At 41.0% G+C, this 144179-nt stretch overlaps 1 protein-coding gene across 1 annotated transcript; it reads right to left on the reverse strand.

Moving 5' to 3' along the window:
* Nucleotides 1-37067: 37067 nt before the first annotated feature.
* Nucleotides 37068-109213, reverse strand: FER1L6 (fer-1 like family member 6). Its single transcript, XM_032691204.1, has 41 exons — nucleotides 109143-109213; nucleotides 99470-99552; nucleotides 98062-98188; nucleotides 97390-97444; nucleotides 97163-97294; nucleotides 96452-96514; nucleotides 92731-92809; nucleotides 91139-91295; nucleotides 89897-90083; nucleotides 88110-88302; nucleotides 86746-87095; nucleotides 82208-82316; nucleotides 80374-80554; nucleotides 77374-77494; nucleotides 76114-76214; nucleotides 75371-75461; nucleotides 74536-74655; nucleotides 73299-73451; nucleotides 71782-71968; nucleotides 71109-71233; nucleotides 69434-69568; nucleotides 68745-68894; nucleotides 65592-65702; nucleotides 63985-64146; nucleotides 62688-62871; nucleotides 62314-62498; nucleotides 61615-61737; nucleotides 61444-61483; nucleotides 59598-59710; nucleotides 58332-58463; nucleotides 57203-57328; nucleotides 56031-56158; nucleotides 54040-54210; nucleotides 52719-52879; nucleotides 49789-49931; nucleotides 49197-49285; nucleotides 47117-47215; nucleotides 44380-44621; nucleotides 43883-44046; nucleotides 41318-41418; nucleotides 37068-37327 (listed from the first exon to the last, which is right to left on the reverse strand). The coding sequence occupies exons 1-41, from the start codon at nucleotides 109175-109177 to the stop codon at nucleotides 37141-37143; spliced, it is 5595 nt and encodes a 1864-aa protein (XP_032547095.1). The 5' UTR covers nucleotides 109178-109213; the 3' UTR covers nucleotides 37068-37140.
* Nucleotides 109214-144179: the final 34966 nt, after the last annotated feature.

Raw genomic sequence — 144179 nt, forward strand, 5'->3', positions numbered from 1 at the left:
AATTGTTCTCACTGCCATTTTACAAGTGAGGGGCTATGGCATAGGCAGATGAAGGACTCAGCCACACAATCAAGTCACTACAGCAGACCTGTAGTCCTTTTTCATACTTTGGAGACTGTGGCAAATGTGATTCACTTTGATTTTGTTTGATTCTGGCATATATGCTAACCTGATTTGAACTGTTCCACTACAATAACTATCCCACAAAGATGTATCACTACACAGAATGAAACTAAGGCAAAACTGTTCAGCAGCCAATTAATGTTGAAAAAAAATTCTTCGGTTAAATTCAGCAACTGGGCAGAAACTGAGATGGAATGACACTTCCAGTGTGCCTTGTAGGTGACGGATGAAACCACACGAAATATTTTTGTATGCCCTTTTCTGCACCTTTTGGTAATACAGCTGTACTAACAAGCCCAGCCTTGCAGAAGTTTCGCTGTTCCTGGGGATCTTTTAGCCCTCAGTGAAAGCTGCATGCCTCAGATCCATGAAAATGTGGGTCCTGATTTTTGGCAGCAAGAATCTATTGTTTCAGTTTAATTCAATTAAAAAGGGCACATCTAATTATATCCAGACCTTTCTGTGTCTGTTTCCCCATCTGTGTAAAACACGTACACACCTTCTAATGCCTTTTTTGGTTGCAAAGTCCTGTTTCTAAGTCAAGCAGAGTGCTTCCACTGCTGGATGGATGGAGGAATGAATGCAACCCAATCTGTCTGGCTTCTGTGCTGCCTCTCAGCTGCTCATCCATCCTCCCTTCTCACCATGCTCAGAAGCCCAAATGAGAAAAATGGTTAGAAAAACCAGGATATATTTTAAAGGCTCATTGAGTGATTGATGGAACTGCTTTGCCTAAACAATACGTTCAGATGAGTGGGTTGTTTTCTGAGTCATGGTGTCTGCTGAGATGTATAAAGAACTTCAAACTATTAATTACTGAAGAATCAGTCAACTTGATAATTGAAGTTCTCACAAGATAGACAGCTGAGAGAAAATAATCAAAGGAGCAGCATGTCCTCAACATGTACATATGTTTGAAAGGAAGATGTGAATGGCTTTTATATTGAGTAATCAGAAATTTCCATCTCTTCGTTTCATGTCTGATAAGAGGGTTGGCTCCAGCTCTTGACAATTTGATTTTTTGTTATCTGTATGAGTACATTCTCCTCTATAAACAAAAAAAATTGGCCCAACAGGAGGCAACATGCGGTGCGACCTTGTCTTTCCAGCATTTTGGCTTTATGTAGGAGAAAGGGCCTTTTTCTACCCTGTCAGCATGGTACTGTAATTCACTGTCTGAATAAATAAATCCTCTGCTGGATGTTCAACACTTCTAAAAAGGAGCTGAGGGAAATATTTTTCTCTGGATTCTGAGATGTTATTGAGCATCCACTCCCACAGTTACTACATTGTTACTTGGCAGGGAGACTGTAAAGGAAGACTTCATTGTTGTTGACTAGGTCAAAGTTTTTTGAACATTCATAGTAATACTCTATGAAATGGAATTAATTTTCCCATGCCAGAAAGTGACTGTAAAAACCAGCAACCCCAACCAGTGTTCAAAATCTGATGTATGTGATTCATCCATGTAAAACCATGCTTAGGGCCTCTGCCAAGGAAACCTCCTCCTCCAACCCTGCACCTCTGATCTGAATCACAGGAATACTTTTGAGCTCTAGAAACTTTTCTATGTATCTGATTCTGAAACACTACAAGGGTTAACTATGGAGGTTCATAGGACAATTTTATCTGTCTCAGGAAAGGTTTTTGGGAACCTTAATGCCCATAAGTTTCTCTGTCTTTCTAGTGCAGGATAGCTGGGAACCTAGTGTACCCTCACAGACCATTAATTTAATAAGTTTCTGCAGAACAGAACACAATGCATTTTGTTTGCATAAAGTAATAACATCAATAAAATCATCATTCCGTATGCCATTTCATAGCAGCTATAAAACATAGTCCTAAAGTTTAAAGATCTGAAAATTTAGTACCTGAGAGAGATTCATATTCCTTGGAAAATGTAAATCATTAGCTCCTAGGATGGTAAAACTCTAATCCTTGTTCTTGGTAGGTTGTGTGCTGCTATAAACCACTCATTTGCTGATAGTCTATGATTGGAAATTGCCATCATTTATGTAATATGAGTAAAATGCAGGAAGAAGGGAACCTAATATTAGCATACATAAATTTTATATGTATTTATATGTATTATGTTTTGTGTCCAGTCCTATATTTTATCCCTGATGAATGGTATCTAATGCCCAACACAAAACTCTCACCTTGTTGATTTGAATCCTGAACAGACAAATAATAACAAAGTGGCTGAAGACATTAGAAGAAGTCAAAGGGGGACAGTGTATCTAAATTAGCCACAAAATTTTCTGTTTGTTTTCAGTAATTATTTAGAAATATATCTGAAATTATTGACTCTTTCTACATCCCATCTTCTGGTGGCCATTTTCACATACCCCTAGTTCCTGACTACGTGGTCATATTTGACACAGTCCAAGTTCCTTGTTCCTTGTGCTTGCAGTAAAACTTAAAAAACAAATTTAATTACTCAAATACCAGATAGAATACAAATTAAAAGGATTTTTTTTTAGATGTGATAGCTTTAAAGACACAGTTTGTGCATCTGGTTCCTGATTTTTTTTTTTTAACTTTTGAAGTTAGCACTCAGAAGGATGCTCCCAAAGAGTTAAAATGGAAACAGTTAATTAGAGAGCTCTGTATCCAGACACCAGTGTATCCAGTGCTTATCAGTTCTGACCAATTTCTCATTCAGTGGAGAATTCATCTTGCTGTCTAGAAAAGACCAGAACTGCATAGTGCAGGTGCACAGCTCTGCTGGTAGTGCCAAATCCTCTCCCCACAAGACGTGTTGTATTCCCAGCCTCGGGGCTGGGATCTGGGGCTCTCCTGCAGACAGTCTGTGGGATAAGACTGTTACTGAAGCTGCTCTGCAGTCCAGTCTGTGATCCCTTGTCCTGTTGCGTCCCCCCTGAGGAGGACTCATAAACAGCCAGATAGCAGAGATGCAGCAGAGCCTGGGGAGACACTTGATCTATTTTTTTTTTAACTAAGTTTTTGGCAAAGGAAGGGCTTTTTGTCAGGTTATGGCCTGGTTTGTTTCCACAGTGAGATCTAACCCCTTTCAAAGTGATGAAACCAGCTGTTTGTCCAAAGGCTGTATGGGATATTTTGTATAAATAGTAGCTTAGTGAAATAAGGCAGGAACATCAGCAATAAGAGGGACTGCAAAGCCCCACACGACTGGTGACAACAAGGAGGTGATTTGCTTGTGACACTGCAACAGCACACGTGAGCTCAGTGCAACCCTTCTTGGAGCCTGTGGAAGGAAAAAGGTTTGTGGAAGAGATTTCCTCAGCAACCTGGGGTGATACAACCTGTAGTCCAGGGGACCGGATGGAAACTCGTCAAAATTACACCCCTTCCCCTTCCACCACATACAGCATAAAGAAAAAAACTTTGGCACCAAGAATCCTGATCTACCAAATTGCTTGCTAGTGCAGGCATTGCTAATAAGGGCCGCAAAATGGCTACAAATGTCTTTATTTTTAAAACCACATTAATTCTGAGCTGTATGTGAGACTGAATGGCCATAATGATGTTGTATAACATCTTAGTACCTTCTTTTCCCATCTGTAAACCCAAAATAGTAACACTAAATCTAACAACAGATATGAGACTAAATGAACTTTTGTCTCTCATCGAAGGATACAGTTTAGGGCCACTGCCTTTGATAATGCTATGCTCATACTAATCTCCAGATTTATCCCACTGACTGTTTTATCTGATCTCTTTGCATTGTAGGTGTTAGATATAAAATAAACGGAAAAATATTTTCAGTCTGAAGAATTAAGCCATTATCAATTTTGCCAACCATGTAATAACCAAGAAAGTAAAATCACCCCAAAAATTAGTTAAAAAATCCCAACAACATAACCCAATGGAAGTATTTTAACTTGCCATCTGTTTTTTATTATTTAAATGCATAAATATTAAATCCAGCAAAGACTGTTAAATAATTTGTTGTGACAGTCTGAACGGAAGGAGCTTAGACTTCCTCCTTGGGACTCTCAGATGAAACCTAATAGTATGTGTCTGAGTAAAACAAGCCTTTCCAGAAACACATCTTGTTCTATTAAGATTTCCAGAGAGAGGCGGAAGAGTCTCAGCTCAATACTAGGGTTTAAAATGGAAACAGCTTAATGAAAAAGTAGAGTTTTTCGTTGCCAAATACGACCCACCTCAGCATCAGGGACTTTCAGAAAAATATATTTTGAGGGCACAAGAGTTGGCACCTACAGGAATTTTAAATGACTGATGCTCAATTCTATGTTGGTTGGGAACCATTAAGCAGATGTTTGCACCTCTAGTTTCGTGAAGGCTTTCCACTTTTGCTCCTGATCCTCCACCTAAATGCACTCTCTGATTGGGAGTGTACAACCCAGGCAGTATGCTTGGAGTAACACTGACAACTTATCCCTCACCACTTTCTAGCCCTGTTTAAAGGCACTTCTTTTTCCTATCTTTTTTTATGAAAATAACTCTGTCCTCAATATGGCATGTGTTTGACAGATAAGTAAAAAACATTTTGAGCATACAAATTAGAGATATGTTCTAACAGAAATGAAAAGTGTACTTACAAATCTTCTAAATTGCCCTGTGACATGTTGGTACAGATCAAGATAATGAGCCATGACCCTTCTGCCTCATTCCCATCTCTGGTAAAGCTGTGATGTAAGGGCAGTTGGACCATCTAGCATGAAAACACGTGCTTTGCCACAGAAAGACTCCCCTCAAATCAGGGGTCTCCTGGTTTGAAGGCAAGGTCATGCCTCCTGTTTCTAATTCTCACCTCTGGTCTATTTTTTTTAACGTTAACAGAACATTACTTTAATGTTTCCTGCAGCTGGCTGAAGACAGCTGTGTGAGTAGGACATCTTCTTGGGTTATTGCATGGTTGGTCTTGCTCTAGTGCTTGAGGGTGGAGAGGGTAAGAAGTACCTGCACATTTTCTCCCTCTGGAGTGGCTGACTGCATGACTTTGGTTCCAAATTTTGTGCATGGACCAGTATGGCATGACAGGTTCCATGCAAACAGAATGAGAAGACAGCACTGGATGGAAAGTGTATTATAAATACTGTCTTACTTTGCTCTTGGTGGTCAGTGCTGCAGACTGCAAATGTATCTGTGTAAGCAACTCACTTCAGACACTGCTGAAACCACATTTATTTGTTATTTTCATATTTAGTCATCTGACTCAGACCACACACAGATTGCAGAGTCTGTTATGACACATGGTTGTTGCTGCTGATTGATCTTTGGTTTACCAACACCACAAAATTTCTCCCCAACCTCCTTCTGCTGATCTATAGTGTGGTAGAACAAGCTGAAGACATATTCTCATTGGGAAATTAATTCTCATCTCATTGCTCAAGTAAATTTTCAAGATCACAGTGCTATGCTTCCTCAACATCTTGCCAGAACAGGAATGGCACTTTTTTTCCAAATATCTGTATTTGTCTCTGGCCAAGCCACCCATTGGGCCTTCACATAGCGCTGAATCAATCAAAACTTATGTTAAAAGTGGATTTTGGAATGGATCCTTTACGTTAAGTTGTATAATTGATAATATGATGATGAGGCAGAAAAAAAGGAAAAAATAATGTAAGGTTATTTAGAAATCTGTGTTCCTTGCAGACTTTGCCTTCTGGATGCAGAGTAAATAATTTGTCTGTAGATACAGAAAATAATTGCCACATGTTCAAATAATTGTTGCAGCTGAAGTTTGGACTTCTTAGAATGCCTGTCTGGCTCAGATAAACAGTGGAGACGGAATAAGTCACCTCTGGTCTGCTGAACTGTCCAGGTTGCTACACTATGGGGTAATGTCCTAAAGGAGAAGTAGGGGATCAAAATTCAGTGGAAGACAATACAGACCAACTTTAAGCACCAGATAAAAAAGCATGTCACATTACTTTCTGACTGATAAGAGGCTGTTATAATAGCCAAGTTGACTAAGGCTTGTCAAAATCACTTTGCACAGAATATTCTTGCATCTCAATCTCTTTGTTAGTCAACGAAGACAGACTTGTAGGGAGTGAGTCATTCTGGTCATTTAAATACCATCATAAAAAGAGACAAACTGAATATTAAATCCTCTTTGTCCACTCTGCAGACTTTTGTAAGTGTCTAGATAATGCAGTTCAGGTGGAGATATGGGGAACACAGTATTTAGTCAGATGAATCCTGGCTGTACTATCTAGCTAAAGCTCCTTAACATGCTATATATCTGAATCTTGAGCTTCTTAGGATTATTGTGGACCAGCTGATCTGCAAAAATAACAAATATTGCATGTTTTTCAAGTACCTGTCCAAAGAGTGGGGAGTTGAACACAGGTGTGCACCAGAAATCCCACCCCCTCAAAATGCTAGAGGTTAGTCTGTAAAACTATTACCACGAATTCATGCTGACAATCATCAGTACTGTTTATTAGGTTGAAAGTACTTAGAGGGTAAAAATAATTTAGTTGTAATCATGCTCTGAAACTGAATTAAATTACTTGAGTACTTCAAGAGGTTTTCGTTAAGTTAGACTCTTCTTCCAGATTATGCACATCAATTTTCCTTTGGGAAACATGTGCACAATAGAACCCGGACTCAACTGCACAGCAAATGCAATCACATGCACAGGCCATATATTTTCTTGTGCAAGTGAAATCTGGTCTTGCAACCACCGCATTTGAGTAAAAGGACCTATTAACTCTGGTGGTGCAGGACCATGCTCATGGGTACCTGAGAACGTGGCTTGTAATTTTTGATTTTTCTCTGACACTGTCACTAAGCTCCTAAGACTTGCAGGATATATCTATACCATTTTTTTTCCACTCTTGGAGTTCCAGTCAATTTGTGTCAAGTGTCTCCTTGTTGTTCAGGCCAATTACCCTTTGAGTCTGCCCTCCTATATTGCTAACCCCAGGTATTTGGTATCACTCACTGCCAAACACAACCAATGTTGTGCTGCCCTTTTCTCTCCGGCTCCTGAATCAACAGTGTCACTCTTTAATTCAGCCCAAGACCATGTTCTTCCCTTTACCCCCCATCCTCAAAATGCAACCCTTGCCATTGTGGAATGCAAAGGGATTTGATGTTTTACTGAACTTGAGGGGAATTTTTAGCAGGTACCTCTACACACATAGGTATAGATGTATACACCTCTTTGTCTGTTCGTATGCCTGCAAATTGACTATGGTATCCATGTTCTTTCCTTGAATCTATAGTTAAGTCACTGTTATAATTGTAGTAAATCCTATCTAAACAGGTCATAAATATTAAACTAGTCAATGGGTAAGTGCTGCTATAGCCTTTTGCACTTGTAACTTCTTGTATTCATATCCTTTGCTCCCTTCCCCTTTTGCATTCCTGGTCTCTGTGTAGATCATTCTACATTGATTCTAATCTGACTTTTCTCTGTGTGCTTTATCTGTGCTGTAAATAACAGAGTGAACCTTGCCAATGGACTTTGTTAAATCGTACATTTGTAAATTCATATTAAAATGTGATTTTTCCAGTACTTTTGATGGTGATTCTTTATGTGGCTTAACCACTCATTCACCACACATGAGGATCAAATATTGCCTTTGCTCTCTTTCTTGCTATATCTTGTTACTTGCTCCTCTTTCTATAAGGGGTAGAGCTATTTCACCTGTACTATTTTAAACAACTACTTCACGTGACCCCAACATTCATTAAAGGAATAATGTGGCAAGAAAACAGACTACGCACTGGAGTTTATGTTTTTAACTTATTTTAGGAGAATTCACACAGTCTGGGCACACAGTGGTAAATTATTATTGCCTTCCCCTCACAATGTCTATAGAGAACAGACAGCTCTTTAAAAGATTTGAGGAAACCCTTGTCATCAAATAATTGGATAGAGTGGATTAGCCCATCCTCCTTGCCCCCATGCTGCTCCTTCTGGCACTGGGACTGTGAGAGCTGGCAAACACTAGTCCCTTCCTTGCCCAGGCAGTGTGTTTTGGAGAGGATTCTGGTGTTTGCAGGCTTCGGGAGGTTCCATCTGACATGGGAAAAAAGAACCTAAGCAATCAACATCAGTGCAGGACAGCGTACCACAGAAATTGTCTGACTCCATTTGTGCCCCTCCTGCTGCTCCCATTGGATTTGGCCCTTCCATTCTACCGCATGCTGTGCAAGGAGAAAGCAACATATGTCCGAGTGTCCTTGAATAATTTCTCAACACATTGCACAATCCTTGTGTTACTATGAGCTGGGAGGTACATGACCTCCACACATCCTGGGAAAACATTTGATACTGCTCACATGCCCTTACTGGCATAGTTGGTGCTGCCAATCTGTGATCAAAGAGCACTCCAAGCTTCCTGGGAGCAGGGGGGTGAGATGGAGTGCCAAGGGGGATGTCCTTCTGAACACACCTTGGTGCAGACCCAAGGGAACTACACAGCTGACATTGACAGCCTCCAGAAAAGCCTCTGAGGAGCCCTTGGGAAGTTCAATCACAGGGGCTGGGCAATTCCTCTTATCAATCAACCTCTCCAGACTAAGAAAACCCAAATCAAACAATTATATAGTAAATGTATGTCATCTGCAGTGCTTCCCCATCTGGAGCTGTGTTGGCTCTGAGGCTGGGTTTGGCCTGCCATGAAGACAAGGATGCCCAATGGCTTTGTAAAGCCAAAACCCTTGTACGCAAATTGGTGGCATTGCACCTTTTTCCAAGATGCATTATCTTTAATCTGCAAAACATAAACCATGTTTATGATGATGAGATGGGTTGAACAGCTGTTCAGGAAGTCCACTCTCAAGAATTATTAAAGCAGGAGCGTCGTTCTATGATCTCAGTGTGGGGTCGGGACAGAAAGTACTATTATCAATCAAATTCCTATCAGTAGGAATATTATTGCTTTTTCACAGGGTGATGGGCTTCTATATCTAATGCTATGGCATTGTGCAGGACAGATTTTATAATAAAGGATTCTTTTTTCCATTATGAAGGCCTAAAAGACTAAACTATCAGGAGGGTAGAGGAAATTCTCCTTTAAAGAGGGACTGAGAAGTAATGAGGGACTGAAAAGTATTTGAATGCTGTAGTGAACAGGAATTTACTTCTCCTGTTCTATGTTTAGATCATAGACAAGCATGTAGTCAGGTAGAAGAATATGGATACAGAAAACACAGAGTTTGGGGAAATGAAGGATTAGGGCTTGGTTTGACCTGAACTCATGTGAAAAACTTCCTTTCAACATTTATTATTTGCCTTAAACAGCGGGATTTCTCTGTGCTAAGCACTGGGAAAAAAAAATCACAAAACTAAACAAAATTCCTGCCTGTATGAATTTACCATCTGGAGACAAATAAGGATGAGCATGGGCCACATGCAGGCTCTTTGATGCATGTGTTCAGAGCTGAGGTTTTGGCCCTGACCTATCTACACTCAGGTTTTCACCTGGATTTCCAAAGTTATTGGTTCTCACCACATTTATAGAATCATAGGAACATTTTGTGGCAGAGGTTTTTGATTCTGAAAAGTGGGCCAAAAAAGCACAGTTGTGGGGGATGCATTAGAAAGGAATTACTATAAAACCAGATTTTGAGTGTCTTGAGCAAAAAAAGGAGTGTTTCATGAGAGATATGTACACTGTAATTATACACATTATGTTATTATGCTTCATGTTTTGTGTGCTGTGTGATGCAGAACATGACTCAGGATGTCTGCAACAGAGCATGGTTCTGTGTCCTCTCCTGGCTGAATGCTCCCTTCTGTCATTCAGAGGAAATATGCATAGAAACTAAAGAAAATTGCTAAAAAAATTCAGGTGAGAAACAAATCAGTTGTTGACTTGCTCTAAAAACACTTGCACAATTAACACATATGACCATGAGATCCTGGATCATGCATGTGCCACATAGAGCCTGGTGTCATGTAAATGAATGAGCTTTAACACTCAAATGACCTTTTCCCAGTGTATTAGGGGAGTATGGCTTGAGGTATAAATCACTGCAAAAGCTACCGAAATTTGCAAGCTAGAACACTGAACAGCTGTGTATTTTTCCACTATTAACTCAAGGACAATTACAAGCTACAGTAATCAAATATGAAGATCATATTTAAAATAAGGACAGAGGTAGGAAGTGGGGAAAAAAAAAAAGGAAGAAGTAGCAAAATTCGGTGTGCTCTATAGCCTGGAGAAATGCAGAAAGGATTGGGATGTATTTCTGCATTTTCTTTCCTTATGTCAATCATTTCCACACAGCATGTGCTGTGGAGAAACTGGAGAAACAGTCATAAAATAGCAACAAGACCTCAATGTACGAGGAAATGTAATCCAGAGCCCAAATCAGGGCAGAACTTGGAGGGGTGACAGTGGCTGTGGCAATTCCTTACTGAGAGGAATTCAGCCAGTATAAAAATAGAAGTTGCCAGGCAAAACAGAAAGTCCTGGAGACAAGCAGGTGGCTGCAGCAGATATTTGTTTGAAATGCTAAGGTGAAGGAAAATTACCATCTTCATCAAGGCTTTCTGTTTCTTGAGATTGAGAAGAAGCCAGGAAAGCTCATGGAAATCTCTTGCCTTCACAGTGAGCACCTCTTTCAATGGAAAAATGAAGATAATGTGCAATATGAACTATTGCCTCTTTTCCAATTGATGTATTGATGTTCTCTTTGCTCCATAATTTGGGATGTCAGTTAGAGGCTAGATGCTATTCCAAATGTAAAATGTAATTTACTGCCTATGTCAAAGTTTTTTTTAGTTTCTCCAGAGCTCTGAGACACTCATTTGCATCCCTACTAACACTTGAAGGCAGTTGCCTCTGACAAGGAAGGAAGGGATTTATTCCTGTAGTAATCAGATTATATCAGAAACGGGAATAGGCAGGAGCAGACATACAACAGCCAGAGCAATCTCTCAGTTATTCCCAGGGACTCTCAGCAAACAGCCTTGACTCACTCTGTACAGGAATTTACTGGCAGTGTAACCAAATAAAGCTCAATGCACTGCAAGAAGAACAAAGCATTTTCATTGATTAGATGCTACATGCAAGCCAATAAACATGCCATCAGAGTACATGCTTTTGCAGAAAATCCATTTTAAACAGACTGAGCATAGTCTTTTCTGTCAAAAATACCTCTGCTGTGGTTAGATGGGGAAAGACACATCATACCTAAGTTGGGACGAATGTAGTGCATGCATTTCCATCTGAGCTCCTCATCCTAAGCTCCTGACACTTCCAATGGAAAGAAAAAGTAGGAAATTTAAAGCACTATTTGTATAGTGTGTTTTAGATACTGATTTTAGAGTGAGATAATGGACAGTTGGAACCACTATTAAGCAAAGCCAGACAAATGTCTCTGACATATTCTTCTCTACATCCCACAAAAGGATCACCTTAAGAGACCTTGGCCTGTGCAGATTGCCAGTACCCACCAGTAACCATAATCCTCTGTCTTGTGTGGATATGCTGGTTTATTTAACCTACAAAATTTGACAGTCATCTAGGACAACCTCACTGAACTGCCAGAGCTAGAAATAGGAATTATGGATAACAACAGATCCATGCCTTTTGGGCACTGGCTGAAACAGGTCTCTTTTCTGGACTATGTTGTAGTATCTATGTGTCTTCAGGGATGGCTGAATGCCATCCATTTCAACTCCTAAACAGCAGTAAGGACTGTAGGAGCTGTCCTTTGCAGTACACTGCCAGGACAGGCAGCCTAGTCTTTTCCCACTCTGCTGAAACAGGTGTTGACAGCAGTATATCAGCTTACAAAGTTCTGAGGCATAGATAAGGTCCCCCCAAATCCTTTGGTCTTCAGTCACACACTCTGATATACTCTCATATTTAGGTGACTATTTTCCTCTTGGTTTTCTCTGTTGATCTGTCCTGCTCTCTTTGTCTTTCTCCTGCAGCTTCCTGGCATTTCTTTGCGTTATTTTTTCAGAGAATTTTTTCATTTTGCAAATTTATAACTGCTCAATTTACAACTGTTTAATGAAATCAAAATCTGAGGAATACATTCCCAGTTAATTTCTCTCCTTGAAGTTCCTCAGAAATGGCAATTTCCACCATTCAGAAAATCTAGCATTTCTGACCTTCCATTCCAAACTGAAAAACCCCCAACCAACGGGGTTTTTGTGAAATGTGAAATTTGGTACCAGTACAGGTACTTTCAGATGTAGCTGTGTGCTGAGGAATTAAGACGAAAGTTCAAAATCCATTAAAAAAAAGCATTTTGCAAATGAAATTGTTAATTATTATATTTTCAGCCAGAATTTAGTGAAGTTTATCTCCTTATTCACTTCTGACTTTGTTCACTAAATCCTCTTGACTAGATACTGGCTTAGGAGAGATTATTTTGCTGGCACGCTGTTCTGCAACATTTTCTAATTTTACTCAAATAGCTTTTTCCCAGATAGCCCATGGGTAGGTGGTATAAACAGTAGCATATATATTGTGGTTACCTTTCCAATTTCAAAGCAAGTTCAAGTTTATTTTACTACTGTCTATCTGGCAAATTACTTCTGATCATAATCTATGATACTACCTTCTGTGTTTGTGCAATTAAAAGAAGATGATCAATCTTAAAAAGTCATATTGTAATGCCAGTGATGACCTTGTGTGCACATTCAGGTGAGGAGCATTTTCCCTGTATTTCTCCTTATGCTAATGAAGTGTCTTTGTTCTTGCTATTGTTATTGTGTTTTCTGTGGCAAAGGTAAGAAATGTTAGATGCACTTCTGCTGTAAACCAGTGCACTAATAAAGAGGCAGATTTGAAGAGCTTTTCTCCAACTGATAGAAAATATGAATATGAATCATCAAAAAGTGCACAATGGGATACAAAGAGATTTTGCTCTGTGTATATGATAGAGAAAGCAATATAAGTACATATATTTCCATATGCAGGATGCAAAAAGTAGGAAGTTTTATAACGTGGGTACTAGAATGTGAGCTTCTTCAGTACCTTCTGGGTCCTATCTAACATGAGCGAAGCATTGACAAGCAAGCCAGTCCTAAGGGGACTGTTCAGTTATCACCTCACTTCACCTCTGTCCTGGCCTTCTAATGTTTCCTCCATGAGCAACAGCTGCTTGTCAGGGTAAGCTCTGCTCAGAACAAGGCTTGACTGGCATTCTCCTCCCTCACCATCCTGCGCTGGCAAAACAGTTTTGACCTCTCCTCCTCTTCCCTTCCTTTCTTTCCCAGTCCTCTTCCTCTACCTTCAGTGCTCAGGGGAGAAAAATGTCATTGTGACATCTGTAAGTGAAATCAATAACTCAAATCTTCTGTGCTTCTCAAAACACTTCAGCCAAATCTGTAAGTTGGCATCTCATTTTTCTGAAATAGAGGTCTCTGAGGCAGAAGGTGAAAACAAGGACTGTAGGGCAGTATCCGTAACAGTTTTAGACATCTAAAAGTCTTCATGTGTAGTTCAAACTGATTGCACATGCCTTCTCTATAGCTATAGGCACCCAACAGAACAACTTTAATTGAAGAGTTGACAGGAACAGAACAGAACAGAACAGAATAGAATAGAATAATTTTGGTTGGAAGGGCCCTGCAAGGATCATCTAGTCAAATTACCTGACCAGTTCCTGGGCTGACCAAGCTAAAGCCTGTTGTTATGGGCATTATCCAAATGCCTCTTTATCACTGACTACCTCTCTAGGAAGCTTGTTCCAGTGCTTGGTCACCCTCTTGGTACAGAAACGCTTCCTAATATCCAGTCTAAACCTCTCCTGGTGCAGCTCTGAACTATTCCCACACATCCTGTCACTGGATCCCAGCGAGAAGAGCTTAGCCTTCTCCTGCTCAGGAAGCTCTAGCAATGATGTCAACCCTTTGCCTCCTTCTCTCCAAACTAGATAAGCCCCGAGTCCACTGCCGCTCCACACACAACATGCCTTTCAGCCCTTTCACCATCTTTGTTGCCCTCTTCTGGACACACTCAAGGACCTTCACATCCTTCTTAAATGACGTGGCCAAGAATTGCACACAGTGCTCCAGGTGAAGATGCACTAATACCTTCAACAGCAGGATAATCACATCTTTGGATATCTGCATTTGAACCTTAGGTTTCCTTTCCAGTCAACAGACAGAAGTAGACTGATTCATCATGCCTGTGATAGAGGAGATGAACTGCACTTATTCCTCTCCATTGATCATAAAGGTAATGCAGTGATGACTTGCTTGGCAACAGATGTTTATGTTTAAGAATATGATGTGCCATGTTTCCTCTTTGTGATAAATGTCAGCATCCTCTGAGATTACTTTTGATACACTATCAAGACTACCTGCTGCCCTGTGATGAAAGTCATGTTCAGACTCAGCTCCAAGGTACAAAAGACACTGATGTTGCTTGGTCTTAGGTGTAACTTATAGCTCCTATCTAATGTCTTCAGCAAACTTTGTGACTAAAAAGTTCCACAAGGTAGTTGACTATGAAGGACATTTTACAGCCATAACTTGCATAAAACGATGAGAAAACAAGACAAAAAGACTATTTTTGTGGTCGTCATTAGTCAGCATTGGAGAGTTTTAAAAGCAATTAGCCTTGACTAAGGAGAATAAACAACAGGAAAACAGAACAAGTGAACAAGAAATCACCTTGTAGGCTGTTGCAGCTTCTGAGATCTATGTCCTTCCTACCCATCACATTCTGGTGTACGTCTCTCAAGAGACCCATTTTTTTCCAGGTGTGGGCCATCCCAGGTAAATTCCCTTTTCTGAATTACCACATATTACCAGATTTATTCATTGTTAGTTGCTTCACCAGAATGTTTTGGAAAACAGCATCTGTAGGACTGGCATTATGCCAAGCTAAGATCTCTATGTAGGATGAAAACATCATATTCCTTTTATCTTCATTTTCGGTTTTACAATCTTTTATGATAAACATAAAACAAAGCACTCCTCACTCATTACATCTTCCAGTAAAGAAAACCCAAGCCATATCTCCTGGGTAGGCAGTGTAGAAAGTGTCTTGTAATATTGTGAGACATCACATCCCAGCACAGCCAGCCTTTGGCTGGGAGAAATTACGGTCATCCCATCATAGCCTGTACAGCCCTTTGTGGGATACGTATCTTCTTGAAGCAATTAATCTCAAATCCCATTGATATCCTGATAGTCTTAGTACCACAGGACCATTTACCTGTGCCTTAAAGGGCCATTTTGATTTAACTAGAGGAAACAGGGAGATAAAATACTATAATTTCATCCTGATTTTATTAAAAACCCCCACATCTCAGACATAATTTTAATGGAGTGAGAGGATGGGTATGTTTAAAGAATCATATCCATTTGGCTGAATTAATAATTGAAATTAAAAGTTCTGATATAATCAAGTAGGAAAGATGAAATCATATTGAGAAGCAAATACTGTATTCTGAAATTAAGACACTCATGTGTGTATATGCCAAGAGAGAAAGATAAAGGGCAGACGGCTTCTTGATCATCATTTCAGTTTTCATATGGGTTAAGTCTCACACAGATGACAGCTTTGCAGGCCAGGCCAAAAAACCTAAACCAGTAAACTGAAGTATAAAGGAGGAATATGTTTGGGTTTTATATCAACCTTGTGATGCTCTGTGCTGGACAGACTCAACTCTACCTGAGCCGTGCTGGGCTTGAGATCATGTCATTGTGTAAGCACAATTTCTGGTTATTCCAATGTCATCTTCTTCTTCTGCTGAACTCATTGAAATGATATCTGAATATGAAAACAAACAAAGAAAGAAAAAAGTAAAAAACTCAACCAAAAAAAATGTTGAGAGAAAGTACAAAAGTACAAAGCCCAGAGGAAAAGGATTTTTACGTCTTCTGTTCAGCCAAGTCTGAAAGTCATGTGCCAAATGTCCCAGTAGACCGACATTTTCTTACAAATCACATACACCTCACTTAGCAGGAGTAGCTCAGAACTGACTGACCCTGCTCTCCCGCCTCACAGTGCTCATGAACTGACTCAACTGTTTCACAGAATCATTTTTGCTCTACATAGAAACACAAGCAGAAAAAGCAGCTTTAGGATTCAAGCTTTGCTTGTTGTCTAAAGGTCAGCTAGCTGGTTGATTGAATGGATTCCTTTGTTATCCAGTGAGACAGCTGCTCTAGACCTGCAGATCACATATGGAAGGAAAGACGGACCATGAGCCTGAAAGTAACTGATATACCTGTATTGGCTATTTTCAGAAACAGGTTTCTGAAAAGATGGACATGCCTTAAAGTCCCTGGTACTCAGCTGAATCCCACTAAGGACTCCTTGGGGGAGACATATGTTGACTTCGGTAGCAGCTGAATTGTACCTTATTTCTCCACAGAATTATGATAGGGTATCCAAACTAACTACTGTTGCATTCTATATATGCAGGCCTATAACCACTTAAGAATGAACATGATGAGAATATGAAGGAAAATAAAATATGATGTCCTGTGCTGTTACATTCACCTCCTGTGTCCCTGTACAGAGGGAAGACTGCCTAGAAGAGTAGTGCATAGGAGCATGTTGATCAGTCCAGCAAAGGAGTAGGTGCTCACAGAGATGGAAGAGTCTCTGTGCTTGGAGATTTCCAAAACTCAGTTACACAAGGCCCTGCGAATCCTGATCTAACTTTGAAGATATCCATGCTTTGAGCAGGAAGCTGGGCTAGATGATCTCCAGAGGACCATTCCAAGCAAAAAGTACCGCAAATACAAATGAAACTGTATAAAGTTGCTGAGATGTTTGAAAATGCAGTAAGAATAGGAGAAACCTACTTGTTCTGAAAAGAAACAAAGAGAATATTAAAAAAAAAAATCCAAACCAAAACTACCAACGTACAATCTTTCAAATTGTATAGTTGTAATAATAATTGGAATTAGCCATCTTTTCTTCTCATTCTACACCCTTGTGGTAAAGAACAAGTTTTCCTTATTGCAGCCCTACAATTTCCTTTTTTCCTTCTTATTTTTGTCTCACCCTTCTACTTCTTGTAGTATCTGTTCACTACCACAAGAAAATACACTGTGAGAAGCTACATCTCTTGTCATATTCTCCAGTCACCGAGTTTCACGAATTTGAGTCCTTAGTGCTCCACTTCCACAGAGTAACACTTTCCTGTATACCTTGACCCAGATTTCGAAGGTATTTTGTGTCCACCCACCCCTTTAGGTAAGGCAGGCTGCCATGTAGGTGTTGCCAGCTCTTCCATAGCTCAGCCTGCAAACCTGATCTCTCGGACATTACATTTACCTGCTGCTGAGGTTTTACAAATTTGCTGACAGAGGCCCACAAAGTTTCAGGGAAGAGACTCACACTGTGTGTTTGCCTTGAATAGAGAGCTTTAGAAAGTCCTGTTGGCACCTTTTGCTTGCTGTTGAACCACCAGACAAGTTCTCTCTCTCGAAAGTATCAGGGACGCTTTGTTACATATATGTGGCAGGATGGAGGAATATGAGCATAAAGGAGAGGTAGGAGAGGAACACTGGGAGTGTTGCCCAGAGAGGAGACAAGACACCTAAGTAGATGACTGGGAAGGAGAAGGAGAATAAAGTCCTGGCCAGGACTTGTCTATGGCTCATGACCCAGACATGTTCATAAATTCCCATCCCTGTAAGGAAAGACAGAGGTTCAAGGCTGAAACTTCCTAGAAGATGGGTAGAAGGGCAAAGCAGAGAACGACCACATTTAAATATCTTTGAAGATTTGGTGATGTGTACGTCCTGCAGCTGGATGGCCTCTGGCCTGGTGGTGGAGTGACCCGGCTCTCCATGGGCTGAAGCTTGTCAGTAAGGGCAGCACTGTGCAAATCCTTAGGGAGTTATCAGGACTAAGGAGCACTGTCTGATCTCCAGGTGTCTGATGCACCAGAGCTCCACGGTGGAGGTGCCAGCAGATGGCACAGAGTGGTCCCACAATGGCCAAGGCTGGGGAGAAGTCTGTGGCCTGAAAATGGCTCCTTCTTTGCAGTACTTCCCATGAGCCGCTCTCCTGTTCCAGAGAACAGGAAAGCAGGTTTAATTTCACATTAAAAATTTTTTGTGGAGATAGATATATATATATATTTAATTTCATGGCTGTGAGAATAACGACATTATTGCAACCAGGATAGTGGGGAAAAGAAAAACAAATTCAGGTAGGATCATGAATGAGGTTTTTTTCATCAAATTCCAAGACATCTGTGTGCAGGACATGAAAAGAGATGGAAATTCTACTAAGCACACATTTCCTATTTTAGTCCAATGTGTAAAAGAGTACAGATCTGTCTAGAAAGGATGGGAAAAAATTAGGAGTTATATTCAATTTCCAAGGGAAAAAAATATTATTTCATTTTGTTTTCCATGGAGGAAAGTTAGATGCAAGGAAGAACAAGTCACAAACCTGCAAGTGGAACCAACTTTTGCTGGGGTAGATGAAGACAGCTGATCCAAATCACCAGAAGACCAGTGACAGAGCTGGAACTGGACAGTGGACCTCCCACATCCACCCAGTTTTGTCTCCCATGTGCCTCTTCTTTATCAGTTCTCCTCCTTGGATCAAAAACATTTTGTCCAGTTATTAGTTCCTAGAGAACTGTTCACCTGCCATATCACTTTTCAGAATTATGGGTGAGATATAAATGAGAAAGTATGTGTATTATACCTGTGTACCAGAAAGGGAAGCTGCTTGTGCAGCCTTACTTCCACAATCCACATTTTCCAGACATGCACCTTTGCCTTTTTCATAGGATGATCCATCTTTTTCTCTCTTGCTCCCTTCTTGAGCATTTCATTGCCTTTTACCTAAACTTTTGCTGATTTCCTTCCTCCTATCCTCAAAAGCAAGGGAAAAAAAGAAAAAAAAGGTAGACATTTTTAATAGCTGAATTTTCTGGCCAGAGAACACAATGCTTCGAACTCAGAGTAAGAAGCAAATTTCACAAACTTCAGCATCTCAATGAATGCAAGATACTGCTGACTGAAGGAAAATAAGATGTAAGAAACTCTGTGCTATGAAAGAGGTTTATTGGCATTCTGTCCCTGCCGAGCTTTCAGCCCTGGCAAATAATGAGCTCTTGTGTCCACGCTGATACATGAGGGATTAATGTGGTCTTTCTTACTACTTTATAATGCTGTGTGCAGGGGGTGTTACAAGACAAAGACCGAAGCACACAGTTTAGTTGAGCTATGGATTCAGTGCTCATCTCAGAGACATGGCCCCTGCAACGCACATTTGCAGGGAAGGACCACAGCCTTGTCCTCTGCCCACAAGCTCATGTGTCAAGGGCACAAAGATATCAGCATTGCAAACTGCATCAAATGGGCTGTAAGAGGAACCAGGAGGAAGATGAAGGAGCAAAAAATTAGCTCTAGAGTTGAACAGTTCCCCAAGTAGTGCCTGAGAAACACAAGGGTACCATTCTTATTTACCGCTGTGGCATTTGGGTAACACAATTCATGCATCACACTGGGAGTTTGGGTCTTCAGCTCAGGACTAGGGCTTCAGAGATGGGGCAAGTGGCTTGAGTCCTGATTCTGGGATATTGTGTGCAGCCAGTTCCCTTCATGGACCTCATTCACTCAACCTTAAGATTCTTCTGTGGTCGGTCACTCCCAGGGCTTGTTTGATGCAGTATCCATTTTTTCCTTAAAAATCCTTTGTGCCTAAGTCTTTAAATTTGAATTAATATGTACCTAAATCCTTTTAATATCCACCTTAAATTTCCCTCTAGAAAACATAGCATCCATTTTATAACCAGTATGTTAATTTCTTCCACTAGCAGAATCCAGTTTCTCTTACACATTTCTTCTCTTCCAGCCTTGGAATATTTTCATGCTGCATTGATGCAGACAAAAAAACCTGCAGTACTCTGTAGAAAATGTGGGAAAATATTAATCTTATTGAATAAAAGAATACATTAAAATAGAAGAAAACTCTTCAAAAAAGGTTCACTGACTCTGGTTAGTCGAGGTGCAACCTCACACAGCGAAATGCTGGTATCGTTCTACTGACTTTAATTGAAATAAAAGTAACTGAGTGAAATTCTAAATGGATTCAACAATCTTCCAGAAACTAATTTCTCATCTAGAATTATTCCTAAGTAAGTCCTTAATTTATTTTCATTCACCATTCTTTGGATAGCTGCATCACTGCCTTTTATTACATCAGAAGAGGGATCATGAAATATAACAATAATCAGTCTTCTGCTTAATCTGTCACAAGTAATCCACCACCAATAGAAATGGGAGGTTGAGTTTGCATTGGAGACAATCTTTGGAGGATACTGTTATGTGGTACATTTTATGTCTGATCTACAAAGTTCATTTAATAATTAAGATCTGACCTGAGGTCAGGATAAGACATGGAATTTAGATGACATGCAAATAAATCCCATGTCTGCCCTTTTCTTGGTCTTTGAAGTGTCCAAGTTCTCTCTGAATCCTTATAGGAGCTATTTTCTTGCTATGTCTTCTGTTCAGATTCTGCATATAATAGTCTGTAAGGTCACTCTGCACATAATGACACATTGGAGTAAAAAAGGTTTAGGAATGTCCTTGTACGATTATGATGTCCTGAGACAGTTTCCAAAATTCAATGTATTGTGCACATCTGTCGTAGTGCTCCCAAAGCACCTATAACTGGAAAGCTTTAAGAACAGCTTTATAAATCCACTGGGATTAGCAATAGAGAAAAATAAACTATTTTCTTCGACCATTTTCTTCCTTCTGTGTGGCTGACTGCATTGCATGCCTATGAAACATGGACACCAGAGCAAGTGGTTGGATCTGCCTGACTCCCTCACCTTTCCCCAAGCAATACAGCTCAGCAGGTCATATCAGGCTAATTATTAAGGTGACTTTTGCAGTTAGACTACAAGGCCCCTGAGGTTACCCTACTACCCTGTTCAGTATGAATGACATCTCACCTGGAGCACTTGGATCCATTCAGAGCCAGTGACTCAGAAACAACAAAAAGGCCATGAAATATATATCCGGTTCTTATGAAGGAAAAAGGAGTAATACCCATTTCCATCTCAGGATGGGCAGAATAAGAAGCAATCGAAGACACACAGAAGAAGTTACATATTGAAGATCAGAAAACACTTTCTGTGAGATTAATATATGAGGAATTAGCCACTAGCCTGAAGGTAGGATCCTTCTAATCTTACAATTTGCCTTACAAGCATGTCTCCCAGCACTTGTAAGTTTTCTCAGTTGTAACTGAGATAGAATTTCCCAGCCTGAGGTTTAGCAAAATTTTCAGCCCAAATAGTAACAAAATTTTAAGTTCTACCATTTCTTCAAATAAGTGGTGTCTTATCAGGAGTTGAAGAAGTTCCTTCTATTGCTAATTTTGGCAATAGAAGAATATGGAAGACTCACAAAGTGCCTTTAATGTCTCACATGTGGCTTTCTTTCCCTTGTAAACTAAATGAAAAAGTGATGCAAGTGTGGCTACATCTCCAATAATTGGTATAAGGCCTATCTCAGGCCCTTACCTCTACTAACTTCAAGCCCTTTCCTTGAATTTGGAAACTGAGATGAAGCACAAACCTTTGCCATATATTTTATGTCAATCCACCAGGTTCCCTAGATCAGCTGCTCCTATTTGCCATAGTGTTGTAAAAAGCTCCTGAACCTTCACCTGCATCCTGCTGAGTTTTGGGGAAAGAGGGCCATTCAGGTCCTGTTAGCCTTTCTGAAAAATATCTGCTCCCTGCTGCCTCTCATGGAACCAGCATCCATCCTCTGGGCTGTTTTCAAGATGAAATGGGCTTTTTTTCAATCAAACACCTACTTGAAGTACAGTTTAATTCATCAGCTAGTTAGCTTTAATAATATCAATTAGCAGATTGGAAGATCATACTTGACCTCTGAAGTTTCTGCAGTAATTTTCCTGCTGATTACTTGAAGAAGAACAGTACCACAAATGCTGAGCAGGAAAGCAGGAAACACCTGTATCAGAACAGTTATGAAAATGTGGCAATGATATAACCATTAAAAGAAAAATAAACAGATATCTGATATTCTCCAAAAGAGATGGTTGGATAAATGCTGTGATGACAGCAGGACAATAATATTTTCATTTGGTCAAATACGGAGGTGAGATAGTTCCTCCTTTCTTCATGGTTATCTCTTCATTGGCTGAGATGAGGCAGTGTAATCCATGTGAGGAGACAGAGATACCTGCTGGGGCAGTTGTGCTGGGCCCGGGTGGTGATTGTAGTAGGAACAAAACACAGAAAATAAATTCCAAAGGAGTAAAGACCCAAGTATTTTAGGGACAACCTCCCACAAAACTTTCCATTCCCTCGGACAAGTGAGGCACATGCCAAGAGCAGACAAAAAGGGAAGGGTGACTGGAGCTGGAAGCTGTCCCTCAGCTGCTGTAGAGGGACTTCTGTCTGGGAGCTGACACAGAGGAAAACTTCCTAATGAGCTGCCTCTGAAGCTCTGCAGGAGGCACACTGTAACTCGTCCTGGGTGGCAGGTCCCAATGGTACTGACCATTCACATCTCCACCTCGCCTGCTGTAGAGCCTTCTCACTTTCACAAGACTTGTAGCAAGGCAAGGCAGGGATGGCAACATGACAGGTTTATTTCAGACAAGCCAAAGGATGGGTAGCTGCACTTCAAGTAGGGGGAAAGATTACAGAAGGGAAAGGCAGAAAAAATTAACCCAATCTCAGATAAATGAACCTAACCTCAGATCCTACCTGTGCAGAAACATTGCTGCCTGGTAGTCACTGAGATGTCCCAAGGCTTTTCTCATCTGGAGAGCAGAAAGAAGTTCAGGCATTGACATTTACCTCTCTGCATGCTGCTATAAACCCTAAATGGTTTGGTGAGGTCTTAATCCTCACCAAACACCTTCCCCATCCCTCTTAGGGTAGCTGTGACTCCATTACCTGCTGAATTTGAATTCTGCTAGGTGGTTCTCCCCTATAATAGGAAGGCAGCCTCAGTGGCTCTGATTATTGTTGTATAGGACCATCTGCTCTAACATCTTCCACTGTCATGTCTTTTGGAGACAGGCTTGGAGGTAAACATGGAAACATAACAGGATCTCCCTTGTCCTCCCAGGCAGCCTCTCAGTTCTAAAGTCTTTTTTGGTTAAAACCCTCTTCTGAATTTGTATGAGTCACACATTTTAAGATGCATTTATTGTACAGGCACCATATGAAATCCATGACCCTACTGAGCTTTATCTCTCCGCAGGGACCAAGAGCCACATCACTAATGCAGAAGTTGGAGTTATCCATACTGCTTGTTCCCACACCTGCCCACATATCTCTCAGAGAGGCCTTGCTGGGAAGTCAATATCTATTTATTTATTGTGCCGTGGGGTATAGAGGGAGCAGCTGAAAGGTTTTTCATTACTTTGGTAAATTTTCCTTGATTTAAATAACTATGAAGACACACTTTCAGAGTGCCTCAAACTCTTTGGAGGGTTTTGTCACCTCCCTGACTGTGACAGTGTGCACCCCCTCCCCCTTTTCCTGCTTAAGCAATAGTGACCAGTGGTGGTTGTGATGGCTGCATCCAGCTTACAGACAACAACATGATAGTTAAGGGCCATGAGTCTCACTCAACAGCTGAGGCCAATAAGTCCTCAACAGCTGAGGGCTAGTTGAGCATACATCAACCCAAAATACAGCTGCTATACAAACATGACTATAATCAATCACCTTACTCCATGAATAGCAGGTACCCAGAGTCCATTGAATTCTCCTTCAGGGCAGCAGGCTGCACACCAGGATCTCCCCTTGAGCAGGGACGGTTCTCAAGGTTCCTGTATGATTCTGAGATGCCTTGCATGATAAAACTTGAAGTCTCAGCTAAGGGATATAAAGGATTGATTGTGCCCATATAACCCTTTAGACGTTAGCAATTGACTAAGTCTGGGACTTAGCCTGGATCCAGCTGCACCTAAACTCCCCTCAGAAAGGAGCTTAGAATGCAAAGGGGTCCTTCCTGAACCTAATGACTCAACAGAAAAGTCTCCTTGACAGTTTTGTCTGACCCTGTCCTCTATACAGTACAACCAAGTGCACCTTGCTATTGAAACTTGTTAAACCACTGTCACACTTGCTATCAAACTTTGTTAAATGGCTGATTTATATCAATAAACATATTGCTGCTTCTCTGTTGCAAGTGAAATGCGTCACTCCACTCAGGACACTAACACAACGTCAGATTTTATTTATACTTACAGAAGTTGTAAGTATAAGTAATAAAGAACCAGTAGCATCCCGATCTGCAAAGAGGTAGAGGGAGGTGAGCCTTGCCCTCTGCCCAGCATGAGTGAGACATTTCTTGGTGTTGTACCAGGTCACAGGCTCCCAGTACCAGAGACATGAACATACTGGAGCAAGTCCATGAAGATGATTAAGGGACTGAAACATCTCTCTGGAGCTGGGACTGTCCACCTTGCAGAAAATAAGGCTTGGGAATCTTATCCATATGTATTAATATGGAGAGGGAATAGGGAAGACAGAGCCGAGATGTTTCAGTGGAACCCAGTGACAGGACAAGATGCACAGGGAACAACTGAGAACATTTCTTCATTTACAAGGTCTCCCAGTTCCATGAACAGCACAGGGAGATGTTAGTCATAGTTTAAAGACTGCTTTAGAGGGATCACAAGCAGCTGCTTAATGAGGGCATGTAAAGCCCACTGTGAACACAGTGAGATATGTGAGCAGGAAGGACACTGAAGTCCCTCCACCCTCAGCCATTCCTCTTGTGCCTGGGAGGAACTCATCTATGTCCCACCAGCAAATTTTTGCTTTTCTTCAAAATTTAGTTCACAGAAAGGGAATTTCCATGCAGCAAGTATGCTCCCTAAAATTATTGACCACCCAGAAATCCTGTCTCCATCCCCTGTGCTCACTGAAGGCAGGCAGATCACTGGGAACAGTCTTTCCTTGGAAATTCTCCTTACAAATTCTCAGCCCTTAAAAGATCTTGCAGTGTTACCACACAGGCTTGATTTATTTCTTTAATCTGATTCCACCACTGTTAAAGCAGCCACTTCCATTCTCAGTAGCCACACAGGGGCATTGAGCACAACCCACCATCTTAACTACGTCCTCTTCAGGTCTTCAGAGTGGATGTAAGTCTTTTCTGAAGACAATATGTCGGGTTATGGGAAGGTATGCTTTGAATATACATGATATTCAAGCCGTAGCAAAGTATACAGCATTCTCACACACACACACACACACACATTCCTGCTAAGGTATACTACTGTTTAAAGTCTTTAAAAAGATCTTCCTAAAATCCAAACTCTTCTTAAATGTTTTCTCAAAACTAATTACAAAATCTTACCAAAATTATAAATCTTCTGCCAAATATGAACCTGGGAATTAAAATTCTAATCTTATTGCAAATCAGAAATCAGTGGCTCTGTAATAATATTGCTTTTATGGTGCATGATTCTCCTCTCCCCGATAAACTCTCTGTGCTCCATATTTTCTACACTATCTTGCCTTCTCTTTCCTCAGGTGTTATTTACTTCAGCATCTTCCTCTCCGTCCTATTAGCATCTTTGCACTTGAGAAGCATCAATCAAATTTCCTTTGGCAATTGGCTGACACACAGCTCATCAAACTGTGACGTTTCTGCTGTTAGGTGCCTGTGAAGCTTCCTGCTTCTATTGCAGATCTGAAGAAGCTCTTGTGTGCCCCAAAATTTGCTTAATTCTTTTTGAACTGGGTGATCTAAAGAGATGGTGTCCTAACTTACATACCTTGTCCTCATTTGATAATTTTTATTGATCTTTAATTTTTAAAGAAATGTTTACATAGGGACTTGGTTTAGTATGCCAGAATGACTCACCTCAGTGCTGCCCTTTGCAGTGTAAGGAGTGGTGCATTTGCATCACCAAGGTCCTCATTAGGCCAGGTGGATTTAGAGTCTCTGCAGTGTGGTAACTGCACTGGCAAAACAGCTTTTCTGCTGAAGGACTTACTCTAAAAATATAACTGCATATAACTGTGAACTACTTCTACAAACAGAAAATGAGGAAAACGGAACATATGATAATACTCTGTGTAGGTCACTCAAATTTTGCCCTTTAATAAACCCTGTCATTTTATGCTTTACCAGTTGGGTTATGGCAAGGCAATATACAAAATTCCAGTGAGTTATGATGTGATGAGACACTTCTGGCACGAGTCTGCTTCATTTCAGTTAACAATAAGAGGTGATCAGGGAAAGCACAGCACAAGATTATGGACAAAACTAGATATCTCAATAAAAATATAGTGAAAACGGCAGAAATGTTTGAAAATTACAAACTATGTGTTAGAATCTTCGCAACCTCATTCATATGATCATATTCTCCATTTTTATTCTTTTTCAAACTGAAATGTTATTCATTCTTTTGCCACAGCTGAAAAATTATTTGATTAGACTCTTTTCCAGCTTTTGCAGTAAAAGACTGAAATCAGAAAAATAGGAAGGCAGTAGGTTTGTCTATTGTTGCCCAGCTTGCCTCTGCTGAGCTTTCTGTTTTTTAACCCAGCCCCAGCTCATAATAATGATGGTTTGATTGGTAGGTTTGTTGAAACAGCTTGTTCTGGGTCCACACTACAATACAACCTGAACTCAGGAGATCTCTCTCCACTGTCACTCCAAATTGCACTACTGTGTGCTGTATGGTCCTTTTTCTAGCATTGAAATGTTCTTGGCTAAGAGGGTTCAATTCTGTAGCCACTGACTGCTAAAAATGCTTCATGGCATCACCTGCCTCATCTCAGTATGTCCAATGAAGTGTTATTTGCAGCAATAACTCATATCCAGGCTTGGATAACCATCTGCAGATCTCCTGGTGAGGATGGGCTGGTGAGATCTTCACATCAGGTGCTACAATATGGGATGGTAGGGTGAGCACAAGCAGCTGACTATTCTGCTTCTGCTCTGCTTCCCAGTGTCTGCACCACCTTACCACTGCACACAGGGCATCTCATGTGGGTCCCACGCAGATGTCTCCAAGGTGATGTTTCTACATGCCACCCACAGCTTCAGAACTGCAGCCGGTGAGCCTGGATGGGGGAAATTGATCTCCAGGGCTGCAGTCGCAGTGCAGGAGTTCAGAGAAGCTTTTTTTCAGAGAGGCTTGCTGTGGGCTTTTTTTCCCCTTAGCTCTCATCCTTAGTCAGGCGCAAAAAAAGTCTGAAAATGTGAAATACTGAAGCTACTTACAGCTTTTTTATAATGGAGCATTTGATCACAGTGGCTCTTTCTTTACTGTGTGTTCTGTTTCTTCCGGCATACAAATCTATGAGAAGCACATGCATTTGGTGAGAACCAGCAGAGGTTTTCTCCAAAGCCTTCTGCAGCAAAGCTACTTACTCTCAATCTGTTGGCTGTTTGAAATCTAGCAATCTCAAGCTCCACACACATCAGAAACACAACTCCCACGATGTTCAGCAAAACCAGTGCAGCTTCCCTGTGTAATGCTTTGGGAGAGAGTAACTTCAGATTATTGTTTAAACTGTGTCGGGGATGATTGACCACACAAATCATATTTTCAGTTAATTATCTGAGCATGAATATTCTGGCATAACAGTGTTTCAGGAGCTCTTCTCTGATGGTGGGTCTCATCATCAGAGCTTTGCGAGGTGTGAGCAGGACACACTTCATCTGCACACAGCTCATCACACACCTTGCAGCTGCACATAGGTCCCACTCAGTTTGCTTCCCTTTCAGTGAAGCATGTGGTAGCAAGTAAAACCAACCCGCAAGGATTCCTGAGTAAAAAACCTTAAAACCCTGGGATGACAGATATTTTGATGGATTAAATAAAAGGAGATCACAGTCATGCATATTCATAAGTCAAGAGCCTGGTGAAAGTTCTGAGTTAATGTAATTATAAGCAGTGCAATCAAAGAGTTCTCACATATGAAGTGTTTGCCAGCTGCCCCAGGTTAAAATAATGTTTTTCACTTACAAATTTGCCTTATTCTCTCAAAAGCACTGAAAAAACCCCATACTACCTGTTTTTTTCTGAGACAGGGATCATCACTTATTTAACTCAGTTACAAGAGAAACTGCCAGAGGTTTTGAATCAACCATAGTCTTTGAAAAACTTGCAAAATATACTGAAATGTCATCCGGCCCAGAGAGATGAGATGAGAGGAGATCATGTAGGGTTGAGCTATTGCTGTCAAACACTGACCCTGATCGGTGCTGAGAAGCCTCGGCATCAGAGCTTCTTCTCAACCGTACATCCCACAGGGCACCTTGGTCCGGCTGAAAAGTCTGCTCCTGTCATGTTCAAGCTGCTCTGAAACCCAGGGGTAGCAGGACCATCTGTGGAATTTGGAGTAGGTTCCTCCTCTGTGATTCTGCTGTGGGATGGGATACGCAGGAGCTGAATTCCAAATCTGGGTTTGATGTGTGCTGCCAAACCTTCTTGTAAAATGCTGAAGCTCATTTTCACTTATTTCCAAGCAGGCTGCAAGTTTCGCAGTCCCAAGGACTGCAGAGATGTGAACCACCTGCTTTTATGGTTTAATTTACAGCCGATAACTGAAGAAAGTCAATAATATAGGCTCAGTAAATAACATGCTGTGAGAATTGGCGCCACATGAAACAATGAAGAGACCAGTTAAACTGGGTGTGTGTCTGCTTTTTATTGCTGGTGGAAAAAGAGTTTACTGCATCACTATTTAAAATGAGGTTGCTTTCTCCCAAAGAGGGAATTACTTGTCTGCTCTTGCAGTACCAGGAACAGGTGGTACAGGGGAGAAGAAACAGGAGTTTTAGAAGATGGCTTGGCAATGGCGAATGTTTAATTTTAGCAGTGAGTGAAAGCTGATTTGGAAACCTTGTCTTGTGATCACGGACAGCAGGGAGAGCCTTGTACCCTTGAAGAATGCAGCGGAGAAGTCTGAAGGCAGGGAGTCACCCAAAGGTAATTAACAGGTAGGATTCATATCACACTCTGCTTGTCCTTCAGCCCTGTTTGATGGGATCAATTAACAAAGCAAGGTATAATCAAAAGGGCTTGTTAAATACTGCAGCCATTCCAAGACCAGACTCAAATAGTGAATAGATATTTCTCTTCCCACGTGTCAGTCCCCCAGCCTCTCTGGGAGTCCTCAGGAGCATCCTGTGGGACTTTCTCATGAGAAACTTACTTGCAGGGGGAGCAAAATGAATGGGAGTAAAAAAAAAAGTCAAACCTTTCACTTTTTGAGAAGCTACTGAAATGTAAGTGATGGCAGCAGCCAGTGTTTAGGTTTGTGTGTAGCAGGATCATTTTCTTGCCATGAATAAATTAGCATATCAGAATACTAACCAAGTAGAACAACCTTTCAGGCAGACATCAGACCTTTCCTATCCTGTGCCTAAAAGAGGTTACATGTCTGGCATAAGCAGTGGAGTGTCTGGGGTCTGACACACACCCAGATACCACAGGGAATTCAGTCAGCATCCCAGTGACTACAGATGTAAGTGATCTACAGGTGCAGCTTTCCTCTTTGGCCCCAATGGGAAGAACACCTTGGATAACCTAATGCCTGCTGGGAAATAATTTACCCAATGTAGTAAGAAAAGGCTTTGGAAAGGGGAAGTTCAGCTGCACAAGATCACACATTCTGGAGTACGTTTGTGGAACAGGCCCCCAAGGACTGATGCAAAAACTCAGCTGCTTCTGGGTGGACAGAAGGCCTTGATGGCTCCAACCTGATACAGAAAAACCAAGTTCTCATCAGTCTATGCTTCTCTATCCCTAAATCCTGCTGACTTCTAAAATCACTAAATGGGTAAAAAAACCAATCTATAAAATTTCAGCCCCCAAACCAAAGGTGATGTGAGAGAAAGTAAGATTCTTGAAAATAGAGATGCTTTGGCTCTTGACCCAAGGGGCTGTGGGTGCTCTACAGTCAGTGGAATTATAATGAGCTGTAATGGGATTTGGACTACAAGCATGGTTGTTCCCCAGCTTTCCCTTTTTATCTGCCTGGACAATCTATGTTTTTACAAACGAAAAATGCCCTGACCAAAGAATGTCGAGCCAGTAAAAAGTGTTCAGCCTTTCCATCTTTCCTTTCTTCATCACAGGCGTTACAGAAAAAAATATGCTGACAAAGCATCCCAGCTTCACTTTTCAGTCTGAAAAACCTTTTGTATCTCAAACTCCAACAACTTGATGAGCTAATAAATTCCTACTTTTCATTCACATGTGTTGGCCCCGCATTGCAAAGGTCTATGGTGGGAAGTGACCATCACCAGTGAGAGATGTTGACCCAGGATCCCACAGAGAGCACTGGAGAAGGCAAATATTCAACTCTGTTAAGTGTCTATCGTGCCCCTGGGAGGGAAAATTAGAGTACCTGGCTTTGAAAACCGTTCTCCGTATTTGTCACATTTTACACACTTAAGTGCTCCTCACAAATAGCTACTCCAACTCCTTTTGCCAAGAACAGGGAGACTTGGTCATGGTACATCAAAATCTAGCTTCCAGAGCCATCAGCAAACCCCATAGATGCTCATGGGATATCTGTGTAAGCTGTACCCCATCAGCATTCAGTCAAAGCAGAACTTGGGACATGCAAACCATTTCCAAATTAAGATATTGAAGGAGAAGAAATGTGCTAACTGAGCAGAATAAGATGACTCTCACTACTCCTCTTAATAATGAGTTACTCCTATTATCACAGTTCATTTAATATATTGACTTTTCTGCCCTGTATTTGGTGCAGTTGTGTTCCAAGGCACTAAAATAGCCTTGGAAGCTGCTGTAGTGCAGCACTTTCACACAAACTGTGTGTGTCCATCCGTCTGCACTGTGGGTACCAATTCCAGAGAGCCAACAGTTGAAGGCAAATCTGCTCTCCTGGGTCGAACTATTCACACATCAAGAGCCAAGAGCATAATGACGGTGTCAGGAGGCATTTGAAAAGTGTTTTGTTAAGTGCTTTGGTGAGGTTTTATTGCTATGGCTAATTAAAAGTTCATCACAAGCACTAAACACAGTCAATGTTTATTTGGTGTACAGTCATATTGACAGGCCAGTGCTTTGTCAGTATATCAGAGCTCTGTGCTTGTTTCTGGAGAGGATTAACTATTGCTTATCTGTCAGGAAAAAGAAACATCACTAACAAATAAGCAAAAGAAAAAATAAATCCTTGTCTCTCATGATACATCAACAGCCTTTGGAATTGCATTTGGTTCTTTTTCTAATGTTTTCCTCAAATCTGGCATGTAAGCTGCAGTGCAGAATGACATGTACCAACATGCTTTGGGCATGACAAACCTATCAGGATTTCCTTGTGCCTGAAATCTGTCTCTTGGCCCCGGGAGCAGCTGTAACCACTGCTCCTGGGTGCAAGGTTGCTTTGATCCAGGATGAAGGATTGAGAGGCAGCTGGACCAGCTGTATCCACTTAGGCTGTAAGTAGCAAAAGTGGGTGAAAGATCACTCTGAGGTATCCCAGGGTGGCTGACTGCCCTGGTTCAGGGACTGAGGGCACAGGGACACCCTTCTGGATGAGAACTTCAGAGAACAACAAAGAACCAGAGGAAAAGGAATCCACTGGAGGAAGTGTCAGCAGCACAACTATAATGTTCAACCATCGTACCTAAAAACGTAGACATCTGAAGAGATCTTGGTCTATATTTTATATATATATTACAGTATTTCCCAGTCCCCAATGATTCTTAATTTTGCCCACTATTGGATACCAAATTTCTGTACGTGCCTGTCTGAAAAGACATTTAGGGAAGAAGTCTTACAGCACCTGCAGATATCACCTGCAGGTCTGCCACGTTTTCAGTGCCTGACTGGCAAGGGAAAATGCAGGCTGCACCTGGACACATAAATTGAAGATGGTTTCCCCCCCCATCTGTTAGCCTCCTCTTCACTCCAATTTCTGAGCCAGCAGTTGCCTGCAGCCACACTTGTGGCTTTCCAGTTGCTCACTGGCAGGAACAATGGTGCTTGGAAAACAGTATCAGCCACCATCACAGCAAAAGGGGGAGGCATTGCTAGTAATGCTGTTCTCCTGCTCCAGTGGGTCAAGCACAGCCCTTTTGAAGAGCTGCAGTATGAAATAAATTCTGAGCTGTGATGAGCAGGTAACTCTGAAAAAACAGGGTGTTGGAATTAGGCAGTTAATGAGCTGTCAGTGTTATCACAGAGAGTTCAGCCAGGGCCACTCTTCAGTCAGAGGGAGAGAGAGAACAGCCAGAGATCTTTCCAGCTCATTCTTAATGAAGGCAGCCTCTGTTACTGATGCAGAGTCCTGGAGCCACGGAAGAGGCATCCAGGAAGCAGACACACAGTTTCTGCTCATTAATGTAGCTCTGAGTAGTCTCCATACCTGCTTACAGAAGTGATTAAAAGAGAGGCAGTCTGGAAGACTGTTATAAATTTTCCTTTCTCCATCAGAAATATATGAACATTTATTTGTTTACTTTTGAGACAGAGATTAATTAGGAAGTGGAAAGGAGAGGTGGTTGTCATATACCAAATGTCTGGGAGGCTGGAACCAGATCCTAGGTTGAGCTTTTCCCCAGTCACAAATAGCTAATATAAAATGTATAAATTAGTCTGGAAGGAGACAGTGCTCAGCACTTAGGAGCTGACAGCAAACAGGCTATTCAGCCAAGATCATAAATATCCCTTTGGAGCTCAGAGTCAGCACACAGAGCAATGAGGAGCTCTGCCTGACAATCAAAAGCCATTTCTGTGACTAACATGTGGAGGAAAAAAATTCTTTTATCACCTCATCAGGGAATTTGTTTCTTCCAAATGTGAGTGATTTAAACTTAGTCATTAGTCACTATGAGACCAATCTGCTGGATCCAGTGCAGTTTGCAGGCTGGGAATAAGGCACAGAATATTCTGCAGAAAGCATGCAGGGAAGACCACCTGCACACTCCCCCCCACCCCAGTGGCTTCATGACCCCAACGAAACCACCTTCCCAACAAACACCTCCAGAGCAGCAGTAACTGCAATGTTACCAGATACTTCTATGATTTGTGGAACAATTCAGTGCACTGAGATGGCAATTTATTATATTCCATGTAGGATGGATACACCTGTCTTGTATCTATGCGGCCAGCAAGAGTGGTGGTAGTTAAACATGAAAGCTCTAGGGAACCTTTAGGTGAGGAATAAGCTTCAAAGATCTAGGTAATACCTTCCTTTTTCTGATATGTCCCTAGTATATCCTGAGTGGTAGTGACCTGTGGGAAATAGGGTCTGGAAAAAACCAGACCTTTGCAGAGAACAGAGCAACTCATTACAGCGATGAGTTTGTAACTCCGAAAGCTGCCATCACCCCAGGTGACAGCTAGCAGCCAATCAGATGCTGCATTCACACTTTTTGCTTTGTAAGGAATGTTTTCTGGTTTTATTTGGCTATAAAGGGGTTGCAACCCTTTGAATAAATGTCTCAGTTCTTCACCCCCTGAGTCCATGACTCTTAATGCACTGCTGTGACCACTTTTATTTGCCTTGAAATCAGACTGGAGGTGGAGAGCATGTGGTCTAAGGCCACCCCACCTGAGAACGCCTGATTTCGTCTGATCTTGGAAGATAAGCAGAGTTGGGCCCAGTTAGTACTTGGATGGGAGACTGCCTGGCAATACTGGGTGCTGTAGGCTCTTTTAATTTTAGTTGACAAGGTGGTTTTAAGTCAAAGGTTGGACTTGATGATCTCAGAGGTCTTTTCCAACCTAGTTGATTCTGTGATTCTGTGACATCTTGCACTTACTGCAAGGTTCCAAGACTGGCTTGAGATGGTCTAACACATACAGTATAAAAAGGGGGACTTCAAGGGACTGGATGTACTGGTAGGGAGGTGCCCCACTGTTGCAGCTTTAGATAAACTAACTTCTGGGTCTATGATCACATGAACATCAACCAGAGTGCCCTCAAACCATTTGAGCAGGAAAGAAATCTCTTTGCAAGTAAAATCTCTTCAATTTCTCGAGAATTTTAACCTTTCAAGAAGATTGGGAGGGGGACACCAACAAAAGCACCCCCCACCAAAAAACACAAACCAAAATAAACCCCACAACAACAAAAAACCAAATCAAACAAACAAACAAAAAAATCTAAGCAAAAATACCCAGTGGGAGTTGGGTGTTGCATGCTATTTCATGAGATATTTGTGGTCAGAAACCTGTTGATAAAACTCCAAGTTGCACCAGCTGGACTCAAAATTGAGCCAGCATAATTGTAGACTAATGTTGATTAATTGCTCAGGGTAAGGATCTCTTCTTTTGAGTGAAATTGATAGGAACTCTTGACAATAACAACAATCCTCAGAATAAAACTCCCTCTCTGTTAACCACAAAACCCATGTCACCATAAACTCACTTAAGATGCAAAACTATTGCATCTGTCATCTGTATGAGTAGTCCAGCATTGAGTGGTGCTATATTTTGTCTCTTTAACACTTACTGACAGCCCTGCCTCTCTACTTACTTTGTAGCCATCTGTGAGATCATCAAAAGGTGTTTGATTCAGCTTTGTCCCATAAGACAGTGCTATCCAGCTCAGCCTACATGTGTTGAATGTAGTGACAGGCAGTTTAAGAGCTGTGGAAGAGTTAGCTTGCTTGCATCTGGTCTGCATGATACCTTTTTTTGTCCAGAATGCAGAACTTTCCCAGAGTGTTCAATGATACAAGTGGCTCAGGAATGATCATGCTGCAGGGGAATGGAGACCCCAGGGGTAGCAGGAGTGAAGGAGATGGTAATTTTCACTGGGATGCAAGGGATGAAGGGGGACAGGGTCTTTGTATGGTCCCTGCCCAGCCAGACACAGACCAGGACAAAAGGATGTAATTTCAGCTATCTTGTTATAGCAGCGCTGCTGCTACTGTGTGCTTGCTGCTGGGGTCCAGAGCCAAGGCTTGGTACTGAAGTCATGCAGGAGGACCCTCTGGCAAGGGTAGGGGCCTCAAGCCATGGTCCAGTGATCCACACACTTCAAGGTAGCAAGAGCAAACAAGCAGAGTAAGGACAGATGGATACAGCAGCTGCCATGCAGGATCAGGACCACTGACCTAACACACTGGAAAAAAATCAGATCCATTGCCTTTCTGGCTGTCACAACATGCTCTGCTTGTCAATATTCATCTCTCACCTTTTGCACCAAAATAATTTGATTTGCTCTTATTGGAGCTTTTAAATTGCATTTCCAAAATTCATGGTATGGTGAGACATATTAGGAGAAACAATATTTCCTTTTCTGTTTCATACAGGCTCAACTGCAAAATAGCACAAAATTGAAAAACAAGTGGTTTCAGAGGAATGTGTCACTCATGCTGTGTAAGCAGAGAACTACCAGGTAAGGGCCCAATGAAGAGGGACATGAGACAAAGAGGGACTCAAGGGTGATCAGCACCTTTCCACATCGCTGTCTTGAATTGCTATCTTTAACTAGTGCAGATTCAACCATGTGTTCTAATTTCTTGGTCATATTAAATACACCTCTAAAGGAAAATAGCCCAACAAAAAACCTCATCCACTGTGGTTCTTTGCCACATGTCTAGTTGTAATGTATTTACTCATATATCTGGATAATTTAGTTTTATTTACTGTATACTTAGAACATGAAATTTAGAAGAAATACTGAGTCACAATCTGCTGGATGGGTAGGGATGGAATGATCTCAGCCTGCCTTTAGCCATCTGCCTCTATCGTAAGTGGAATGAGACATTTCTAGAGCAATTCATCCCATCCAAAATAAGCCTCTAAAATGCTTTTCAAATGTAAAATACTTTCTCTGTAGAAATTTCACTGACACTAATTTTTTAGAATAATGCAATTACCTGAGCTGTAAGCTAGAGGGTAACACAGGGGCTCATTGTACACCCTTAACAGGCCAGGTGCAAGCAGTACCAGACAAGCTTCCCTTAGAAGTGGTCTCTGAAAATTATTAAGGTGCCTGCTTTTCTATTCCTGGACCCCGAGCTTGGCAGAATTATCAGCATTTATAGGATCTCTGTCTTGCCTTTTGATACTTTCAAAGTGTGCAAAGGGTGCTCACACTTTGTATGAGTGGAGCATAGTGGAAAGCCTTTTCTCAAAGGTCACCTTTACAACATGTCTAACCATGGGTGAGACTGGAGGAGATTTCAATAGCTATTTCAAATTCATAACCACTCATTTTAAGGCCAAGTAAGGTCACTGAGTTATTAAGCCTTGCCTTGTGCATGACACAGGCAGTAGCATTTTCTGTATTATTTAGGGTGAGGATTTTCACATTGACAACTGTGTAAGGTTTTATTCCTTGTTTTCTTTAATCTTCCATGGCTTGTTTCACTCTGCTGCCCTTCTGTTTTCCACTGTTCTTTGGCTCTGCTTTTCAAGCAGCAGGATTCTGCCTGATCCCTATCCTCTACAAGGATCATTTGCTACCACAGTACCCATGGCTGAGTCTTCATCTTCCTGATCCCTCTCCTCCAGCAACCTCTAACACTTTCAAACTGCAACTGAAAAAGGTTCTTCCAATCTCGGCTTCTACCTCACTAGCACGTACTTTATTTATGAGTGTGTGAGATGTTTTTATAGAGCACAGCATTCCTACTGAGAGGCGCAGGATGAATTTTGCACATGACATCAAATGAGACAATTTAACCTTAGATTTTTTTAATAAAATCTTTTATCTAAAAATAAGCATGTCATTATACGGTCATTGAAAAACAGTTAAAATAATTAAGAAAAACAGTTAAAATAATGAATTACAAAACTATGCAAAGACTACATTTATCTTTGTGTACAGATTTTGCTCTTAATATTTAATCATTTGTCCATAGAAATAAATACTTGACTGACAAATCAGTTTCTGCATAGCACTGAGGAATTTACTTTCAAACTCACTTTTAGCTACATAATGACACTTTCAATAATAATGTCAATAAAGCTGCACCAGTATGGCAATGATAACATACATAAAGGCTGGGTGTGAATGAGCATTCAAGAAAGATATTAAAATATTCTGAGAGCTCCAGTTTCTGATGTAAATAGTTATTTTTCTTTTTACAAGGAATGAGATGCATTTCAGGTTGATTAATTCTTTTTGTCTGAGTTTTATTTTTAGCTGGAGTTTTTGTATATGATTGATTACAATGAGAGCCATAACCTACATTTTTCCTATAACTATCCTTTCACTGATTGCACCTGGCAGTGTGTAGATGAAGAGCACCAGGAAGACAACGAGAATAAGAAGAATTATGCCGATGATGATGTACTTCTTGTAATTTTTCCAGATCAGGTGATACAAACACTTGAAAGGATTTACAAACCAAGAGAAGGATGTGTCTGGTCGGCTAAAGGGGACAAAAGAAAAAGAAAAACTTTTGTAAAGGCAGATCCATCTCTTTTCAAAGTTATCCCACTGCAAAATATATACATTTGAGTCTAAAAAGGACCTTTAACTACCGAGAACCTACTACAGAGTTTAGAGGGAACATCCACGAGTTTCACAAAGCTATTGGGTCACTTTTCTTCCACCCGTCCTCAAGCCCAAGCTCTGCACAACACTCAAAATGAAATTCCAGTTTATACTTCATAAATACTCCAATTTATGTCATGATATGGAGTTCAAAATTACAGATAAGATCATGATAAATCCTAAAGAAAACATACAGGTATCTTGAACTTGAGTACAAAAGCTTTCCCATCATTTCAAAGAATTTAGCATCACAAAAGTGGCAATGAGCCACCACAAAATAGATGATTGCACAGTGATAGTCACAGTGCCATGATAGTAAGAACCAGCTTGGATCTGGCATATGCTGGAAAATGGTGTATTTTCAGGAGGAAATTTAAAAGAGCCCCCCTGAAAACAGGAAACGATGATAAGGTGAAACTGGGGTAGTTTTCCTGTGTACATGAAGAAGACCCACCTTCTTCTAGTGGAGAATATCTGCATCCCACAACACCAGGTTTTTAACAAATGTTGCCCCATGTTGTATTCTCCTCCATAAGCAGAAGTTTCTTCACACTGTACAACAAAGCTGACTGCATACAGAGAGGAAAACAGCGTCCTTCTTAGGAGAAATGTTGGCATAGCCTCTCCTCTGACATTCCACTCAGCTTGGGAGGGCACTCTGCCTCTGACTTCAACAGCCCTACCCAAGGCAACATCTGTCAGCTTTGTATGATGGGGTGACCTGATGAATACATTGGTGTGGAGCAACATTAACCCCTGCAAAACTGGGGCAGGTTGTTTTTCTTATCCAATGTTGCTGTAACTGTGCAGATGGTGCAGCAATAAGGAGAAGGAAATTAACTGAAGGTCACAAAGAGCTATGGCTGTGTCTCACTCCAGAAAGCTGTTTCAGGAATTTAAGTAATGTTTTAGTTTTCTGGTGAACTCAGCATTCAGCATGTGGAAGCGAATGCCAATGTGTCAGAAAGTCTGCAAATCTAAAAGGCCAACTGAATATCTTTTAATTAAAGACTGTGTTTTATACTGAGGTGGAAATGACTCAGAAATAAATCAACAAGTAAGCCCTCCAGGTTAAAAAGAATTATTAAAAAACTGGATACTCTGAAGAATAGTCTGCATGTTCCATCTGCTGAAGGGCTTTTCAAAACCTTTAAAGGCAGGGAAAAACCCAGACTGTTGTTCATTTAATTTGTTTTCTTTGCAACGTAGGCAATAGAATTCAGTACCAGTTATAGCAGTGCATTTATGGTAATAGACTGCATCCGGAAAAGCATCCTGTCTGGATCAGCAGAGATGAAGAGATGGATAACCTCATGGTGCTTTGGCCAGCAGGAAATTATACTCATTGCACCCTATTTTTCATTTATATGTTTCTCTCTCTAGTTCGCAGACATTTAATCTTCGTCCACCTTTGCTCTGGCATATTAAAGAGCCTGCTACTGTCTACAGCTCCTAGAAGATAGTTTTGAAATTATTTTGTTTCTTAATTAAAAAAAAAACTTAATTATGCAAAACAATCTGAAAATTTCTGTACTTCTTTGGGTGATCCTACATGATGAGCAAAAAAAAAAGTAAAACCTACAGTACTGGCATAGAGATCTGGAAGTCCTGACACAAAGCTCCTTGAGATCCCTTCCTTCCTGAAGAGGACTCATTTGAAGGGCAGCAACAGTTATCTCTCAGCTGATTGTGACTACTCTGCAGGTATGAACCACATATTCCATCACTCAGAGGCACTGAGCTGGTAAACTTTAATACCTTTAAACTTTGATGGAACTGAGGCATGTAGCATCTTCAACTACCAGTTTGTTTTCTTCCCAGTAAGTGAGTGTCTAGCTAAATTAGTTTTTACTATTCAAAAGTTGATATTGCTTTAGTAACCTTAGGATTTATTTTGCCCAACTTTAAAACTTCAGTGCCTGGCCTGGTCAGTCGAGGGCTGTCTGGGCAGAGGAAGGACCTTCTAAAGGACAAGCCATCTCTTTCCCCAGCTCCCATCCCAGGATATGTGGCAGGTAAATGGGCTGACTCTCCCACCTGCGCATGAGCAGCTACAAAAGGAACCTGAATGTTTTGCTTCTGAGATGGGTAGTGTTGACTGACGCTAGCCCCACCCTAATCTTGATTTAATTGAGTCACATATCTAATTAAGACTAGAACTGCATTGAGCCATGTATTGGCTGTGTATTTCATCACAAAAATGTGGATGTGGAGCCTCTGATTACTCATTGCAAGATCTGGAGGAAGACTGGTTTTATGGCTTCTGGATCAAAACATCTCCAGGCTGAGTGTGCAGCAGAGAAGGGGCCAGCAGGCTAGTGACAACCTTTTGGCCCACCAGTACATTTGTGAACTAAATGCCCATGAGGTGAAAACACAGGGAAGACGTGGGCCCCAGGATGCCTGGGGTGCATGAGCTGGGACTGAAAAAATGAGAGGAAAATGCGATGGTGCCATTTGCAACCTGCTGACAACCTCCTGGACAAGTAATCCTTCTGTTGCACAGTACACTCTTTCTTAAAACTCCCTATGCTGATTGCTTCCCACCACATGTATTTCAGAGCTATCCCAGTCCTCGCTCCTCTGTAAAATAGTGCTTTAGTTTCTATTGCTGGGAATCTTTGAGGCAGACATGTGTCAGGAATAGCTCATCCTGCCTTTGGGTAAAGATGTTGTGTGAAATGATTGATTAAAGTCTTTCCAAGGCTAGTTTTCAACAAGTCTCTGATACCTCTAATTTTCAGGATAAATTTACACCCTTTTAAAGGGTATTGGCAATTCCTTTATGCTGTTTCCTCTTTTTTCATGTTTATCAGGAGATATATATCAAACAAAGAAAATTAAACAGAAAGTGTGATGATTACCATTATGATTAGCAATTGATTTTTAGAAGCTTTGGTAGCAGGAAATATAACATCAATTTCTCTCTCTCTCTCTTTTCTTTTTTATTTAATGTACCTCATTACTTTAGTAGAACAAAGCACTTGAACCAAAATAGAGTATATGTACCTTTTCTCAACATGCAAAAAATCTCAGACAATGATATTTTTTAATGTGACAAATAATGAAACCTAAAATGCTCCTTCTAGATAATTTGCCTTTGCTAAACTACTTAAAATGTCCTCATTAAAAAGTCTTATGATGAAAAATAAGCATCTTCATCCTTTGAGTATGAAGTACAATAAAAATAGAGAAACAATTTCAAAGTTATATCATTTGCATGACCATAGAAGGGCAATGGAGATGGTGAAGGGTCTGGAGCACAAGTCTTATGAGGAGAAGCTGAGGGAGCTGGGGGTGTTTAGCCTGGAGAAGAAAAGGCTCAGGAGAGACCTTATCATTCTCTACAACTACCTGAAAGGAGGTTGTAGCCAGGTGGGGTATGGCCTCTTCCTCTCCCAAGTAACAAGCAGTGGAATGAGAGGAAATGACCTCAAGCTGCTCCAAGGAAGGTTTATATTGGATATTAGGACAAAAATTATTGACTTAAAGGGTCATCAAGCATTGGAACTGGCTGCCCAGGGAAGTGGTGGAGTCACCATCCCTGGAGGTATTCAAAACATGTTGATATGTTATTTAGGGACATGGTTTAGTGGTGGACTTGGCAGTGCCAGAATAACAGTTGGACTCAACGACCTGAGAGGTTTTTTCCAATCTAAATGGTTCTATTATTAATATAATAAATATAAGCCATCTGATCTTCATAGGTGACCAAACTGAGGTGTTGGGTATACCTGTAAATTATGATGATTTAAGATGTTATCATGTGCCAGGTCAGCTATTCAGCTAACCTGGAAGGTAATGCCAGCTACAAGTGCCAGCAGCCAGGCTGCCTCCCCTGTTTAATGAATATACTCATACTCACTTGGGTTTTTCCAAGGGCTCAGGCTCCTTTCGAGCTTTTCCTACTGGATTCTTCTCAGCTTCTTCTGCTGTGACTAAGTGAAACTCAGCTTCCACCTTGCCCTGGATCAGAGACATCACAGGTAAGCATCCAATCTTGGGTTATTATTACTAAATCACAGTAGGACTCTTTTTGTGGAGAAATGATGAAACCAAATGAGGGCAAAGGAAATTGATTAAAGAAAATAAGATAGTCTCGGCAGTCTAAGAGAAACCACAAAGGAAAGCCCAGGCACCAGATTCCTCACTTATGCAAAAGAACTGTGAGGAAAGAGAAGTGGAATATTTTCTTCCAGGCTCGTAAACGTAGTTTCTGCTTCCTAAATTATAACATAACTAATCTGAGAAGATATATCTTCTATGACACATCCTGGCAGATCTGAATGGCCAAGCTGGAAGCTGAGTTGCTGACATGGACAAGATGTAGCCCATCAGCAGGGGGAAATTCAGCCAGCCACAAGTGCTGTAGCAGTGTAGCTGTTGGGTCTCAGCTCACAAAAGGAAGATGGTTGGAAATAAGACCTTGCGCAGAAATATCATGCAGTCCTAGAGCTCTGTTTGGGCTAAAAGAATAGCAGCCTAGCAGGGTGGTCCGGAGCCCTTTTTCTTCATGGGTGGCCAGAAGATGATACTCAGAGCTGTAACAAAAGGACAACTTTGTTCAGCACCAACTTACTGATAATTTCTAGATTTCAGAAAAGTCATAATGGAGTATAACTCCTATTTTAGTGCTTGTTTTCACTGTGATAAGTCATTAAAGTTTGCTGAGTGACCAGTAGAATATTACTACTTATAAAAGATTGGATCTCCCACAGCTTGCAGTGGGAATATGTAATAAGAGTGATTTGGACTCATAGTAGAAATTGCAACTTCTGCTATGGAAGTCAGATCTTCCTACACGTGGGTTAAACTTTTGTTTTTTCCCTTGCACTCACAGCAACAAATCTGTTGATATTTCTGTTGTAATATTTCTGTCTGTGTTAGGTTACAGAGAGGTTCTTCCTTTTCCCTGTTCAGGGATCAGGTCTGTTCTTCAGCGCTGTCTCCACTAAAGATTTAATTAGGCCAAAGGAAAAAAAAGGTGAAGATTTCTGAAATTTAAAGATTCCAGTTACAATGAAGAATGAGTAAATCAAATCAACTTCATAAAATCTGTGACAGATTAAAACCAGAAAAAGGCTCTTCATATATTTGTTATTTTCCTACCCCATAAATTTGTGGAAGGTGTTAATCTAAAGTGTTGATCTATGCCCAGGGGCTGGGATTCAGCACAGAATGGGGCTGAAAGAAATATGCAGACAAAAGGCATAAATGTGGAAGACAAGGGCATCAAGAGATGAACGTAGACTGTGAGAAAGTGAATCAATTGTACTAGAGCTGAGAAAATGGCAGCAAAGCAGGGATTTAGGAGTGGAGTTCATTCACTAAATCCTTGAAAAGCACACAGTCACATTCAGTTTGAAGAAGGCAATGAACTTGAAGATGGCATCTTTTATTAAAACATTCTTGTCGCTGGAATGGACAGAAATAGGAAGGAATGGTGAGGTTTAGGAAAACCCTTAGAGAATCAATGAACATTCTAGAGACAGTGGGAGATCCCCTATAAAGGAGCAAAGCCTGTGAATTTGTAGAGGTTGTACTACAGGAATGTAGCTTGTAGCTCTTGGTCTGTGTCCCCACAGGGATCTGAATGCACCTAAAAACCACACTAATTCTAGAATAGGGCTCCCCAAGTTTGAGTTCAAGCTTCCAAAATGTCATGGCCATGTAGGCACGTCAGTTTGGGGTTTCCTTCCCTAGGGTTGGACTGGAGGTTGGACTGGATGATCTCCAGAGGTCCCTTCCAACCCTAACAATTCTGTCATTTTGTGAAATGTTTAGGTACACTCTGAGTGAGATTCACACCCTGCTGCAAGCCCTGTTATGCTAGAGGCTTCAGGTAGATGAAAATTTGTGTGACAGCAACAAATCCTCCTTCTTCTTAGGAGGATTCTTCTAACATAACAAGTCTTGTAGAGTTATGGGGAAGCTGTCATTGTCCTTTGCGTTCCTCTATACCAAAAAATATTGAGCACACTGCAACAAGAAGAGGAGACTGAGCTCTTTCTACTTGAAATGTGCCACTAGCAAGGTGAATAATGGTTGACTCCAAAATCAATTCCTTTGCCTAGGCTGAAGTTAGACATAAACAGTAAAGAAATAAATAATCAGGTGAGATCCTTTCCTGGATTTCTTCAGCTGACATAAAGTTGGATGGAAACACCTGATTTTCCACTTTACCCATCCAGTGTGCTGGGAGACAAACAGTGGAAGAAAGTAAAAAAAAAGTACAAAGTGCTCTGGTTGCCTGGGTTTTTCTGAACCAAATCTATGGAGAATCACTAAAGCATTTGGAGGACTCCTACAGATTGCCAGTGGTGGCTGTTCTTCAGATGGCATATCCAAAATTAGCATCTATCTGTTTCAGGATCTCAGTAGAGCATATCAGTCCCAGAGAAAAGCTGCTCGTCTGTAGTGAGCTGCCTACCGTGAGCTCCCCAGCCTTGATGAAAGGCCACCAGCCTCTGACACGCTTCTGCTGAAATATGGAGATCTTGTTTTCTTCACTTGCTGCCAAAACTGTTCCTAAGTCACAGCTTTTGGCTGTCTTTACTGCTTGAGGGAACCCATTCAGGTCCAATTCAAGAGTACCTGGAGGAAGAAGTAATGTGACAACACTCAGGGACCAGACAGACACAAAAGCATTCAAGCAGCAGTTTCCAGATGAGATACATAGAGCAATGCAGCAGCTTGGGCCCAAGCATCAGAGTAGAGAATCTCTCTGTACTGTCAGTCATTCATTTTAATTGCCCTGGCATCATCTTATCTGAGTGACTCTCCGAGACACGTGTAAGTTTGCAATGTGGTGCTTCAGAAAAAGACAAGCAGAATTTGGGACTCAGACACCATGTTGTACATACCTCTACAAAACACAGGTCTGCTGAGACCTCAGGTGAAGTTCAGGCAGACTCATTGCATACTTACCCAAGAAATCATCAGAAGAGAGTCTTTCGAAATCCCACACCTGAAGTACCAGCTCTGCAGGTATTTTGCGTTCTGTCTTTTCCAAGGAAAATATGTTTTCTCTTTTACTAACCACAATTTGTTTCTCTGCTGGGAGATAGTGGAACGGGAACACAAAGCGCCAGTTGAAGTTGCCCTCTCCTGTCAAGGAATTGTAATGTACGTCTGTCTCCTGTTTGTCCTCTTCCAGGCCCTTTATCCACCTACAGGAACCACAGGGGAAAGCATCAGTCACCAAGGGAGCTTGAATTGTAATTGTGGTTATTTGGTTACAGGCAGGACCATTTACTACTTCCTACCTAATCAGTAAGGCCAATGGGAAACACCTCAGGACACCTTCCCAGGACATTCCTGCATGGATAACGTTACCGTGGGGGGTGTTGGGAAGAAGAAGCATGTGTTTGCAAAGACCACCAAAAGCCATTTTAAGACACATTTAAAACAATAGATTTCCCATATAATGCAGATTTACTGCCACAGTTACAGGCAGGACCATTTACTACTTCCTACCTAATCAGTAAGATGCAATATGCTGTTCAGGACTGAACAACATATGCAGCAACAGCCTTGGATTGGGGATCTCAACCACCTCCCAGCTGTGCATTACTGGCAGAGGCTGCCATAATGACCTGTGGTGATCGAAAGCTGAGAGTGAGAACAGTATTTTCATTTCTATCAGACCCCAAAATACCAGTTGGTCATTTGTTATTGGCCAGGACATCCTCATCTTTAGGACAGGCAATGACAGTATCAGTCATTTATCCAGTACTAATCAACCTGCATTCATGTTGTGCCACAGAAACAAATTCCATGTCAATGTCCCAAGACGGATTTCAAGGCTTGGTATTGGAGCTTAAATTGTTCGCAGTTGCCGTTTGGAGGTATAAACGTGGCATAAGTATGGCTGGAGAAGTCTCTCTGGGGTTTCTTGTGATTTTTTTCTTGGTTTCTGCATAAGTGTGCACGATATTGGATGTGCTACGGTACAAAAGGACAGCGTTTTCCTAAGCATAATTTTCTCCTCTGAAGAGCTCCACGGAGGTAATGATCCAGGTAGGTATGTTTTAGTTCCAAAGATGATTATTCACAGCTTGAGTAAACATTAGCATTTTTGTGCTGTATCCAAAGAGTGATTTTTCCCCTGTAAGCCCCAATATTTCAATAAGGAATTGTGAAAAATGGTAACAACCTGAAACATGGCATTGCCCCAAGTGCAAATCCATGCATGATGACAGATATAGTGCCACAGGCACTGTCTGAACATAATGAGATTCATGTCTTCATCATTAAGGCACAGAAGCAGAAAGTTTTCCACTCCTGGCTTCCCTGTAAGACCACTATGGCATTGATAGTGATGTCCTCGTGTTATCACACAACTCAGCACAAAGGCTGGCTCCCTATTTAATTCCTCAGTTTCATGCTCTCAGAGCTACTCTGCTACTGCTCTGAAGATGTTAGTTCATTGCTAAGTTGGAGATATCTCTGTGAACACCAGTGATTTCAGACCAGCTCCTCTCAAGGAACCGCAAGGAGAGGTTTGCTCAGCCACTGTGTGCAATACCTGCACCTGTAGCACACTGGGGCCAAATGGTTGTATTGGTGTGTACTTTATCTGGGCCAGTATCACCTGCTCCAAAGGTGTGGTGATATTCCTGGTGCCCCAGGTCAGAACTAATGGAGGTAAAATTCATGTAGGTATTTCCCACACAGGAGTAAGACCTGCTATGAGATTGTCCTGTCCTAATGCTTACTTTGGATATCTTATTATGTTCATGTGATTTTCAGAACCAGCAAAGTGGAAAACATCCTCTCTTTCCTGATCCTTTAGCCCCAATGCTCCCTCTTTCAGCTTTTCTTTTTGCATTTGGTCATTGGCAATACTGCATCAGGTTTTTAAGGAAATTCATTTTGCCATATGCCTAGTGCTCCACAAATTCAGATTTTTCTTGGATTCCACAATGAGACAATTCATATTGGCACATTTATCCTGCTCTTCAGTAGTGGAAAATGGAAAAATCTAAGATCAGTCTGGTACCTGAGCTTTTCAGTACTTCATACTGCCACTTTTGCCAAAATGTCCTCCAACCAGGTACCTTCACTCAAATCCTGCTCAGAAGCAGAAAGTGCAAAGCAGTACTCCAAAAGAGGCAAGTAATTAAGAAGTAACTTGCTACAATCGCATCATCCCATGCGATGTTCTCCTCAGCTTGGCCATGGTCATTCACCCAGACATGCTCCCCTCATGAGGTTAAAAGGTATTTCCAATAGAAATAGCCTGGCAAACACCTGTTTTCTTGTTTTTCATGTGGTCATAATACCCTTTTCTCTGACTATGTCAAACCTCTCTGCATCTGTGTAAGCTCTCACAGTTCAAGTTCTGTAAGTGCTTGATCTCTGTTTTCTAAACCGTGAGTTTTGTTCTCATCTTGTGCCATCTCTGTCTGCGTAAGAACTAACAACTGGTGTCATTTTACAGCTACTTTATTTTAAGAGAAATAAAAAGAGAAACAAAAAAGAAATAAAAAGAGAAACAAAATAAAAAGAAAGCAGTATCCAACGTAGGTGAGTAATTTGGGCAGGCGTTTAGAGAAAGTGCCACGGTCACTGAAGAGTTTATTGAATATTCTCACCACATGATTTTTTCCTCTGATTTTTTAATGAAATACTGCATGTTATTTTGAAGTGCTGAAGAACTTACCCTTTTACATAGATATCACTTGATTTTTGCCCTGTAAACATATTTTCATCTTCCAGAATTACATCCTCTGTATTCCAGATAATTACCCGCAGTTCATAGCTGAAAAAGAAAGCTCTAGTCAGACACTAATGCAAACCTCTATCAAATCATGCTTTTATAAAGTGAGAAATGTTGTATTTGTGCATCAGCCTCAGGACTCTTCTATTTACAAGAGTTTAGTGATAGATTGTGAGTGTTGGTTCCCCTCAGCTCGTGGAGTAGGATGGACAACAGCAGGGTCACTGCCAGCTTTGGAGATGTGGAAAATTCCTTGCTTTTTATATACCTGTTTATTTTCAATTCTTTTCACAAAAATGCTGCAGTGAAACAAGGCAAAGTTGATCTGGACAACATCATCAGAGTAGTCTTCAAAACAGTGATCAGATTGCTAATAAAAACTAGAATTCCCTGAGAGGTGCTTTTCAGAAGAAATGCCTAAAAACATTGCATTTGTTGCAATCTAGTGCATTAAAAGGGAAGAGAAGGACTGCTTAGAGATATTTTCATTTAAACAAGTACAATCATCTTTAGAAACAACAGTAAAAGGAATTAAAGTTTTCCCATCCTTTCCACTCCCTATCTACAGACATTTATGGTGGTCATCCATCCATATCTCTCAAAGGTTGAACTGAAATACAGATATTGCAGGTGACATAAAAAACTGATACTGAAAAATTGAGATATTCCTTGAGTCATTGTATGAACTGCAAAATTAATAAAAAAGACAAAAAAGCTGTTTGAGAACACCAACATATGATTTTTCTGATATGTCACATTTTGTCTTGGAAATAGCCTCAATCTCAGGGTGTGAAAAAATATGCTGCAGAAGTTACCAGATACTCTGCTCCAGAAGTAACCAGAAGTTATCAAGTCATGGAGCTTTTAAGGAAGTGTTGACCGGGAAAACCAAGCCTCTGCACTAGCCAAAGAAACTTGCATTTGCAATGCTCCATCAGAGCCTTGTTCAGCCAAGGACTGTCAAAAAGAGAGAGATGTTTTCACAAAGTGTTTGAAGTCTTATGGAGCCTGGAGCCCGTTTTGATGCAGCAAATATGCAATTCTCAGCCACATGTGTAACTTATGTTTGCATCTTTAGTTTTTTTTCTCGTAGCTAATATTTGACAGTATTTTCCCCTGCTACAAAAATGGTTTTGTGGGCATGATTAGCTTTAAATCTTTTGGGATTGGAAAATGCTTGTTGTTAATGGGTTTTATAGAAAGTTATGGTCTAAAGGAGGTAAATGTTACATGGACTCTTTTTTGATTGTTAGTTTCTTTGTCAAATCTTGGCTTTCATAAAAGGAAAGGAAAAGGAACACATTTTTGTTATATTGTATCCTGTTCTAACATAAATAATATGGGGATAGTATCTGATGCTGCTTCCGACACAAAATTCTCAGGAAAGGCCTTGCTAAAATATAGGATGGGCTGAGAACTCTGTTGCTCATTTTTGTATTTTAGTTACAAACATTCAATTAGCTTGAAGAATTATGCACACTATTGCACTTAAAGCAGCATAAGTAAATGTGAAATTTGAAAGAAGGCTCTTCCAAACAGATCTTGCCCCTTTGTTGCTGCTTTATGTGTTTCTTGATCTATCTTTGAACAAAGTGCTGGAAATCCAATAAGTGTAATACTATTGCATCAGATTAAAGAACTGAACCAGGGTCAAGTAAGTTATCTCACTGAAAGAGGTAGTGAAACCAGAATTACTTCTTTCAGCTCAACCAGTGGATGATAACATCTGAATTACTAAGAAACTCTTGCCTCTAGCCACCTGTAATCTCTATATGAAAAAGGATCTTTCTAAAAGAGATGTGTGATAGCCCCTGCTGAAAAAATCACCAACAATTCTTTGAGTTGTTTAACAGAGGAAACCAAACTAGGTGATCTTGTTGGACTTGAAGCCATATGAACCCAAGAATACTTTTCTTTGGACTGGAGAGGTTTTTTTAATAGTTCTTTTTCTATTTATTTCCAGACACTTAAGAAATACTCAGTCTTTGAAGAGTTATTGCTGTGAGAAAGCACAGAGTATTACCCTTTGGGTTTTCTTGGTGAAATGTCCACTGGGGGTCCTGGCAGAGGCATATCATTAGGAAACATGTCAACCCACATCTGTACACGACCCTTGAAATCAAAGAGACAAACATCTTTAAAAGGCTTTAAATATAGTTATGGCATCCAAAACCATTACTTTGTCTTGGAGCATCAACCATCTTACTCTCATGTAACTTTCTATACAATATATTTTTTTCATACACATACTCATTCAATTTCTCAGGAATAGAGCTCAAACATTGTCAGCTTCAAGGTAAAATCCATGTAAAAATAGTATTTGATGAACAATAAAAAAAGAACGAAATTTCAAATATAAGAAGAGGTTTTGTTAATTTAATAAACTTAAACACTTAAAATAATGAAAATAAGCAGTTACACTTGTGTGATTACTGTGTATTGGGTAATACACACATGGGTGACAATTTCCAGGTTGATACGGTACGAAGTTTCATGTATGGTGCAACACTTGGGTCCTTCTGTAAGTTTGTGGCTACAAATAGAAACCACAATAACTGAAGGAAATGAAAACTGTTCCTGGGTCTACCATTACTACCACCTCTGAGCTGCTCTACCTGCTCCATGCCTGGCTTATCCTTATGGTAGAGAGGCCGAGTCTCAATGTGCTCTGGGACCAGTTTGTGTCCAGCTCCAGGGATTTCCTCCCAAGCACGTAAAACCTTTAAGGAGAGATGTTCATACGATTCAACTGGCTCCTCTATAGAAAAGAGGAAAAGAAAAAGAACAAAGAGAGCTGAATTATAATACTGAACCCCTTGGTAATATGTTCCATTAATTATTAAAAATAGTAATTAAAAATTTGCTTGAGTTAACAGAAAGACTTTATGTATTCCAGCTAAATAAAGAAGGGCCTTGAAATGCATTTAGTTCTCATAAATAAGGGTACCCACCAGAGTAAATAAAAGTTTAGCACTTAAGCAGCAGTTTAGCTGTAAAATAGCAAATCATTTCACTATTACAGTAGCAGTTCTTAACAAGAAGATGGAAGCAACCTGTAAATTATCCTTTTTACAAGAAATTGCAAATTTTTAAAGCTCATGGAAGACAAGGCGACTTGTATTTCACGAAGCTGAAAGTAAATAGGTACTAACAGTTATCTACACCTTATTTTACATTGCGACAGCTAAAGTAAAGACCCTCCTGGAGAACTGAATCACACCTCAAGGGAAGAGAGTTGAAGTCCATGGGCAAGCAAATGTCACCTTCTGACCAGCTCAGCTTGATCACTGGAAGGGATACCCCAGAGAATGGCACCTCAATGAAGGACCAGTGCTAATATGGAAAGTAGGGTGGAAAGAAGAGAAAGCCTTTTGCGCTCTTGAGTTTCTCTTTCCTCCCTTTTTGTGTGGGCTCCACACTAAAGAAGCCCAGACTTTTGAAGAGCGATATTTCCTAGATAAGAAGTCCCTAAGTGAGAAGAAGGTTAAGATTTATTTGTGTCAGCAAACTGTTATCACTTTTCCTATGGGTGTTGCTGTCTCCAAATTGCTGGTAGTTGACAAAAGGCTCATTTGGAATTCAAACAGTAGGTATTAAACCCTTCCTAGTGGCTCAAAGAGTGAGGAAAGGATGATCCTGTGGTTATGAATCTTGGTTCCCTCATGTGCACCAACATGTGCTTGAGGTGCAATGTGTTTCATCTAATTTTAACCAGCTAAAAGCAAGGTCTCCAGCCTGAGCTAATCAGCTAGGCAGCCTCAGTAGCAATGACACAGATTGTCCTACGATATCCCATATCCTCTCAAAGACATCTTTGTAAAGACCGTTTTTACCTCTGAAGATGCCTATTTCTTCCCATGGGCTACAGGTAGTCCTAGACTACTTGGTAGTAGTGGACAGGCAGTTGGACAAGATGATTGTGCTATGTCTCTTCCAACTGAACTATTCTATTTTATCTGAATTCTTCTTTCCCTTGCAATTTAAAGCTGGATGGATAAATACAATTTTCTCCACCTGTACAGTGGAAATGGTATTGCTTCCTTTTTTTAGTACTCCTCTAGAGCTCAAATCCATAGTATTTGTTTTACAGATCCAAATGATGACCACCACAGAAACCTGTCAGGAAATAATGATCCAGATGTACTTGTCAGAACAGCAATCTGGATAGGAATCATGCAAAGACTGTATGCTATAAACTATTTCTGTATATCATGTTGAAAAACTTGTGTACATAAGTACTTTGATCTTAGCCATCTGGTTCTATATTTCCTTGCTTCACATTTCCATCATCTTGTCTGACATTGGTTTGTCTGAATCTCATTTTAGTGAACCAGAATCTTGATTGAGAGATCCTGTTGCTGGGAGTCACACACAGTCATCTGCTAGTGAGGAAAACAAACAGCAGTACTGGAGTCAAAAATCTCTTTCAGGCCAAGAAACCAAAAATGGATCAACTTTTTTCCCTTCAACAGTGCTACATTAGCTGTATTTTGTGGCTGCCAAGAGGAGTGTGGTCAGATAAGGGAGTGGAGGTTTTCCTACACTGCCAGTGTCCACTACTATCTCCCCAAGCCCAGCTTCTCTTTTTCCCCTTAAAAGGCTTCATTCTTACACCTCTTTTCCTTAATCTCAGTATAAAACTGAATTATAGAATAGTTTTGGTTGGAAGGAATCTTTAAAGACCACCTTGTCCAACCCCCTGCCATCAGCAGAGACACCTTTCTCTGATAACTCTGTCCCACTCCACCCTGATGTGATATGGACACTCAAGGTCCTGGTAGCTTTGACCTCTTTTTAATCTGGGAGTTCTGAAAGTAAGTTCTGTCCTGCCATCTGGATTCATGGACCCCACAGATACCTGGATTTACAGAGTTCTGTGTTAGTACTTCAGAAGAGCAGTCAGAGTGGTAATAACCAAGAGGAGAAAAACCAATAAAGAGGAAAGACAAGTAGGTAAGGTAGGACTGGCAGGTAAAGTGGCCTGGAGTCCAGCTGTGGTCAGAGACTTGTCTAACCTTGGGTAACTCCATTCAAATCTGTATTTCTCTTCACTCTTCTTTGCAATTCTTGGGTCTGTCTACTCTAGTGTTTTAGTTTAGACAGGGATTGCATTTTTTGAAAGACTCTCCCTGACTTCCCATGCTTTGATATGTTGTGTGAAAGGTTCTCAGAGTGTGCAAGCTGGACTGCTTTCAGATCAACACTAAGTCAGAAGACATGTTCCAAGAGGGTCCCCTGTACTTCAACTAATCCTGGGCATACCATCCTTGGGATCAGGTAGGAGCTAGTCCAAAGTATCTCCCTGCAGCCACCATCAGGATGTCAGGTCATCAGCGAAAACTCTAGAGATTCTTTGCAATTAAGGTACAGCAAAAGCTAACATAAACACAACCTTAACTGCCACAGTTATATGAGCATTTCAAAGCAGACACAGACACCAGTATCTGACTTTAGAATGCATAGCACAACAGAGCCCCTGCTACAGATTGGGCAGGCACTTAGTACTGCTACAATGCAACTGAAGAATGTCAAACTACTTCATTACCATTCTCATCTTCTGTGAAGACTGTCTGTCCCTTAAAGACTTTTGTTCCCACTTGTATCTCCCCTGGCCTCATGAAGGGTCCATTGATTTTGTAGTCCTTGCACAGCTTAGTGAGGATCTCACTTGGCTTGGTTGCATCTCGCCATGCATTGTACCCTTCTCTGCAAGGAGGGAACAGAGAGAGAAGAGAGACGGGTGAAGTTTTCTTTCAGCAAAGTGCACTGACAAATCAGGAATTTCCATGCAGAATTTGCTTTGTGGTCAGTGGCCCTGACATCTGCTCAATCAAACTTCTCCTTTGAATTGTTCAGCACCACCTCTTGAGAAACCCTCTCTGTCTGCTCAGGTCCTGGGTACCAACCACTCCTCTGAAAACACAGGGGAAGCTGAGGCAGCCTTACCCATAGCTTAGATAAAGTAACCCAGGCATTGGCATGCTTCCCAAGAGGAAAAGAACCAGAGCTCGATCCATGTCCTACCTAAAGAATTCAAGTCTACATGTGCTACCTCCATTCAAGAAGTGTTCTGCAGCTCCCAGAGGCAGAGGAGAAGCTGAGATTATCTGGGACATGGAACGAGCACATGAAGAAATATCTCACACTGGAGATGAGCTGGCAAGGGAAGCTTTGTGGTTTAGTCTGTGCTCCTGGATTGCTTTTTTCCATTTTCCATCCTTTGTTTGTAGATAAAATGAGAAACAATCATAGGGGAACACCAAACCCACGTCTGCCAGTTTAGTGCCCCACCCCAGGGCACTGGAGTTATTTTGGATTGACTTTCTCCACACTAATTAATTTTGTGCACAACATCCTTGAGTGTACAGCTGCATAGCAGGGACCAGGAGCTCAGCATCATCACCTTATGACTCTCCCCTGTTAGAGAGGCCATGTCAGCAGTCCCACTTTGCTCCCTCTTTGCCCAGTGCCACGAGTCCCACCAGCCTTGCTGCAATCACTCCAGTTGTAGTTGAATAACAGAGAGCAGAGTAGAGCCCTGGCATAACTTCTCTGGGAGATTTTTTTTCCTATTTGCCCTTTATGCCTGTCCAAGGCAGTTTATCAAGCAGGTGTGTTACACATCAGCTGTTTACTACCTAAAATACTCCTTGAACAGACAGTGCTGCTAATTTTAAAATATCCATTTCCCATTGAGGCTGGAAGCCACCCAGAGCCATCACTAAGCTCTGTGGTGAATTTTAATTAAAATACTTTCTGTGACACTTTTGTGCTGGAGAAAGCATAATATTTAGCTACATCTTGAATTTTTCTTTCAAGTCAAGTCACTCACTGTGTGCTGTGTTGCTGTCTGAAGAATTACTTACATTTCATATTGACTCTGTAACCCACAGGTAGCTCGATGCCTGCTGTAGAAACGATTTTCCAAATCAATTTTAGTCTCTCCAATGAGATCATCAGTCCCCACGAAGTCATGGTCATAGATCAAGACTCTGAGCAAGGAATCCTTGGGGAAGGTAGCTTGGATTTCAAATGATCTACAGGAAAAATTGAGACCTACATGCAGTCAAGTCAGTTTTGAAGCCTAAAAGACTAAGCTAATGAATGCCGTGCAAACAATGTGTGAATCGTGTCACTTCTAATAAGCAGTGGGTTTTGTAGTAGTACTTTTTGTTTCAATTAAATATTTGAACATGCTGGAAACACACAGTGCAAAGCTGTTTTCTTCCTCCTCCTTCTCTACCATCCCCTGTGCAGTTCTAAGATCACTCTGACAGTAGACAGAAATGGAATGGATCTGGTCAACTGCAATGATTCATCCTGAATCCAATACAGATGGAAGTCTGGAAATTACAAGGCTTATGAAGCTGTATGTAAGGGTTCTCACATGCTTTTCAGAACGCCCAAAAGGTTCATCTGAGTCTTTTCTATTGTCTTCCAAAAGCTGCAGGTTAAATATTGAAAATAGGAATCTGGGGGCACCCAACAAAATGATTAGACAAAAGTTTTAAACAAGTCTCAAAAAAGCAAAGATCAGAACTTCTTTTTCACTCAGTGCATTTTTCAGGGACAGGAATCATTATTGTTGAGATGTTTAGGAAATATGAAAATATAAAAGGGATTTTAAAAATTATTTGACAAATTAGTGGAAGACAGGACATCCTCATCAGCACAACACTGGCTCCAGATTTTTCCAAAGCACAGGCAAAACCTGTCCTGAAGGATGAGTTTTGTTCTTTTTCTCAAGGTAGTAAAAGTCAATTTTGTAGCAACAGCAGAGCACTTTTAGGAGGAGAGATAGCTTTGGGGATGGTCTGGAATTGCTAGAGGTTGGTGATATCCTGCTGACCAGGGTTTCTAGGATAATGAGAAGTGTTTACTATGACTGACAGTACTGCTGCGAAGGAGTTGCTGGTCCAGTCACTCCAGTATTGCCACTGGCAGCAGCAGCAAGGACTTTCCAAATCAACAGCCCATTCCTTGCCTAAAACAAACACAGTGGTGGTTTCCCATTCCATCTACATGTGTCTATAATGGCTGTGGTTTGTCATAATGATGGATCAGTTGCAAGCTCTGCTAAGGAAGAGCTTAAGGCACAGAAACTGAGATGGCATGCTATGGAGGGACCACTCTTTTCTTGTCTGTTGTCCTTACACTTTTGTCTTTAAGTCTCCGTTTTTGCAGACAAGATCCTGTCCTAGCAGGCTTTCAGTCCAAAGTGGTATAGTTTCTCTGGTTTAATGTTCTTACAGAATAACTGCACCTCAATTCAAAACATTTTCAACCTTCTTAAAACAGTGAAATTTACAGGAAAAAAAAATCACAGCTATTAGCATTAAAAATATAAATAAGTATAAAGCATTGATAATACAAAGTGGATGTTTATGGCAGCTTGCCCCTGGCTCCCCCATTCAGAAGGCCATACAAGTTCAAAAAGCTGTTTATTTTTGTCCTAGCTCTAAAATTACAAGATTAATTTGGCATTCTATTCAACCTGAAATAGCAACAAAGATTGTGAAATCACTCTTAAGTGTTCTGATATTTATTTCACTTTAAACTTAATGATTGTATTAATTTGCACAGAAAATGTCATTGTTGCTTTGTTTCCTCTCATGCATCATTTTGCGAAACCTCTCACAGAATGCATTACTTTATGTGTTTTGACAGGTATGAAAAGAAAATATTTCATAATCATACAAGGTGACATCAATTCTCAATATTTTAACCAGAATAATTACAAAACATCCAAACAGGCAGAAATCAGCATATAACAAACACTTTGTAATAGCAATAGCAACAGTTGTAGCAAGTGATAAAGCACAAATCACACCAAATAAGAAAATAAGCCATCACTGACCTTCCAAATACAGGGTTTAGCTGCTTGGGGATGTAGTTTTCCCTGTCTTTAATTTCTGTGTTGCCCAGTTTCAGCACAATATAGGGATCTGACTTGCCATCTGGATCAGCTGGGCTGAGGTTAAATGCCTGTTAGGAAGAAAAGCTGTTTTCTCAAGAAGTTTGCTTAAATGCAGCATGGTCACAGGAAATGTAGGTCTCTTGCCTGGTCCTGGATATTCTGGAAGCTCAGGGGCTTTTCTTGCCTGATGTAATGCAAAATTTGGCCTTTAGCTTTGCAGGTTACTAGGAAAAGATGATCTGGAGGAGAAGACAGTTTGCAAAGGTGGAGCAGGTAAGTGCTGTCCCACTACTAAGATGGAAAAAGATGAGCAGGAGAGACAATGCTGAGGCAGAAGCTGGCTGCACAGGTGCATGTAGGATTCAGGAAAGGTTTTCCAAAAATAGTGTTCCAGGTCCTTGAACAGTGCAAAACAATTCTTCATAGAATCACAGAATTGTTAAAGTTGGAAAAGACCTTTAAATCTTTATATTCATGAAATAAAACAATCTTTCTTTTCTTGTCTTCTGTTTTGTTGCCACTGTCTCTTTGCATGCCATCCTTCTGTCTTAGATTACCTGCAACTCTCTTGTTTCTCTGAAATACCAGTTCCTTCTACCCTTTTTGCTTCTCACACTGTGCTCTCTCATCTTCTTGTCTTCTGTATTTCTATCTTTATCAATCCCAAAACTTGTTCACAACATCTACCACTTTGATAATGTGCAATTCACAGCCCCCAAAAATATGCTCTAATTTTCTCCTTACTGAGGTTTTGTTTAAATGTGTCTTTTTGAAACAACTCTACTGATTAAAACTGGTTGCATTTGCACAGCGTGGCTGGAACAGGTTGTCCATACTATGTTAGTTATGCATCCAGCCCTTTCAGTTTGACCAACTAAAATGATTCTCCAGTCTTGCAGAAATCTCCAGAATTCTCATTAGGAATATAGAAAATTTTCTGCCCTGAACACCCATTTCTACAGCACGAAACATTGTCTGAAATATGACCAGAAAAAATAATACCATATGGATGGGGATTTTCAGAAGCTTCACTGCAAAGATACTGAAAGTAAACCGAGCTGAAAAGAAACATCCAAGTTATTTCAAGGTTCAAAGAGCATCTGTCTACTTACTGCCACAATATAAACCCTGATGAGTACTTTGACAGAGTGGTTTGGTGGTATCCCTTGCAGGATGCGGGGCTGCCCTCTGTCCATCAAGCTGCCGTCCTCAGGACTCGGGTATATGCAGAAGGAGCCCTGGTAATACACTGACTTTTATCTTCCTCAAAAATAGGTCAGGTGCAATACATAACCAACTCTTTGAACCCAAACAAAATATCATTCATGTAGCCTGTGCTTCAATACATACATATACACAACATATTTTGTGGTACAACTCACAAGGAACCCAGACTTCAGTGCACCAAACATCATCTTTTAAAATGTCTTTTCTCTATAACATGGTACCATCACTACATTTAGATGTAGAAGTACCTGGATGCTCTTAGCTCTCTATTTGATTATTCAAAATTAACACCTGCAGGCATTCTAAATCCAGTTTTCCTGTCATTGATATTCTAAAAATAATATTTTGACCTTAACTCTATATTTGCAAATTAATAATTCCATCGGGTAAGTTTTAGAACAGTGTGACAGGAATCTAACTGTATTTTTGCAGCTGCCATATAACTCATATAAATCAATATTGACTCATGCTGCCTCATATTGCCTGAAAGCATCTAACTAGTCATTTGGACAGAAATTTGCATTGCAAAATAATTGAGACATCAATGAGTTTAATCAGTTCCTCTAAACTACAAAGTGCTTGAAACCCAATTAGCATTACTCATGCTTTGAACATTTCAGATTGCCTGATGGTGCCCTGACTCAGGCTGTAGCTGTGAGGGCCTCCATTTAAATTACACGAAGTTGCATATAAGGTGCTGTAACTGATAGTACAGTAATAAAGCTGCATTAGTTAAAGCTGGACTGCATAATATATTTCTTCTTCTCCTTCTGTGATTTCCAACTCCCTGTAATTCCTTATTTCAAACCAGCAGTGAACACCTGATGCTGGAGGCTGCTTTTTTCTATCAGACAATGGAAAAGGAAAACCCATGACTCTAGGTCTAATAAAAGACATAATTCTATTCACAACAGACTGTCAGTGTCTATTTCTTTCATTCCTGGTATACCTGAAATATGTATGAAAACCTAAAGTCTCTAACTTATTATCCATTTAATCAATATTAAAGCTTACCTTAAATTTTCCTATTATTCTGTCTTCAGCATCAGCATGAATTTCATCATTAGATTTTCCTCTTAAAAGCTGGAAAGTTTTCACCCAGTCCTCAAAGTTATTAAATTCACTCTCCAAGTCTCCTTCATAAATCTTTGAAAAGATAAAAATGCTTACTTTTTGTGGTGCAGTTAATATATTTGTAGCCACTTTTTTCTGACAGAATGACTAGAAATCCATTTTGACTAAAAATGCAGATTTTAATAAAAACGATGTTTTGCAGAAGTCCTTGAGGAAAAAAGTTAATTCCCCACTTAAAACAGGACCATTTTTGTCCTCAATCAAAGTCTTTCACAACTATTGAAATGACATGTTAATGGCACAGGGAGAAGTGATTTTAGAGGGGCCAAAATGAATGTTTGCGAGCCCTGGTGTGAAAAACAGTGTGGATGTGCTGCTTTTTGCTTCTGTTTCCTCTCTGCATTGTGCCTTTGATGTACTGACCCATTCTGGTATGTTAACATGTCAAAACTTGAGAGCAAACCAGACAATAACAAAGTGCTGTGGGGACAGAGCTTCGGGATAGCTTAAAAGACCAAATCATTTTTCAAAGAACATGATTTCTTTCAATACTCTCCCCCTGTAATTTATCAAGTGTTATTCAGTGTGAAATAGAAGGGCCTATGCTACTGTCATCTCTTAAAAAATGGAAATAGCAGTTTCAAATTCCCCTTTATTCAGCTACAATCTAATCCAAAGAGTCCTAATCTTTTCAAACCTCTCATCTCTCCAGTCATTTTGCATGACCCATATAGTTTTCTTTGAATTCCTTCTATCACTACCCAACTAAATTTATTGTGAGCTAAATATTATCTCCCATCAGGGAGGATGTACTAGCGATTGCAGCAATGTTTTCCATACTCCTTTTTAAGTCATTCTTAATAGCCTGTAATACTTCCAACATGAAATTTGGGATTTCCAACTTCAGTATTTTACATGCAAACAACAACACTGATTTTTCACTGAAGTCTATCTGGGTTTGTCTATAGCAATAAATTGAATGTCTAAGACAAAGTAGAACACATCCACCCTATGAGATGTATGGTTTCCTCTGGGTCCCATGTGCTGAAGTGCATTATTACTTCACTATCATTTAGTGTGTTTTAGTCATTGTAAAGTGCCTGAAATAAACTTTAGGAGGGTTTGCCAAACTCAGCTGGTGATGTCAAACTTGGTGGAGACAGTGAATAACAACAGCCTTACCTCTTAGCCTTACTTCTCTCTTACCTGCAGTGTTGCTAGGTTTGGAGTTTCCTTCTGTCTCCTTTTCAATGTCTTATCCTTCTTTTTGTCTGGCTCATCGTCTATGATAAGTGCTATGTGGTCAGAAGTCTGCTTATCTACAGAGATTTAATGACATCATGCAGGTTTTAATTAGCAAAGCACATCAAATGTTTTGGATAAGGATGCAAAATACATTTTAGAGTCCCCCTTGTTCCTTTTCCATTAATTCATCTACTGTCAGGCATAGGGTCCTCTCTTTCACCACTGCTCCTCCCAGGCAAGAGGTGGCATTTTATCCTCTCTATGGCTACCAGATGAACTTGCTGAAGCAAGTGTGATGGTGTCCTGTATCACTCCTTCCCTACGTTTCCCAGAACATCCTTTTTCTTCCTCTCTGACTCCTCCTCAATGCAAACTAACAGATCTTAACAGTTTCCACGTAAAATTTAAGGCTTATTTAGAACTGAAAGACTGTATTTAGGCTGACTGCAACTTCAGATATCAGGGTGACCCAAGTTCTTCTTTGCTTAATGGTATCACTAAATAGGGTGTATCTCACCTTGTGAAAGCCTAGAAGTATGAGAAATAGGGGGAGGTATCTGGCCAGCTTAAAGCCAGATTCTCAACACTGAGAGGGAACTTCCCAACAAAGAGAGGATGAGCCCTCAAAAATGGCACTGAGATGGTTTAGTTCTTTGGCTGAAATCTGGATTTTGAGTTCACTTTAATTTTTTGAGTCGTTCATGTGTGTTTGACAGCACTAAATACTTAGAGATATATACATTATATCAGTGCTGTCCCATATGTATAATTCTTATCATGACAGGTGAAAATACGTAAAAAAAAACTATCAGAAGAGAATTTACAAGATCTGAAGTCATCAGTCCAAACCAATATGCCACAACTGCCTGAATAGCCTGTGGGTGGATCTTACAATGTCAAGTAAATTTCTAATCATAAGTGAACATCACACCTTTGTAGAACATTTTCTATCTAAATATTTCCTCCATGAGGACAAGTGAGCTTCACTCAGAAACTGATCTCCAACTCATGTCTCAGCATCCCTGATGATCACTGAAGTACTTTTAGCCGCTATTTCCAAAATGATACCATGTGACATTTAGGTCATGTCTTTCATCCAGAGCAACCTCAACTCCTCCTTTAAACCAGAATTCACCTCAGTCACTGGTAGAGTGCAGTCAGCTCTGGCATGTGAAAGTGCTTAGTTTAGTGAATAGCAGCTCTGTGTAAATAGTAAATATTTGGCTTTTTCCCAGCCTTTATTTTTGTACAAAAATAAAATTTTCCAGAGTTCAGTTTGATTGTGGGAGGACCTGCTAAGCCACAGAGTATACATGTATGGAGACATACACACATACATACACAGAGCCTGTTTCTGGCCAATTCTTTCAGGTTATTGTGCGAAAAACTGCTAGAACCTGAGCTAGATAAAGCTTTTCAGTTATGGAAGTAACACACATGACTATGAGTCTGCTAGCAGAAGCTGTTGCTGCATCACTGACCCTGAATTGGATTCAAAATTGAGAGGAACTTCTTTTTATGAACCTGTTACAAATGCAGCCTAAGATTAGGATAATCTCTACCTTGTATCATTTAGGAGTTTGACTTTGCAAATCTTTGTGCATGAGATTTGAATCACAGGAAATTCATGTTAACCCAACGCTGGCTGTGAAGCTTTTGCCTACCCACCATCTGATCAGCTGTAGAGGATAGAGCCCACTATACCAGCAGTAATCTGTCACCTGATGTTAATTGTTGTCAGTAAAATAGTAGAGAAGTAAAATATTAGTAGTACAAAATAATAGAAAAATGCAAATAATTTACTCACTGTCCTCGGGTTTTCCTTCACTGGGAAAAATCCCTTTTGCCTTTCAAAAGAAAAAGATGATGGACAAACTCCTCATTATGAATGTCATACCGAAAGGGAATCATTCAGCAGTAAATCTATATTTACAACATTGCTCATCCATGAGAGTTTCCAACATACTGGGTGATTTACCTTTTGCATTTTGAGCACAGAAGCATAGTATTTTGACCACCAGTCAATAACATTTTCAGCTGATTCATCCGCAATTGTTCTTTTTCTCCTCTTTGTTGACCGTCGGATAGATTTTGTCATACCCTACCAAAGGATGGAGAAAACATTGTTGAACTCTAGAACTGATCAAAACTAATCACCTGATTCGTTACATTAAGCATGAACAGATGTATATATAGAAAATTTCAACCTCCAAGGGCGAAATAAAATGCAATATGAATTACTGTTTCTGTCTTTTATTCCAAGACACTTCATCATGATCATCATATTATTAAAACTATCTCTATATTTCTTTCTGACAATGCCAAAAGTTTGACCATTGGAGATGCTGCCACAGGAGCAACCCATACAACAGGCAAACCTACATAGATAAATAAATAATGGTGTTTTAAGGGATGCAAATATTCAGATACAAATTGGTTTCTCCACTTAAGTCTGCAAGCATTTTAAGGGTCTATTAATGGAAGTAATGAAATTATGTGGGATCAAAGCTGCACTGATAATTAGTTCTCTTGAGGGCCAGCAAAGTAGCGTGGCCATGAACATCAATACGCAGAATCTCTAAATCTGAGGTCTGTAAGAGGTTACCTTTTTATAAGGAAGAGCTAAAGTCTGCGAGACTGGAAGAGAAAGTTAGCTGGCAGCTTCAGCTATACCCACCTTCTTTTTCTTCTCTTTCTCTGTCTCAGAGGCAGAGTGCTCTGGTTTAGTGGCAGGAAGTGCTCTCAGAGATGGGTCTGGCTCTATGACTGTACATTTACCCTGCTCCACGTCTACATAGATGTGATCAGCTAAAAACGGTTCTTCATGGAATAACTCAGCAGGCTGGGATGACTCAGGTGAAGCTGAAATCGAACCTTTACAAGTTAGGTAAAATTTTTGCCAGCAATGCTATCATAACATTTGATGATCATCAAATAACTATGTGGGTAAAGGTTTGACCCTACACTCAGCACAATAAAGCATGCTTGTGAGTGTTAAGCTGCTAAGTAGGTCCTTTACCTTTTTATTTGGGGTCAGAATGGAACACTTACCTTCCTCAACTTCTGCAATGTCTAATCTGCTAGGTGCAGCCTGAAGATCCAAAGGAGTTTTACACAGGAATTGTTTAAGGCAATTGATGGTATGTGTTCCAACAAGAGTACTCCTCCCAAACGCTCTCCAGTCGACCACACAGATGCTTAGTGGTGGATGCAAGAGTTCATTTTCAGGCAGCTCCTAGTGCAGGAGGACAGACAGCAGCATGAGGATTGCTACAGAATATAGAACACATGTAGAATATTTCTTATGCACAGCAATGAGGCTTTTACTCTTGACTCCCTTCTCCTCTTCAGCTACTAACATACTCAGAAGGCAAAATGCATTCAGCACAGGCAATATAATTTCATCTGTGGTTTTCTACAAAATCTGGAGAAAGCCTTGTTCTTGGGAATACAGAATGGACTGTATAGACTGTGCTGCTGAATTGGGTCCCATGCTGTCATATACAAGCATCTCTTGCTAGAATAAACTGGGAGAATCAGGAACATCCAGAGGGAATGAATGCTTTGTTGAAAGTTGTGAGTCTCAATGGCACTGCTGCTATGTCAAAGGCTCTTAATCCTATGTACCTGAGTTTTCCCAACCAGGAGATGAGGACACTGAGTGGTTACATGCCTTATAGGATGAACTACCACAAGCTCTTTGGACTTGTGACATACAATGGATGCTAAAAATACTGTAGAAACTGTACTTTGGTATCAAGGCTATTGTTTTGATATCCTTTTCTCTTATAAATAAACCTCTCTCTAGATCCTAGCAACAAGAGTAAATTGAACAGACTAATTTTTTCTGTTGCTGACCTTTGTTCACTGAAAGTACCAGCTCTTATAACCCAACCAACAGGCAATACACAACTTTCCAGTTCAAAAAGGCGAGGGTGACAATGTGCGAAGGTCCAGAGCTCATAAGCCAGAAATGATCAGTGCCCTTAACAGCTCAGTAACACAGGGAGGAATATTAAAAGAATGGAAAGAAATTAAAGGAAACTGAACTGTCAACAAGTTCCAACCTAACAGCTGGAAAATAGGTTGGTAAGTAAAAATCTGATTGCTACATATTTCCTTGCCTACTTGGGACATAACATGAGGAACAACATCTTCTTTTGTCATAGAGTTTTAGCAGAAATCTTTTAAAGCATCTTCAAATCAGTAGCTTTTGCATGAGAACTGACATCCTTTAGTATTTGATCAAGACATAGAGGAAATTATTTGACATGAAAGGAAGGACATGGATAGTTAACACCTTGCCTAACCAGAGCAAGACAGGCAAGGGGCAGCATGGTGTACGCACCACTTCAAACCAGTCTGCAAGGCCAGTGAAATTGGGATTTTTCTTGTAGCTCTGTATGACAGAGGATTTGACTCCTTTCCCTGCACATTCGATGAGAACCTGGGGGCGATCTACAGAGAGGAGCTGGACTTTCTTCAGCTCTCGAACACCCCAGAACAGGACCTGTGTTATGCAGAGAGAAACACTGTTAGCCTGCAGAAACCCCTCAGTCTGGGGAAGCCACTGCTGGGATCCTATAACCACATATCCCACTGGGAATGCACAATTACCAGGAAAAAAAAAGAAAACCAACATAAATCTAATATTCAATAACCATCAAAATTCATGATGGAAATTAAAACAATAACATCCAACTGTTATCAAGGAGTTATTGCCAACAGCAAGCCCTAATAATACATTTGCAAAAGGTGTTTTTTCAGCATGGCAAGGGGACTATTCATCTGAACAGCAGGGGTTTGATTTGTTTAAAGTGTTGGAGCTGTTGAAGGAGCAAACAAATCCCACAGGAGCAGAGGTGATTAACAGAGGTTTGCCAGCCAAGCTAGCCCTCAGGTCTGCACTGGATGGCAGGAGGTCTCCAAGCAGCTTTCCTTTAAAGGACTGTGCTCCTGGTCTGGAGGACAAGGAGACTGGCTCTGTAGAACAGGGGTCTGCAGGTAAAATGGGACTTTATACAGCACATGTTGGAAAGCCCTAAAACAGAGGACTGGGACAGTTAGAGATGGTTACATTGTGGTTGGTGAGTGAAACTGTGAGTCTCATGAACTGAAATGAAGACTGGTAAGGAGCACTGGAGAAGCATGAGGATTGATGAGATCCTGCTCTGTTGCTAGAGGTTCCCAGTTAAAACTGGGGCACACTTGTGTAGTGACAATGGCTACGTGGCCATTGTTGGATCTTTGAATGCAAAGCTGGAATTGCTTTGGGCTTCCATAAAAGGATTTCTGGGGAAAGACCACCAGGTAACACAAGCAGGATCTGACTTGGCATGGAAAAATGGGCAAATAAGCAGGTGGTGTTGAGGCTGTAGGATGAGTGACAGTGAGTGGTGAGGCTGGGCAGGATCTAGGCATTGCATTGATTCAAAAAGTTGCAGCATTACCCTACTCTCTGACATAAGGGTACTTTGGACACAAATGGTGCAAGAGAGAAGGGCAGGGAAGGTGTGGACATCTGTAGGCAGGCAGAGGCATTGTTTGGCTTAAGGCTGGGACCCAGAAAAAGCCTGTGAGGTGACTGATGCCACTGGAACGGACAGCTCCAGTGATGTTAGTTGCAAGAGGAAGCTCTCCATCTCCTATAGACACTTTCCTGTGTTGCACAGAGTGGGGTCCATCATCTATGCTCTGCCACAGGAGCAGTCCCTTCCCAGAAGGTCAGGACTAAGACACAGCCCTTGCTGACCTCAGTGAAAGTGCTGCCTTGCATTCCCAGCCTCAGAGAAACAATTTGGTCTGAGCTTTCCACATTCGTTTTGGGATCTATATGCTATTTTCATGTGATTCCTATTGATCGGGATTTTAAAATCATCATCCCTTACTGTTACATTTCAATAAGAGAATAAAAGGAGCTGAGGTTAGCAAATGGAAATGTTCAAAGTAACTCACCTCCACTCTGTATTTGCTTAAAACAGGTCGTATGGTAGCTGGGACTGGGAAAATCTGGCCAGCCTCTGGTGGATCCAGTGGGGGAAGTCTGTCTGGATCTGACTCAGGAATCTGAAAAATGAAGCAGTCATAACTTAGGCCAGTTTTTAGAATAATAAAATCACAGTATCAGAAGTATCTGTGAATGACACACATATAGAACACACAAATTTAATGCTGTTTTATAAGATATATTGCAGAGTAGAGCAGTTGTGCTGTAAGAGGAATGTGACCTGGATTGCTATTGCTCATGCTGTGATGCTAAAATATTTGGCAGAAACAGTATTCAATAGATTGCATTTATGCACCTTTCTGGAAAAAGGACTCCTTTGTCCTAGCAGGACATAGTCTGCCCCAAAGATATGCATATGCTGAAGCATGGTAATTCTATTTACTAAAAATGGAAAGCATGGCAATTCTATTTAAAAAAAATCCTGAGCAAAACTGCTTGGAAGACTTCCACAGGAAAATTCTAGATCTGATTCTATTTAGAAAGGGCTGTTGAACAGACAGTGCACATCAGCTAAATCATAGAATCATAGAATAGATTGGGTTGGAAAAGACCTCCAAGATCATCAAGTCCAACTGCTGATGAATTTGCCACTCATTTGCCAGAGAGACATAATGCTCTTCAGCTGTTATGGAATAGTAGTCCTGAGTTATTGCATGCTCTCACCACTGGAGGACTTGCAAACCACCTCTCCAGCATTAGGGTTGGGTCTTCTCTGTGCAGCTTCTAAAATCTTGTAGCAGGTGGCACTTATGTTCTCTATGTGTGATTGCACATGAGCTTGTCCCACATTCAGAAGCTTATCCGGGTGCACCAGACTGCTCTGTGCCTGCTGGATGGGAGGAGAGCAGGCTCCACTGCAGCTCTAAGGCTTGACCATCTCTGCCTCTTGCTGTACTCCAGGCTTTGCTGCCTGCTTGGTTCACTTTCTGTGAGAAAGCTCCTTGGCTTAATCTCCCAATAATTTCCTAAATTTTAGCAGTGTAATTATGACCTTCTCAGTCCATACAGGGCAGATCTCAAGCTTGGCCTGATTTAGCAAATTTCTACATGAAAGAGCTGAAGCTAGCACCTGATGATGAGTCCTGTCAGAAGCTAAGGCTGTGACAGCAGACAACAACCTATGGACAGAGCTCTCCTCAGCTTTCACTTGAAGCACAGTACCTAAAGTGTACTGTCCATGCAGCTCCTGGGAAGCAGAAACACGTTTTCTGGAGTGCATCAGTATCCCTAAGCTAACTTGTCACCGTTGAAAGGTGAAGCAGGTGAGATACAGCCCTCAAAGGATCTGTGAAGTCTTCTGCTTCATTTAATTAGGTCGTCTGTCTACGGATGTGTGGGAGTGTAATTACCACAAGGGAGAAAGGATGTATTTCCTAGTACCTTGTAGGTGAATGAGGAGATAAGTGGAAAATTAATTACTAATGTAGCACCAGCATAGGTGAGTATTTACATAATTAGCAGTAACATTTCACATGCATATGTGATCTTTCTTTATCAGTAAAACCCAAAGCAATTAATTTAATAAATGCATAGAACAAGAGGTGAAGAATGACCTAGCACTCAAATGACAGTAAAGGAAAATATCCACAAGATGTGTTTACATGGGGATTTTGCTTTTTTGATTAAAAAAAAATAAAAAATCAGTAAATCCTGAGCTCACTTTGAGCAAAATCAAGACTCCTAGTATTCATTAGTCTGTATTTTTTTAGTCTACTATTTCCTTAAATGCCTGGAAGCTTTGTTATAAGAATAATTTTATTCCTTCATCAAGACCCAGCATTCATTTTGAGAAAGGAACATGTACTTCTTACACAACACTCCTTCAGCTGAACCAAGCATCACCTACAGATTAGAGTTACTGAGCACAGTATGTCAAGAAAGGTTATGGATTCAGAGTGACAATAAATCAGTAATGAGAGATTTTTGTTTCCATCCTCACACAGAACATCATCGGGAATGCACTGATTTTGGAAGCAGCCACCGGCATATCAGCTCTGGGAGAGCTTTGAAGACTGGCAGGTGTTTATATATATGGGGGGTTTTTTTCCCTGAAAATGTCTTTAATGTTCATATTGTTATTATCTGCCATGTGAGATGCTGTGCAGTGGTGTTACTGAGAAAAAAGTGCAGAGCATGAAGATAAAAGACTCTAGAGTTTTTACTTTCTAGAGAATTCTTAGGAGTGCATTTGAGCATATCCCCAAAATAGCACTGTTTCTTTGTCCCAAAAGATGGTAAAACAAAATACAATACTCTTTTGTTCATGTGAAAGTGAAATTCAATTTAAAAATGGAAAAATTATGGCTAAGATACTAGTCTCTACCCCTTGGTACCTAGCACAATGAGGAAATACTCCACATCGTGTCATATTTCAGGCTTTCACCAAGAACATAATTAGCCATCATGCTTAAAAGCCTGTTTTATATTGGGAATATCTAGAAAATGTGTCACAACATTCCATATTTTTCCCATTTCAGATTTCAGAATAAATTGCTTTAGGTTTTCAGAAGATAGAAGTTTCCTCTGACTGGTGGCTCTGCAAATTTCACTGAAATTCCCTGAAATCCCAGGCATGATGCACCCTTCATGTATCTGTCAGGCTGGCCCAGGAGGTAAGCTGAATTTTCCTTTTGTCTCACAGGTGGAAACCATGTAATATTTCTTTTAATACAGTAGGGATACCTGAAAACTCAGCCTACCTAATCAAATCTGTATTATTCACCACTTCCTTTTCCTACGAGTTAAAGCAGCATTGGGAGCTTTGAGGCTGGTAAAGTCAGGGCCATGTGCTACTCCAAAGACCAAGCAGTGGGATTTTCTCAGGCGTTTCTCAGGTCAGAGCATAGTTTAGGGCAGGGCAAGTGACAAGCAAAGGAGGCTCAGAGCATTGAAGGGCTGGCAGTGGTGTGTACGTGGGCAGTGGCCCCTGGCAGAGTGGAGGGGGTGACAGAGATTGCATGGGGACTATGAGGTTCAATGGCAGAATGACCTTGCTCCAGTTGCAATTTCCATTAATTCAAGGGGGTGATGGACCTTGATGCCATGGCAGCTTTTGCAAGCCCAGAGTGTAAAAGTGTAATGGCCAAGAAGGTCGAGTTTACCTCCAGAAGCTCAAATGTAGCAAGAAGGTCTCCTCCTGAAAGATTTCCACAGTACAGTGGGTGGTAAGAAAGTTTAGGTGGTTCATAGCTTTGATGAGCAAGTCTCACCACGGGGGCAGCCACTGTAGATCCAATATACTCTGCCTTACCCTAAATAAAGGAGAATATATGTGTCAAATGCATTTTGATTTCACAGCTGTCCTAGGAGCCAGGATGATGCAGAGCTTAGTATTTGTGAAGAAAGCCTTCTTGTGAAGAAAAGGGCAAGGTAAAATGCAAAGCAGCTATGAAGATGGAAGAACTGAGTACTTACTACCTCTTCAGAGCATCCAAAGTTTCTGAGTTCAGTCAGTAAGACTGTCAGAGACTGCATGGTCAGAGATAAAGCTGTCTTGACCCAGACTTAGATACAAAATTTACAGTTGTGTTCAAGGGAGGTGGGAGCAAGATGTTTCTGATTTCTGTAGGCCAGCCTTTGGGAGTAAGATTCACTTGGGGAAAATACAAGGCCACAGCTTTGCAAGCACATGAAGTGAATCTCAGGGCTCTTCTCAGACATTAAACTGCAAACCACAGTAATACTGAGCTCCATTCAGCATTTAATGCCTATTCAGTGACTCGGCTTTTCTTTCATGCTGGCAGTATGACATCAGAGCCCAGGTTTTCCCTAAGAAGAATTTTGAGTTTACCACTGCGTCGTCATCGTACAGCTCGATGACGATCTCTGGTGGGAACTGAGCGATCTCCTCTCTGTCGCCATGGAGCACAATGCTGTTGAAGAGCAGCATCTGGTTCCAGGTGGGGGATAATGTCTGTGAAATAATCTAATGGAAGAGAGGAAATGTTTAATGAGCTGTGGACTGATTGGTTTGGAGTCCTTCAGCAGGACATGCTGATCTGCTGGTTACATCCTTTCCCACAGCCTGAACAATTCCATGTCAGCGACACCACATTTTTCGGCAGCTATTCCCATCCAGAAGAACATGAATCTTTCACCTATGTCTTTACCTCACAGATCCCTTACAAGCATATCAATATATGACCATCAGTCTGTGTAGACAAACCTCAGTATTAAAGTTAGAGGAAAGTTGTTGGTTTAGGAAAACAGGTGCATGCCAAATGCTATTAAAATAAAGCCTTTGTCCTAAACTGAGGCTAGTTTTCACATCTCCAGAGTACATTTTTTCAATCTTGTTTTTGCTTCAATGTAATGACATAACACTTTATAGGAGGAAAAAAAAGAAAAGAAGATGCTTTCATGAATCACTCATAATAAATCAAAAGTTTTTAATTTGTTGTAATTTGGCTTATGTGGATGCTTATGGCTTTTCATCATAGGCAATGTTTTAACCATCTCGGCAGGAAATATATTTAACAAAGATAACATTTAAAGAGGAAAAATATGCCAACTGCAAAATGTCTCATAACTTGCTATCATTCTTTTGAATGGAAATAAGGCTCTCAACTACAGTTTATTGACACTTGGCTGATGCTTTTACAAAAATATTTAAGTTATCAGCTACAATATTTTATACAGGCAGGGAATAAACTTAACTCTTCTGTGCCTATAAATCCCTGTTTTTCCTGGGCCAAATTCTACTTTTCATAACCTGGTGCATCTAAACACTAACTTCATTGGATTCATTCATCGGCTTCTATTAGAAGTTAAAATTACATTACAGGAAAAAATCAATTCATAACCTTGAGGCAAAAGAAGCACAAACGGGTATCTACAACTTAGAGAAAAGTTTTTATTTCTTGTTCCCTTTGGCAAATGCTACAGAACTTGCTGCAGATTCGTAGAGGTGCCCCCTTCTCTCTAGAGACTTCATCAAATGTCCAGAGAAGGCCAGTTGTCCCCTGGAGATGCCTGAGGCCTATGGGCAAGTTTTTGCAGCATTTAAGTGGTGCAGAAAGTCTCCCACTTCTCTATTTTTGGCTCATTTCCACCTCGTCACTCTAAAACCACCAGTGTGCTCTGCCAAATTCCATCACAAGGAGCCATTCTGACTCACATGGCTGTGGAAGCCAATAAAGGTCTTCACCATGTTCAGTCATTGCAAGCACAGACTATAGGAAAAGAGAACCATGAGGGTTCATCTTTATAACAAGCAATGACAAGAGCCCAAGAATCTGGCATCTGAGCTAAAATAAACAAGTACTAATGCACCTCATGTTAGAGTAGAGGGTAATGTAAACTTTTGCCTTGTTTGCAGTGGACTGTCAGGAGCTGCCCTTTAATAGAAAGCATCTAACTTTTCCTGCTAGGTGCCTCCTTGCAAAACCAAGATTTTTCCTTTTCGTAGCTTAACTGAGAAAAAGAAAAAAGAGTTTTCAGCCCATAAAAGAGACTTTGGAACTTACTTTTGTGGTCTGACAGCGTGATGTGAAAGTAACTTTTGCAAAAGGATCGGAAAGTCCAGTGCTGTCAGCGGCAATGAGCCCCCTCGCCTGATACATGTGGGCTCTCAGCTGGAAGAGGTGTGGGGCTACATCATTGCAGAGAAAACAGTAATGTCAGCTTCAGGGAAATGATGCAGCACATAGGTAGGAAGGGAAGATTCATCACCTGCTGTCCCACCAGGTTCTGGCAAAGGAAAATGTTGCCAGTGCTATCTCACTAAAGAAATACCTGAGACAGAAGTTGTGCAAGACTTCTGAATCGATGACTGATGTCAGTCTCTACTGCAAGGCTGTTAACTGCAAATTTTTATCTCCCATCACTATCTTATCTACTAAGTGTTCAGTTCAGTAGCTTCATCAGAGAACTGAGGCACGTTTCCTCCACAAGGAGACAGACCCACGAGACAGGGAACAGAAATTGCAAGCAAACAGATTCTTTCTTTCCCTGACATCTACAAAATGTCAGTGACAGAACTGATGACTTGGCAATGAAACCAGCCTTTGTGATGAAAAGAATCTAGGTCATGATCACCTTAGAACAGTTACTTTATACAGGGGTTGTGCCATCTTCTGAATCAGAGCTTTTGGGGACATTTCTCTTAATTGCTAATATGGAAATGAAACAGTGCCTTACTTTTATACAGCAGGCAGGCAGGTGAGGGCACCACACTGTGCCCTGAGTTGGTGTTTGATAGCAATTCAATCTCATATCCTATAGGCAAATTCTCCATGACACTGTGGGCATAGCTGGCAGGTCCAAGCCACAGGTAGATGTCCACCTTTGCCTGCACAGTCCAGCCCAGAGGGCGCTTGCCTGGTAACTGAAGAAAAAATCCCCCCATCACCAACAAGCTCAAAAGAGATGGCTGGATGCCGAGTACTACCAAGCCAGAGTAAAATAAAGGAGCATTCACTGAGCTGATATACTGATAAATGGCATTTCTCCACAGCAAGAGATCCTGAGACTCATTTAGCACAAGAAACTTCAGTGATTCCTAGGGAAGAATAAGTAATTTTCTCAATTGACAGTCTATGTAAATGACATACTGCCTAATATGTAGAGGTTTGTGCAGGCTACCTTATAGTGCAATCAGTCATAGCTGATACCCTACTTTGTCCAGACTTCAGCCCACTTTCCATGTCATGAAGTTTTGCTGGTCTCCCATAGTTAGTTCCGTATATTACTAAAAATGTTACTCCATTGGGTAGGTTAGAAAATATTTCCAATCTAAAATGTTACTAGTCTTGACCCATTATTTCCTTTCTCTCTCTTCTTATTTCATTTAGATCTGCTAGATATTTGCAGAGGACTGCAACTAGAGTTTAGTACTATCTGTTCCTAAGGTAATTCTAGATACTGAAGTGGGTGGACAGTTAATTGTGCATTTTTTTATTTCATGAAGGCAAATAGTACTTCGTTTAACAAGTACCTATGGCAACTATCAACAGCTTAGATATTTCTATCTGCTCTTTAGCTGTGCTTTATGGGAGTACTCCCAGCAGTGCAAGGTGGAAAACCAAGTCATTATATGAAGTTACTGTTGTCTTGTGCGTTTGAGCTTTTCCTGATGGCCACAGTAACAATTATATTGCACAGTATTCCACTGCAGGTACTACCAGTCACAGTGCCTTTGTAGGAGTATATCTACTAAGACTTCCTTCAAGATGAATAATCCCATAACAGTATTTTGTACATATATTGCAGAAACCTAGGCAGGTTTTAAAAAGAAGTATAAATAATTGCTATATTACCCCTGAATAGCTAGGTTACCTTGCTATCTGAGTTGCTGAGTGCTGATCTCTTAACCAGTCTCCTCCCAGGCTTTCATGTGCTGCATTCTGACATCTTTGCCAGCAAAGAGGTGGTACCTCTTCTGTTTATGTATACAGCCATAGATAAACAATGTTCTACACTTGCCATAACAAGCAGTCAGAGAATTAATTACTCATACATCAAAACCCTAGCAGTGATAGAGTGCTTGAAGAATGACAAGCATACATGTAAGAAGCAAATATTAATAAATGGCAGATATAAATGTGTATACTTTATACATTACAAAGATGAGCCTGTAAAATACAATCCCTGGAAGAAATTTAAATACCAAATGCTCCACAGGCATTACCTGTGTTTGCAGAGTGCCACAAACTTACTTTGAGGAAGTGGGTTTTAATCTTCCCACAGTCCTTGCCGCTCTGCTCCTTCGCTGGGGAGTAGAGTATGTTTTTTGCTGGGATTCTTGCATATGCAACTCTCTTGTTGTTGCTGAGCATCCAAATGAACACATCGGGCACCGTATTCTGTGGCTGTTAAATGAGGAATATTGAAGTAAAACTGATTTTTTTCTGTGAACCACCACCATTATTTTTTGTTGAAACACTCTCTACTAAGAGCTGATTCCCTCATGGCTCCTGTGTAGCGGCAGATATGCACCTAAACTAAAGGAGGCTGTCACCTCATGCTTTGCAGTCCATACCTCCATTTCTAATTACAGCTGAAGGTAAAGAGCTCTGCAAAATGATCAAGGAGCGCCCACTTCATAAATCACTTCATGACAAACTAAAACTAAGAATCTGGGTACGACTCTGTCTCAGGAAATAACTTACCCACAGGCTTTATAGTAACTCACGTGGAAATACCATCAACTTCGTCTATGCTGGCAAACCAAAAAGGACCAGGGCCAAACTCAAGCACTGGCATATGATCATCGTTCTGCTTGTAAGGATGCTTGATGAGATTGCCTTGCCCTGTCCCACATCATGTTTCCCCATATAAAGCCTGAGCATGATTTGCAGCAAAGATCCGCCAAGGAGCTGTTCCCTGGAAGAACTGTGTAAAAGGTCACTCTGTTTTAGGGAGGAGAAGAATGTTGATGTAGGCTGGAAACCACGCCAGGCTGTGCCACTTGCTCTCTGAGCCAGGGAATAGCCATGGCCCTGCTTAGTTTGCTAGCACAGGCAGCTCTCAGAGGGACAGCACTCTGCTGCCTGGATTTTGGCCTGACCAAACATGTCCATTCTTCTGCTATTCTCAGGCTTAATAATATAGACACCCCTGGGCTCCTATCTGTCCAAATCACTACATCCATGCAAGTTGACATATGAATTCAAATCAGAAAACTGGCTTCTCCAAGCTAGGATGACCTTATTTAAAAAAAAAAAAGTAAAAAAAAAAAAAGTCTCTCTGTAGAGCACCCACTCCATACCAGATATCCCAGTGTTTGCTGCCTTGGTTTGTTAATAACTTTACTTTATGCAAAACAGTACTCGGTCCAGATATCCAAAGGAGAGTTCTTCAGATAACCAAGCCAGGACCTACTTCTAACATGAGATCATTAAAATCAAAGTCAAGTCCTGGATTTTAAATTCATCTGGATTCTGTGTGGATTACCTCATCAACTAAGAATCGAATTTTATGTATGAAGGTCTGAGTCTCACGAATCATTTCATCTAGTGGCATCTTCTTTTTCTGATGCTGAACAATTCCCTTGGCATCACTGGACATTGCTTCCTGCAGCAAAGAAAGACAATACGTACTTTTTAATGCATCATCAAGCAGTTTGAACTGGAGGAGAAAACAGTCAAGTTGAAAAGAGAAGATGGAGACAGTTCAAGGTTTCTTTGTCACAACAGAAACTGATCAACTCTTTGAAACTGAATAACGTAAAATGAGAATATCCCCCATTTTGTCTCTGTCTGTAAATACACTGCATGTATGGAAGTCCTAAGAAATATGTAATTACCACATGGAATTATCGGGCCTTAATTCTGACAGAAGGTACAACTTCCACCCAATTTGGTTTCTTTGCACTTGTTCCTTAGAGGAGGAGACTAGGTCCAGGAATACTAAGTGCCAGACTTTACTAGTTTTGAAGTTCAGCACCACCACAGTAATTAAATGCCGAACATTTTGTGTTAATTTAGTGATTTTCCACTGGACTCAGCATCATCCCATTTTAAGATGCATGGAAAAGTAAAATCAGCTCATTATTATAATGTCTTATTTGTATTTAAAAACAACATTTTCTGATTTATTTTAAGGTATCTCACTACTGTCTATTAAGCACAGCAGGTTACATAAAAAAAATTGCTCTCAGACACTATACTAATATGAATTACAAAGAATTCCAGTATGGTGAAATCAAATAGAAAATAAAATGTCTACAAACAACATGCTTTCAGTTAACATAATTGCATCAATGCTTATAGGGGAAAAAACCACATACCAGCTCTTGCTTGAACAGCATGACTCTCTTTTTGTCCAAAGCAGTGTAGTTCAACCCTTTGGGCTTCTTTTCAGCAATGGTCATGAAGACCCTAGGATACATGAAGAACAGATTCTTTAAATGTGTTATTTTTTTAATGTGAGCTGCTAAAATACATTGGAATGTTCTGTGTCTGCTGCAGTACATGAACCAGAAGACAAAGATTCTGAAGTTCTCTAAAATAAATGTTATGCATCCATAAGATTCAAAGAATAGAGTCCAAAACTTCTGCATCACACTTCACAGAAATGGGTTAATATGTAGAAATTAGGGTTTATATCTATTTTGAGCCAAATCATGTCATCTGACACAGAGCCCACTGGGTGATTTATACCAGCATATGCAATCCTTTGTTTTTATCTTAACACCATTCTTTTTTTGCAGTGTGTCTATCACACACTTTATTAAGTCTTACTTATCCCATATTCATTCTATTCTTAGGGTCCAGGAAGCCAAAAAAATATGACAGTGATTGGCAGTGATCTGTTGTCAATATTGAATACTGAAAATAAAAATAAAACATTTTCTCTGTTTAAATAAAACTGCAATTTGGGAAGGCCTTTTCCCCTATAACAGAATAAATAAAATATATATCTCAGTAAGTTTACTGTACTTTTTCTTGATTACCATCAGTTTCCTTGTCTAGCCTTGAATTTGTAGCCAACGTTAAAAGTGATTTTCTGTATTCTAGTATTTGTAGTTACCTGCTTTGACTGATAAAGTCATTTAGGGTCGTCTTCATTTTTTCCTCAGCTGCAATCTCTGAAACCTTGATCAAGTCCTTTACTTGCTCTAATGATTCTTCCTACGAAAAACACATGGAAAAGCTGTTATGCAAAGGAGGGCACTTTGTCACTCTGCCAGTGCTGTAACACCATTAGCCATGACAAGCAAGAATGAGGGAGGTGACTTCGTAACTTGACAGAACAGAACATTTGATATATCGTTACACTGGAAGTGTGCAGAGAGAAGACTCCAGCAGCAGGATGTATTCTGACGTGTTCCCAGTCATTCCAATTACTAGTCCAAGATACTACTGCTTGTAGCAGCTTTTTTTTTTTTCACTTCTTTGATGAAGATCAGCCAGTGGGAAACATTATCCACTAGGCAGGAGAAAAAAAGGTATTTCTCCTTGGTTCTGTTCCAGCAAGGCCCCTGGGTTATCAGGTGCACTGACAAATATATCTCTCCATACATATATATTCAGATGTTCAATTTTCAAATACCTGAGTTCAAAATGTTGGTTTATAAGCTGCTGCTTTCTCGTGATACAGCCCTGCATAAGTATGACTTCAGCGGTGCTGCTCATGAAGTATAGAAGGATAAATAAGGGATGGGGCACTCTTAATCTCAGTGCCCCAAATTAAAATATTCAACATTAGAAGTCACTTAAAAAAAAACCAAAACAAAACAAAAAAACACCCACAAAACAAAATCTACTTACTTGAGACTGTTGATAATCAATTTAAACAAGGGTAGAAAAAAACATCATTATGGGAAAACACTATGACTAGGGCATCACAGTGGCTGCCTAGGAGATGATATGCCGTTCTGTCTCTTTCAATGTTTTTAGAAAAACTAAAAGCAAAAAGTGTCCTTTAAAGTGTCCAGCATAAATATATGGCAAGAAGACATTAGAGGAAGAGCCAAGGTGAGAGAATTGTTCTGTATCTCATATTTTAATTCTTTGAATGTTCTTACAAAGAATAAAACATTTCTGAGGAAAGAAGACCTCAACTCTATAGGTCCCTCAGAAAAACTGTGGACAAGAATGTTTGACTAGCTCTAATAGTTCAAAGCAATATGGGGGGAAAAAAGGAAGGGTTGATGTCAGCTACTTTCTCACAAAATGAACAGCAAGGAATGCATCTGGGGGAAATTCTGAAGGCCTGATTTGGGAAATGTGGCTTCTCACTGCCATACTTTTCTGAATACATGAGCCTGGGAGGATGGTTGCCACTTACTAGGTGATCTGCCATTTTCTCAAGGGTGTTGGAAGAGTATAGACGAAAGGTCTGGTTGCCCCAGTAGCTCTTGACACAGACACAGGGCTTCCTCTCCTCATATGGCAGGTACTGGTAGTTCCTGTGGAAACAAAGTACTGAGCAGATCATGAAGGTGAGGGAGCAGTTCAAGGGGAAGCACAGAAAAGAAAAATTGTTTGGTGCTCTCACAGCACAGAAACTGAAGAAACAACAGGATGTGTTCACATGTGCTAACCAGCAAATACTGGGGAGAGCAAACACAAACATCACTTATGCTACCTGTGAGATCCCTGAAGAGAAAAAGTTTGAAGTCAGTGGATCTAATTTTAGTGCTTTCCAGGGTGGGAGAAAAGCCAGGCAAAGAGGCATGCACAGAAGCTCTGGAATACCAATGGTGGGAAGCCACAAGGGAAAAAGGAGTAAATATTAATATCTGATCACCTCTTCAAAAGGAATGGCTCCACACACTGCACAGTGGGAGAGCAACGGCAGCCTCAACACTGTGTTGCTTTTACAAGATGCTCTTTCCAGAAGCAATAGCTTGTGGAGATTGATGTTCCTTGGCAGAAGCTGATCTACACGACCCTGCTTAGTAAAAGTGATACCAAGCTCATAATAACTCAGTGATAAAATGCATCTACCGCTCTCTCTTTTCCCACTTTTGATCTTCGGTCCAAGCTGTCATACTGACTGGTTTGTAAGGCTGCTTTCTTTGAGTGTTCAGCTGCATGAGTGTCCTGTACTGAAAAAATGAGCATGATGACAGCAGAACCAGAGTCTCTGCAGACCTGCCACAAAGCTGGATGTTCTGATTAGAGCTGTGATAGGCACTATGTCAAGTCCAGGTACCCAATAGGCATGTTGTCCTCCATTTATATAAATACTATAACTTTAAGAAACACATTGCTCAGCCATACTGGACTTAATACTAGAGGTCTCACCATTTTCTGTACTAATGGTGGGACAGTGGAGAATTTTTTAATGCCTATGAATGTTTATTAACTGCTTTATGTTCTCAGATACTCTAAGGCATCTCAGATAGAACTGGCCACATGTGTTTGATCACTAAGCCAAGCCCACAGAAACCAAATCCCTCGCCACCCTTGAGCAATAACTCCTAACTTCTACACATCCCTAAGAGGTTTATGTGAGAAGTTTTTCTGTTTAAAAAGATTAATATCTCTTGTACAACTTCATTTTACTGCCCTTTTTGATATCAAAAGATAGACAGAATTTCCCATTTCCTTTCTCCTCAATAAGCTACAGCAAGGTGAGCATTAGCCATTGAATTTGGTGAATAGCACAGCTACCCAGGTCTTGGGCATCATTAATTTTGGTGCTTTTATAAAAGGGAAAAACAATTCAACTATATCCCAGAGCCAGACCATTTTAACCTGAAATTCATAGAGACTGTGAGTTGGATTTACTAAGAAAATTATATAGCCATGAAATAATTCACACAGAAAATTGAACTCTCATGTCTGTTATTCCCACTATAACAATTTTGGGGAACTTTTTCAGTGTTAGCTTATCCGTACTATACATTTTGACATAAATGTGGAAAACTCCTGGCAGTTCCATGTTGTCTGCTTTAGAAGTCTTATTGTTCTGCCTGTTCCTTTTACTAGTTAGTGGTCTTAATCTCCAAAATGGACTCTTCTTACTATATTCCATTGTTCATTTATGATCCTAAAAAGCAGAGTTTATCTAAACTATCGGATATCCCATTAAGTACTTATTAATACTAATACTGGCGAGACCAGTAAGATACCATTATGAGATGATAGTCAAAAAGTCATTAACTGGTAACTATGGCTGGCCAAACTGTTTTAGATAGCACAGGAGGGAATAAAAGATGCAGCATTCTACATAAATTTGAGGAAAAGGGAAATTTAATGAGAGAGAACTTGGTGAGTATTGGTGTGAGCCAAGAAGTAAATATCAGAATTGAAGACTGATTCATTCTTTTACAATGGTTCTTTAAATCTAAATTCTTGTTAAGGGAAAAACTAAAAAGTCCCACAGTCTTTCATTGAGGATAATAGTCCTCCACGTGTATGCAAATCTACAGTTCTGTTAATGAGGAGAGGCAGCTATCCTTCTATCAAACGTTCTTTTTTCTCCCCTTCTCTGCAGAAACAAAATTTTCTACCATGGTATTTTCATTCTTATTTTCTTCCACTATCTCTTATTTAATCCCACTGAGCAACTGATTGCAGGAAAGAATGAAAGTGTTTTTTAAGTTCAGAGATGTCCAGAAATCAAACAGATCCAGGTCGATACTTCCCACCTGGTCCTTGTATCTGTAAACTGCTTGGCCTTCTAAAGAAAGAGGTACCATCTAGTCATGGCAGTCAACAATATGGGGTTCTACCTATCAAAGCAACAAAGAAAATATTTCTTTTTATTAGCACCTTTGAAATTAATTAAAGCTTTATGCTTCTGTTTATAAACAAGGTCATTTAGAACTGTTCTGCGTGTTATCATCCATTGCTCCATTCCTTTTTTCAAGGACTATTTCCTTCTACTTCTGTTCCTACTTGCTATTTAACTATCTGTAATTATTAGCTCTAGAAAGTGTTCTGAGAAGCTGACTTTGTTTCAATATTTTACATGTGATATTCTGCTTCTGGAGTTGGTAACTGGGTGGATGTTACTTGTAATCACAGCGTGGGACCCTAAACCAGGGATGGCACTGGAGAATTTGCATTTTTCTGTAGTTTTCCAATGTACAGTTGGTGTACCACAGCCCTTTTTGAAAGGGTTCAAAAGCCCATGAGGCCAAGATCAAATGAGTATAAAATGGCTCAGAGCCATTCACTTCAGTGGAAATTGAAAATTTACTATTGTGAAAGATGTAATTGAGGATTTGAAAGCCCCAGTTTCACACAAACTGTTTAATACTGCCAGGGCTCATCAATGAGTCCCACAGGAATAAAAAGTAGGAACCAGAGTTCTATATGAAAAACAGATCCTCACCTGTTTCCCCCTGTGACCAGTGGTTTCTCAGGGAGTGTGGTAGATATCAGGGGTACTCCAAGGTCACGAGAAATGTCATCCCCCCCCTCATGCAGAAGACTTTCTTCTGCTTCTTCATCACGTGTCTTCTTCTTCCCTCCAGCTCCTGCTGACACCCCATCAGTAATATTTCCAAAGTTACCTAGAGACATAGCATTACCAGAGATGACTATCTTGGAGGTGGTAAATATGAACGAGGTTTAAAAAAAGACCAGTCATACCAATGGAAAATCTTTGACCCCTCCTATTCATTAGCCGTTCTGGCCACACCACAGTTTATAAAGGTCCTGACAGGTTATCTTGGCGCCAATAACATCAAACTCCAGGACAGTGCTTCCTTACCTGCCCTATGTGATATATCTAGTACATCACATCACATTACTAAGAGATACAATCCTCTGATTGCTGGCTTTTGCTAAAGAAATTCAGAAACAAAAACAACACTGCTGTTGACATTTCTAGTCTCAGGAGCCCTGATATGGGACTGATTTACATAGAAAATGTATGTCTTTACAACATATGGATGATCATTCCAAAGTCTGATCTCAGAAGTGCTAAAACTGATTTTTAGACAAGTAAATTTTGCATACTAGAGTTGCATAGATAGTAATAACAATGCTTTGAGGCCCCAGCTTCAAGCCTAATGCCAGACAACTCTGCTAATGATACAGTCATCTTCCCTGATAGGATTTTGCCTTAAAGGGCAATTATCAGCACTGGGAAAGAGGTGCATCCATCAAACTGATAACTACAGATTTTAAGAGAGACAGGCAGGAAACATTCCCTACAGGAGAAGGACGTGCTGAATCACCCCATAGGACATCCTGATCTGGACTTTTGGTTCAGCCTTTCATGTAAGTAATGTATTAATTTTGACAAGAATCACTATAATTTCTTGCTGAAATATACAAATGAGTTTCTTGTGATTCTTAGCTCTGCTTCCTGCTAAGTTTCAGCAGGAATCAGTATAACTCATTGCTTGCCCTGTTTGTCACAGGCATCTCTCCCTGCACACATGGCCTTACAGTTGAGCACAGTCATGTACACACGCACAAAGACTGGAAGTGCCAGGGTGCTTCTGTGCCCTTAACTCTTTATGGATCTGGTACAGTGATAAACCCCCTCAAGGGAGATGAGATCAATTCAAGCTTCTCTCTCAAGAGAAATTTCTTTTGCTTTGAAAATATCCACTCACTGTTCATGAAAATGTCTTCATTTTCTCTGCTCCTGGGGACAATTTAGCTCCACCATGAGGAGATCCCTCAGGCAGTACAGTCCTGCTTTACACTGGAGGAGGACAAGACTTAACAGGAGGATCTTAGGACAAGCTGTGCATGCATTTTGAGGCTTGCCTGTAAATCACCCCCATGCCACACTCATAGACTCACATGTAGCTCAGTGGGGTTGGCCAAGACAGTTCCCAAGGATCCTCCCCACAAAGAGGGTCCCTCACAGCTGGGGAGTAACTGCAATGGACACCACAGAATGAACTCTGCCCTGAAGTGAATTATCTGAGTTTGGTCTCCCAAGAGATTAAGAGGGTAAATACTGGCTAAGTGATTGTATATAGTGGGTGAGAGGATTTGTATTAATACAGGGCATTTGGGAATAGAGACAGCTAGGAAATAGTATGCCCAGCTTGACTGCTATCTAGAAAAATTATGATCAGGGTTTAACTAAAATGTAAGCTCTACTCTGAAGCTGATTCCTGAGCCCTGAGACACAGCTATTAGTAACACCTATCAACCCCTTGCTCCTAAATCTCCTCTCTGGTTAAAGAGCTTAATATACTTACCAACAGAAACCTCAAAAGTTATTGGTTTGTCCCCAACCTTCCTATCAATCATTGTGGCTTCAAAAAATGTCCCAAAGAGAAGAAATTCCTCAGATTTTTCTTCATAGATCTATTGGAGAAGAAGGAGGAAAATTTGACATTTATTCTACTTCCTACTCTTTTTTGTACAGCACAAAGAAGTCTTTATAAGTCTCAAGCAGTTGTGTTACTATCATAGATCTATCAGTCTGAGGTCGTCAATGAGGCACATTTTGTAGGAAGTAACAGCTCTTGTCTGAGAAATTGATATGTCTGTGTGACTTTGGTCTTGTCAATAGTGTCAAATTATATCATAACTGATTATGTAAAAGCCATTACTCCTCACTTCATACTCTGCCCCAGGATTTGTTACTGTTTAAAGTATTTCAGCATCTTCATGTACTCTTATTCCACTATTCAAACGATACATCTGTGGCAGTTCAAGGGCTGTTTAAGGGCACTCTTTTAGTACAACAGCAACAAGCATTGCAATAGTAAATGCTGCCATCATAATGCATCCAGTTCCACTTTTCCCCTGGATGTCTTTAACCTACTGCCCATGTGTTTGTACTATCAAGACTTTGACCTTGTTCAGAGTCAAGACTTTGACATTTATCTCCCAGTGACACCGGTAAGATACAGAGATTTTTAGTATCCACGTTTAAATGGCAGCCGTATGCCAAAGCCTACTGAAACAAAGCAGTCCATTGTGAGTTTTTTATCCTGTTGTGTTTTAAACCACAGGCCGAAAGGTAGGAGGGTCTCAGTGGTGGGGGGGATGAGCAGTTCTCTGCTCTTTGCCTTTCCTGGCATCACAGCACAGAAACCAGTAACCCAGTAATCTTGTTTTCAGCTTTTGACAGAATTTGGAAGCATGGGAACGAGAGGGTCTCAACACAGCAACACACCCTGGAAAGTGTAATGGCCTTTTGTGAAGTTTTAAGGATCTGCTAGGCTCTGTTTGCACCTATCAGAGACTCAGCATCTGCTTGTCCCTGGCACAGACTCTCATTCAAGGAAGGCCAGCTAACATCTCTGACACTCTTGGGTCAGTAGCAAAGCAAGCTATTAGCCCCGAACCAAGACTAAGTTCAAAGGAGATATATTTTTTTGGTGTGAGTTCTCCCCAAATTTACACCCTGGCTGCCATGATCTTTCGCATGCAAATGCTACTCATTCCACAGCATGGACACCAGCAAACCGAAGCCTACTAGGCAAGATCCTTCTGCAACAGAGTGAGGGGAGAGTAAAATATCAACTGTGCAGGAATATTTGTTTCCCTCACTTTTGCAAAGCAGAAACAGCTCTTGACACAGTCTGTGATTTCTTCATTTTGAAAAACCTCCATTTTACACAGTAAAAGGGCATAGGTCTTCAGTGAAAGGGTTACCAGCATCATATATCAAAGCCAACACCACAAACAGATTGCAGCTGCAGAGTAATTTTATCTTCTCTGACCCTTTTTTATTTCCACCATGAAACTCAGAGCATAGGATGCCTAATAAAGCCAAGGCTCAGAGACTACGACACACACATCTATCTCCCATTGCAAAGAAAAAGAATTGCAAATGTTTGATATCCTCTTTGCTGCTGGAATAGGTCAATAAAATTTTGCTGTGGGGATGGATAATTTGTGCCTGTTGTCTCGGAGGCTCTGTGAGACATTTTTTGCATTATATGTAATGTCTCCAGTTCTTGCTTTTCCTTTCAGAGTGTTATAATACAATTACTGTGTCTACTGTAGCATGAAATATTGCTGAATGTCAAAACCAAAAGAATATCAAGCATCACTGTATCATGTTGTTGCCCTTTACTCATTCTGTATTTGAAACGGAGACACAGTATGCAGAAAAAAATCCTTATTACTACTATTAATGTTTGTTAGTGTTACAGCAGGGTTTGTTCCTCTACCTGGAGTATTTTTTTAGAGCCTAAGACCATAGTGTCTGAGCTATTCACAATAATGTATTTCTTCCATATAAAGGAAAATCTATATGGAAATCATGGCTAGGCTTCGTGAACGAAGATTTGGGGAAGGCTCTACCCATGTTTGTTACAAGCGTGCTGGTGGCTAAAAAGGCTAATATGAGATAGGCACATCCAGTTGCAAAAAGCACAGCAGAAAGACTCCTTAGGTGGTATATTCTGCAAGACATGATTCTTTCTGCGTTGTCTTTTCTCCTCAAGAGTGATCCTGCGTGCGTTCTGAAAAGCATCAGCAGCGTTACAGATGGTGTGTCTCCAGACCTCCCGATTGGAGGCCAAAGTAGACCAGTGATGTTGATCAATATGGCCAAGGCTGAGATGTTGTTTCAGGGAGTCCTTGTATCTTCTCTTCGGGGCTCCTCTCATGCGGCAGCCAGTGGTAAGTTCACCATAGAGCAGGATCTTAGAGAGGCGGTGGTCCTTCATCCTTGAGACGTGTCCTGCCCAATGCAGATGTGTTCTCAGCAACATGGCCTCAATACTTGTGACTGCTGCTTGTTCTAGAACAGATGTATTGGTCACATAATCTGACCAGTGGATGTTTAGGATTGTACAGTGTTCTAAGAGTCGCAGGTGGTGGCGGTAGATGACCCATGATTCAGATCCATATAAGAGAGTAGACAGCACTATGGCTCTGTAAACACTGATCTTCGTACTTTTCTGCAAGTGTTTATTATGCCAAACTCTTTTATGAAGCTTTCCGAAGGCACTATATGCCTTTGCTAACCTGTTGTCTATCTCTCCGTCAATCTTACCGTCCGAGGAGATGAGACTACCTAGGTAATTAAACTGCTGGACTGATTTGAGCTCTGATTCCCCAGTGATGATATGGGAATGATGGAAGACTTCTTACAGTCTTCAGAGAAGAACTGAGGGACAGAGGTAATTTACAACTATATGAGTATATAAAGAAAGACCAGACCACAAGTTCACACAACTGGTTTGCAGTTAACCCATGCCATTTCTCTACAAACACACTCCTTGACCTGCTCCAGCCAGCACTCATGTCAAAGATTCCAGGGCACAGGCCAAGGAAGAACACTTGTCAAGGCTAGGCCTCAAGACCAAAGAACAATTGCTCCTCTCCCATTTACTTGTAGAGATGGAGTTGAAAGACCAAGAATCATATCTAGTAAAGAACACAAGTATCTTGAGCACTGAGCCAAAGTTTTGATCAGTGACATAGAATCATTAAGGTTGGAAAAGAGCTCCAAGATCATCAAGTCCAACCTTCAACTGTAGCAGTTATTATTACAGGAAGGATGCTGAAAGGCATTCTGGGACTTGTAGTTCTCTAGGAGTTCCACACATGCATATTGAAGTGCTCTAATGTCATTAATTGAAAGATCACATGTTACAGTTTGAACATTGTATTTAAGCTGGTGTTCTTTGTAATAAACTTAATTCAGCTACTGCACCAAATGTGAGTAATTGAGTTTGTGCAAGACAGGTGCCACATTCAACCAAACACCACCATGCCCAATCAACCATATCGCAAAACGCCACATCTACTCGGTTTTTGAACATTTCCAGGGATGGTGACTCCACCACTTCCCTGGGAAACCTGTTCCAATGTCTAACCACTCTGAAGACTTTTTTCCTGGTATCCAACCTGAACCTCCCATGGTGGAATGTGATGCCATTTCCCCTTGTCCTATCATTAGTTGCCTCAGAGAAGAGGCCTCACCTCACCACAGCCTCCTTTTGGGTAGTTCTAGTAGATGTACTGAAGTGGGAGGAAAATTGGTTATGAGAATAGTTTTTTCGTATTTATTGGGTAAAAAAAAAAAAGAGCTTGCATGTGCACCAATGCTACTCCCAGACAGTGATGCGATGGAGCAGAGAAGCAAATCTCAGGTACAGGTTCAGCTCCCAAATCCCTGCCACAACTGCACAACCTTCCCAATGCACTGTAGTGCAGATCTTCCCATGATGTAACCCCGTACAACAGGCGAAGTCAAGCAAGTAACATCTGTTAACATTAGTTGAAACTGAACATATAATTTTCATTAAACCTCTCTTAAAGAGATTATCGATCTAATACCACACTGGCAATGCAGAGTTAAAGGAGGAGAGTAAAACAAGCTAGACTGTACCTGTCTCTCTGCATTTGTACAAAATCTATGTCAGTGATTCCCTACTGACTTCAACTGACAATTACCAATTTTCTTGAATGAATGCAGGAAATCAGTACCAGCTGCCCCTGTTGGTTCTCTGTTAATTAGCAGATATTGCATCATATAAGTTTCTGGTGGGGATGTGTGGATACAGCTAGTGCAAAAGGGACAATAGGACAGGAGACCTGAGTTTTAGGGACACCAAGTCCCACTTAAGAATTTTTTGAGTTACAGGTACATATTAATGATCCATTTGTGCTGAACTATTATGGGAAGGTCCCAAGACTATGGAGACATGGAGATGCTGTAGGGAGCAGAAAAAGTAGTATTATATGGCCTGAACCCGAACACACATACCAGTGCCATCCTTGGAAGTTCAGGGACACATGGCAACCAATCTCTTAACATCATACTGACCTCTAAAGGTACATCAAATGGCTCGACTTCCACTTCGGTTGAGTTCATCTTATTTGAAGGAGCAGCTGACTTTCGATCCTCTCCTGCTTTCTCAGTTTTGTCTTTTCCTTTAAGTGCTTTGAAGTCTTTACCTTTGGATGACAACTTGATATCCTTGATAATACTTGAAAACTTTGATTCTCGGGCTCCTCCTGAAAGTATTTCCACAGCAATCTCAATGAAGAGACGTCCCCTGAAGGAAACCCCTTCTCCAAAACCTTCATTAAGCTCCTGGTGGTCATCAATGAGGCTGTGGTTCCGGGGTGAGCCATAGAGATTGATCCAGGCAGGCCCAAAGGTAGGTAAAAACCCTGGAGATAAAGTACCTTTTATGACATTTCTGTTAGCTGTTAGTATGCTTTCCTCACTGTCTGCTCCAAGAAATCTTGCCTCTTGCACACCAAAAGCCAAATGTGGACCCATTTCTGTGCAGTGGGGACCACTTCATATAGAGCACTGTTTTGCCTCTGCCAGTACCCAACCCAGGACTGTGCTGGTATGGAGCTCTTTCTCAGAAGGTGTTTGTACCACACATGCTGGGTCAGGAGGTCTATTGCATCTCTTGAATAAAAGAGCTTGCTTCTATAGACTGAGGGCTGGGACATGAAGGGAGGGTAATGAATGCTTTCTCTCTTACGCTAAAATATTTCCACGTCCATGTCCCTTCTCAACTTATACGAATTTTCCTTTTATTTTCTGATTAGGGACTTGGATACACATTTGAATTAGCGGGTTTAAGGAGTTACTGTGCCTTTGCTGAGCTGTGATAACTGAACATGTTCCACACATGGATCACACAACACAAACACAGTTATAAATGTAGACTCAAACACAGGTGAAAAGACTCCAGGTAGTGAGCCTCACCTCACATAGGTGCAGACAACACATTAGTCCATGGTATTTCCTTGGGCTGTGATAGCACCCAGCTGAGCGTTACCTAAATACTTTGCTTTTACTGGGTAGATAAAAACCACAAGCCTGCTCTGCCTTTGATTTTCAGTGATTTTCAGGTTTTGTATTTATTGCCCAACAGAAACTCACATGAACTATAAACTTACATCAATCATCCTTAATGACTAGAGTAGACTATTGCCACAGTCACAAAGAAGGTGCCAAATTATGCAGCAGCCCTTTAACAAGAAAGACAGTGGCAGACCACCACACAACAAGCACAATGTAAAATGATGTCAAATTAAGCAACAGAAGGTCTCTCAGAACCAACATTTGAGCTCTGGACATTCCTAAAATGGGATTAACCAGTGCCTAGTTTCCATGCAAGTAGATTTTACCTTAGGGGCATTATCCTGGAACATTTTCACCTTTACCTTTGTCACCGTCCTGTTCATTTGATATTTTCTTCAAATCAATGAAGTGTGTGGCTAAAGCCACATCATTCATGCTGCCTTCATCCCAGACCTGGATTTTGACTCTTCGACAGAGTGGAGGGAACATTTCCTTGAAGATAATCTGTTCTTGCCACACTGGATCTGCACAGTTCTTTTGCACTGTTGTCCGGCCCTGAAATGAAAGTCTAGCAAACTTAACCCCAGAGGGGTTGAAGTCTGGAGAATGGCAATGAGTATAGCACAGATTGCACTTAGCAATATCTCCCCAGTAATTTTTAAAGCACAAATGTCCTATCTTGAAAGTACTTTGGCTTTTCTATTAGCTCGTTTATTTTGCCCTCCATATCTAACAGACGACTACGTTATTGCTAAAGAATTCTTACCTGCACATCAGAACCTGGAACAAAATCTAACTCTTCAGGGCCCCTTTGCACAAAATATATCTGTGAAACCAGACTTTGGCATTTCTGCTGCAAACTGCACATCTTCAAATGCCTTTTGAAATATCTGGATAGTGGTGATGTAGCACAGTTTGTCTCATAAAAGATTAAATTCATTAATTCTGCCAGGCTGCATGTACCAATGGGATTACCTTAAATGAGGCAATTTATCTAGCAAAAAATCTAGCCATTTATTTGGCTCACATTTTGGTCAATGCCTATGCTAGAGGTGTAGGTTCCAGAGCTATTCCTCCTAAACTGTAGGAGATGTCAGGGTTGTACCATAATCCACACAGTTGCTGGCTGTGGCAGAACTTCTACTTTCACATTCAGTGGGGAGAACTGAATCAGGAAACCCATGAACACTACCTCTGAAACCATAGTTTATACACCAGTGTGCAAACTCACATCAGTGACTCATTCTTAATGTCTTTTTCAGTCCTCTATTGAACCTGAAGGTTTCATGCATTTGAATGTTTTAACCCACACTAGTTTGAGAAGTAACACTTTGCAATTTGGATTCACAACAAAACATGAAATCAGCACCAAGGGCCTTGTTCTCATGCCTGAAATGTCTGGAAAGGACCGACTGAAGCTGTCCCTAAGGCTTCCTTGCACACAGAAAACATTGCTGGCTTAAAATAATTGCCAGTTTGATTCTTTCCTTATTTACACCAATAATCAAGACTCCCTGACACACGTTTCATGGATGTACCCCAGAGAAACCAAGCCCCTGGACCTCCTCTACACTCCTCTTCCACCAAAGTCAGAAGCTCCTCTCAGCAGTCACACCATGTTTGATGCTGAAGTTGCTCTGGGAGCAGTGAAGCGAGGCAGCACTGAGACAATCTGCTACAATGCTTACTCTACCCAGAGAAAGCTGCAAGGGTCCTGAATTTCAGCACAGTAATTCAGAAATCAATACACAGCTCTAAAATCCAGACTGAACCATCGTTACTGATTTCAGTCTTGCTTCCTTATTTCACTCTAGGGAGATCAGAACACAGCACTTACCTAATACCATGCTGGGTAAATCACTGTCTTGTAACTCGATGTTCTAGTAACAGTGCTACAGAATCCTCTTTCCCCTCCTGCTGCCTGCCTCTAACCTACTGCTGTGAGGCTGATATTAAATCTGCTGGCATTAAGTGTCTCCATTACTGTATTCCTGCATAATTTAAGAACTGAAAAATTTCTGATGACAGAAATATGTGTTTTACTTACTTTATGTAACTATAAGTTAAAGGACATTAGCATAATCACCTGCCTGTAGCACAGCTAATAGGAAAGAAGGCCTACTTTTGTGATCAAGAGGATCCCAATTACCATTTGACCTGCAAACATGACCACCACATAGGGATCCACAAGGTCCTTACTGTCGCCTATGAACGCTTTGGTGACATTGGCCATGATGCTAGAGTTCATCTTTGGAAGTCCTTCTGCTTTGTAAATTCTCACATAAAATCTGGCCCATGGTCTTTCAGATGGAAAGCCTTTGGGGATCAAGAGGTTTCTGAAAGAAAAAACAAGAAGCTGTTTTCTTAAAATTGAAAACCCAGACAATGAAGTGATATTTTTTCCAACAGTACTGTCACCTCAAGTTAGCATGCATCCTGAGAAGACACAAAAAGGTGTATGAATTTGCTTCTGCATCTAAACCAAAAAAATTCTCATTACCATGAGAAAATGATACAGTATTACTTGACAAACTTGCCTGTGTGATATAGAATCAGGTCCAGTTAGATCAGACTGCTCAGAACCTTGTCCAGTAAATTCTGAATATCTTCAAGGACAGAGATTTGCCCCTCTCTCTGGGCCCCTGTTACACATGACCATCTTCATGGTAAAAAAATCTGTTCTGAAATTCCCTTGTTCTAACTTGCATCCAAAGCCTCTCATTCACCTACATACTTCTACTCATTCATCTGAAAAGAGGTCTCTTTGTGCAGGATATCCCTTAGACTGCTTTTCTTAATGCTCAAGAAAACAACATCCACCACCTTCCCCTGTGGACCATTTGCTCCATCTCTCCATCGTCTTGGTGACTCTCCATAGACTTGGTCCAATATGTTAGCAGTGACCAGAAGCATTGCCCCAGTAAAATTTGAAGTATGCTGGTAGCACATTTACCACATTGAACTTCTGTGTTTTACAAGGAGAATGATAATGCACTCGAGTTTATCTAAGGATATGGAAAATATCCACACATACATATCTGATAGTGGAGAAGGAATAATTTTTCCTCATATTTTTTCTTCTTAGTTCACTGTTTTAAGAAATCTTTAATTGGTTTCAGATCAATCTTCTGTCAGAGATAATTTGAAACTTAGCCACAGAACTTGGCCGATTCTATCAGCTGCAGAGGAGTGACCCTAACAAGCCTTTCAATTTAGTTTAGAGAATTGTAAAAACTCTTTTTGAGCACATCAGAACAGCCAGATGTACAATGCTATCCTGCTAGTAATGCTGAGTTAACAAGGAAAGGACAGAAAGGAGGGTAGAGGATACATTGAGGCATCTAGTAAAGAAGAAAGCAGTTTAAAAAAACCCAAGAAACTACTGCAGTACTTTTCAATCTGCTCCTCAGTATCAGCTGTTTTCTGCGTAGCTTGTATTGCGTCACCTTTCCCAGTTACACTGATGTCACACTTCAGGTATCCCTTGGCTCCTGTCCTAATGTCAGCAGGGTCTGTGAGAAGCGCCCACTTGTCACAAAACTGATGACCTGTAAGAAGGACAAGCTTAAACACTCAAATAGAGGATGCAAAACAAATTCAAATATTTTCCTCTTCACTCCCAGAAAGGACACATCAAACAACATTTGTGCTTCCAGGAGGATTGTGCTTGTTTATCAGACACAGCTAGAGGGTCCAAAATGTTGTGTGACAAAAAAGACAAACAAAGGATTGATTCAGAGTTCATTAGAAAAAAAGCCCATTTTCATCTATGTTTACTGAGATTGACTAAAGATCAGTGTAAGGTTGGGTGGTATTTCAGCAGCTGATGATCTCAGAACTCTGCAGCAGCAAAACCCTTTCTGGGAGCTGTGGCCAGGTGTAACACTGGTAGACAGCTAAGAAACAGAGGAAAGAGGGTGGACAGCCACCAGAAGAAGAAGAAGTAGTCAGGACCAGGTTCAGCTCCATCTTTCAAGGGGGAAAATGCACACGACAATTCACCCTCAACAGCCCTTGATGTAGCACTGCTTCAACAACTCCCTTGAGAAAGGTCCTAGCATCCTACATTAAGTCCTTGGACATCACCTTGGGTGTGTACAGGAGTGGGAGGGAGAGACCACAGTGTACCAGGGATATGAGCCCAAGATCAACCCTCAGAAACCACCCTCCTGCTAAAGTGTGAGCAGGAGATACAGGACAGAATTCAGAGACTAACACAGTCTGAGTACAGACATAAGCTGCTCACTTCAGATAGGCCATTTCTCTCTAATGACTGTTACAGGAGCCCTGAAGAAAGGGTAGCTTGAATAACTCCACACTTTTGTCATACCTGTGTGACATGTACAGCAAGTGGCTTAAATGTGTTCTTTCCCAAAGACCAAGAGACCTGGTCCTTGAGTAATTATGGAAGACAGGTACATTTTTTGTGAATGTTTTGGTTGTAAAAACACACCAAAAAAGGGATAGATGATCTTTTCTTAGCTTCAAATTTCAGAAAGCAGTGGACAGCTCTGAAGACGACAAGTCAAGAGGACCCATGGTCACCTCTTTGTCATCTTCACTCTCCTGTTCTTGTCTGCTCCTTCAGTTGTCTCATGCTCTCCTCACTATTCCTTCTACTCTCCATCCTGCTCTCTCTCCCCCCACTCCTTCTACCCCAACACACGTGGCAGAGCTTTGGATGCTCTACAGCAAATGAATGGAGTTGGGTTTTGTAGAACTGCCCACTGATCACTTAAAGAAAAGCCATTCTTGATAAGTGCTTCCCACCAGTGAGCAGGTTGACAAGGTGTTTTCAGTGTTGAACTTTTCCCCAACAGTTTGGCTGCTATCCAAATACGAATACAACACTTCCAAAAACTTTTAAGTCTATCCCTCAGCATAAATCACAAGCACCTAAGCAGAAAAGCAGCACATCTCCCTCTCCTTCCCTGCTTCACATCTCATTTAACAGACAAAATGGGCAGAAGATGCATGACTTACCCGGTTGACTGTACACTGTCCCCAGATCTACTTTAAAGGAGCCTATCAGCACACTCCCAATCAATTTGTTGTGCATAACCTGTTAAAAAGGTTAAAGAAGGGTTAAAGAATGTCACTACCTCTCTTCCCAGTCAACATAAGAAAGAGCAATCAAGACAAAGATCACATTTGGTTCAGAGGTAATAAGCAGCAACATCCAGCACCACCCAAAACTGGGGATGCATAGCCACAGAAGATACAGCAAGCATTTGAAATGTGTTCCCTACCCAATATTGTGACAATTTAGAAAACAATACAGTGACATCTCAGCAGAATCACACAGATTCATCCCAGGTCCTAGGATTATATAAAGCAGCAATTAGATGGATGTATCTTCAGAGCAGATGCACTTATAGTACTTATTCTGGCAGTTTTAAATAAATCATAATGAACGTAAACACACGGGGCAAAACTGGTTTCACTGAAGAAATTTTATCACCTTCTGTTATAGCTGAATTGCTGTAAGAACTGAATACACTCAGAGGACAAAGAATTGAAGTGTTTCTTTGCAACATTTCAATGTGCACATAAACCAAGAGACTCAATTCTGATTTACCCCCTACAATACTAACGAAATCAGAGGAGTAATATAGATGTAAATGAGATGGCAAGCAGGCCCCAGCAAGTCTGTCTCCTTAGTCTTCATCCCAAGTAATGAATTTAATTTAATTTAATTCAAATTTAATTAATATTTTTCAATTACCATGATTCCCAGATCTATTTATTTCCTTGTCTGGTTTTCAAATACTTGTATGTGGCTCACTTCACAGATAAGGCAGAGGCTAGAACTGTATTTCTCAAAAAATGTATCTCACCTGTTTTCAGAATAGCTTAAAAGGTTGAAATCTATTTCTTGGCTGTGGAAAAGCCTCTGAAAGCAGGATGAATTTTCTGGAACACCTTGACCAAATTGCAAAGAGAAACCAAGCCTATTAAAGTCCACAAAAGCTAACTCTAAACACTGGAAGTAAACAACTAAGCCTCTGACAGCATGTCAGGAATCTGGAAGATCTCATACCCTTTCTTTGGACCTACACTTCCTGGATTGGGATACAAGACTTCAGCAATTTTGCACTGGATTTGTAATGTGACTTTATTTTGAGTATTTCTCAAACGCAGGAGGCATACATTTCAAAGTAAAGATCACTGATACTTTCCTCAAGACTCACCAGAAAATTCAGGTTTCTAGTTGCAATATAATGTCATTCTCTGTTAAGGGCCTGGGGCCACTATGCCTCTGTGATTTAGGGAACACACTCAGTTGTCCTTGGTAATTCCTCACTTCCGGCAGTATTTCAGTACTAATTAGCAGGTGCTGACAAATTGAAAGTCTCATTTTCCTCTCAAATGCAGGATTTGGATACAGCTACACTAACTGCTGAACTGATGGACAAAGGCACTAATCTCTTTTGTTTTCCTTGAGCTTCATATGCAGATAAATTCATTTGTACAGATTAAGCAAATTCAGTGCATGAATGCTGGTAATGGAGGCTGCCAACCTTTCTTTCTCCTTAAGTGAGATTCATGCTAAGCAAGTGCTGTGAAACTTTCCATCCCTCAGGGTTTCCTTCACTCCCAGCACACACATTTCCTCTGTTTGTTTCTATTCCCCTGAGAGATTGCATTCTCCAAAACTCTGTTGCAAGGTAATGAATCTCTGTTTTCAGTACCATACATAAGCACTGCACTGGGTTAGTTTGTTGTTGTTTGTGGGGTTTTTTTAAAAGTCATTCTTATCTAGAGGACCTTTGATTTCTTAGTGTTGCACCTTCATCAGGCATAAATCAAATAAGTTTGCTGAGCCTGATGAAATCATGCAGATATACAGCAGATAAAGGTGACACATTTTCCCACATCCCCAACACACTCAGAAAGATGGCACTCTCCCCTCCATCACTGGATATGTGGAATCTTTATCAAAAGAATGTGAGATTGGAAAGACTGGCCATATCTTGGAGAAAAATAACTACACGTCCCCCAGCAGCAGCAGCAGCACACAAGAGTTGATGCCTTGGCACTGTGCTGATACAAACCATGTCAGAAACACATATAGGGGCCATACATTGGGATGTGAGTTATAGCAGCAAGGAGACATCTGCTCCCATGCAAAATGGGAGTCATTTTCAGTCTGTAGTAAATTCTGTCCTCAGAGATAAGAGGAGATCACGTCTGTAGATACCTCCTGTATGAACTTCATATATGTGAGCTGTGCATGTGATACAGGGGATTTCAAGTGAGCCTTAGGATTCAGACTGACAATTTACTACCAGCATTGAAAACCTAGTTGCCCAGCTTGCCATGTGTAAATGAACACTTTTTATTCTGTAGGAAAAAGTCACTCTATTAGCAGCCCAGAAAAGCAAGTATAAGATGTGCCCTATACGTCCTGACCACCGCTTGTCTCTGTTAAGCACAATCAGCAGAAACCCTTTCCTGGTGTACAGTTTTGAAATGGACAAAGCATTTCAGAGAAAAAGAACCTTTCCTCAAGCAACAACTCACTATTTATTTGCAGAGAAATATCTGGTAAAGTGGATGGACTTTTGGGAAAAAAAAAAAAAACCAAACAAAAAAAACCCAAAAAAACAGTTCATGAAGGGCATAGCCTGTGGTATTTCTAAATAGTACAAATACAGCATTGTCCAGAGTCTAGTGAGATCTTTAATTCCTCAGAAACCTTGCTAAATGTGGTGATGAGTCTCAGACAAGATAATTAACATGGCTCCATAGACTTGGACTCCCAAATGCATGTCATTATCTAATGCCCCAAGTCCAAAAGCATATGTGTCTTCCAGCAGGACTGTTCTGAGATATCACAGACTCATAAAATCATTAAGGTTGGAAAATACCTTTAAGATCATCAAGTCCAACTGTTAACCCAGCACTGCCAGGTTCACCACTAAACCATGTCCCCAAGTGCCACATCTACACATCTTTTGAATACCTGGTGACTCAACCAGTTTCCTGGGCAGCCTGTTCCAGAGCCTGACCACCCTTTCAGTGAATATTTTTTTTCTAATATCCTCCTCTGGCAACACTTGAGGCCATTTCCTCTTGTCCTATCACTTATTACTCTGGAGAAAAGACCAACTCCCACCTGCCTATAACCTCCTTTCAGGTAATAGTAGAGAGCAATAAGGTCCCTCCACAGCTTCGCTGGAACCTTACTTGCAGTGAGCAGTGGAAGCAGCACTGAACATGCTGACAGCAACCAGCCACTGGCACTCCCAGACAGCCCAAGAGCCACTGCTGAGGATAAAGTACCTGGACTACTTTAGTTAGAAACAATTGTACTTGAGGAATTGAGATAAGCCAGACATTTCAACTCAGTCATCTTAATCAAGTGGCAGCTTGAAATTTAAAGGCATGATGACCGTGCTGACAAAAGTGAGCTAATCTGAATTTTCTCATTCTATCTTGTCAATTGTCAAGCCAGCAATGAGTGTCCCTGAAAAGGCAGACTAAATCTTCCTTTAGGGTTATGTTTCTTCAAATCACTGCCAGCTGCTTCTCCTCTTTTTCCTCTCCTCTATCCTTTTTCTTTCCCACACTACATGCTGACTTTATAGCACTCTTGGTACCTAAAATTGTCTTTTTAATTACATTATGAATCATTTAGAGCCAAAGTTACACAAATGACAATGACCTTTACGTACTGTGCTAAGCTTTCCCAGGTACTTACAGAGATGTTGATTATTTTGTCGAACAGCAACACTTGTGGTCCAACGAAATCAAACACAAAGTACTGTGGGAAAAGGTGACAGCAGATCAGAATCATCCTTGTGATGGCAGCCAGTGCAGTCAGCCGAATGGTTCAACTTTTTGGGTTGCCACACAGAGTCCTGGTGAGACACTGAGGGTGCTGGGGAGGCACTGGTGGACACAGCAAAACCCATTCCTTGCCCCCAGCTCGTGTCAGCTGTGGCCCAGACTAGAGGGTATTGTCAAAGGGGCAGGAGGCACAAGGAAACCCAAAGGACCTGTTGGTTTCTGGGGTTGTTTCGGTCTTGTTTGTCACCAGCTGGAACAAGCATATGTTAAGGAAAGGCTGAAACAGTGAAATAATAGGAAGGGAAATGGGAGGGAGGGGGCAGGGTGAGCAGCACTATAGACCATGCTTCCAAGTACATAATTTGAAAAACTGCAACAGCAGTGGGAGTTGAGCAGAATTAATTGGAGAGGGTGGGGAACAGGATGGATAGAGTTTGAGAAGAGAAAGAGCAAACAGAACTAAACCGAACAGAGCTGTTGCTGGTGCTTGACCCCCTGGACCGACCTCCCATTTCAGACATGCAGGTTCTGCAAACTTAATTCATCCCCTTTTGGGCTACGAAATAATAGAGTACACCCAGAGCCACTGAAGAAAATGTCTTCTTTAAGGGAAAGCACCTACCTCATTGTAGAAAGGGGCATTTGTGCCTTCCTTTACTGTTGTTTGCTTTTTCTCATCACCTATCTCAATGATCACCACAGGATCGATGTTCTCACCCACCAGCTGCCTGGCCTCGATGATGGTGATGGCAATCTGTGGGGCACAAGGATACCAGGCACATTCCTGGGCTCAGGTCCAGTCTGCCTGAGGAATTCAGAGGCACTTAAGGGCCATCACTCCCTGCTCACCTGATAGTTCTGGGCTTTCAGCTCCTCTTCGTGAATTCTAGTCACCAGCTTTGCCCTGTTTAAATGACAAAACAGGTCATTAGGCATTTCTAGGCAAGAGCTGGTACTTGGACACATGTTGGAAAGACTTCTCAACACTAAGCTAGTATTGTTTATGGTAGGTAGCTTTCTTGTGAACTGTTAGGCTTGATTTCGGCAGCAGAGACCACCTTTGATCTCATATACTTGTTAATAGGGAAACGTTTGGCATCCACACAAACCAGTGCAGCTACCTGTCATGCATGGGAATCATTTCACTTGCTGATCCCCTCAAACCTGACTCCATTCCTCCCCTGAATGAAAAAAATAACTGCACAAGCTCTTCAGTATAGAGATTGCTGTTCCCTCTGGTTTGTTTTCTTTAGCAAAGTTCATTAACACAGTTGAGGCACTCACAGGATCCATTTCAATCTCTCCCTGCACTGGATAGCATCTGTCGATATCTTTGAGCTGACAATACTTTGCTGACAAGTACATCCCACTCTGTCATGTGGGAGAGCAGGAGTAAAGGGATCACTGCCATCAGTAAATGGATTATCTGTCAAAAGATGTATTGTTCTAGGGCAATGCCATTCCCAAGAAGGATGGAAAAGGTGTTTTGCGGAATATTAGATAAGATACATGAAAGAGCACCTTTTCCTCTTTGGGCTTAGGGATCCAAAAACATCAGACAGAGCATTGCTGTTCACTGGGTCTTCCTCTCCCTCTTCTCTTCTTCCAAGGTTGTCATGGAGAAGAACTGCACTTTCATCATGATCACCTGATGAAGAAAACAAACAAGAAAGTAAAACTCACATCTGATTTCTTCTAGCAAAAAGGTCACGTGAAGCAGAGCAGTGGATTTATCAGCATGAACTGAATATTTTATTTTTGGGGGGGGGTGTCCCAGTTAGAGATAAGTAGTGGTTTGTATTGAGCAGCACTGATTGCAGTAGCAGCTCCCCTCCTCTGCAAAGCACCAGGCAGGTACAGACAGACACAACTTTGCTTCTGTTGCAAGGCAGGCAGGAACAAGCCAGCTCCCCGAAGGTTCCTCCCCCAGCAATCTCATATAACATTTACGCTCCCCAGCTGTCCTCTGGCTCTTGTCCAGCCTTCCTAGAACAGAGGGAAGGTGAAATTGTCTCTGTATCTGTGTAGGCATAGCCTGGTTTTCAGGCTATGAGGAAAAGTCCGTAGTTTTCCACCTGTAGCACCAAGTTCCCATGACTGCCCTCCCTACCCTATTTGCCCTAGAGTACATTGTTTGATTATGGGCTTGCAGTAGCCTCTATTGTTTGCTCTGAGGCTAAAGCAGATAAACCTTCTCCCCAGCTGGGAAGAATGCCTTGTAATTAGTAAGAAAATGACTTTTAGTTTTCTCTACTCCAGCAACCCAGACCCCTTGCTCTAAGGACCAGAGGATAAGCTTTATAAAAGTATTGTCCTTTAGCTTAATAATGCTTATGGTATAAAACAAGCATTCCTGTTTCTGCCCAAGCACCAGTCAAGACACATGTGACTGGTTTATTACAACACTGTACTTCAAAGGCTGCAAAAATAGTTCATGAGACTACAAAAATAAAACTATAGAAGGTGAAGATTTTATTGTTGCCAAACTACAGATTCTGGTGAATTGGTGGTGATAGGAGAGAAATGACAATGGTAGGATGTGCAGGGGAACGTATCCGTAGTTTGGAAACCAAACTTTCTTAAGGGAAAGAAACAGGAGAATTTGTGCATCTTATGCACAAATTAAAATAAAATAAAATAAAATAAAATAAAATAAAATAAAATAACTGCTGTACATTTAAGAGGAGAATTGCTACTAAGTAAAGTTCACGGCTTTATTGGGTCAGCCCATCCAGCCATCGTGGCCTACACAGTTTTCTAAAAGAAGAAGAACTTCTGGAGGAATTACACACCTGTAATGACTTATCTATCTCTAGAGTAGAAAAAAAATACTTTCAAAAATATCTCTCTAACGTAAAAGTCAGACAGACAGTTTTATTTTACTCCCACCTGCTCTTCCCAGTTGCAATATTGATTTATGAGGCCTTACCCAGTGCATCTTTGTTTGTAATAGTCAACCCTTTCTCGCCTTTTCTCTTCTTCTTCAGCTTCATGCCACCAAACAGCCCCTTTCTGAAAAAGTAAAGAAAATTGATCAGTGAAGTCTCTTCAAGGCCTTTTCTGTGCTGGACTCTAATTTAACTCAAGGAGGTGTTAAGAGGAAGTTTTGATTCCCAAGGAAGATCATTATATTCTGAATTTCCTTTTATTGGGAGCAAACAAGAGAAAGCTCTGATTTTATGCTTCATCTAATTTTGTTTATTTTTAAAATTTGCCCATGTACAGGCAAAAATAATGAGAGAAGAGCTGAAACTTCTGACTGAAGAAAGGCAACAAGATGCAAAGAAAGTAAATCAAAGATAAGTTTCCGATCTACTGACTTCCCACACATGTAGTTGTTATGCCTGTGACAAGACCAGAGATAAAAGACAAATTACAGGATCCAGATCAAAAGCACTTTTCCACTGAATTAAGATAAACATAAATGTATTTGTGTAAATTCCTTGGTGATGACACCCATGCTATCAGTGGCTCATACACCACAACAGCTTTGCCTTTTATTTAGTTAGTTCTCACTCCCTTTCAGCAGTAAAGGCATGAACAGGCCTGGACAAGTGTTTCTCTTCAAGCTTTTTTAGAGAAATGCTTCTCTCCAGCATCAACACCAGCTATCACTGTGTGGGGCATATCTGCCTCCTTCCTGTACTGCATTTGGGAATCAAACCATCTTAAAACCAATCATGCCAGTTAAAAATTGGTGAGGTCCTTTTTCAGATCATGCCTGGCTAAAGTGGCTCTGTAGCCTCATTAGGTCTTCCATATTCCTTGTCTTCAGCTCAGTTTTAGCCACAAATCCCTGCCAGGAGCCTACCACAGTCATCCAGGAATGCGATGTGTTCACAGGGTGAGACGCAGGCAGGGAAGCATGGCCTCAGCTAGTTGCCATGAGAGGTAAACAATGGCAAGACATTCAGCAGAGACTCATGGTGCAGTTCTACTTCTTGGGAAACTGATGGCAAACCCTTCATGGCCCCGAGATGGGAGGCAGTACAGCTGCCAAGCTAAGCACCTAAAGCACCTCTCCCAGCATCAGCACGGGGCCAGGCTGGCTATTTAGAGGTCTCTGCTGGTTGTCCTTTTCCTATTTTACTCTTCTATTGGTCCTGCAGCTCTTTAGTGAATAGAAGAAGTAGGGAGAACAGGAGGTGAAATGAAATATCCCTACAAACATCACACACTATTTTCCTCTCAACAAAGATCCACCAGTCCCCCCTTGGTTGCCAGCCAGCCTCATCCCACAAAACTCTTTGTTTGTCCCATGTCAGGCTCCAGGAGCACTGGTCCTGCAACAGGACATCAATGCTGTTCTGATACTTTACAAGCACAGAATGAAGTATGACTACAAGACTAAGAACTTCAAGTCTCCAATTCACACCTGATCTACTGCTCCAGCTTCTGCTCTGCCATACCCTACGGCCAAGGAAGGAGCTGATACACTGACAGAGAAGAAAAGCCGTGGGAAAAAGACGGGACTTCTTCCCCTTGCCCCTGAGCCCAGCTCAGCACAGCATCCATTCTTAGCAACATGGAAAAGAAACACCATTTTCTGCAATAAAGCTGTGCCCAGAGAGCTCCTTTCAACAGAAGATTTTGGAGGAGAGACGGGAAGATGCCAGCTGTTCTGTAACTGCCTCCCTGAGAGATTAAAGAAGGCAATTTAGCACAGTTATCCTTACACATTGGAAAAGTTTATCTTCATTGTTTTCTTATCTTTTCATCCTTTTTCAAAGTGTGTGTTTTCAAGGCATATGATTCATCATTCAAGAGGGAGTTGGGGTGTGGAAATCAAATCTCTGAGCACTGGAGCATGCAGTTCAAGCTTTCCAGGTCTTTAAATGTTTTTGGAAACTTGAATCAGTATTTAAAAATAACCCCTAGAGTCTGCACATGTCTTTTTACCAATCAAGGCCTGGTAAAGTAGCCACAGTAACACAGGAAACATACACGAAAGTTCTTCTTAATGGTAAACTGGACTGTGGTTGGAATAGAAGTGGGAAGTAATGGAACCTTGGCTTTGAATGTCTCAACTAAAATAAAAAAATAAAAATGGGATAAGAAATCAATAGAACCAGACTGACCCCAAAAGAGTATTTTCATTAAATAAAAGCCTGTGGACTTAAAATTTTGAATTAACCAGACCAATCTGAATTATATTCAGAAATCCAAAGTCATTGCAAATTATTCATCTAGCTTTATTTGATGGTGAAAATGTAAATCCCATTGTTGCAGATTTTACCTGCTTGCTGAAACCAATATAGTTCAGATTTTGTATTACATAGTAGTGAAATATGTGGCTCAGTTTGCAGGCAATTTGGTCTTTTTTCATTTTGAAATGTCAAGAAAAACATTTCAGCATATCTGAAACATTTAATTTTGAAATGTTAAAATTACATGGCTTTATATTTTGAAAATATACTTCTTTACACCTCATTTTGAGAGCTGAACAATCACTGAATCCCACACAAATTTGTGAGCAGTGGTGCATTTCAACTCACTTAGGACTTCACTTTTATTAGTACATTGCTCTGTACTATTATCCCAATTATTGGTTCCATTGGTTCAAGAGGAGCTCTCTGTGGTCATGATTTCATACTACAGTTCTTCCAAGGAAATAAACATGCTGCATATTCCAGATGGAGATACCACCTATGCTGCTTGAGAATTTTGTGCTATTAACTCTACTGGCAAACAAACCAGGGACTGAGAGTCAAACATAGAGGATTTAGTAAAATGGCAGCATTTTTGGCCAGAAGCATGCAGTGACAAATGTTCAGCACATTTTTTTTTCACTGTCATCAGAGAACTTGTTTGCCTAAATTGCTGTAGGCATAAAAACTTTCCTGGGGAAGCACACAGTCCAACTAGCCAAAACAAGCAGGCACCTACCAACTGAATACACCTGATAACAACCAGTGCTCAAACATCTGAAATCACCTGCAAACTCAAGGTGCATTTGGCTATGGAGGAAAAGATATTGCAAACTGAAAAGAGAAGCTGATAATGTTTAAAAATTGTATTCAGAGTAAGCAAATTAAGTTTACTGGCCAGGCCCAAGAGAAATGTCAGCAATGCCAGGCACAATAGCAGAAAACGCACAACTTCTGTGTGCCAAAGAATGCCAGAATCTGACCAGTATGAGTGGAAATGTAGTACCCAGACAAAACATGGCTTAAGTAAAGCAACAGTCAGAGGATGACTGGAGGAAATGGCCATTAATAAAGCCTGATGTGGAAACTGGGCTGTCTTCCGTGATTCTTATGTTTATATAACACTGAAACTGCTTAAAGACAGAACTGTAGAGGGTGCCACAGGGTGACAGATAGAGAAACAGCCAAGTTCACCATAACTAAGTGGTGCCAATCTAGGAAGTAGACTGTATTTCAGTCTCAGGTTTTTGGTCTGTCAGAAGTTTGGGCACAGGAGGGCATCAGGAGGCACCTGAGCTCTTCTGCACCCCTGGACCAAGGGCAGCTGTGACCATGAAGAGAAGTGTCCCTCAACAGCACCAGAGAGGCAGCAAGCACAAGTCACCTGCAAGGCTCAGCTATGGGAAAGAAGAGTATGGGTTTGTTTGCCAAGATGGCAAGGCAGCATTCACTATGCATGGGATTTGCCAGAGAGGGTCTAAGCTAAGTAAATTAAGTTTTCAGGGAACTGAAGGTATCAGTCCTTCACAACAGAGAGGCTCCATCACTTTGATATGTAAACTGCTTTTCATCCAGTGTCAGTGTATACACTCTACTATTGTACACATGGGTGACAGCCACGTTCTTAATAAAACCATTTAGGCCTCTTAAAAATGGTCTGTGGATACCCTTTTTGTGATAGACATTTTGTTCTCTTGGAAGGAAGAAAAAAAGTAATCTTTCCTCAAACTTCCACAAACTTTTTCTCTTCACTGCATCTTCAACATAGATTCAATCAACTGCTGAAAACTCAAAAATTACTCCATCCCCTCTGCCCAAAATGGTATAAATTTTAACAAGCGAAGGTTTCAGTCTTCTGTGCAGTTTCACCAGATTTGATAATGTCCATAAAGTTATTCCTGCCCATCTCTATCCCTAAGCCAGACATAAAACTGTGTGCCACTTCTAAGTAAACCCTAAAAATGTGACGAAGTGTCTCCCATGTTCCCCACAGCACATCCTGGCTACTGGTGAGGCACAAACGTGGCACTACAAGAGCCTCGGAAATCAGGAGGGACTTGGGGTGTAGAAGTCATTCACCCATCATGGACCCATGGTGAGGGTGGAGACTGTTAGTGTTGTGATAGTACTGGCAAACTCAACAGCCCCCATATGCTACATGATGCAGGAATACAGATAAGGATTTTCTTCCTTTCTGGATCTAGCAAGTTAAGTTAAGACACAATAAAACAATTTCATGTCCAAAGAGAAGCAGATGGAAGAATTCCTGCAGGCTACCAACAGGTTTCCTATTGTAAGTGCCTTGATTAGAAGCAATTAAAAATCCGCCATCTCAGCTAACCAAGAACATTGCTTAGTTCAAAGAGAACTGAGTCTCCCAGCTCCTTTCACATGAGGATTGTAAAAAAATCTGAAGATTAGACAATTTTTTCTCTTCTGCATATGTACAATAACAATGTGGGCCTTACTTTATGACTGTGATTCACTGAGGTGTCCTTGATATAAATAGTAAATAAGAGTGGGACACCAACCGTAACACAGTATTTGAGTGTACTCAGATCATGGTGAATTTTAACCAGAACTCTGTAAATACAAAGGTTCATTTCCCGTTATCAGTGCCAAAAGTCCACTGGGTCTCTGAATTAATTTTCATACTCTTTGAAAAAAAGACTCATAAATTGCATTCTCCTCTCATTAAGGTTCACTCATAGCAGTTTCCAGCTTTTAAAAAAATCCTTTCATGCTCCTTGTTTTTCATTTATGTTGTCCCATCATCACAGAGAGTTCGTGATCACTTCTTGCACAGCATAATGTTCTCTCAGATTTCCAATAATTGCAATTTGCAGTCTAATTTAAAGAAAAGTTGGCAAAAAAAAAGCACTTCAGGGTTGTCAGTATGACAGTACAAGTGACCTTACTAATTCAGAATTTCCTTGGAGTTTCTCCACATCGTTTAGATTTTCTTCTTCCAGTAAAATCCTTTCAGAGGTGTGTGTGCTTGGAGAATTGACGTATGAGGAGACTATCTTCTTGCTGTGGGAATGGTCACACGTCATCCAGAGACAAATGGGCGCCTCTGGAGTGCAGGTAATCTACTTCACTCTAGGCACTTACTGTATGACGGCAGAAAACACTTCTCCATCACTTATAAGGTCAGAAGAATAAGCTGAGCCATCTAAATACAGGCATGTGTAGCTCAAGGAGGGACCTTCTGTCCCCTTCCACAGAGCCCCCTCTCAGTGCAGCTTTCCAGTTCTTGTTCAAACAAAACCCAGTCTTGGGCTTAATCTGCATTAGATCAAGATACCTATCAAGGTCTATTTTCATAGCCTTGAGCCTTGGGATGCCCTTCCCTAGTGCTGGTGTGTGAGCTGCGCTCCTGGTGGGCACAGAGGAATGAAACCAGGGAGTGAAATTTGGAAACACAGAGGACAGACACAGATACAAACCCTGTTTTATTCAGCGTGTCCCCTGAGACCATCCAGTTCTCACATGGCCATGGTGAGTGAGCTGCCAATGTGCTCCCAGCAGCAGAAAAATCCTTATTGGAGCAGCTGCCCTGTTTTTTCCCCCCAAGTCCCTTCTTCCCTGGAAGCAGCAGTCTCAGCAAACTTTTTGGAACCATCAAAATTGTGCAGTTCAGGGATGATCAAAGGTTTGTGCCGCTCAGATCTGAGCCAGCTTCAGTGCCTCAGGATTGTAAAGCTACGGGTACAGAGACTGCCTTAACTGAGGAAGTGTTACAAACTGAAGAAAGAGGAAAAAGCCTTGAGCCTTCTCACACATGAACATGAAATTGAATAGGTGTGTCTGTAATTTGCATTTTGTAAGGCGGCTTGGTGGGTGTTTTCTTTCAACAGAAGTTCATTTTCTGAGGAGTTTTGCAGTAGATCAAACAGTATTGCACAAGGTGAGTAATTATCTACACATGATTGTTCTAATTTCCATCAAATAAACACAAGCAAAGGGAACGTAATTCTCAAGGTTCTAAAAATGTTTTATCCTTTCTTTCCAAATGCAAAAAAAGTAAATCAAAACCATGTCTCATTTAATCACTTCCACAATATGTACTAGTCAAGGAAATTGAAAGGAAAAGTAAATTATCTCATAATTTAAAACTCTCATTTCAAAGAGAGTTTCAAACTCTCATTACAACATAATTACAATACAAAGATGGGGTTTCAAAATGAAAAGCCTAATCAATCTAAAACAATCACATGAGCAGAGCTGGTTAATTCAACACCATTTTTTTATTAAGCTAGTGTGTCATTTGTGATAATAAATGAAATCCTGGCAAGAAATTTATTGCGCTACATTTAATTATCAAAGAGGGTTGAATAAAATAGCTTCTGTGTTCTTGGGCATATGGAAAGCAAAAAAAAATCTTAATAAGTGGGTAATGATGTACTAATTTCATGTCTTCTCAGGATTTCAGAAGTTAAGGGAAGATTTTTCCTGTTTATTTAATTTATTCTGCTTCCCAGTGCAGGGTTGCTTCGTACAGTATACTGTCAGATCCTTCATCCTGTTTCAGCAATGAGCTTCCCTTTATCGCAAAATTCATTATTTCTACTGTGGTTCTTTCACAGCTTGGAGCTCTTATGAGCTGTCTGAACTTGTTTCCATTTTTCCTGATTTCCCACTGGTTCCACTGTTTTGACAGGTCCTAGGATTTGCAACAGAAAAGTTTCAGCTCCTCAAGAAAGTGAATACAGAATCCTGTATGACAAGCTACCGTTTAAAAAACAGCTGTAGCACACACACAGGTATCAGTTCTGAAGCTTGGGGTTTTTCACATCTATGCCATACTACAAGATTACATGTCTCAACTATAAATATCTCATCAATAAGAAAACAAAACTGCACAAAAGGTGACAATACAGTGGTCATTATCAAATTATACATACTACCTGTACATTCAAGAACAGGCTCCAAATGAGCTACTGGGGAAAGAAATTCTGCTATCTTTGAGGATAATTCTCTGTAAAACTTCAGTTTCATGCACTGCAGCAGTCAAAGCCTGAAATCAGCCATTAGAAAGCATAAGAAATGAGATAAAAATATGACAAAGAACATCATATGCCACTAAATTACTGCATTTTGGCTACAGCTCGTTGCTCTCTTTGCTCCTCTCGAAAGGAACTCAAAACTCAGCAATGTGGAGAAAACACTGTTAAGTGTGATCAAAGGAGGGTCCTGGTAGAGTCTGTTCAGTCTGAAAAAGAGACAATATTCTGTATTTTTAGGATGGTGCAGTGAGTAAAAATAATCAAGCATGCCTGAGAAGCACTGAACTGGCAATCAAACACAAGAAGATGGTCCTGGAGTCATCACTGCTGGTCTCTGAAGTCAGCAGGTCAGTGTGCAGCATCAGTTTAAAAAAGTCAACACAGTTCTGGGTATTGTCAGGATGGGTGTAAGGAAGGAAGCAGTGAGTGTTATTTTGCCTGTAAAGCACTGGTGAACCCACACAAGAGGGTCCACATAAGACAAGACACAGAATAAATCAGGTCAACATCTCACGTTTTGTGGCAGCTTTGGTCTCCACATCTCAAAAAAGATAACACGGTTAGAGGAGGCACAGAAAAAGGGTGGGAGAAGCCATCTTATGACAGACTGAAATAGCTGGGACTCCTCATCTGGAGAATGGATGACTAAGTGGGAATAGGATCAAAATTTGTAAACTTTAACTGGTGAATGAGGTGAAAGCAGAGCTGTCTGTTACTCAGCAAAACCCACGACACTAGAATGAGGATGCACTCAACAAAACAAGACTGAAAATACTAAAAGGACCAGACAGGGATGTATCCACTAACATATGATAAAAATGTTCTGGATGCTGGGGAGAATGAACCAGAGAAACTGCCCAGGCTCATGTGCTCTCACTGAATATCACTTCCTTTTGCCACTGCTGGAGAAGAGCACAGTGCCAGATGGATATAGGATCTGACCTCAGAGGGTATTTCTCATGTTCTGTTTATTCCCTGGTCAAAAATGCCAAATCTCTGCATGGTTGGGTAACCTGGTAGTTATGCTAGATTTCAATCAGGAATCGGTTCACTATCACATTTCTGTCTGAATGATCAAAGCACATAGCATAACCTTTCACCAAAACTATATCTAATCCAGCATAAAGCCTGATAGTGAAAAAACTAATCCATTCTTGGAACACACTTGAACAGGAAGGTGATTTCATCCCCAGTTAGCAGGGTCTCATGTGATCATCATGTTCTTGAGAGGTATCTGAGTTTATTTATTGTGGTATTGTATAACCACAGCTGAAGCAGTGTTTGAAAGTGAGCTACAAAATAATGAGTGACATGAAAAGATGGATAGAAAAGAATTTTCTCAGTTTCAGTCCCCAAAACCACAAAACCACAGTGCGCAGTGACATCATCAGGCAACAAGCTTAAAACAAATGAGGGTGTGAACAAATGAAGTGTTCTTCAGTGAGAACATAAATCATAAGACAGGCTACAAGGAAGGTTTTGAGCTGAAGAAGTCAAAGAGATTTCAGGTATATTTATGGAGCTTGTGGACAGAGTGTCTGATATCCATCCGGCTTGTAAACTTTCTAAGTGTGTGAAACTGCTGAGGGCCTGATCCCTTGCTCATACCTGCTTCACAGACTCTATTTGCAAGTATCTACCTTTGGCCCCTCTTGGGAGGCAGAAACAGGAGACTTTAATGGTTTGACCCAGTTGATTCCATGTTTTTCAGCATTTTAATTAAAAATATTATTTCCTTAGATGCCGTTATATGCAGAAGAAGATATACCAGATATAATAATACACACTCTGAACAGCATATAATTTGAACTTTTGAACTGTGCATAGCTCTGCCACAAACTATGTAAACTCCAGACTCTGAGGTTTCAGAGACAGCAGCACCACAGCATGGGACCTCTGCAAACACTGGCCATTTACCCTGGCACATACAGTCTTGTTCTTTCAAATCCTGTCCCTTCTGCATAAAATCAATGACTTTTTATTGACACATTTAGCATCCTTCTACATAATGAATCATGACAGCAAAGAAGCCACATCCTGAACAGGTCGTAGTGGTAATAGTCAACAACTTATCTCAATGCACAAGATCTGGGTAACAGATCTACTAAATACTAATCCATGCCCAGAAAATAAAGAAAGCAGTTATTACACGCAAGGGCGTCATTTCTCTGGTTCCTGCACCTCCCCTCCATGGGGAGCTTGAGCCATCACCTGCTGAGCTCAGAAAGACTTTCGCTGACTTTGTGCAGCTGGAAATTATTAAAGACTGCACAATGCATTATAGACTAGATATATACCAGAAATAATAATCACACCTCCCAGGAGCAGTTAAAACAAGCATAAAAGGACTTGTTGATTTTCTTTTCTTTCAAGAAAAAGTCTTTAAATATAATTATCTGAATTTAATTCAAACCTTGGAAGAATTTCCTGAAGATATTGGACATACCTGTGGGCCTGAGATGTCACTGTTGAGGTCTCCATCCTGCTGGGTTTTTTTTGGTTGCTACCTTTTACCTTCTAAACAGGCTCTCCAAGGTTATAGAATCATTTAGGTTGGAAAAGACCTCTAAGACCATCAAGTCCAACTGTTAATCCAGCACTGCCAAGTCCACCACTAAACTCTGTCCCTAAGTGCCACATCTACATGTCTTTTAAATACCTCCAGGGATGGTGACTCAACCACTTCCCTGGGCAGCCTGTTCCAACGCTTGATAAACCATTCAGTGAAGAAATTTTTTGCAATATCCAATCTAAACCTCCCCTGGCAACACTTGAGGCTGTTTCCTCTTGTCCTATTTGCATTTAAGGCTGCATTAAAGTTTACTTCTTACTGGTAGCAAATGTGGTGCCTGGTTAGCCAATTTGGTAAACACTGAACGAAAACAAAGACTTACCCCTCTGCAAACTTTAACTCCTCTTGCTTTGCAGGGAATTGCAAGAGCCAATCAGTGACCCAAGTGCTGCCCTTGAACAACAGCTCTGAGCTAAAAGGCCACCAAGATTTTCACACCCATCAAGACACCTAAAAAACATTTAGATTTTCTATAGACCTAGCAACCACTCTCTGGAAAAAAAGGTCAATTTAAAGTATTCTTGAAATTTGCACCCACTTATTTTTTAACAGGAACATAATTTCTTTTTCTCTATTTTTTCTCTTTTTCCATCCTTACCTTCCCTGACTTCTCCCTCTTGTAGCCCAAAGCACAGGACTCAGGATTGTGGGTTCCCCTTCTATTCCTCCCACCTCCCCAGTTAAAAGGCTTAATATGTGTTATTTTTAATTAATAAACCATCACACTAGTCACAATTCCCGCCTCCAGTCTTGTATGTACAGATACTTCCTTGATATTTCCTCTTGGACATAGTCCAGTCCTTGCTGATTACAAATTACAGAGGCACAAGACCTCTTTTATTCTGCACTTCCCAAAGGCCATTTTCACACTGTTCTTAACCTTGTCTCATGGGAACTGACCTTTAGAGAGGACAGTATATTACCATGAGGTGGAATGTGTCATTAAGGGCACCTTTGGAATTAAACATTTGAACTGCAGCAGAACCCCAGCAGGGGGATTCATTATTCCCAAAATACATAATTAAGCTCCCTGCTGTGATGAAGTATTATGATGAAGCACATGAGGCATCAGTAGTTTTACTGGAGCAGAAAATGCAGAGAAATGAAGCTACACTAGGTAGCTTAAACCAAGTGATCAACGAGGTTCAAAATTCTGCATCCCTTTGTTTCTTCTGGGGGAATTTAGGGAGATGGCTGCCTCTGTAGGTCAGGCTTATTTCCTCTGCCTTTGTTCAAGAAGATTCCAGCCTAGCTGTCCAGAAGCTGTCCTGCCCTTCACCAGCACCAATCATACTCTTGTTTGACTCAAGTGACTGGGCAAAGCTCTGCTAAGGAGAAATTATAATTAAATCAGATATCTCTTACAATCCAGTATCTTTAAAAAGCACGTGCAATATTCTCTTTTCTCCACTGGAGCAGAAAATTAACGCTTTTTCTTTTTATTCATCCTTCTGAATTTTGCAGTTAATCCCAAATTCTTATGCTGACTTTTACTGGGGCTGCTCTTCTTCAATTTCTTTTCTTACTTTCTCTCATCTTCCTTCTTTTTCTTACACAAACAAGCGACCATGAAAAATAATAATAATAATAGAAATCACCAGCAGCTCATGCTTTAGTTTTGGGTGATGATGAGCCTATGCCCGAGGCAGTTACTGTTGATTTAGCTGTCTAATTCCCTTAAGAAGCTTAATAACTTTTTCTTTAAAAAGTACAAGCTACACTAAGGAAGGGAACAGCAACATGGATAATAGCACACAGTAGCACAGCTAGTCCAGACAGACTTGGCTGACAGCAGAACAGTGTGGTCCCTTGGGACATGTCACACAATGCTGCCACTTCAAAGCACATTCACCAAAGTAAGGTTTTAAAGCTTTCTGTTCCTAGATGAATTTCTAAACACTGTGAGAAGTCAGTGAGCCCTCTCAGGGGAGGAGTCTCTCAGAGTCTGGGAACAGGGGGAAAAAAAAGAAAAGAAAAAAAATAAATATCTCTTTTGCAGGGCTGAATTGAGAAACTATTCATGACCTGTACAGAATGGTTCCACTACCCTGCCCTAAAAATTGTGATCAAGTAAGCTGAACTGGCAGCTCTGGAGGAAAAAGCTGTCAGGGAGAGTCAATCCCGGGCGCCCAAGTGGATATCAGTTTTGCTCATCAGCATCTTGGCAGGAAACCAAACTCTCCTTGCCTCTCCAGAGAGACCCTCTGCCAGGCTGCAAGCCACCTACAACATCCAGGTCCCAAACAGCTTTTCTTCTGACTGGACAAAGCTTCCCATGTGGCCTCAAATAATCCAATAAACATTCCCTTTGCTCAGCTGGAAACGGTGGCTCTACGTTGAGGACTCAATTAGTACTTGAGTAGCAAAAGTTGAGCTGACTTTCAGCAGCTGTCTTGACCTAATTGAGTCTCTCTTTTTTCTTTCTTTTCTTTTCTTTCTTTCTTTCTTTTTCTTTCTTTCTCTTTCTTCATCTTTCTTTCTTTCTCTTTTCCTTCTCTTTCTTTCTCTTTCTTTTCTTTCTTTTCTTTCTCTTTCTTTCTTTCTCTTTCTTCCTTCCTTCCTTTCTTTCTTCCTTCCTTTCTTTCTTTCTTCCTTCCTTTCCTTCCTTCTCTCCCTTGTTCTCTCTCTCTTTTGTTCTCTTTCACTCTTTTTTTTACCGTGCTTTTTCTCCTTCCTTCTTTCCCTTTTCTCTCTTCTTTTCTTGCCTTTCTTTTCTTTTGCATTTTGAAATGGTAACAAAACCAAGTCTTGATTAGAAGAGGAGACACTTGGGAAAAAGGATAAAGTAGAGAGTATGTGTGTCTTGACTGCTTCATTTTCTATAGGAAATGTTTTCAGACTTAGGAAATCGAACAGTTAAGGCTTAATGTGTAAAGAGGTGTAAATCAGCCTCCAGGCCATATGGGATGCCTGCCTTGAGGTGCCAACAGGGCTTTTTTAAGCAAATGTAAACATGTACACTGCTCCTCAGTCCATGTGCCTCCAGATTGGCAAGGCTGGCGAGAAGTCCCACTGACTGTTTTGTAACTAAGTACTGTAACAGCAAGGAAAACCTGTGAGGGTGGTATCTCCTCTTCTTATAGATGGGAAGGACCACGTTCCACTTGCAAGTTCTGCTTGTGTTTCCTGAAATTCCTGTTTCCAGAGCTGCTGTGCGACAAGTAAGGCAGAAGCAGACTCTGTTTGTGTCTATACAGACACTGAGATCAAACCATGTTTGCAGAGCACCTGGTACAGTGGAAAGTGTTCTTCAAGGAAGAACCTTTTCCATTTCTTATTACTCACTAGAAAAGTCATGGCTACCATATAAAGATAGGTACTGAATTACTGAAATCAGACTGTGTGATATTTCCTATCTGTATGATCAATGTATTGATAATTCCATTCCCCTCACCCTTTGCTAGAGAAACTAAAAGCTCTTCACACTGTGCACATACCCTGGCCCAAACACAATGGGGCCCAGGCCTCTATCCGCCATCTTATCAAGGACAGTGAAAAACGTCACCAGAATAATTCCGGCTCTTGCTGTGTCACACAGGAAATGCTGGATGAGGGGAGCAGTGTCCAGGATTGGGATAATGGGCTTCAGGGTTGTGGTAGCCAAAAGTGAAGCTTTCTTCAGCAGATGATTAACAGCATCCCACTAAAACTAGTGTAAAATAAAGGGGGCTGGTTCCAGCTGTGGTGTTAACACAGGAAAGCAGCAGAAAACAGCCCCATGGGTACCCTGCCTTCAGCAACTGTCCACCACAGATCACCTAACACACCACAAATGATCACATAACACACCACAAATCACTGCCTGAGGGGCGACATTTTCCTGAGCTGTGCCTCTTTTCTCCCCTCTCTCAGTAAATCCATCAGTGGCAATATTTGTTAAATTAATTTTTTCCCGCCCCACTCAAAGGTCAGCTTTGTATCTCCCATTGTCATCCAGCAGAAACACCCCTGACCAGCTGTGGGTATCAACCTACTGGCCACATTGCCAATGCCTTTGTGCCTGCTGTGCAGGCAGTAATCCCTCCACCCAATGGATTGCTCTGTGCCACAGGAACAGGTGGACAGAAAGTGTTGGGCTGTTCATTTTATGAATCTTAGGCTGAACAGTAACTCCCATGTATTTACAGAGAGGGTGTTTCTCTGAGCTGGCTGATAAAACAAGGTGGGGGCTGTGCCCAGCATCAAGTTATAGGATACTTAGGAGTGTCAAGAAACAGAAAGCTTACATAAGGAGAGGTTTTCAATAGTCAATATGTTAAAAAAGTGACTCAGCCTCTCTATTGTCATAAAAAGTAGACCAGACCTGGGCTAAGCCCAGCCTTCAGGGGAAGGGAAGGGATAAGAAGAAAGTCAAGATGTAGAGTCTATTTCCAGCCTCATTCCTGCCACATCCAAAGTTATATAGCTTTGAGTGGTCTGTTCAGTTAATAGATTTAAAACATTTACCTGTCCCATGGGAAGAGCATCAGGAGACTTAAGTGTTTTTTGAGAAGTGGTCTGATCAAAACCAGTGTTTATAGAGATGGGCTGGTGCCTCTAAGGTTTAGACAAAATGGTTCCTCACAACTAGCCTAGGCACTTAGTGATTCACATGTTTTGTGTTCAGTTCCTTTAATGGGTGTAGAATATTGTTCTCAATCACCTTTGAAACCCTGAGGGACTCAGTGACTTTTGCCCCACTGAGCCAGGTGGTAGATGCCCTGTTCCTTGGAAACATTCAAGGCCACGTTGGACAAGGCTCTGAGCAACCTGATCTTTCTGAAGATGTCTATGGCCAGGGGGTAGGACTGGATGACCTTTAAAGGTCTCTTCCAAGCCAAACCATTCTATGACTCTAAAGGGTCCCAAACTGGGCATGTTGCTGCCAAAATCAAGCAGCTATAAACAGATGTTAATTCATTTTGTGGCAAGTCAGAGAATGTGAAGCATAAATCAACTGCTGCAAGGGAGTCATCAAAGCATTGGAACAACCTTATTTGAGAGAAATTGATACTTGGTTAGAAAAACTGAGAAGCTTAAATAGGCTGTCTCCTCGGCAGGTATAAATTGGTGTGTTGTGTTCTCTCAGTAACTGGATGGTCTTTTAAATGGGATTGATGTAATTTTTAAGGGAAGAATCCATGTGTTAAACACTACACAGAAGCATCTAGCTAATGATCCAGCTGAAAATAAGTAAAGAGGTTTGATAAAACCAAGTATAAAGAGCAGGATTTGACTTTTGTGAAAAGATACTGAAAAGCTGATCATGGGCCAAAAGAATTGCAGATATGGAAGTGACTGTACAGGATCATAGCAGGAGCATTTTTCCAATGCTTCCTACAGCTTTGGGGAGAGTGCTGCAGGGTGTTCAGACAGGGATGGAGAGCCAGAACATGCTGACTGCTGCAAGACCTGGGTGGTGTGGGCCAGTGCTGTTTGGTTACCCCTGGTGAGTGTATTTATTCCTAATATTGAGCAGATGGGTGCTTTGATGTAAAGGGAAATATTTAAAATTTGAAAAATATAATGAATGCTTTGTGGAAGTGAAGTATTACATTCAGTGCCCTACCCAGGAGGACATCAGAGTTGTGATACCATCTCTAAGTCAATCTTTTAGCACTTGCTGTACCAGAAGTTTTTATTTTAGGAAGATAAGACATAATGAAGTGCAGAGGGGGTGGTACTCAGGAGCTCTGAATTGTAATCCCAACTTTGCTCAAGGCAGCCAAACAGCTGTGGGCAGGTCTCTGTGCCCTTGCTTCCCCTTCCACCTCCCTGCTTCTACAGCAACGTGTTCAGGCAGCAACGTGACTCAGGCAGCACAAACTGACTCAGACCTCTGCTAATGCTTTTGGTTCTACCTTTGCAGTGTCATAAAAACCTACTCTATCTACAGAAGTAATGAAGCATCAGTGACAGACTTGGATCTGTGCTGGTCTGCAAAAGAGACCTGCTCAGCTGAAAAGGCAGAGAGCAGCCTCACTGCCAGGTCAGCCAGGAGGGGCCTGTAATCTGCCTGTAATTAGTCTTGATACCTCACTTAGTGCCCTGTGGGTGTTAAAACAAGCCTGGGTCTCTGTCCTGGGAAGACTGCTCCTGACCAAGCTTTGTCCTGTGAAGTAAGGTAGACAAGTATCCCTTGCTGAGCCATTTCTCACAGGCAGTGGTTAAACCCTTCACAGTCTGTGCCAGGTCTCAGCATTCCGGCCCATGTTTTTCACCTCAGCTGTGCAACCTAATTCTCCCCAAGGGGCTTGTTATTTTACAGTACTCCCAAAATACTTAGTCCTTAACTTAGCAAAGACCACTGGCACGATTTGTCAGTAAATTACTGCAAAGCTAGAAAAAAAGGAAAGGAATCATAAATCCCATTTGGGTGGACTTGGTGCACAATATTATGTATGGTTTGGATGCCATCATAAATCCCAAGTCAAAGGTTAGTCTCCTGTGAAGGTATGAATTAAGTCATGGTGGTTTAAGTCCTCTCCCTCCTTGCATTCCTAGTCATCAAAGGCTGCCTGGGCCATGCATATGAAACATACTTAGGGCTGCCCTATTTTGTACCAAACCCTATCAGTCCCAAAGGCTCTTGTGTGCTCTGATGGGGAAGCAAGACTCTGCCTTCTGTTCACTACAGCTGTCAGGACTCATGACCCAAAACTACAGCCCATCCCAAGGTTCATCACCTCCCAGTGATGCTATAAAATATACTGTGAAGGCCAATTAAGCAGTGACATTTGCAAAGCTGCTTCTGTTTTATCAGTACATTATTTTTTCTGGAATGTAACCACTGATTGTTCGGCAGGGAAGTATTAATCCCAAATAAATCCTTTCTGTCACAAGAACAAAACCAGATTGTTTGCTGTGGAAAGTGCTCAACATCTGAGTTTATCACACACAGAGTGAGATTCTCTACCAAGCAGACATGAGGTTCAAACACAGTTCAGGAAGATAAGCAGGTTGGTTTCCACAAACAAAAAGGTGTGAGCACAAAGCAGCTCAGAAATCACTACACCTGGCATGGAGCTGACTTTTTGTTCCAGCCTCAGAAAGGTTGTAGCTCACCTTACCTAGACAAGTACAGAGGTGTAGTAGCAAGAGGCATCTGCAAGGGCCCTGATGGGCATATGTGTAGCATAAGGGATGTACATTGCCCTCCCAGAGTTTTACCAAAAGCTACTGCCAATTCTTGAACACATAATATAGTTTTCTGTTTACAACTGCCTATGATTAAAGTAATGATTTTTGCATTTCCCATGTCCTGACAACACTTTTTCACTTCTTGTGTCCTTGTGATCCCTTATCACCATCATTAATCTCTTTCCTTTTAAAACCCATCCTTCCTTATAAATCTGTTCTTATTGTGCCTTCTTCAGTCCCAGTCCAAAAAGGTACAAAGACAGTTGTTGACCAAAGTAAAAGATGAAGAGGCCAGTAGCTTGTGTTTCTGACATTTCTTGAAACAGGATGAATATCCTGCTTATCTTAAAGTGCAAAGGACTCATTTATTTCTGGTTCAGTGGGGCTGTGAAATATTAGAGCTTACCAGTCATATGTTCCAGAATAACCTCATGTTCTGCAAAACTTTCAAATTAATCTTCAGTATGATTTTAGAGGATTATCTTCATAACAGACATATCTTTTGAAAGCCAGAAGAGCAGATGCTGCCTTCAGTCTTTCTATAGATATCAAGATTAAAGTGAGCATTTTATGAAATAGCTGGTGCAGTAATTGTGTCCAGGTCCAGACAGCAACCATTGCTGGGCGATTTGTTTTTCACTTTGCGTAGCCTGTACACCCTACCAGGCCAAATAAACTCCTTTCTTCTCCAGTCCTGAACTAGTTGTGAGAGAGAGAAAAAAATAATAATGCCTTGAAGAATTACTTGTAGAGTGTGAGGACAACTGTGCCAGTCAAATCCCAGCTTTTCGCACACACTCAGCCTCCTCACTGGTGGGACAGTATGAAAAGCTGTCTTGACTGAGTGTAAGCACTGCTCAGCAACAACTAAAACATCAGTGTGTTACCAACATTGTTCTCATTCTAAATCCAAAACACAGCACTATACTAGCTACTAGGAAGAAAAATAACCATATCCCAGGTGAAATCAGGACAATGTGCTTCACACTGGTGCTGCCAAATGCCTTTAAACTAGACTGGAAATAGGACTTCTCTGGTGTTGCAGCAATTAAGTTTCCATTTGCTATCAGCAAACCCAAACTTGTAAAAAGAAAGTGTGTGACCATCATAGACTTTACACAAAATCACCCTTTATTTCAAAGCAAGTTGTATCTTTCAGAGGAGAGGCCTGAAAGTTCTGGAAAAATATCTTCCTTCTTATCTTTTATCATAGCCATCAACATAACATCATTCATTAATTTTGCTCCTTCATTTTACAGTTGTTGGAGAGAAGCTGTTCAAATAAAGTCTGTTTAAAATGTCTAGAGCACTAGTAATGTCTACAGTAAACATCTTTATGTCTCAATGTTTGTGTCTCATCAATGTCCCTGAGAGCAGCCACCCTTCACAAGGTGCAACTCAGAGGAGTTTGCTGTTCAGGGGTATGATTCACACTTTGTCAACAATAAGCACATTTGGTTGAACCAAGTACTTTTGGTTATTGCAGTATTTCTCAAGGTGTTTGAAAGCAGCCAAGGTGCAGCAATTGTCATAAGCCTTGTTAGTATCAGAGATGGAAAAGGCTAGTCAAAAATAGCTGTCTGTGGAGTCTGGCAAGAAGCCTACCTCTACATAAAAAGGGCTGCTTTTGTGAAGGATTGGGTCTGCATAAAATTTCGTTCATATTTTACTCGATCTAATAAAGAAGAAAAGCAAACAAACATGAAAGAAGATACAGATTATTATGTGGAGAAAGATTGTTGTAGGAATGACTAATATGCCCCTTTGTATACAAACACAGAAATAATTAATCTTCTGTTTATAGAATTACAGATTAGTTTGGGTTGGAAGGGACCTTTGAAAATTGTTCATCCCACACTCCCACACCCCCCAGGCAGGGACACCTTTCAGTAGACCAGGTTGCTCCAAGCTCCATCTAACCTGGTCTTGAACACTTCCTGGGTTGGGGCATCCACACTTCTCTGGACAACCTATTCCAGTGTCCAACCACTCTCACCATAAAAAAATTCTTCCTTATGTCCAATCTAAACCTACCCTCTTTCAGTTTAAAACCATTGCCCCTTCTCCTGTCACTACAAACTCTGGTAAAAAGTCTTTATTATTCTGTAAGTGCCCTCTATATATTGAGGGGCTGCAGTAATGTGTCCCTCAACCCTTCTCTTCTATAGGCTGAACAACCTCAGCTCTCAGCTTTTCTTCATAGGAGATGTGGTCCAGACCTCTGATCATGTTTGTGACTCTCCTCTGGACCTGTTCAAACAGGTCCATGTCCTTCTTGTGCTGGGGTCCCCAGAGCTGGTCACAGTGGTGGCAGGGGACTCCAGGTGGGGTCTCTCAAGAGCACAGGAGAGGGAAATAATCACCTGATGGCCATGTTTCTTTTGATGCAAACCAGGACACAATTGGCTTTCTGGACTCCAAGGGCACATTACCAACTGATGTCCAGTTTTTCTTGCACCAGGATCCGTAAGTCTTTCTCCTCGGGGCTGCTCTCAATCCATTCATTCTGCAATATATTGATATTGGTGATTGCCCCAGCCCATGTACTGGACTTTGCACTTGGCCTTGTGAACCTCATAAGGTTCACATGGACCCACTCCACAAGCCTGTCCCTCTGGATGGCATCTCTTCCCTCAAGTAAATCAGCTGTACCACTCAGCTTTGTGTCTTCTGCAAACTTGCTGAGGGTATTCAGATGACTCAAGGAGAAAAGTAATACATCACTGAAGTAATTTTCCATATCCACTGTTTAAAAAACCTTTTCTTCCTAGCTCAAATGACTTGCTTTTCCTTGTGCTGCATTCCCTAACAGAGCTGCTGAGCTGTAGTGAACAGAAGTGTAGCTCCAAACTTGAAATAAAGGTCACCCACCCTGTTCACTGTTGCTGGGATTGAGGGAGGGAGGGTCTGGTCTCACTGCATATTAGCATGCAGGACCCTTCCAGCAGACCAGTGGAGACAGACAGGCTCTTCCTGAGAGCATTTAGCTCCAAAGGCTTATCTGGTGTTATGTGAATTGTTTTCAGAAGGAACACTTCCCTCAAAGACATCAAGCGGCCTGGATCCTATATAATACCTCAAATTAATCCAAAAAATCCCACCCAGCCTCCTATTGCCTTTCTACTGCGATAAGCCCTTTTCAGAACACACTTAATTTTGTGTGTTTTAAAGGTATTCCTCAGTAATACAGCAGAAATATCTATGTGATAATAACTAGAAAGTCTTTCTTCTAAGGATTTTAAAGACCTTTGCAAGGGCAAGAACAGACTCATTTTAAAGATGAGCACACAACCACCCAACCCATGGAATTGATCACGGACTGGCCAGAAGGCAAAGATTTTTGCCTTCAGAGGAGGAGGTGACATGAGATGAAGAGGCCCTGCTGTATAATGAACTACCAGAAAATTAAAAGCAGTATGTCCTGTTTACTAATGGGTTGATGAGAGCAAAATGCTCCCCAGGTAGCTCATGAGAGAATTCTCCTCTTTCCCTTCCCTCAGCAGTGGTACAGGTGACAGCCCATAGCACAGGACACAAAAAGGAGGGATTACAATTCCTTGAGTGCTTACAGAGAAACCCAAACCCTCCTCCAAAGCAGATAAGCACAGTCAGATGTCTCTTGCAGCTGCCCAGAACTTGCTGAGGGGAGGCCCAGCTCTTTCCTTGCACTTGTGTGGTTTTTCTGACAAGCTCCCTGTGCCTGCCACAGCCCAAAGCTGCCTTGGGACACCTGTCTTGCCTTCCAGCACTGCACACAACACACCTGCACCTCAGCAGACCCAAAGTATTCAGACTGTAGGGTGGTAGAGAGCTATAGAATCACAGAACAGTTTTAATTGGAAGGGACTTTTAAAGGCTGTCTTGTCCAACCCACCTACAATAAGCAGGGACATCTTCAAGTAGATCAGGTTGCTCAGAGCCCTGTTCAACCTGACTTTGAATGTTTTCAGGGATGGGGCATCCATAACCTCTCTTGGCAACCTGTTTTACCATCCTCATTGTAAAAAACTTCTTCCTTGTATCTAATCTAAATCGATCGTCTTATACAAGTAGGAACAACTGTGCTTTGTATTCAACTGTAAAGTGACTTTTGGACAAATCTGTAATAACTGTGCATTTTTTTAAAAATCAGTCATTTACACCTTAGTAAATAGCTGAAGTTACATAATTTATTTTTAGTGGATTAAATCCTGCAGTGAGGTATGCTGATGTAAATTCTAAAGCAATTCCTTATTTCTCCAGAGCTCTCCCAGAACTGCATCTGGGATAAAATCAGTAACAATTAGCAGAATGTCAGCAATAATATTACCCATATTTCCTTATTAGCCAGAGAAACCGGGTTCAGTTCTGAAGTTACAACAGCAGCACATAAGAAAATGAGACCACGGACTGAATGAAATACTTCAGCATCTTCAAAGTAAAAATCCATTGACATCAAAAAGAGCAACCTTACCAAAGGACCCAGAAGAAACTGGTATTAATATTTTTTAGATTGGATTAATGTAATTGTTCTAGTTCATGTTTTCCTATGAACAATTCAAATTCTCAAATGTTTTATCACTGCTTGTTTACAACATTTTCCATTGTTAAAGCTAGGGTTTCTTAAAAATCAACATCAACTCAAATGAGATACATCTAATCCATGAAAAACAAACGATTACAACTTTCCAAAGCTAATAAACTGTTTAAAGTCAATTTTAAGAACATTGAACCTGGAAACTCTTTGGTGCAGAGACTAACCCAACAACCCAGACATCTAATGGAGATTTCTGTCCTCTGCAGGATCAGACAACAGAACATTAAATGACTTGGACTCCAAAATCACATATATCTCTCAGCAGAACAAATCCATTTCAGCAGAAGAAATAGAAAAAGTTGATCTAAATTTTATCAGAGCTAATGCTAGATTAGTTTTAGGTACATTTTCTTAGATTGTTTCAATGAGGGAAGCAAACCACTGAAACAAAACACGGCTTTCTTTTCACACACACACACAAAAGCTTGTGCAGTTGTCCTAGAATTTAGGGCAAGGCACAAATTAAAATTTGTCACTACATTAAATTTATTTAACCACTACAATTTATTTACTATTTACATAAACTATTAAAATTTCTATTAAAATTTTCTATTAACTATTAAACTATTTTCTATTAATTATTTTCTATTAAATATTAAAATTTGCAAATTCTAAGGCAAATGCTCTATGCACTTTGGCCAAGCTTTGGTCTTAGTTCCACTTTCCTGAGTCTGTAAAGACACTACTAAATCCACAAAAAAGTTCTGGATTTGGTCTACTACAGCCAAGGCAAAATTTGCTTACAAGAACCATGTTCAGCTCTACTGCAAAAGAAGGTAAAAAGAAGAAAATACATTATAAACAGGACATTTTATTTAAATAATCTTACTGTTAACAGAAATACAGAAACATACGAATAAACATGGATATCACGGAATCAAAGAATATGCTGAGTTGGAAGGAACCCACAAGGATCATCGAGTCCAGCCCCTAGCCCTGCACAGGACCATCCCCAAGAGTCACACCAGGTGCCTGAGAGTATTGTCCAAATGCCTCTTGAACTCTGTCAGGCTTGGTGCTGTGACCACTTCCCTGAGGAGCCTGTTTCAGCACCCAACCATCATCTGGGTGAAGAACCTCTTTCTAATATTCAACCCAAACCTCCCCTGACACAATTTCAGAACTTCAGGCCATTCCCTTGGGTCCTGTCACTGGTCACCACAGAGAAGAGATCAGTGTCTACCCCCCCTCTTCCCCTCACGAGGAAGTTGTAGGATGAGGTCTCCCCTCAGCCTCAGTCTCTCTCAGTGAACAGACACACACATACACTCAAAGTCACAAACACTCACGTATTCCATTCTCTTACAGCAAAAAGCCAGTAACCTTTCCTTATGAAAAACAAGCACTTCACAAATTAGAGCTAATCCTCAGCTCACGAATTGGATCAATTTCAGGAAAGTAAGATTATTTCCAGCCACTTCACCTGAGCATTAAAAGATTTAAGTGTCAAATTTTGCCCTTAGATGCATCCTATTGAAATCAAAAGACGTTCTCACTGGGTAAACTGACACAAACACGTATCTACATATGAAGCATCACAAGGCTGTTTCTAAGTACTTCTTCAGGGCAGAATCAGAAATTAGAGGGAGACATACCAGTTATGTTAGGCCAACTGATGTGGCCACAGAAACTACTCTTGTACATTCAAGACCTGGAGCCCCGTACTGGGGCACTCTGAGGGATTTCTGTTTTCTTACTTGCACTGCCAGGTCAGTGCACACCAAATGTGAATCAGGGTAGTCCTGAAGAAAAAAATTCTAGAAAACGTTGGACAGAATGAACAAGAAACACCTAAAAACACAAGAAAATATGCTTGCCAGAGACATTCATCTCCTTCCATTTGATGTTCAATGGAATTAATGATCTTCCCTTAAAGACCTCCAAAGAAAGAAAATAATAATGCAAAACTCGCTGACTTAAGTGAAACCCTTTTGCAAGCACCTTAACATTAAAATTTTAAGTCTTTCAGTATTCCTAAACTTCATTTTTTATCACTTCAGAATGTCTTACATTTTCACTGCTGTGGGGTTTTTCTGACAAGCTCCCTGTGCTCTAGAAAAATAATTTAAAAAATTACCTAGGCTTTTTTTCCTCCATTTCCTATATCTTCCTGTTGTCCAGTGTCAAGGTGGCCTTCAGCAACTCATCCAGCACCCACCAGACACACCACTGTTCTTCCCTTGGGTGCCATAGGGGTTCTGCCTGTGTTTATGACTAACCCACTCATCGAGAGATCCGCCACAGTAGGGTGAGGCTGTTTGAACACTTAATTATATTCATGACGGTTATTGTAGATAAGGTTTCCCAAAGCACTGAAGTGTACAAGCACAGTTAGCTGCTTACTGAAGCCTAGAAAAAGTCCGTGGTTTTGGCTCATAGTACTCCTTTACAAAGACATTTTTTCCTCCTCCCGCCACAAGTGGATTCTCCCCACCGGTGCTGTCAGGTGGAACCAGCTTATGACTCAGCCAGTCACTCCATGGTGGAGTGGACAGGCACAAGAAAAGTCTTGTGAGTTTAGTTCCCTTCAGGGTTCAGAGATATTGCTTCCTATATGTCCTGGATATATGAAAAAATGTTTTCATGATGAGGATAGTCCAGCTTTAGAAAAAGCTGCTCAGTGGGGCTGTGAGTCCCCTGTCCTTGCAGGTTTTCAAAACCTGGTTGGACCAAGCCCTGAGCAACCTGGTCTGCACTCATGGCTCACCCTCTGAGCAGAGGTTGAACTAGAGGCCACTAAAAAGCCCTTCCAAGCTCAGTTCTCCTGTGATCCCGTCCTATGATACTATATTCTGATACTGGACATGGTGTGTGCAGGTATATCAGGATTTACAGCACGAGTGAAGGATGAAATCTGCTCCCCGTAGAGATGATGATGTTACTGTGACTGCACAAGTCATACATCCTCTCTGAACTACAGCTTATGCAGCTGCAATATGGGAATCATTCTAGTTCCTTATTTCCCTGGGGCATTTGCAGGAATAGTATAACATTTTAAAATTATTCATATGGCAAATGATGTTTTACAGTCTCCCAGCAATACAATCGATGCATCATTTTCATGAGTCCTTGAAGTAATAGAAATGTAAACTTTAACACAAAATACAGACATAGTTTATGCAATGTCTTGCTTAACTTAATTAAACTAACAACATCAACCTGCTGCAAACACAGAGGGTGTTAACTATCTGATCATTTAATCTCTCATATAAAAAAATATACATGCTACACTGTGTTACACAGTTCTGCAAAAGTAAACCTGTTTCACGTATTAAAAAAAGCCATAAACACACGAGAATAAAGAAACTGCTATAATGAATACAATTAGCACAAAAAAGGGGACCTGGCTTACTGAGCAGTCCATTGCCTATACAATCATTCTGCTACTCAGTGCAGTACCTTGGCAATTCATGTCCAAGTGTTACCAAAGAGTGGTGTTGAGGAGCAAATGAGGAAGAAAAGAAAAACCTGTCTTCTTGGCAAGAGAACTGTCTTATGTCATGATGGTTAATTCGGGTCTTTCCAAACAGAAACTGCTCTCTATCTTAGCTAAAAATGGTTTATGACAGGGGGAAACAGCAAAGGGCATCAGCATTTGTTAGTATTTTCTTAATTGCTTTTTCAGGGTTTATAGCTGTTTTTAGCGCTTGGATACTCAGCACAGATGCTCTAGGTGCTAAGGGAAACTCACAGGGACACATTCATACCATGTAGTTTAGACATTTATATTTTCACACAACAATCTGACTTAATTTAAGAGCTTTGTCATGCTGAGAAGGGATAGGAGCATCACTCCCCTTTACCAGTCCCCTCTTCTGCTCTCAGCCGTCTTCCTGATGCTTATGTTATGCCAACTTTAGCAACACTTCTCTGAGACAATTTAACTTACTAATCCACCACAAAGGAGTGGACAATTTGGAACTGTCTTCCAGGAGGAACCAGAGAGTCTGGAGCCAGGAGGAAAGGAGGGAGAACCATCGTGAGGTTGGGAACAGAAGAGAAAACACAGGAGGAAAGATGGAGCCTTCAGGTTGGCTCAGATGCTGATGAAACCCCAATCTTAAGCACTTGTTCTAGACTCACAAGTTCCTTTGTGTGGCCTCTAAAGGTATCAGGAGAGCAGCTTCTTCATTCCTTCACCCAATTATATTTTTATCCTGACAAAGTAGTTGTAGCAGCTTTCTGAGGAAGGATTTAGGTATGTCTAGCTGAATGCTCATCAAGACAGCAACTGGAGACAGGAGAGGACCTAAGGATGCAAAGGGAGCAGTTCTGCTTAACTGGGGCAACCAGTGACATCTGTGGTGCTTCAGGACATCCTGCTTGGTCTCCCGTCACTGCTCCAGAAATGTTTGGTGTTCTATGGATCCTGTGTTATACTTACCAATCCTTGTGGATGGCTGAGCTCCACTGCATCTCTAATGGCACAAGATGCCTGTGTTTATACAGTGCCAAATTGGATTGTGATACAGCACATTAGGGGGATTGAGTGTGACCCACTAGTTATCGATAGGTGATGCTGCAGGGCTCAGTTTTGAAAACTGATTAAAATAAAACAAAATATGTAAACTCAATTTTTTTTAAAGGTATTCTGAGTAACCCTCAATCAGTCCAGCTCCCACATTCAAGTAAGTTTGCCTTTCACAGTGTTGAGCACTTTTACTTCATAATTATTTCAGGCATTTTTCTGGAGTGCAGGTAGCTCAGTGGATATTATAGCTGCCATTCATCATGACTTTACAGAATTTATGTAGTTTCCTTCACATTTAGGATACTGACCTATCTTAAGGTGGGAGAATCATCTCTCTTGGTGACAGACATCCATCAGGTATAAGCTGTCCTTGATTCAGCCCTCCAGGGTACTTCCTAGTGTACCTGTCCAGAGGAGGCCAGCAGAGCTGTGCCTCACTGCTCTGCATGAGCTGGAAAAGGCTTTATGAGATTAAAGGGGCATTAATCTCACCCTAGATACTTTTATTTTTCTAATTCCCTAAAAGACACCAGTCTCTTGGCTCTGTGGGAGATCACTGAGGGCTGTACTGCACAGGAGGCACAGGGGAGTATTCTGAATTAATGCTTAAAGTGGACAAATTCAACTGTATTAATCTCTGTGTACAGACACATGCTCAGAACTATTATGACAGTAATTTGATTTGGTTTCCTTAAGTTTGGAAATGAAATAAATGAAAGTGAGATGAGGGACACTTCAGTGTCATCGAGGAGTCCTTATGAGGTCTGTCTGATTTGCTTGAACATCATGGGGGCAGAGGAGACTGCAAAACATAACTGTGAGCTGAAAAGCAGGGACTGCAGTGAAGGTCTGTTGTCTGTAGGAAGGAGAGGAAGAGGGAAAGTGTGTCAATAGCTTTAGTCTGCTGATATCTTAGGGTTAATACATCCTCACAGAAATGGCAGGGTACTTTGAAGCGCAAATAGTCTTTGCAAGGAGAGATAATTGTTGACTATTGGAAATCCACAGTGAGGCTTCTGCTGTCCTCCAACAGTGGGATTTAGGTTGGTATTAATTGACTCTAATAACTCAAGAAAAACATTTTTTTTTTTTCCAAAACAGCTACCCAGGGATTAAACATGGAAAACTGTTGTATTTCAATAGGGAGGGGTAAAAGGTAAAAGTAGATCTGTCTGGACCCATCTCCCACAATGCAATGCTCATTGGAGAGAGCTCCCTGGCTGAGGGATTACATAACCCTGGATACCTTCCTGTTTCCCCAGCAGGTGTCTTCTAGAAACCACTGTGACTCATAAATGTTTACCCATCAGTATTTCCTCAGCCCCTGACAAGGGAAGTTGATTAGAGAGTTTATCTGAGAGTAGCCAGAAGGTGTGGCTAGTTCTTATTGCATGGTTACCATTATTAGTTTGAGCAGTGCTACTATGCTTGCAAGGCAGGGTTTGAGTAACACAGTGTAGTGCATTGAAATGCTGAGGAGAACCACGGTCTGTGTAAAGCACATTGCTAGACAGATATGGAAAAACAGGTAATGAGGAAAAGGGCTCCACCTAGGCAGATGCAAAGGTGGAAGAGATTCTTACACACTTTGGAAGGAAAGGGGAAAGAAGGACAAATTAAGAGGTTCATTGTGAATATTCACTCTGGGATTTCATTACAGGGACATTTTATTTATGCAGCGGTCATGCCCAAGCGTCCCTTTTGTGGATGAAGCATCTATAATTTCTTCACTTTGTGACAAAAAGTATTATGCCACTTACTACACTCCTAGTTCTTATACTCTCTGCAGTCTAAATTTCATTCTGTGCAGTTGTGCCAAAAGAAGACAGTAGAAACTGACAAGGGACAGAGGACAGTGACTGAGGTCACCAAGGGCATGGAGCAGCTTCCAGACAAATTACAGCTCGGACACTGATGCTTGAAAAAGACAAACAGGTGGGATACATTAGGGCCTCTAAAATCTTTAGTGGAATGGCAAAGACGATCACTTGTTTCTTACTGTGGAAACACATTGCATAAGACACATAGCTACAGATGAAGCAGTTCAGCTGCTGCTACTTAGCACATGAGCATGTAATATTGAGATACCAGAAGAAATTAAGGGTAAAACTAGTCCATTCAGAGCACAGAGGACAAGGTTCTCAAATACAGTAGGTTTTTAAAGAAAGGGGTTTTTTAAATTCACAATTAATAGACTATAATCTTTGGTTTCTCTAGCAGTTCATGTTTCTTGGAAAAAGTTGCTAGGCTTTTATGAATAAATTCAGTCCTGAAAAGATGGTTATTGATGTAGAAGATTTGGAATAGACATCATGCACAACCACTATAAAAACATTTTCCATGCACTGGAACAGAAGAAGAGTTCTCATGTAAATGAACTACAACCTGCCAACTTTGATGGCCCCTTTCTCTCTGCTTTCTGAACAGGAACCCCTTGAGGAACACAGATAAAATCTTATGCTGCCTAATTGAAGCTAGTGTGAAGTCTGGAGCATATAAGGGAGGATGAAGCCCATCCCTGCCCTACTATAGCCTGGGCAAAGCTTGGGACATCTTTCCCAGGAAAACCTTGTGCTAGAAGTCGTTCAGGTGTGAGGTCTCCTGCAGATCCAAGTCTTCCCTGTTCTTCTCTGAATTAGTTACTAGAGAGCAGCAAGAGGAATATCTGCTGGGAAATGGTGACAGGGCACACTCCTGAGAAACACTGCTAAGGGTTTAGTAGTGTTTCTCAGGAGTGTGCCCTGCCACCATTTCAAGAGGCAGATTTTCTTGGTCTGTAGCAGCTGAACTGGGAGGAGAGAGAAGGAAGAGCAAAGCACTTCACCCCAGCATCTCTACCAACTACAGCACTGACTCACTGACATGACAGACCTAAATGCTCTACGTGTTTTCCCCCTGGCTTGCTGTGCTTAAGCATCAGGAAACAAACATGGCAAAGATCTGTTCTCTCTGTAGTTCATTCAACAACATTGGTATCCTACAACACTGGCATCTTCTCTCACTCAAACCCACCCGCTACATGATTGCCTCTACAGCAGGAATATATTTAATTCTGCTCTAAAAACACACAGTATTAGTCCCCAGAAAACTGTCATTTTTGCAGAGGCAGAAAGTCTCTTTCATTTGCTTCACTTCTCAGCTTACCCCCAATCAAATCAATCCATTTCCCTTCTAACCGACTAACAAAAATGGTGCAAAATGAAGACAGCCAAGCACAAGCCAATGCTAACATAAAAGGAGGAAGTTGAACCTGCTGTCAAATTTCTTACTTTTCTTCTTCTCTAAGAAGGGAGTTGTGTAAGTCACAGTTTGCTTGGTCATAATCCGCCTAACGTGGATGACAGAGGTGAGATTCATCTCTCCTAACTCCAGATGTCTGTAGACCAAATGTTTACATGTGAAATAGTCACCTAGAGCCTCTAGATCAATGGAGGTAAAGAAGCATTTTGACAGCTGACCTAACACACTCCTAGAGAGCTCATGTGGGTGTGGACATCTATCAGGGGAACGTCCTGAGCTCTCCTGGCAGGTTCGGGTTTCACACTTGCAGCCATGGCCCAGGAAAGAGGGTGGAATGAAAGACCCAAAAGTCCTTCTCAGTTTTGTGGTACTAAGATTAAACCTATCAGCATAACAAGAAGACATATCTAATAACCAACACCATGAAGGGTTATTGCTCCTGTTCAATACTCCCTTCAAGTTCAAAACATCAGGCCACCCTAGTCTTGCTACAAACAAGGTCACCACACTATATTAGCTGGCACTACCCAAGAACTCTGCAATATTTGATTCTGGCATCAAGTAGAAAGGACATTGTGCAAATATATACGAGACTGACCTGGCCTGCAGTGTGATCACTGAAATCTTATCCTTCTGCTCCACAGGAAAAGCTTCAACCATGTCCTTCACCTTGTTTTACTTAACAAAATCAAAAGCAGCTTACGAATGCTTGTACCTGGATCCCTCACTGTTCTTAAATGAGTACTTTCCAGTGGTTTGAAGGAAATATACAAAGAGACATCTCAGCTTCATATGCATCCATTTGTTAGTTTTATATATAGTATGAGGAGACTGGAATTTACGCAGCCAGATTTCTCCCATGTGAATCAAATAAAATTCTTCTCCTCATTTTTATTTTTACAGCTTCCCATGCAGCTGAGATATAGATCTTTTGGTTTCCCTCTGTGATACAATTCTGTATAAACCATTCAAACAATTGTGTCTGCACAACTGTAATTAAACATATGATAAAATTAGTTGCTTCCTCAGATGTGTTGCACTAGAAAAGGGAAAGAAAATTTTTTAAAAACTGCATTTCTTGGTATCCCATACAGATAGGCTCTGTTGGTTTATTTAATTCACAACAAGCTTATTCATTTAAATTGAATCTGAAATCCTGTGGGCAACATTTTCATGCTCATATGTCAGCAGATGCCTGTTTTTTTTTTTTACTTCAACAGAAACAGAATTTTCTCTGCAGTGTCCATAATACAAATCCCACCTCTAGGCAAGCTTCCAAGCCTCAGCAGCTTGGTCATGTGCATGAGGGACTGTTCTGTACTTTAAAACCTCACACAGCATTACCCACAGTAATATTCCATTCTCCTTTCCAAAGTTTGTCTTATTACTGTCCCCTGTTGACCCTGAATCTAATTTTCCACAAGCAAGTTGTTGTAAAGCTAACATTGCCCATGGGATTATTTTTATACCTTCTCCCCTTTTGCAAGACCAGGTAGTTACTGCACCTGTAACATCACGTGCTTCTTCATTTGTTTAGACCCTATTCCATAGCATAGGCTTGATAAGGCAAAGACAACTAGAGCTTTGAAATTATTTTCACTTGGGTGTGATTCAGACTGAGCTCCTGATTATATTCAATGATTTGTCTTCTTTTTCCCAATTTGTGCATTAAACAGAATTAATTCCTTCTATAGGCACATGTGAAACATTCAGTTCTCCTTGTAAAGTTAGTTTGCCATTAATTCTGATTTTCCCAGCCTTATACGTTTTATTCTGTGTGTATAGTTGTGGAGAACAGTTATTGTCAGTGCCTTGCAGAGTTCCCAAATTACTATTCCAGCCTCAGCTTTGTGAGCATTGCTTGGAGTATGCATTTTTATCAATTTATGGACACCTGCCCACAAATTTCCATAATAGGCATGGGGTTTCTAAGCATATCCGCTGCTAATAGGTTTGGAATTGCTCCATGTATTTTACCTGCATTGCTTTGCCTTCATAATATTAGTGGGATGATTTGTAAAGCAGTTTTTAAATTATATCCTTATTTAATTTTCTTCTGTGATGTCTCAAACCAGAATGAGACCAGAATGGTGATGTCTTCATACGGCTCCACTTCAAAGCTGCATACAGGTCTTAAACAGGAGATCACAGCAGCAACAGGCAGCAGTCTCTCTTCCTGATGCCCTAACATCCATGCAGACCAGCTCCAGAAACCAAAATACAGCAGAGGGCCAGCTGCAGGGAAGGACTGTCTGAAGAGCAGCCCCCAGCAGGGGTACTACAGTCCTTAAAATGCCCAGTCACCCAAACACTGTAATTCAGAGCCCCCAAAATACCTCCCAATACTGTTGATAAAGATTTCCCGGTTGTGGTCCCACTTAACAATATAAGGTGTCATTTTCCCCTTCATTTGATTTTATAGGCAGGCAAAGGTTCTCCCTGTGAACAGCTCTGCCCAGGTACTGACTGAACTGGGCCAGGAAACACCAATGCTGCCTCAGAATTGGTAAATTTTTTTGAACTGTTTCAGGTCTGAATATGTAACCAAACAAGCCTTCCAAATAATTACGTTAACTTTTGGGCATGGCAAACGCCTTCACAAATATCCACACTGGCACTTCTGAACATCTGATAACTTGTCCCTGGTTTAGGCATCCCAGATGGTGCTCCGTTCTCATTAGTTCCTTGCAAACTACTCACTCAGTTGTAACTTAAATCAGTTATAGAAAATGATGAACACACAACATTTTCGGATTTCAAAGCAGCGAGTGTAAAGCTGTTTTTTCCTAGTGGATAAGGTACAAGGTCATTATATGGACAGGTTTAATGCTATGAATTTTTCACAAGTATTTCCATGACCAGGTTTATCTTGATTTTATAATGATTTTATCATTAGAGATCTTGCAAAGTATTGTAGTCTCCTTTTGCATTTTTTGTTATGTTTGGGGTTTTTTTAATAGCTTGAGCTGTTAGAAAAATATCACCTGAGAATCTCAGCCTTTTCTTAAATACTTCTCTCCACTTCTAGTATGATTTGGCTGCAAAGTGAAACTCATACACATATCCACCAAAACCATTTACAGGCTGAGAAACCAAGGAATAACTCCCAATCTTACCTGTTGGGGCACTCCACTCCACGTGGTTTGTAGTTTTTAATGTTCCCACACATCATGCAAAGCAGTCCTAAGGGATCAGAGAATTTGGCACAATTATTGCAAATTATTCATGCCTAGTATGAGAAGGGAAAGGAGATGGGGCTTTGAGCAACCTGTTCTAGTGAAAGATGTCCCTGCCCATGGGAGGATAGTTGGAACTAGATTATCTCTAAGGTCCTGTCCAACCCAAACCATTCTATTACTCTATGTAATGCAAACTCCCATCTACAGTTATGCCCATGGCACTCAGTTTTTCCCCTTGCAAAGCTATTTTTCAGTTCTTGGCTTCCTTTTGATTGTCAACCCATTGATATCATTATGTGATGCAGTTTCTACAGCCTGTATCAAATGGTAGGGCAGGTACAAATATAAAATTGGGCTATAACATGGCGTTCTGCCAAGTAGGCTGGTGTGTCAACACCACCTTACACTGTGTGTCTGGACCAGGTGAATCAATATTGAACAAAGAGCTAAATTTGAGGAAGCATCTTGTTATTTCAGTGCCACTACCATGAGAATTTTCCTTGTGCTTTTCAAAAATGTGTATTGACACTGTTATGATTTCAGGTGCAACTTCAGAATGCAGTATGTAAAGCCAGGATGATGGTTTCTCTGGCTCTGAGGACTCACTTCCCTTATTGGGCACAGAGAAGATGGCAAGGCTGGCAAACATCACCCAGCAGAGTCAGCTTTGTGGATCTCACCAGCTTTGCCCCTGGTGGGTACCTCCTGGCTCCATGTTTGCACTTCACACCTTTTATCCTGGTCACACAAATCTTTTCCTCGGGAAGATGCTGCTTCTGTTGGCCAAACACAAGTATTTTACATCTCCCTGAATGGCCTCAGCAACTGCTAAGTGTTTGGGAGTGTCTCCATTTTAGCAAGAGCGATCACTCCTTAAAGATCCCACTCAAAATTTGGGTGCCATCATCTTAGGACTTATTCAGACCTATAATAGGTTCCTGCCTATAGACACTATAAATAGACCCTCATTTTCAAAATTACAAACTGGAAGAAAGAATTCTATTTAGTAAAAAAATGAGCTCAAAAAAATGGGAGGTGAGTAAGATCATACAGAGAGCCCAGAACACTCAACTCCCACTTTGGAGAACGAATGAGGCAGCCCACAGCTCCATACTGAGCTGCAGAAGAAAGCAATGCAAAGTGGAAGTGCCAGAAGCATCAGTGTGCCCCCATGGCAGGGCCCCAGTGAAGCCCTTGGAGACTCCAGCAAGGGAACAGTCAACCCAGGTTTTGATCCATGAACAGTGGGACTAAGGTGGGACAGACTGCCCTTTTGCTTTGCATTACCCAAAATCTTCCCCAGGAGACCCTGAGCCCTAATAGGGGTCATTGTAATAAGTAGAATCCTGTTCATTCACACACTGCATGATTTTGTTCTCATTTGGTGATAGTGTTCTTTAATGGCCTGCACAGAGCTGGCTAAAACGTGGCTCTGAGCTCCCTTTGTGGCAGCATCTTTTCCCTATCAAGATGTCAAAGAATGGACAAGGGCATTTTGGTCCCAGGACTTTAACTGAGAGCTTTAAACCCAAACCAAGGGCTAAAAGGAATTTGAATATGGTATGCACTATTCCATCCCTCTCCAAGCACCAAATACAGAGTCTGGTTTCACAGTGCAAGTTTAGAATCTTCATTACGATCACTGCCTCAAACTATACTAAAAATACAGTAACTATGAAAGGCTAAGATAAAATAAAAGTAGATGACTCTTTTAAAACAAACCACTTCTATGCTCATTTTATATCGATCTGTGAGACATTAAAGCCAACAGTCCACTGAGCTCTGTCTGGACTGACAGAGACAGGAAAATGCAGCTGCTACTACACTTCACTCATCACTCAGCAAAGAAAAGAGCATATGAGAGATGAGGTTTCTCACTAAATCACTCGCTGTGATTTGACTCATTGTTCATTAGGAGGGTTTGATTTGCAAATGGGAGGAAATATGTCTCCATTAATTGTCTTTCCACACAAACACATACTGTAAAAATTATAGCCCTTGTTAAATAAGGAGGCGTGCAAAAAGCTGCATTTTCTTTGTGGCAGTTTTCTGCAGAAAATGAAGTTAGGGGTAATATTTGTTATTCTGAACTGCCATAAGTCACAACAGAGATGTCTCGTTATTGAACACAATAGCACTGCCAGCATCAGTACAGAAACAGCCCACCTCCTCACTGCACCAGCACAGGTTAGTGAGGAATAAAAGACAAATACTTTTCTTTCTGATTTCAAAACACATTTGTTGGCCTACAAAGGGAATGCTTTATTTTAAACAGCAAAAATCCACTACACTGGAAACTTGAAAACTAGATAAAATAGGCATCTAGGAGTATAAATAAGAAAAAGCACAGAGAAAAAAGAGATTTTTTTTTTCACTCATCTCAGTAAACATGAATTGAAATCTTTTTTCCAAGACATTTAGATCAGTTTTGGGATCTACTGTGTAGGCTGATAGCCACACTTTTCAACTTTAATTTAGATATTAATATAATTAAAAGATAACAGAAATTTGAGATGTAATAAAATTTAATTTGTGCAAAACAAATCCAAGCAGCACTGTGCAAACCTTAAAACTGGAAATGCAGCTGTCAATCACCTGTGTATAACTTATTTACAGCAGCATTTGAACACATACAGCCTTTGCTATTTGTGAAATCTCTGTAAAACACAGACCTACATTGCTCTCATAGAGGGTTTCATAGCTAGGGGTAGTTTATCAAACCACTTATACCCAGGAAATGGGAACACCTAAGAAATTTATAGCTGCACCAAAAAGCTTGCTTCTTCTCTTCTCTATATAGTTCCTTTTAAAATAATTAGCTGATCCTTCATGAAAACAGTGCACTTAAAAAAACTGTCACATTTACACAAAAATAATTTCCCATTTTTTGAAAAATGAAGAAAAATTGAGAAAATGAACTTCAGATTGGGTTGTTTTGGGTAAAAATGACTGCAGATGCAAGCGAGGAAAATTCAGGATCTGTGAGATTTCTCTCAAAACAGCCACTCACAGGAATTTCTGTGTGCAAAAATGAGCAACTGCATTTAGGAATCATAGATTTGCAGACCTCAGTATCTGTGGGAGTCTCTGCAAGAAAGACTGCAGGGAAAACGCTAGACTTTATTTTAACTCCTCTGCCTTTTCCACAGCTAACATGTTTTATGAAAAATTTAAAAAAGCTCATTTAACAGTCATTATGTTTTCACCTAAACACAGAACAGAATTGGAGGGAAGAAAGCTTGATGCTTTTTACCAGTGATAACCAATCCCTTTGTCACTTAAATGCTCATTTTCTGGTAAAGAACCCTTTGCAAGCAGAGCCTGGAGCGCACCTGCTCTCTCCCTTTTCCATTAAAAGCTGCAGCAGCAGAAGCCCCATCCCATTTCTTAGAGATCCATTTCCACCACAGCAACAGAAACAGAGCTGCAGCATCAGGAACACACATAGCTTAGATCACATTCTGCAAACAATCCCATATCTGTATATATCTTATATATATATATTCAGGAGCCAAATATCCACTTACCTGAGTCTGAATAAAGTCAGTTAGTTGTCATAGAATGGTTCAGGTTAGAAGGAAACTTAGATATCATCTAGTTCTGATTCCTTTGCCATACGTGGTGACAACTTCCACTAGACCAGGTTACTCAAAGCCCCATCCAACCTGGCCTGGAACACTTCCAGGGATGGGGCATCCACAACTTCTCTCAACAACCTGTTTCAGCGCCTCATGACCCTCACAGTAAACCTGAAATGACATTTATTTCCAAAATCTCTATGCATTTCTCCTGAAGTGCCTGTTCAGCAATTGAAGCTTTCCATGATAAAGTCTTGACACTCAACACCTGCTAAGATATTTTCTTAAAAATTTCTATAAAAACATGGGAAAACCAGGTTAAGTCATTGTCTGAGAGCAACCCAATGGGGAGGTGAGTCTTCTACATCCTATCTGGATTTGTTAACCATGATACTAAGAATTCAGGAAAAAATGAAAAGAGACAGAAATCATGAGTCTTGGTCTCTCCTGAACTTGTTCTGCATTCTATAAATAATCATATATTGAGGGGGTGGCAGGGAGGGCTCCCCGAGCCAGCACACACAAAGTACAGCCTGCAACTGCAGCATCCGTGGGTTCACTGCCCTTGGCTGGGCTGAATCCGGGCTGGATCCCGGAGCCAGCAGATAAACCTGTTCTCCAGACAGATGAAAATAGAAAATAAACAGATCTCAGATCTCTGCCAAACTCATCCCTAAGGTGCCAGGGTGCCGTGGCACAGGTTCACCCAGCCCTGGGGCAGCCCAGGAAGGCACTATGCCAGCAAAGTGCATGAACAGGCAGTCAGGTGCTGAATGCAGAGCAAATGCACCCTGGAAGACTTTGAGGGATGGTGTCAGTGTTTCCTATTTTATTTTCAGGTCAGCTACTCCTAAGCAGTTTCTAGGTTGCTGGAGCTTTCCACTGCACTTTAGTCCCTCTTGGAACGAGCACAGTTCTGTCCCCCTTCACTGGCACAATTCTCCAGATTTATTTAACTGCAGGCTATTCCCATAAAGCAAATCCACAGCTTGGAAAAACATTGAGCCATTGCCTGCCCACCTCTCTCTTTCCAGAATTACTTCAGCCTCTGTTACCCAGTCTCTTGTGGTTTTAAAAGCTCCAGTGGATTTATAAGAAAAAGTCACCCTTGAATCTTGCCAGCAGGTGCCTGAACAACTCAGGACTGCAAAGGTCCCTATAGATACAGGTCAGAGAAGCTGAAGCCAGACCTCGTGTTTGTGTTATCTGTCCCATTATACTGCAATGACTGTAGCAGCAAGTTCAACAACATTAGTGGGCTTTTTTACCCTGATTTAAGTATACAGGAGGAATAAAATTCCTATTTTGTATACAGCAGGAATAAAATTCCACATTCCCATTTTGTCAGTGGGATAAAACTTTACTGCAACCAGCACTAGAGACAGGTACGTGGATCCTCTCCGTATCTCGGAGGTTTGCCTGCCCATGGCTGCTCCTAGTGAACTTGCTATTGCGGTTACCATACAGGGTTTGGTTTCAGCAACCTTGTAATAGGCACAATTAGGAAATCAAAGCTTTTTTCACTTCACAGTCATGATACAGATCTCTGTTCTTTTCCTTTAAAACAAAAGGAATTATGTGACCATTATAATGCAGTACATAACACTGATGTGACCGTGAAGCTGATGAATGAGTCAGTCCTAAGAGGCTGGTAGGAACCGATGTAATTCGGATGCCCCTTCACTTCTGTCCTTATATTTTCATCCAGGTCTTTAATTCTTATTCTGAAGTATCATTGTTCCAGGTGTCAGCCACACAGACACAGCACTGCTGCTCAGCAAGCCAAGAAAATTGAGGGATTACATAGAGTCAAAACCTTTTTGCCCTTGACACCCTTTCAACACATAAACCTATTGACTTAGACAGTTACAACCTCACTGTATCACTTTGCCTCCCTGGGTCAGCTCTCATCAGCTGAGGACATGCTTCCCATCCATGGGGGAACACACAGCAGCCTCACAGCTGTCCCACATGTTGGGTCACTGACTGAAAGGAAAGGAGCAGTTCAGTTTTGCTGATGAAGTGAAGAATATAACCTTGATCAGTTTGGGATTGAATATCTCACAATTGAATACATTTAGATTAAATCAGGAAATAGTTCAACCCGTTCCATTTGCATTTTTTCAACAGGCAAACTATTTATCAAAAATATGTCATTCGAATAAAGCAACAGCTCAAATCTTCAGCTTTAACTATCTTGTTTGCATCAGAAAGAAAATGGGGTGATGCTTCAGCCTGAATTTTTTTAAAATATTATGATTCTTTCATGGATGATCATAAACCATAACATCTTCCTGTAAATAAGTACTTTGATATTAGTATGAGCATTTTTTTCCTTTCTTAGATAAAATCGCCTCATAAATTTTCTATTTAATGTTGGTTTATACCTCATGTAGAAAAAGATCAGCTCCATTTCTCCAGAAAATACCTCTTATCTGTTTTTGAAGAAACTGAGAAAACAAATTAGAGCTTGGTGCAGGCATGAATCTTTTTGCCATCCGAGTCCCTGCACAGGATTGCTTATTGGTTTGCAAATTTTTTAATCAAGTAAGGGTGAAATCTCTAGATAAATTTGAGCAGCAGAACACAGACAATTAATTTTTTCCTGCTGTCTGTGTTCATCCCAAGGAAGAGCTGCCAAAAAATAGGCCCATGGAGCACACTCGCAGCACAGCAGAAGATATGCGGGGCATGGCTACTGGATCTCTTCCTCCATAGCTGACCAGGCAGATGTAAAAACTTGTCCAGTCTTCAGAGTTTTAGATGGCAAAAGTGAAATTGTACCTATTTTGGAATAAATAAAATAAGATCAAAGGAAGAAGTGATTTTTGCCTCTGAAGAAGGGCTCACAGCACGCTGAAATGAGACATCTGATAATCCTACGCACAAACTGCTGACTTTATTTCTCCTACAAAACTTTTTCAGCCTTTATTCCCATAGCAGGCAGTTATGAAGAGAGGAAGCACGATTAAAACATAGGCTAGATAATAAACACACATGATGCTGTCCCATCCACTGCTTCTTTCTCACGCGGTGACACTAAAAAACACCAAAGAGCACTGAACACAACACCAGCAAGAGGCCACACACATCTTGGCCAATAAAACATCCATGTGTCTTGCTCCAAAACCCACCAGAGAAGCTGGTTTCTTCCTGGCTTTGACCAAGACAGGCAGTAGCCCAGGCTCACTGCAGATCAAGTGCTGTTTGTCGCATGTGAGGGTGGAACTCCTGCTCAAAGCAGGAGACTGGAAACAGCACATGGCATCACCCTGAGAGGAATATGAAATACAGGACACTATTTCTTACAGAGGAGCAGTCTCAGTCCCTGCCTGTACTGGGTAAGGGAAAGAACAGCCCTATCCCAGCTGGAAAGCTTTCTGGCTGCCACCTCCGTCCCTTGCCAGACTCTCTGCCATCCCCACACCTCACTTCTGATGGCACATGAAATTTGGAAAGCTGCGTGCTTTCCTCTCTGGCCACAACAACATTGGACTTGAAATACCCTATGTGAGATTGACAGCCCTGCATGGAGATATTTTAATCACAATTTCCAAGGGCTGAGTTCTCAGTGACAGAGCACGGCACTGCCATAGCTCAGCCCTCACTGTGAGCAGGGGTAATAGAGCTGTCACAATGGCTTTTCGTTGCCACATCATCGCTCAAGACGTGACAAATAGGTAGTGAAATATATGCAGAAAAGCTCCTTGCTGAAAATGGCCTTTCTCACCTAAGCACTCAGTGGCAGCAAATGTAATAGTATCACTGTTGCCAGCAGACCATGAACTGCAACTCAAGTTCCCAAAAACATTTCTAGGTTTTCAGCACTTAGTGTCTGCTTCAAACACATATGAGAGCTGTCAGCATGATTTGCAATCTCAGCTCAATAAACTTCTAAAGACTGAAAAATTTTGTGTCTAACTTAAAAACATTGTTTGGATTTTTTTATTTTCTTTATGCAAAGTACAAAAATTGTTTTATTCTTTTTCAGCTCAAGTAGTTGCCTTTTTGCAAAAAGTGCGTGTCGCACTCAAACGATCTGTAAAACTATGAACAGCTCTTCCAGAGTCTAATTCAGTGACTTTTCAACCTCTTTAGAGCAGATAACTAAAATCCATCCACAGAAATCCCTGCACCCTGTACAGCTCTTGAATACTTTGTAGAGAACTACGACACAAGCATCAGAGCCAAAGCTTTGTGGGCAGCAGGTATTAGGCAGGGATTAAACGCCGTGGGGAAGACAGTCACTTAAATAAAACTGTTTAGCAGACAAATACTAAACCCTCCAATCCTTTCTGCATTACATTCTCCAAAGTGCAACTCCACCCAGACATGCTAACACTGATTACACCACCTGATGTTCCTGTACATAAAATAAATACACAAGCCATAATAAGTCCCTGTATACAACAGGCTAATAGATTCTAAAGATATAAATTGTTATAGTATGATGTGGTTCATATATTTGGGTTGGGCTTTTATTCCCATTAGTTTGCCATCAAGATGTTCTGATGAAAATATCAAGTTGAGTCCAGGGCAGATAGTTGACAAAATCACACTGGGAAGTTAAATATTTACAGTAAAAAAGTAGATATTAAATATGACAGCAAAATGCCATGAAGCTCAGCTGAAGTCTGCAGACACTATGGTAAGCTTTCAAACTATAATAACAAAATATTGTTCCTGAATGTATCATCCTCAGTCTCATATTCAGATGAGTGTTTCAGATCTGTTTCATGCTTTAAGTGTTCACATAGCTCTTCAGCCTGGAGAACCTCAGCTCAGTTTTGGTAACCTCCTTGCTGCCTTCCTGAGTGCTTTCAGCCAAGTCTATTTAAAAGCTCAAAGGGTGTCTCCCTGACCTGCCATTTTAGGAATGTCACACAGACATAATCATAATTTTTCTCTTTTTTTTTCCAAGCATAATCCCATGTTTCGTGCCATTACAGTCACACTCAGTAAAATGCCCACTTGTGTCTTTCACTGCTGAACCACCATAAATTGTTATAATAATAATTTTTATTGACTGTGCAAGGTATTTAAAGTACTTGCAAGAGAAAGTTCTGGGGTACCGGGGAAAGAAAAGATTACCCTCAACAGTCAGTTTTCCATTTCCTTAAAATAATTTGTGTTCTTTGAAATTAAGAGAAGAAGGATCTGGACTGTGATGTTTTATTGTCTTCAATGATTGTGATACAATTAAACATTTTTTATTGCTGAAAGTTTCAGAAAGTTTTCTTGCTGCATAATAGATGACACAGATAAGAACTTCAGCATTTCCTCCTGGAGCCTTGTGCTCAATGCTCATCTTTGTGTTTTAGTATATCTACTTCTGGCCCATGATCTGAGCATAAACTGCTGATTCTACAATCAAAGGCAAAAATCCCTCAACATAGGTGCTTTTTTAATATTTTGTGACTTTTTTTAGGTTGGGAAGACTCCTGCAAGCTGGAAATGTAAATGTTGCATCTCTGATAGCATGCAGAACAATGACCACTTTTGCCAATTTTAGTCACTTCAGAATCTTGCCTTGATCATCTGCCTTGAAATGAGGCAGCACCTAACACAGAAAGTTCTGCTGTTACCAGATTTAGATTTTAATTAGCTCCAATCTATTAACTAACACCTCTGGTTTCTTCTTTACTCTTCAGCATTTCAATGTAGGAGTTTTAATCAACTTACTAAGTGGGACAAAGATGACTGTTTGCTATGAATTTATATACTTAAGATCTGTCTCTTAAAAGCATGTAACAGAAACAGAAGATGTGGGTGCCTCCAGGAGGGTCTCTGACAGCAGGATAAAGGTAGGAGGCTTTTCTACATTTCTCACATAGACTCACATGAGAGCATTTTCTCCAGAGGCACTTGACAGGGAGACACATTTTAGAGCAGGGAGAGAGGGTATAGAAGAAAGGAACATGTGGTACTAGATACACATGTTACATAGATACACACACACCTTCCCTACGAGGTACACAGAACTATCCATTAGACCTCCAGGTTTCAGCAGCAGCAGGCAATGTTGCATAGGAGCTCTTCACATCAAAGACAAGGCTGTCCCTGCCACGCAGGATGCAGAACAACCTTCCAGTAGCTTTCTGGGCAATTAAAGTTGTAAAGTTCGGTCAAGTTTACAAATCTACAACAAATTCATTCCTTTTAGGCTTGGGGCTTGGTGTAGACACAGCCCAGCACAGAGGCAGAGCAAAGCTGCAATACCTCCTGAGGCATCTCCCTCCATTCACCTGCATTTGACCTTCTGCTGACTCAAGCCCTGGCAAGAGCTCTGGTAATAACCCAGGGAAGTGGAAAGTCAAGGGGAAAAGGTCCCCATCAATTCTAGAGCAGCAGTGATGTGTTCCACAGGTACCATGCAAACATCACAGTGTCAGCTGCAAGACTTTACCGACCCTGACCTTTACTCCTTAAAAATGCCACTTTCATGGGTGAAGCATATTTTTTTAAAAATTATTAGTAAGAAGGGATCTATATTGCTTATAGCAAAGTCACCGGTGGCCTACCTATTTCTATTTAAAAGACAATGCAGTCACAGTCATTGTCTTCTGTCCCATTGAGAGCAAAGATAAGTCTGCAGCAAAATGACTTGATGCACAGCATGGTTCTGTAACTTTCAGAGCTAGGAGCTCTATTTCTAAATATTAATAAGATGTCCCAAACCTCAGAAGACCTTCATCCATTTTCATTTGGTTTAAGCATTCTTTCCTTTCCTCAAAACTGCAGTCTCTGCCCTGAGCCCACTCCCCACATCACCCATGCACAGGCAGCCTCACACTGCCTGAGAAGCCGCTGAGCACTGAAGCCTCAAGTACACGTGTGACAGACAGAGCAATACAAGTTAACAGAGGGTGTCTGTGCTGTTATAATAATAAAGCCTAGAACTGCTACTCTGATTAAATACAGATCAGCAGCAAAAATTAATTCTCCCTGAGTCTGACCTGTGTCTCAGCAATGTGGATGAGCTGTTGGCAGATGGGGATAACCTTTCCCCACAGCTGTAATTAGCACAATGGCTTCATCATTACATGAGAATTTAGATTTGTTTGGAGATGGAGATAAAAAGCCTACTGGGATGCTGGTGACTACATTCGTTACCTACAGAAACATCAGCATCTGGATCAGGATTGGACACAGACAGCTATGACATTCAAGGGCATGCCTCCTGGACTGTATGTGTGGGACTGAGGACATCCTAGGGACAGACACTAAGCCTGTCCCCTTTAGCACCACAAAACTCCTCCAATTTCTAAGCATCCAAAGCCAACAATTCTCTGGCTCTTCTTTCACCCCACTGTAGCTCACAGTTAACACGACAGAGATGCAGAAAAGTGAGGGTAATGAACTGTAGCTTGAACAACCATATTTCTGCATTCCCTTTCACAATCATAACTAGGATGTGCAAGACTACATTAAAATGCAATGCAGCTCAGGGGTGGCAAAATGAGAAAGCACCTGCCCGTGTTTGTTACGCCCACAGCACTCGGGTGTGTTATCAGTCAGGCAATGCAAGAGCAGATAGACAACAGGATGAAAGATCACTGCAGTCACCTGCTGGCTGTACCTTTCCCCAGCTAGCCCTGATGAGCTCTGTGTTAAGCATATTAGATTGGCATTAAATAGGTCAGGGTGCTCAGACATACTGCTAAGCCCCTCAGCTCAGTCTTCCCACCTGCTGCCTTGCTGAAGTCCTCTGATGGAAGGAAACTGAATCTGTGATTTCCCCAGCAAAGACCTAAAATAAGCTCAGTTTAAGCTAGTGGCTTTCTTGTAACTTAACCCTGGCAGAAGGGAGCTCAGCACAGCTGGCTTGTGGACCCAGCAACCACCAGCCACACTGTAGAGTCCTCAGAAGAGCAAGCACAGAACTAAGTCAGGCTCCCTCTGCTACACTTGCAGGAGCAGAAGTGCTCTTACAGCACACAGGGTTTTGCAGGACCCTCAGCAAGGCCAGTGACACTGGATTTGCATCTCACTGATGGAAAAAGAGGCAGAGAAACAACTTGGATAGGTTGGTGGGAGCTGGCAGCAGTGGTAATGTCAAGAGTTGAGTTCCTGTGCCCAGTTTAACCAGTTGTTCTTTACCCGTGAAGGTTGTGGGGAGCAAAGAGGGGCTGTAAAGCATGCCACTGCCTCTCACTCAGCACCCTGTGATCCCAGACTATGGGCAAAGTGCTTAGCTCTGCCTCTCACCTGGGAGTCAGGTTTGACACCCTGAAAACAAACCAAAGTGTCCCTCCAAGGGAAGGGTATGGCCTGTTCCTAATGCATCTCAGCTTGCTGAGATAAAACAAATCACTGCGAAGTCTTGAGGGCATCAGAGCAGCAGGGCTCCACACTCACACAAGCTATACAAGATCACATCAGACCTGTATCGCCTCTCCTCTTTACACTCACATTGCTTATGCCCCTGTCCACCTTAGCAAGCTTCTTTAAAAAGACCAAGAGATTCATTCTGCACTTGGTAATGACAACTTTCCTCCTGAAAATAACCGGCATCAACTTCCACAGCCTTTTTAAACTAATCCACTGCAAGGAAGTTTGCTCCAAAGCAGTAAGTTTCCAAAGGCAGCACTACAGCTCCCCCCTACTCACAGCATGAAAAAGTAAACCCACTCTGGGGACAACATTTCCATTTTTTTGCAAAGCAATAAGTCAGAAAATTAATCTAATTTATCCCCAGTATAAAACACCAGTGCCAATCATTCATATCAGGGCAGGAAAGAATTGCAC

This window comes from Chiroxiphia lanceolata, chromosome 1, assembly GCF_009829145.1.
Source record: "Chiroxiphia lanceolata isolate bChiLan1 chromosome 1, bChiLan1.pri, whole genome shotgun sequence".
Taxonomy (NCBI): Eukaryota; Metazoa; Chordata; class Aves; order Passeriformes; family Pipridae; genus Chiroxiphia; species Chiroxiphia lanceolata.

What these genes read in the sequence shown, in the direction of transcription:
- FER1L6 (XM_032691204.1), bottom strand. Translation starts at nt 109,177, where the DNA reads ATGGAGACCTCAACAGTGACATCTCAGGCCCACAG. An exon ending in AGAAAATGGCAGATCACCTA is followed by an intron (nt 76,215 to 77,373) that starts GTAAGTGGCAAC and finishes TGTTTTTCGTAG; the next exon opens with GAAGAATCATTAGAGCAAGT. An exon ending in CTCTTCTGATGATTTCTTGG is followed by an intron (nt 44,047 to 44,379) that starts GTAAGTATGCAA and finishes TTCTTCCTCCAG; the next exon opens with GTACTCTTGAATTGGACCTG.